The sequence below is a fragment of the Taudactylus pleione genome, unplaced genomic scaffold (assembly GCF_031769625.1).
Source record: "Taudactylus pleione unplaced genomic scaffold, aTauple2 ptg000206l, whole genome shotgun sequence".
NCBI classification, from domain to species: domain Eukaryota; kingdom Metazoa; phylum Chordata; class Amphibia; order Anura; family Myobatrachidae; genus Taudactylus; species Taudactylus pleione.
In genome coordinates, this window is record NW_028284608.1 from 6,893,897 (window position 1) to 7,038,075 (window position 144,179).

At 43.0% G+C, this 144,179-nt stretch overlaps 1 protein-coding gene across 1 annotated transcript; it reads right to left on the reverse strand.

The window, feature by feature from the left end:
* Positions 1-28,802: 28,802 nt before the first annotated feature.
* LOC148517896 (uncharacterized) lies at positions 28,803-100,472 on the reverse strand. The gene is made up of 4 exons (XM_088478063.1): positions 100,448-100,472; positions 98,436-98,789; positions 97,973-98,229; positions 28,803-29,012 (listed from the first exon to the last, which is right to left on the reverse strand). Exons 1-4 carry the CDS (start codon positions 100,470-100,472, stop codon positions 28,803-28,805), a joined length of 846 nt encoding a protein of 281 aa, XP_088334189.1.
* Positions 100,473-144,179: the final 43,707 nt, after the last annotated feature.

A 144,179-nucleotide genomic window follows, 5' to 3' on the forward strand; every position in this document is an offset into this window, starting at 1 on the left:
GATGTACCATTGTGAGTCGCTGGGAGCCCATCCCGTTCACTGAGAAGCAATGTTATTACATTGTGGTCACATTACTTCTTCCATTACTACCTTAGCTGTGTTGCTGCAGATGTGCCGATTGACATGGGCATATGCCCTTGCTGGAGCCACTGACCTCCCATAAAAAACCTGTGAAGGGTAGCCCCTAGTATACTATACAGTAGGCTAATGTCATCTGGCATAATGAACCATTCCTGAGAAAGACCAGGTTGGCAGGACCAGGTGAGGGCAGCAGACATTGCCTGACCCTCCACAGATCTAACAACCCTGTGTTTATCAGGACAGGCAATGTATAATCCACACACACTTTCTGTTGGAGTGTACAGAAGCTTGTGGAGCAATGAGTCAGGGAGCTATAGTATAATGCTGGACCTAAGCAGGCACATTAATTAGACTAGGGTTTACCAAACACTGCCATTACAGTTCAGGTTGTAAGGATAACCTTGCTTGAGTAGAGATGGTTTAATCAAATTGACTAAGGTACTAATTAAGTCACCTGTGCCCAACCATGGATATCCTCAAAACCTGGACTGCAATAACAAAGTTTGGGAACCTCTGCATTCGGCAATGAGAGGAATTGGACCAGCGCAGAACTAAAAGTGGATACTTTCAATACCTGAGTACAAATCTAAAAAATAATTAAACTAGTAATAGAAAATAGCAACAGTAAATACATTGTACACAAACAACTACAGCACAATAAAATCTATTTATACTTCAGAAAATGAATGAACAACTTAGGGCAGACAATAGAATTGCAAGGATTGTGCAAATCATGTTTTAAAAGGCAGATTACCAATGCATTTTACACCAATGGATCCATAGGGAACCTCCTTCTATACATTTAAATAAAAAATATTTCACGTATATTCCATATGGACTGGTTGGAGGCTTCATTGCACAAAGAGGAACGCACCGAAAAATGCTTTCAACATTTGGGAGGGATTAATAGATTCTTTGTCAGGGGACATACAAAATCAATTGCATAAATGTTTCCATTCCACTCAATGGTACAAGACTAGAGAGTCTATTTATCAAGCAGTGAAAAGTGTGAAGAAGTGGACCAGTGGAGAAGTTGTCCATAGCAACCAATCAGCTTCTACCGATTATTTTATAGACTGTACTTGATAAATGCTACTTGAAAGCTGATTGGTTGATATGGGCAACTCCTCCACTGGTCCACTTCTCCACACTTTTCACTGCTTGATAAATAGACCCCTCTATTATTGTTAGAAGATGCTCCAACTAACCTGCCAACTACCGCTTCCATGGTCTGATCTGATTGAAGTGCCAGCCATGCCTGTTGGTTTTGATATCATTTCTTCCTCTTTTTTATTATTTCTTTTTCTTTCTTTTTTATCATTTGAATCACATACCCCGGTGGTCTTGGTTTCAAATGTTGTATACCTATGGGAGATTAAAAAAACAAAATAAAAACAAAACATTGAACAGAGATAATTGGGGTACTGTCCGTTTAATGGAGCTCTCGGGCACACAGAATATAGTAGAAACATATCCACTGCCAGTGCTGCAGAGGCTGGGGAAACATGCATAAAAAAACTTTGCAGACTGTCAAAAATAAGCACATGTCTGATATCGTAAAAAATGTATGAAGACAATATTACAAGGTCATGTTCTGTATCATCTGATATCCTCCTGAACCTGTATATTGCTCATATGCTTATAAAAGCAGTCATGAAGTTATGCGGCTGCAGTTCTCTCGATCCTGTATACAGAAATGTCTCTGTTTACCAGTTAAATCCTGGCAGTGATGTAACACAAAGATCTGTGTGCTGATACTCAGGTGCTGGGTCCTTAACCTGTTCCTGCGGTGTCTACAGCTTTCTTCAGAAAGTATACACAGTTAGGAATTGTGCTGTTACTTATAGCTCCAGGGGGTAAATTTACTAAAGTGAGAGTTTTTAGAAGTGAGCTTTAAATAGCAACCAATCAGATTCTAGCTATTATCTTCTAGAAGGTGCTAGTTAGATGTTAAGTAGAATCTGTGGTTGCTATGGGCAACATCACTTTTAAAACTCACTTCTAAAAACTCTCACTTTAGTAAATCTTCCTCCAGGAGTCAATCTACGGAAAGGTGTTCCAGGTGCATGGATCAATGACTTAGTGGCCTATACATCATTAAATATTTGTGGCTTATTGCAGCAAATATTGAGTATCCCCAAGATTTATTATGGAGGGACCGTAGCCCATCCGTTTTCAACAGCAGCCACAACCCCCATAATGCTATCTGAAGCATGGGCTACACTTTCTAAAGCTTGCAGGGAGATGGCTCCAGAGGACCTCCCCTTCCCCCTCCCCGGTAATGGCCGCTCTTTGAAAAAGTTGATATTTTGTAAATACATTATATAATAGTTTGGAAATTACGATGTTTATTGTTTCAAAGCAGACTTAAATCAACATCAATTGTACAGTATATATATGAAACAGTACACAAATACAGTTATTCTGGGAGACCTTTTCAAAGACTTGTGTATGTTTTGCACCTGGAACATTTTTCTTGAGGCACCAGCAACAGTCCACAAGCAAATTCACATCCTAACAATGCACTGATATCGCATACTGCAATGCGATCATTGCCGCTGATAACGCACCCAGATCGCATTGCAGATGCGATTACACTGGTCTGCCTCATTTTTGAGGTTAAGGTGTTTTTAGGTGATCTTTTATATTTAGTGGATTCAAGCAAATTCACATCCTAACAATACTCTCCTTGGTTCTGGAGATTAGCCTGTTGCTACAGCAATGACTGGCAACTCTGTACAGGGAGAGGGGGGATTAAAGTGTGCCGCTATATCATTGCTCGCTGCTCCAGGTACTCTGGCTTGAGCTCTCTGAGGGGCCCATTTATCAAGGATCGGTTTTGCAATGCGATCAGGGCATGCCAGTAACGCCCCTGATCGCATTGCAAAAAGCGATCCTATCAGCTGGATGTATCATCCGGGACATGCAGGGACACGGGCTCCGAAAGGAGCCCGTCCCTCAGATGTCTCAGGAGAGCTGCCGGCCAGTGCAGGGGGTGGTGCAAATGCACAGTCCCGTCGACTGCACATGCACATCCGCCATAGCCAGGGAGGGTTCCGGCGGATCCCTCCGCCGGCTAATAGAGCACGGTGTAGACCATAGGCTACAAAGGCTAATGCCATCGTAAGATGGCGTTAGCTGCAGTGGCCAATATCTGGAATGCATCGCATTCCGGATATTGGTAAATTTGGCAGCATCGCATCCCCCATAGAAACCTATGGGGGAGGCGACTGCCAGCGGCTATGGAGGGATCAGAGCAGATATTGGAGATACCTGCTGCGGTCCCTCCTTCATACATAGTATTTGAGGTAAACCCCCGAGTTTTCTGGGATTTTACCTCAAATACACTTTGATTAATGGGCCCCTGAGGGAATCGTATTACAAAATGGATAGAAAGTGCAAGAATCACCCAAACAGGTTTTGCTACATCTGTGGTCTAGTCACCATGTCAGATCGCAGTCAAAAATCACTTCTTTTGTGAGGAAAATGTATCATCCTTGTTGTCGAGGAACTACAGTACCACGGCGCTTCAAGGCTCTAAGCGCACATATGTCTGTAAAGATGTATTTTCACAGCTCGCATTTAGATACTTTACTGAAAACTGCAGCGATCTCAGCAAGGAGCAAGGAGAGCACTTTCATTCAGACATTCGTGTGAAAGAGAAATACCAGGGCCACTGGGATGTGAATATGCTTGTGGACTATTGCTGGTGCCTCAAGAGATGCAGGTTCCAGGTGCAAAATACCCACAAAAGTTTTTGAAATGTTCCTTTCTCCCAGAATGACTGTATTTGTACCATTTCATATATATACAGTACAACTGATGTGAATGTAAGTCTGCTTTGAAACAATAAACATTATAATTTCCAAGCCACAGATATGCCCAGCTATATCCTTGCCACTGACGCGGCAAATTGCTCCACGCATAGCGCGAGATGTGCGTCGGCGATTGGTTAGCGTACCGTAGCATATGCAGGCACTGGGAATTGCATCGAACGATGTGTGTGCATGTTTGTGGCGTGAACAGCCACAATGCAACTGGCGCATCTGTGTTATATAATTTATTTATAAAATGTGAACTTTTTTAAGCTTGAGAGAGCAATAAAAAAAAACCTGACCTGATTCAGCTAATTGAGTTATATTTTTGAATTCACCATCCACTAAATATAAAATATCACCTATGAAAACCATGACCTCAGGAAAAAAAAAATTCAAATGCAGGCTAGTTTTATTGATAAATGGGTCATTTAATCAGTTTTTAAGCTTCCCCGTTTATCCCAGTGTATATTAAATACAAGGGGCCTGATTCTGAGTTGGAGAGATCTCAATAATATGTCCATACTGTGCATGCGCCAAAGAAAGAAATCAGCACCTGCGCTGGATCAAGTATACAGACATGGACGGATTAATCAGTCCATCCACGGAGCACACTATTTGTAACAAATCCGTTTCTGCACAGTACCTGGGCAGCAATCATGTGAATGATCGGAACTAATCATCAAGGGAGTGTCGTGTGCATGTACTGTATGACGGCTTCTTTTCTCCATCACAGCGTGCAGATAGACCTGTGTCAGACCAATATTTTGCACAAGCTGAGTGCAAGTCCAGATACTTATGATGATGGGTGCGGCTTTGGCCGTAAAAACAGTTGGCGGGGTATAGGCTTCCACATGCAGACACAAGGATTTTTAGTAGACACGGGCAGATTCTCGCACTGGAAGTACTTTACCATGGATTACTCAGATTCAAGCCCAAGGTGTTCAATGTAATGTATTCAGTATGTTCAAAGAGGCGTGCGCAACTGCACAGACTCCAGTCTTCCTGTTCCCCAGGGAGGCTTCATGCCCTGTCTCAAGATGGCTGCCATGATCACTGCTGAGCATGTGCAGTGCCATCTTGTCTTTACTGTGAGAGTGACATGGTGGGAGACAGAAGTATCCTACTTTGCTCCCATGAGAGACCTGGTTAATACCTGCATATAAAGCTGTTCCAGCATCCTGCACCACTACCCACTGAGTACGGCTGTACCTGCTATCTCTCAGTGAACCAACACCACTGGTTAAGTAACTGGGCTGTTCATAGTTTTAGTCATCAGCTGGAGTGTGCCTACATAACTTTGCAATATCAGCCCTGCACACACATCATTTGCAACAAGTTATGGGCCCAGGCACACAGGTGTGAAGTACTCTGGCACACAGGTGTAAAGTACCCAGGCACTCAGGTGTAAAGTATCCAGGCACACAGGTATAAAGTACCCAGACATACACGCTATTAAAGATGCTCAGGGCAGCACACAGATGTCATCTTAAGCACAAGTGTAGTGAAGAATGCATAGGAGCACAGAGTGATGACAGCACAGTGTTCCAGTGCAGTGTAGCATACCTGAAGCTGATTACAGTACAGAAGCTGCACAGTTATGTCTGTAAGAAGCATAAATAAAGGAGTGATACCAATAATGGGGTTTATCAAGCAAAAAGGTGCAGAAAATTATACAACCTGGAAGTTTGTTATGGAAATGCAATTTCAGCATGAAAGATTGTGGTCACTGTAGAACCAGATGCAGATTCAAGCCCTGATGATGTAGAGAGAGTCATGGGGACCATAGACTTAAGTATAGAGCAACACGTGAACTCTATAATACATGGGAAAGAGTCATCAAAATACATGTGAACAGCACTGCAAGCAGCATACCAAGATGAAGGTCTCATAAGTAGAATACATTTAAGACATGCATTGTATAATACAAAGTTACATGAAAGCAGAAGTATGAGTGATTACATACACAGGATGATATCTGTCTCTCAGCAGTAAATATCTGTTGGTGTATGAATAGATGATGAAGAAATGGCAACGACCATGCTTCAAAATAAATTTAAGATGTGTAATGTATAACACCAAACTGAATGAATGCAGCTGTATGAGTGATTACATATACACAATTATGTCTGTCTCACAGTAAGTAACATCTTTTAGAGTGCAAGTGGATGATGAAGAGATTGCTACAGCAATGCTGCAGAACGTGATAAGTCAGTTTGACTACCTGATTGTGGTGTTGGAGGCACCAAACACAGCTAAATTAACAACACACACTGGGCCTGATTCAGACCCGCTCGCGAGCGCTGAGCGCTCACAAGTGGGTCGATGTTGGCCAAGTGCACATGTGCACGAGGGAGCCGGCTCCGTCGTGCGCATGCGCGAGACCCGCATAGCGATGGGCACGCTGTCGCTATGGGTCTCGCTACAAAGGGTGCTTGCTGTTGATGTTGAGTGACAGCACTCCCCCTTTGGTGGGCGTGCCGAGCGTTGCTGCCCAGACGGAGGCATTCCCATGGGAATGCCTACAGTCTGGGGCTGGCCCCTCTGACATCACAAATTATGTCAATGGGAGTGCTTTTGGCTCTGATAGAGCCAAAAGCACTCCAGGGCTTGCGGCAATGAGACCCTACCACAAGGGGCTCGTCGCAAGCCCGATGGTCGTGATGGTATTTACCATCGCGATCATCTTTTTGGTCGCTCGCTATAGCTGTGGGTGGTCACCCACAGCTATGCGAGCGGCCAGGAGGCCACTCTAAAAAAAGAGAGGGAGGGCACTGATTCAGAGCGAGCTCTCTGAAAGAGCATCCGGCTCTGAATCTGGCCCACAGTCAGAACAAAGTTATTACAGTTTGAAGAATGTGTGCCCTGTGATTTAATTGCTGAGACAACTGCAGAAAATTTAAATTCACATGTTATAATTGTTAGTCCTGATTGTTACAGATAGCCGCAGAAAAGTTTGTTGGAATATCGATTCAGGAGCAACAAGGCATTTTAGCCGCAATGAGGAATGGTTAACCAAGCTAACCAAATGTGACCCTATCACTATCCCTATGGTTGGAACCATTAGTGGAGAGGTGAGTCAGGGGTAACCAGGTATGTAGGATTTTATATCATAGCATAAGTTGTTGAATCTGTAGATTCACTGTATGGCACAGCTTACTGTACAGGTTGAAAACATTGGAAAAATGCACACAATAGTATTTACTCAATCAGAATATTTTATGCTGAAGTAAACAAAATGTTTCAAAAGCATGACCCTAAATTAGATGCACACGAATGAGACATTTCTATCTGTGTCTGGTGGGCCATAACAATATGCTTATGACAAAAAATGTTTTACTGTCTATGTACTTAATACAGTGTCAGCACAAAATGCCAGTAGTGACCCATATTATATACTTAATGGTGTCTCACACATTATGTCAGAATGGATTCCCTCAAATAATATGCCAGCCTGTCTTGTGGTATATGATGCCAGCATGTGCCACGTATGTTGTACCAGCCTGTACTTATGCATAAGACAGATATGTTAGTTTGTGAACAGTAAAGCCAAGCACCAGGAAATTGAAATATTGATAACAACATAGTGTGATTCAAGTGGCACATCAACAGACCTAATAGACTGATATTGGGAATGCTGCACATTTTACTGTAGAACACATAATTGGAACAGATAAGTACAGTACATGTCAAGCATCATGCAAATATGGAAACAAATAAATACAGAGGAGACCATTCTAAACCATTCGATACAGCACCAGTTGAGCACTGGATTGGGGAGGGGGGACTAGTGAGTGATTCAGATTTTTAGGACATCTGAGTTGCAAACATATCAGAAAACATTTCCTGTAATTCAACATTGCCAACATCAAAAAACGTATGTATTGTCTGAAGAATAGCCGAGGTCGGTATATTTAGAGCAAAAAAAGCCTAAATTAATAACATAGTGGTGTCGACCAACAGGTGTGAACCAAATATGATGGCAGGTCTTTCTTTTTGGGAACATTTAAAGTTGTACAACGCATGTATCAATAGTTCCACCATCATAGTTGCAACCATCAATGGAGCATAAGGACTATTATTATTTATTACCAGTTACAAAAAAAGCCTAAATTAATAACATAGTGGTGTCGACCAACAGGTGTGAACCAAATATGATGGCAGGTCTTTCTTTTTGGGAACATTTAAAGTTGTACAACGCATGTACCAATAGTTCCACCATCATAGTTGCAACCATCAATGGAGCATAAGGACTATTATTATTTATTACCAGTTACTTATATAGCGCACACATATTCTGCAGCGCTTTACAGAGAATATTTGGCCACTCACATCAGTCCCTGCCCCAGTGGAGCTTACACTCTATGGGGTCTATGTACTAAGCAGTGATAAGTGACAGAGTGAAAAGTGATAAGTGCCAGCCAATCAGCTCCCAACTGTCATTTTTCATACACAGCCTGTGAGATGACAGTTGGAAGCTGATTGGCTGGCACTTATCACAGACTTTTCACTTTTCACTGCTTAGTACAGTGTTGGCTAACCTTGACACTCCAGCTGTTATGGAACTACATAACCCAGCATGCACTGCTACAGTTTTGCTATTAGGACATGCTAAAACTGTGGCAGGGCATGCTGGGATATATAGTTCCACAACAGCTGGAGTGTCAAGGTTAGCCAACACTGGCTTACTACATAGACCCCTATATTCCCTATCACATGCTCACACATATACACACTAGGGTTAATTTGTGTTAGGAGCCTTTTAACCTACCAGTATATTTTTGGAGTGTTTGAGGAAACCGGAGCACCTAGAGGAAACCCACGCAAGCACAGGGAAAATATACAAACTCCGCACAGGTAGGGCCATGGTGGGAATTGAACCCATGACTTTAGTGCTGTGAGGCAGCAATGCTAACCATTACACCGTCTGTGGATAAGGATAAACATATCCTTGCAGGAGTGGAGATTTGTGCCGCCTTGCACAGGCTACACCTTGTAAGTTGTACTATACAGAAATTATACAGTTTTATTGGATGATACTGGACCATAGACTTCCTTACGGATAAAGCTGACAGTAACATTGCCCATTAATTATAGAACACAAAAATACCACACCTGGAAGAGTTACACACAATAACCTCTCTTCATGTGTGCAGGCCCATATGCAGGAATAACAGAATCCCATCTTTAAAAATCAGGTGACCATTCTCTGGAACAGGGAACACCAGCTGATCCCTTCATTGATTCCTGTACAGCCCAATTATAAGGAGCCAATTAACAAACTATTTCACAATCCTACATTCTCTGTGTTCTGTCTGTCTTTATTGTAGCCTCATGGGAGCAGAAACAGAGATGGTCAACATGTGTTCAACGAGCCTGTATGATGATGAAGCGTGTAGGTATGACAGGAGCCGTAAACCAAATTGAGTGTATCAGGAATGGGAGCATTTTGTAGCGGGGAAAAGTGCCACGGTAGTGCGATTATTCAGTGCTGTGCACAGGGAGCCATCAGGGATGCATCAATGCATTAGCATAGGGAACACTTACAGCCAATGGGGTTATCAGTAGCAATAGTGATTCCATGTACAGGGCCAATGAAAAAAGCTCAAATGCATGACAAAAGCACCCATTTTTGACATTTCTATCACTTAAAAAATAAAGCAATAAAATAAATTAATGTAATTTTTTTTTTTTGCCACGATCATCCGAGTCTGAATCAGGCCCAAGGTTCCACACCGGGTCAGACCCGAGACATACCCCCTGCAGACCTGATTTATTCCCTGGCCGGGAAGTACCCATGCAGTAAACGGTTCCCGAGTTACTGGTTTACACAGCAGGGTTACAGGGTCTTTCCCGTGTTAAACCCTGCAAGCTACCCGGGATGGATTGCCGGGCCACTCGACCCAGGAATCCAACCCTTGCCCCTTTTATACCTAGCAGCAATCCGGGTTAACCCTGCAATAACCCGGGATTTTGCTGCTAGTCTGAAAGGGGTATTTTGGTCCAGGTTTTAAGGATATCCATGCTTGAACACAGATGGTTAAATCAAAATAACTACATGTAAAGTTACCTGAGCTGTTAGTGTGCCTTCAGGGCAGAGGTTGGGAAACACTGGTGTATAGCGTTGTGTATAATCAGAAAAAAAAGCACATCTTTTGGATAGTGAGAGCACCAGACATTTACATACTAACTTTTATGGTTCATTGGACATTCAATATTTATACATCCAAATGACAGTAAATTTCATATGAAGAAACATTTATTGTTGTGATTAGGATAATCATTTTATATTTGCTGATTTACATTAAGCTGCTTTGTAGAAAAATAAAATGGTTTTGAAATTCATGACATTTTGTAAACTAATGACTCACTACCAAAAATAAGGAAGTTTCATTTTTAAAAACTGACCCAGCAAAAATGTTACCTCACACAGCCGTGGTGGGACAAGTACTCACAAACACAAGTACTGTACCCTGTGGTTAGCTTACATTATTCATTATGACCATAACCCTGCTGGGAAAAGAGAACAAGGCAGGTACCACTGGTGGGACTGCCCATCACCCAGTATGGATGGAGTTATCAGTGGTAATAATGCACATGTGCTTCTAGAAGGAGCACACATAGAAAACTGCAGCCAAAAGAACAAAAACAAAGAAGAAAGAGAGAGAGAGAGAGAGAGAGAGAGAGAGAGAGACAGACAAGCAAGACACAAACCGTTGAAAAGACAAACAGATCTTTAGGGGCAGAAGCAGTAATGGGCGGCCTCAGAGCCAGATCAACAATAGAGCAACTGGGGTGGTCACTCAGGGGCATCCACACACTGTGGGGGCCTAACAGATAGCTACATCACAATTGTGGGGAGCACTGTGGCATATGTCAACTGAGGTTTCTTTGTGGCTTAATATGAACTGGGGGCACAACAGTGTGTTTAACTGGGAGTATTCAGGAGCATATTTATAATGGGTGCAGGGTGTGCAGTGCACACGGGCCCATGGGTCCGGGGAGGGCCTGCTCCGTACACCCCGCACCCATATGTTTTAATACCAACCCCTCCGAAGTCCCGCGTCGGGCTGTAGCACTGACAAAACACATGAAAAATGGCCACCGTGGACATTTTCCCTGTGACCTGCGCATGCACAGTGGACTCTGGGTGCCCAGAGTTTACTGCTGCAGTGTCGCGGACGGCTGCCAGGGCGAGAGGAGGGGACCCCTTACTCTATTAATATGGCTCTAGGAGTATTTACACATTGCACTGTTCAATAACATCACCATCATATCTTTTTTATTAGTAGGGGCCCCCACAAGTTAGTTGTTCTGGGGCCCCCACAACCCTGGGTGGGTTGGGCGGTGAAGCAAGGTGGCACACAGGACCTTGTGAGCCGGTCTGTGCTTGGAGCAGACACGGGGTTATGGTCACTTCCTTTGCTTGCTTATTACTGTTCCAATTTCTGGTCTCATTTCTTTACCACAATCACCCACAAGTGATCTGTTTCTAAACAGGCACATATGGATATGGTTGGTGGACAGCATGGGATGTATTTTGAATGAATATGCCCTTACTACACGTTTGCTGTACTTACATTCCACCTCTCAGTCCTGGCTCCCTTTCTGCAGGAAATCGTAAGTGCGAAATGCGTCTCTGTTGGCATGGCTACGAGTGCTTAATAATTTGTGATGCGCAATCATAGCAGAAAAAAGTTTAAGCTAAAAAAGTTTTTTTAATCACCGTCTCATGAGCCTGAATACTGCAAGTGACTGATAACTATCAGGTTATATAATGTGTGCCACAAATATTTACATATCTCAGTGTAATATCACCTAAATCAGCCAGATGGTGCTGACAGGCTCCTCCTTTACTGTCATTCAGCATCTGTCAGTATCAGTGGCAGTTTTTTTTTTTTTTCGAATTTGCAGCTTCATGGACAGAATTCAATGAAGCAATAGAAACAGAAAGCAGGTAACTATATGATGATTCAGGAGATTATTTTTACTGCTATAATTCTGCTTTGATACAGCATTTGTGCTTTCACTCACCCTGTCTTTCACTCCTATCAGCTGAACTCTTCTATCTCATGAGATAAGTATTGGACAAATGAGCAATTTTTATGTTATCAGAAACAAAATGTATAATTGCCTAATAATAACCCTAATCTTCACAGACAAAGATCTTAAGAATTTCCATTTGGAAATTTTTGACACTGACAAGACATTTTTTTCAGAGTCTAAATAACTCCACCACAGTAGCACTTCTATTGTTCCTGTGATGAGAAGTGCTATTCATAGAATCTGTTCTGCATAATATTATTTATTGAATTCAAATATTGGATGGGTACGCGTTCCCGGCGCTGATAATGCCTGGCGGTCAGAATCCCAGCAGCGGAATCCCGACGGTGGAAATCCCGACGCATGCAGGTAAGTATTCTAACCGGTCCCATAACCATAACCGGCCCCTTCTGCAGTCTAACCCTAACCTTCTCCTTCAGCAGCCTAGCCCTAACCCCCCCCCCCCTGCCCCTGCAGCCTAACCCTCCCTTCCCTTAGCCTATCCCTCCCCCTAGTGCCTAACCATAACCCTCTCCCTAACCCAAAACCCTAAGACTCCCCCTAACTCAAATACTCACTGTCGGGATCGCGGCCACCGGGATTTTGGAGCCAGGATTCTGACTGTTGTTGGGATTCCGGTGCCGGGATTCTGATCACGGGCATTGTGTGCACCAGGATGCCGACTACATCCCTAGAACACAATACAGTAGTAATTTGACCATGGCCAATGTGCAGGTTATGTTGAGGGGTATAATCGAGGTGCTCTGGGCCAGGGTGCAGAAGGCATGTGTCTACTGTGATGGTTGCTGATTATACTACATGAGTCAGGCTTAAGTATCTGCCCCCTACAAGCTACGTATTATATTATATTAGTTTGGCCCTTGTGTGTAGCAGGAAATCAGAGCTCTGTGTGGGCAGGAGTCCGTGCAGGGCACCAATGACATCATTAGTGGGTGTCACTGTTGCAGGCACGGTCTCCATCTATTGTACTGTACATGTATGAAGCTGTGCTGTGGGAACTGCTGTGAAAAGTAGGGGGTATATAAAAGTAGAGGTATATTTATCAAAGTTTGATTGTACATTCGATAGGATGTTCGATTGAGTTTACCTCAAATCGAATCAAATCAAATTTAGAAATCCCTCATCAAATCCCACATTTACTAAAATTCGATTTTAGAAGCCTTTTCTAAATCAATTCAATTTGGTGCGATTTTGAACAGTGATTTAATGTTGGATTTTGCATGTCCATGTACAAATCGAACACCACATCCCTCTCAAAAATGAACTTCAAATACCCAAATGAATAGATCTGCTTCATGCTTTAAATTTTAGCATGAGCAGTAATGATTGACACAGATGCATGCGAAGATCAATGAGATCCGTGCATGCATCTTTGTGTAAAAAGCTACAAAAGTTTAAAAAAGAAAAGAAATTACGTGGGGTCCCCCTCTAAAATCACAACCAGACCCAAACTTTTCAGAGCCAGTCCTGGTTGTGTAAAAATGGGTGGCAAAAGACGTAGGGGTCCCCTGTATTTAGCACACTGGATGGACAGCACACCCCTGAATGGACAGCACACTGGATGGACAGCACACCCCTGGATGGACAGCACACATATGGATGGACAGCACACCCCTGGATGGACAGCACACCCCTGGATGGACAGCACACCCCTGGATGGACAGCACACATATGGATGGACAGCACAGCACAGCCTTGGATGGACAGCACAGCACACCCTTGGATGGACAGCACACCCCTGGATGGACAGCACACTGGATGGACAGCACACCCCTGGATGGACAGCACACCCCTGGATGACAGCACACCCCTGGATGGACAGCACACCCCTGGATGACAGCACACTCCTGGATGGACAGCACAGCATACACAGCCCAGACAGCACAGCCTTCCCAACACAGACTCAGCAAGCAAATGGCACCGATCACAGTGGAAAGGAACTTATATGCAATCCACAAACCGCGAGAATCGGATGCAGGATTGATGTTTTGCCTCGTTTTGGATTCCAAGTCAGATGGGAAAACCCGAGCCTGACTCAGATCCAGCTTCGAATACCGATTTTTGGGTGGGTGACTTTCTCAGTGAACCGGATCTGCTCATCTCTAGTTTTTATTTGAATATTTTTTTGGAGTGTACTACAGATCCCAGCAGGCTCCACAAGTACTAGTTTGGAACAATGTAAAAAAATTATTCTTCCCTATATTGGCTATGCAATAAATGCAACTAGTCTATACCTCCCAACTATTCAAATTTTGGCGAGGCAGTGTAAGTTTCTGGGGGCTTTCTCACAGTACAGCGATCAGAGTTTAGAGGTATACGAGTGCTGCATGCAGCAGTATAAAACTATCTTTTCTACTAAGAACATCCACTGAGAGTTGAGACCACACCAACTATGACACAATTATGCCCCCATGGTTGTTTTCTTGTATGCAGAAATACATAGAGGTCAATTCACACTGGAGATTTACAGTTATTTATTTATTGCCAGTTATTTATACAGTACACACATACTCTGCAGTGATTACAGAGAATATTGGTCATGCACATCAGTCCCACATTCTGTCTCAATGGAGCTTATAATCTATGGGCTAAGATTCAGTGATGTACGCTATTTACATGTTTACGCAGTTGAGTGATAATCGGCAATCTGCACATACATCTTATTTGCACTGCACATGAATTAAAGTCCATTACCACATACTTGTCAATATACTGGCTGCCCTCTCCGGGAGGGAGCAGCCAGGTCTGCTTAGCAGGGGGGTGGGGCCGGTAAAAGGGGGCGTGGCATGGACATTACATATCATTTAGGGGCACAGCCACTTATTCGCATCATTTTGGCTCCGCCCCCGCTACACAATGCCGAGATTTCCTGCATTGTGGAGCATGGGGCGGGTTCATGATGACGCAATTCAGCGAGAATCGCGTCAGCAGCACCACCACTGCTGGTGTTTGGGGATGCATTGCGAGGGGGACTGGAGGGGCCGAGAGGCTTGCCTTCTTTTCCGGGGGGCCGGGAACGGCACACTATTTTCGGGAGGCTCCTGGTCAAATCGGGAGAGTAGGCATGTATGCATTGCCATAATCGCTCGCAGTGACTATTTTCATGCAGGGTGGTTCACAGTCGGGGCAACAATAATGCAGGTGTGTCACAACCGTTTTCGGGGTAGGTCGCAGCATGCGTCTGCGATCCAGTGCATCTCAATACATATCCCTGCGGCTGCGACAGTTGCTGTGTACAAAGCTGCAGGAGCGGCTGCATTAGTGTACATCTCTGAATTCTGCCCTATATTGCTTACCATATGCACACACACATACATTAGAGTTAATTTTTGCCAGGAGCCAGTATACCTAGCAGTATATTTTGGAGTGAAGGAGACCGGAGCACCCGGAAAAAACCCACGCAAGCATAGCAAGAACATACAAACTCCACACAGTTAGGGCCATGGCGGGAACTGAACACAAGACCTCAGTACTGTGAGGCAATAATGCTAACCATCACACCAACCATGCTGTCATTAAATATATATTTATTTTCTTATGGGTGAACATTTACATTGCTAATTATTTATGGTGTACAACAACTCCTGGAGCGGGCAGCCAGAAAGTCGGTAAGTATGATTTGTAGTCTGGAGACAAGGACATGCTTCACAATTATATACTGTTATTAGACTGTGAGCTGGACTAACTGTGGCAAGATTCTCTTACCGTAGGCCACGCTTGGGTACTTCAATTTGGAGAGGGTTTAGTGCATCTGTGCCACTCTAAACATCCATGAGTGCCACCTTGTAGCACTAGTGCCAAAGTATGCCTACCCCTGGTCTATGCATTGATTACTAGTCAGATTGTGTTTCATTTCATTATAGTTTTTTGGCACAACAATTTTATACACATTAGCCATATAGTGCGGTATTCTATTGTATTTGCCCCCTTTCGTGCCCAACAGGAGCTATTCAATTGTTGCTCCTGTCGGGCACGATCAACTGCCGGCGCACCATTTCAGCTCGCATCCACAGGAGGGTGCGAGCTGAAATGGGCGAAAAGTTACCTGTTTGGGCGCCCAAACAGCACTGTTCGCGATCGCACCCAGCACTTTGGTCGGAGGTAGCCATTGTATGTGGCTAAACCCGACCACTATGGGCACAATCAGTGCGAAAATGAGCATCAATTGAATAGCGCCCCGCAATCTCCTGTCACTTTAGACAGGAGATCCGTACCTCGAAAACAATTGAATACCGCCCACAGACCATTTGTCGATAGGAGATGCAGTTGAAACACCGGCACACGGGATGCCGACACTCACAATGTTGGCGCTGGAATTCCGACACCAGTCAGAAGTCCAGCACCAGCATCCTGATGGTAAATAGTGGGGTTAGGGGGAGGGTTAGGGGGAGAGTTATGCACTAGTGGAGGAGGGTTACGGTTGGGTACTAGGGGGGAGGGTTTGATTTAGGCACTAGGGGGGAGGTTAGGTTTACGGTGTGGGGAGGGAGGGTTATTAGGGGTAGGCGCAGTGTTAGGATACCTACCCGCAAGGTGTCGGTATCCTAACCCTGTCAGGATGCTGGCATCCGGATTCTGACCGCCGGGATCCCAAGTGCCAGCATCCCGTACCCAACCCGTCGACAGTAAATATGTCAACAAACTATATGTGGACATGACAATGCCAATGTTGGTATGCCAACACGATTCTAATGTTCGTTAAAGTATTTTCACCATGTCGGCAGTATCATTTTAAACATGATGGTAAAGCTTCATGTTTAAAGTGACACTGCTGACACTGTTAAAATGCTTTAACTAACAGTAGAACCATGTCGGCACATACAGTTTGTCGACAGACTGACTATATCCCACATAAAACCATAAACACATTCAATAATCCAGACCATTTTTGTCAATGCTCAGTTTCGATTGTGACACGCAGTTGGATAAGCCAGGGCCCCCTGCTGATGTTTGCCACGAGTTGTCAGCCCCCTCCTGCTGTGTGTAGTGTTATATGTCAGCTTTACTGGACATCTCACATAAAGGGCCATATTCAATTTGATGCCGTTATCAGTGATCATTTTTCACCGATGACATCATTTTCGTCTATTTTAATTATCCCCGTATTCAATTACAAAGACTTTTCGCCGGTGCGAAAAGTTTTTGTAAAAAAACGGGGATAAGTTTTCACCACAGAATAGGTGGCGAAAAAAGTGCAGAATTGGCGTTTAGGGGTGCAGGCTTAAAAAAAAAAGCCTGCACCACTGGGAATGGCCCCTAAAAATGATCTGTATCAAAAAAGTAAAAAAAAAAAAATAGGAACACCCCTAAAAAATAAGTTCAATTTTGGGGTAAAAAAAAAATTATGGGGAAAAAAGTTTTGACCTAACGAAATTAATGTTGTTTTAAAGAATGTGGGTACTAGCGGCAGGTGCATTTTTTTTAAGAATTTTAAAAATGCACTTTAGGGACTTAAAAATAGGCTTGCAGCCATTTTCATGTACCCCAAATTTGATGCACCTAGTTTTTTTTTTGTAAAAAAAAAAAAAAAAAACACCTAAGGACTCTTCTTCACCCCTTCTTCCCAGGCAGAAAAAAACACCTGCTGCGGCTATTTAAAAACCATACTTACCTTCCGCAGGCCAAAACAGGGGGTACCCATAGTAATCCCTCATGTCAGGACATCATTAGGGGGGTCCTTGGATATTTTCCCAAAAATTCCCTATTTTTTTCCGATACCTTTCCGCCGGGTCCCATTTTTGCTCCTTTCTAATTGAATTCGGGGATAAAGCGGGCGCGCGCCCGATACTTTATCCCTGCAAAACCTCCGCTGTGGAGCGAAAAGTCCAGCACGGACTTTTCACTGCAATATTGAATACGGGCCAAAGTTGTAGATTTTCCTGTCTAAAATGTGAATTAAATGTTAGTATCTCTGTAACTATAAAATATTTTTGGCAGAAAGCTTTAAATAATTAAGTGTAATAGAAGTCACTTCAGAATCCCCTATGTAATGGCTGGTTTTCCCTCCTAACTAGGAATTTATCTAAGGCAGCAGAGTATTTCATTTAACCCTGAGGTTCAGAAAAATGTCACTGATCTGACAGTGAACGTAACAAAACCCGGAGTGAGCCATGATTATTGTCTTGTTTGCTTTATGAAACATCCTATATTATGAATAACTATGTGAGGTCATTGTGTGGCCACAGTTAATTTGATGAATTCCTGTTTCCTATACGCCACAAAAACCTCAAGAGTATGTCAAGTTTCTCTTTTTTAGACAGAGAGATGAAATAGGCTGTGGTTTCTTGCTCTTTCAAAACTGAGTCACTGGGGAATCCTGAAATCATCAAGTGCTAGTAAGGATGAGCAAGCGACATAAAAAGTATTGCACTCTGACGAAAGACATGCATGACATGAAGAATAAAATAATAATAAAGAATATTTACATTTTAAAGTGGACATACTCTAATCCAGTGTGATGGCATTCTCTAACATACAGTATTCTTTATTGATTGGTTGCATACTTATCGTTAAGGGCATTGGTTCACTTTAAGAAAGATTTATTTATTATTATTTATTACCAGTTATTTATATAGTGCACACACATATTCCGCAGCGCTTTATACAGAATATTTGGCCATTCACATCAGTCCCTGCCCCAGTGGAGCTTACAATCTATATTCCATACCACATGCTCACACACACATACTTATACACTAGGGTTCATTATTTTTTTGGGAGCAAAATAACTTATCAGTATATTTATGGATTGTGGAAGGATACCGTACCCGGAGCAAACCCACGCAAGCACAGGGAGACTATACAAACTCCACACAGTTAGGGTCATAGTTGGAGTTGAACCAACAACCTCAGTGCTGTGAGGCAGTCGTACTTACCATTACACCATAGGGGATGAAGTCATCAAGTTGACAATCGCAATGTCCAAAGTTCAACACCATTTGTCAGCATGGTTAAAATGTAAACACACAGCATGTCGACACCCACAAATGTCGACAGTCAAAATATCAACACATGAAATGACGATACAGTTCAAATGTCAGCAAATGAAATGTCAGCACGGGTAAAATGTCAACATATGACATATTAAGGTTATGGTTTAGGGTTCGGGTTGTTGGATGTGTGTACATATGATGGTTAGGCAGAGTTAATGTACACACGAGCCGAATGTGTAATTGGCCAAAGGATAAATCTAGTGTAGCTTAACCAGGCAGTGTGGTTTATTGAGCAAATGATAGTACAGCCATACTCACTGTCATAATTGTTGAAGCGCATGAAATGGAGCTTGTAGCAGAGCAGGGCTCAGACAGATCACCAGCTGGGTGACTGTTACTTGAATACAATAGCGGTACGGGTGCTGAAACAGCGGTATTGCGGGTGAGAGGTTGCAGGTCTCAGGAGCTAAGGGGGAGATGTCCATCTCCCACTATGTCAATCATACACAGTGCCAAGATGCCCAGTTACATCTTTGACGCTGGTGTGGAAATCGCGCCACACACGGCACGAGACATGCGCCCGCAAATGTTTATGCACACTGCATTTGCACCTACGACCCCATAGGATTGCATGGTGAAATCGCAGTGTGTGCCATAGCCTACAATAGCCTTTGCAGCCGGGGGTAATCGCATGGCGAGAGGTGTGCACACGTTTGTAGCCCGATCAGCAACGATGTAACAGGACGCATCTGTATCTACTAACAGACTAACAGACTTTACTTCCATTGGACCACACACATCCAAGTGTACTATCTCAAGTGGTGCTGTAGCTCTTTGGAAATGGCTGACGACTCTGTTTCCCAAATATGCAGCTTTCACACATGGGTTTCTCTGTGTTGGTTACTGACATTCCTCTGACCATCCCGTTCTGTAGCTTCTGAAAACTGTCATATTTAATCTTCTATGCCAGAGATCCAATGACTGTGGCACACTTGTTATCATTGCTTAGCGGTGCTATGTATCAAAGACATAAAATTGCCGAGCATCTCATACCTGTATTGATAATTGTCCCACATCTGTTTCTCACAATGCACTTTCCTTTGGCGAATTGAACTCTGTGGCCTCTCTGTTCTAGGATACTAATGGAGATAGATGTTACCTGCTGAGAAGCAGACATCCTTTGTTGTAATCACTCATACTTCTGCATTCATGTAACTTTCATGTACCATTGTATTATACAATGGGCATCTTAAATTTATTCTCATGAGGCTTCCATTCTGATATGCCTCTTGCAGTGCTGTCCACATGTCTGTAGCTGACATTTTCCATGAATTATAGAGTACACACTCAAGCCTAGGGTACCCATGGCTCACTCTACATCAACTGGGCTTGGACTGTCAACAGGATCTACTGTTCTTTTCCACAGTCTTTTCTGCTTAACTTGCATTTCCACAGAAAACTTCCATATCCCTAGTTTCTGCACCTTTTATTTTAATGAGTACCATTATAAGTGTAATTACTGTATGTGTGCTCCCTACATCCATTATTCTGTAGCTTATGTGCTTTATATTTATTTTTACTCTCATGGGTGCACCTCCACACATAATCAGATTATAGGCATATTTATTTCATATCAATATATTATTGTGGAAGTATTTCTACCTGCTATAACTCTATAGACATTGTCTTAGTCATTGGCACCAATGCTTAGGGTCTCCCATCCCTTCTCCCCCTTTTACTTTGGTGCATTATAATGTGTTTGCTATTGCACTCTTTAGTTTAAACACACTGTAATTGCTTCACTCTGTGCTGCTGCAGCTGTCTATGTCTTAACATGTGGCCAAGATGGCTCCTCAGCCCTGCTCCAGCATTTGTAACAAACTTCTTAATGTGCCCTGGGCACTTCTGTATAGACTCTGTGTGCTTTGGGTCTTCTGAACATATGTGTCTGGGTACTTTCTCACACTTGTGTGCCTGGGCCCATAACCTGTTGGAAATGTGTGTACAGATGGTGGTTATAGTTATAGTTAATGCATACACCAGCTGAATGTGTGATTCACCCAAGGATAAGATCAATGTAGCTTAATCAGGTAATGTGGTTTATTGAACAAATTATAGTACAGTTGTACTCACTGTTACACTGGCTGGACTTGAAGAGCATGAAGCAGAGCTTGCAATGGAACAGTGCTCAGACAGATCACCAGCTGGTGACTGTTTCTTGGATACGGTAGGGGGGTCAGTGCTGGAACAGTGGTATTGCAGGTAATAGGTTGCAGTCCTCAGGAGCTAAGGGGGGACGTCCATCTACCACTATGTCACTCATACATAGTGCCAAGATGGTGTTGTGCATGTGCAGTAGTACAGGGGAATAAATTGAGGAGCCATGTTACAGACTGCACAGTAGCATTCTCATATTGTAACAAGGTTAGACTTAAAATTGGGTGTCACCATGTTGGCTGTCGACATTTTGAACAAATTAACATTTTGCCAGTGTCGACATTTTGAAAGTTGACATGTTGTGGACAAAACATACAAGAAAGGATAGGCTGCTTAACAAATACTTGCCGACACTGTAGAAAGGTCCACCTTAACAGTCAGTGAGCACAGCATTAAGTCAGGGGCAAAGCTAAGGAAGGTGGGGAGTCTGAGAGACAGAGGCCGTAGGTGAGAAATCCTCATCCTCCAACTATGCCATTGGCGAAGCTGAGCTCACATCACTCCCCTGTTCCATGATGTACAGGTTCAGGTTAAATCATGACACACTGACTGCGCATACAACACAAGTATCCTTGGAAAATGGAGGTGTGCTGGATGCTGTCTCAGAGGGACTCTGAGGAGCCAGGTTGGAGCTCATCACTGCAACAGCATTCTCACTTCCATCTTAAGTCAGCAGCTGCCCTGGACGTCCAACAACACAGTAACTTACCGAGTAGGTACTGTAGTAACTGCAACTATATAAACTGGTGCACTGGACACTGTTAAAGCCGTGAGGAATACAAATTATCTGCAATGGTGGAAGGTTTCTGGTTTCTAAACTCAATGGCCATGTGGTTATGGACGGGATGTACTAAGTGTGGCATTGTTGATGTGGTACACCCCGCCACTTATCGGGTGCATACCAGTGTTAATAACGCCAGTATGTACCTAGAAATGTGATAACAATCACAAAGGAAAGCTCTCCCAATAAGAGCTGTCCTTTACAATACAGGGACTTCTGGGTTTATGACCCATAAGTCCATCTGCACATGCGTTGTATGATGCGCACACTGTAGGGGACACTGGGAGGGATCTGATTGGTTGCTCTTAGTGCAGAATGCAAAAGCTTCTATTGGGCAATGCCACCAGGTTCAAGCTCCAGAATGTATCGCATTCCAGAGTATGGTACATATAGCAAATGTCCAAATATACCGAAAACTTCATTGCATTTTCCTTTTATTACATCCCGCCCTTTATCTACAAAGACCCCTTCCATATGCAGGGTAGTGATGGTCATCGACAATCGATGGCTTTTCAAATGTCGATGATCTATAGCCGATGGCAAGTGTTTTTTCATCGATAGCCCAGCACCAATGCTGCACCTACGATGCCCTATGATGCTGGCAACCAATGTTTAAAAATTTATTGCCAGCGCCGGTCTGATGGCCGTGGTCTATGCATGCATAGCACTCAGCCATCAATGGCTAATCCATTGATGGTTTCTATCTATAGTTGAAACTTATCAGCCATCGATAGTGAATCCATTGATGGACATCACTAATGCAGGGTATAAGATTATCTCTTTTTTTTTTACTTTTTCCCAACTATGCTGTAATCACTGGCTATCTTACGGAAGTTGATTTTTTTGTTTGGAGATGCTACCATTTGTGCTCCTTGAAGCCACAAGTAATTTTATGATTGACAAATTGAATTTATATTATTATTTTAGATGTGCAGTTTGGTTTTCCTGAAATACAAACACACCTGAACTTAGTGGTTCTGATGAATCAAGTCCCAGTTCAGAATCACTTTGGGGTTCCGAGATGAACTGATCAAGGGTTTGTTTTAAGTTTGGAACTCGGATTTAAAAACCAAACTCGGGTTTTGGATTGTAAACAGATCTAAATTACATGATTTTAGCTGTTTTCATTGATATTTTTATTGTTTTTTATCGATTTTTAAGGATTCCAAAACCGAATCTGAACCAAAACTCTTGAGGGTGTTGCCAAAAAAACCAAACATGACAATGGCTTAGAACCAAAGCTAAAACACGGGGGTCCGCTCATATCTCTAATTTTTATATCTATCATTTTTAATACACAAAATTTATTTTAAATAAATCTACTGCATCTCATGGCCATTCCTATTTTCTACTTTAACCTCATTTGGGTTCCAGGGCCATTTTCTTTCAGTTGTAAGAACTCTTTACACCCACACATCTTCTATGGTCCTGACACATGGCATCTATTCCTCCAATTTACATTGGCAAATGGTACTTGTCAAGGATGTTTTTTATCGCCCCTACTTTTCACCTTGAACCCCTAGCTGCCCGTATACGGTCTAATGTGGACATTAGGATCACAGTAGGATGCGTTCAATATAAATTGTCTCTTTTTGCGGATGATGGTCTCCTCACACTCTCCAATCCATTGGTATCTTTACCTAACCTCCAAAAAGAACTTTCATTGTATAGCTCCTTTTCACGATATAAGATAAACCACTCCAAATCGGAAGCCCTCGCTTTGCATGTCTCCTCCCATTTACAGACCACGTTAACTTCTAAGTTTCCTTTTCTGTGGCGCCCTTCTGCCATTAGGTATCTTTGGATCTATATCACCAAAACCTACTCCTCCCTCTACCAAGCTAATTTTATCCTTTTGGTTAAGTCCCTAATACGGGATCTTGACAGCTGGGATCGCATGTATGTCTCCTGGATCAGTAGAATCAACGCCCCCAAAATGAACCTCCTTGCCCGTTTACTTTACCTGTTCAAGACCCTCCCGGTCTCATTACCACGCAAGACCCATACCTCTTTAAAATTGTGACCGATTTATATGGGCGGGTCATAAACCACGCATTAGGCGTTCAATTCTTAGTAAGGATACAGTCCAAGGGGATTTTGAGGCTCCCAATTTTGCAGTCCTACTATGCAGCTTGTCACTTTAAACATACAGTATTGTAACTTGGAATTTGGCTCCGGGAGTCAAAAAATGGGTAGATATTGAGAACTCTTCGTTTCAAAGAATTTCAGTTTGCAACTTGGTTTGGCTTCCCAGAAATTGTAGACCGGCCTCGGCATACTCGGTTCCCACTATTCATTTCACCCTTCAGGTGTGGGACAACTTTTTCACTACTTACAACCTCTCCCCTTTTCTATCACCAGTGACCCCAATCTGGGATCATCCCCGATTCCCCTTCCCCGGGCTGTGATAGTAAAAACTTGCTATAAAGTTTATACCCATTGGTATTTGTTCCTCACCAAACTTCACTCCATTTTCCCAACTACATCCAATCTGTATTGGAGGCTCTGCGGAAATGAAGGCACGTTTTTCCAAATTTGGTGGACTTGTTGCCTTTTTTGAACCAGATCTGTCAAGTGCTTAATCAAGCCATTGGAACTGGATTCATTTTGGAGCCTAGGACAGCTTTCTTGAGTGCCCTAATTACCGGCATCTCCAAAACCCAAGACAAACTGATCACCCATATTTGCAATGCAACTAAAACCCTTATAGCCAAGCATTGGAAAGACCACCAATGCTCACCTTCAATGGCTGTCCTAATGGCTAAAATTAACTATATTGCTCCCATGGAATATATTACCATCTTACAAAACAATTCAATTGCCAAATACCATGTCACTTGGTCCCCATGGTTCCAATCCCAGCTTCTCTCTACTCCTGAACTCCGCTGAACTCTTTTCGCTGAATTGCCCTCTTCCCCTCTCCCCCTTTCCCATCCCTCTTTTTCTTCCTTCTATGTGTTCCTCATACATTGTTTTTTTTATCTTATTTTTAATTTTTTTATTTTTTTGTTTTGATTATTAAAAAAATCCCGGGAAGACCTTTGGATTATATTTAGTTTACTCTCTGTTCTGCCTGTTAAGGTAGTATAATGCTCATTTGCTAGAAGGCATTTACTTGTGCTTAGAAAAACTGAAATTAAATTGCGCTTTACTGGGTAGTGATAATGATCAATAAAGAAGTCTGGTTTATAATTGAAAAGATTTAATATAAAAAAATGGACATGTAAATAGTACACAATAAAAGAGAAAACCACTATTGTCATCAGAAAAACATACAAAAATACACTTAACTGCAATAGACCCAGCAAAGCTGGAAAATTTAAGATAGAAAAAGTCTGTAAATATAGAGAGGAAACACTAAGCTCTGTTTGTTGCAATAATTCTTGGAACCTACTAGTGTGTATCCAATTAGAAACAAAGTATCAGATCTCCTCCCGCATATTCAATTCAGACCAGCCACATCAAAGTAAACACACAGGACACACTGTTGTAATTAAGTTGCTGTATAAAAGGGATAATTTCCCTCCTCACTGTTGTGATTAAGGTGCTTTATATGGGATAATTCCTCCTCCTCACTGTGGGATTCCAGCATCAAAAGGTGGCCATACACGGGATGATTTTTAACACGATTTTGGCAGTTTCCACAGGTGGTACAGACCAATCGTTTGAAAATAGTTGTATTTTGAGTCTTCTGTGACCCCGATGCGTGTCCCCGCCGTCGTCTAGTTGGATCACAGATCAGATGGTTTTGCAGAGAGATCTCAACTGATCGTATACGATGTGATACACTTCTATACATCTTATCCTATGATCTTAATAACCAATCGTACACCATTTGACCACAACTTAAGTATTTCAAGGGAAATCGTACAACTGATCTTACCAACTTTGAATCTCACTGTGTATGGGGGCCTTAAGACACTGGCTGTGCACAAGCTCAGCAGCATTAGATCACAGATATATCAGTCAAATACTGGAAAGCACCCAAATCGTATCCACAGAAGTACTCAATAATAACAGCAGCAGCATACGGGAAATTTTCTCAGTCTCAGTTCTGTCACCGTGGCATGCAGACTGTCTTTAGCAGAGACCGCAGTAATGCAGTGACAGGCAGTAGATAAGTTCCTCAATAGCTGCATGAAACTTACTGCGTCCCAATCAATAATGCAGTGTGTTCAAGCTAAGGACACTGGAGCGGTGTGGCAGATGGAGAGTGTGGTTTTAGACCATCAGGTAGAACTTGCTCTGTCTACTGGAAATCCCACTAAGCAGTGATCTGTGGCCGGTAATTGTCATCGGTAGGATGCAGGGAGAATGATCAGAAAGAGCCCACAGTTCTAACGAGTTTCCCTTCAGTCCTAAGGGTTCATCAGAGGATTGTGGGTAGTTGTCCAGGGTAAGGTATAAATAACGTCCTCATTTAATTAATCAATCACAGCTTGGCAGGTTCCTTTGCAAGCATAAAGAAATTAACCCCTATTACATTGATTTGTTCATCATATACACAGAGGTATATCAGAGATTAATTCTGACACTCATATTAAAAATCATTTAGTCTTATAGACATATAAACCAGACTTCTATAAAAATATATATAAAAAAATATGGATGGTATCGAATACCATTACCTTTAACCAAAGAAAATAAATCATGAGAAAGAATATAAAATATAATAATAATAATTAAAAACAGAGGAATCCTAAAAAGTAAAAGAGAGGAAGAAAATTAATAATAAATATATATGCAGACACATGTGTGCAAACATACACATGCATATGACTAAGTGTGTATGTATATAAACACACACAAAACCTATACAAAAGAGAAAATGGGTTTAAATAATCTTATCTAAATATTCAATGATAATAATAATAAGCAGAAGGAATTGATAGATGTTCTATCGTACTCAATGATGGTTAGATAAGTAAAGAGTGTAATAAATACTGGCCTTAAATTAGACACCTATCAGTGGTTTACATGAAAGTAGCCATCAGATAAATAAAAATAGAAATAAAACAAAACATGATAGAATAATATATAAAAATAATAAATCACAAATTTATACATAAATAAAAATATAAATAACTAAAATATCAAAAAGAAAAAGAAAACAGAGGTTAAATGAGGAGTTTAAACAGCTAAACACACAAGAAGTTGAACTAATCCACCTCAATTCGATACACTCATTAAGAGAGTACAGAGGGTCCTTAACTTGTGTATCCAAAAATTCTCTCTCAGGCAGAGTTTCTTATATCTATTACCTCCTCTGTTGGTTGGTTTTAATTCGCTCAATAATTGTTAATTTTAGACAGGCAGGAATAACTATTGTGTTTTTCTAAATAATGATGAGAGAGACTGTGTAACTTGAAACCCTTGATAATGTTTCTTCTATGTTCTAAAAATCTATGTTTCACCATTCTGGTGGTTCTACCAACATACTGTCTATGGCATCCACACTGTAGCATGTAGATGACAGTATTGCAATTAGTGAATGAGTTGATTGAGAACTGCTCTCCTGTGATGTTAGATTGGACTGTTTTGGCTTTATTGGATATGTGCGAGCATGTCAAACATCTAACAGCTCCACATTTATAACAGCCTTGTATATTAAAACTACCTGGTATATTCATCCCACAAAAGTCCTTAGAAGCCTCTCTCCCTCCTTTCAATGAAAAGTGGCTAGGGGCCAAAATGTTCTTAAGGCTCTCAGTTCTTTTAAAAATCACAGTCGGTTTGTTGGGAATAGACTCTTGTAATTATTGATTGGTTAAAAGGACTGGAAAGTTCTTATTGATGATTGCCCTGATTTGGGTGGCTGCTTTATTATACTTAGATATAAATTTTGGAGCAGAATTGACCAAACCAGGTGTCCTATCAGTCTCTTTTTCCTTCATTGTTGTTACTCCTAGATTCTTAGGTAAAATGAAGTCCTCTTGTTTAAGGTTTCTTGCATGATTCTGAGCCTCAGTCAGCAGAAAAACAGGATAATTCCTATCTTTAAATGCCCCAAATAGTTCTTTAGACTGAGTCTCAAAGTCAGAGTCTTTCGAGCAGTTCCTCCTAATTTGCCTTAATTGCCCCTCTGGGTATATTGTTAACCCAGGGTTTGTGATGACAACTTTCATAATGGAGATAGTTGAACAAGTCAACTTCTTTTCTTAAAGGCTTTGTTATAATAACATCATTCTCAATCATCCGTTGTATATCCAAGAACGTAATGTCTGTTTTACCCACACAGTTGGTAAATTTAAATTGATTTTGATTAAGAAGAGTGGCAAAATGTGTAAAAGAGTGCTCATCACCATCCCAAATAAAAAATACATCATCTATGAAATGGCCATAGAAGACGATCTTCGCACTGAGCTCCCCACCCCTCACATGTATGTGTTCAAAGGCCCCCATATAGAGGTTAGCAAAGCTCAATGAGAATCTCGTTCCCATGGCCATCCCGAGAATATGAAGAAAAAACATGTAATTAAACATAAAATAATTGTGAGAAAGGATAAAAGAAATACAATCAATAAGGAATGTACGCTGCATCTCTGAGATATTGGGATCAAGCTTCAATACATTTTCAATCACTGTCACACCTTGGTTGTGTGGAATATTAGGATTAAGTGCTTTAACATCACATGTCAAAAAGTGGTATGAGTCTTTCCATTTAATGTTCTTAATACATTCTAAAAAATGAGAGGAGTCCCTGATATGTGACCTCAGGGAGGCAGCGTGAGGTTGTAAATAATAATCCACAAAATGTGATGTTACTAGTGAGGGACCCAACACCAGAAATAATAGGATGTCCAGGGGGAGTGACAAGTGTCTTGTGAATTTTAGGGAGGTGGTAGTAAGTGGAGATAATGGGGTATTTAGGGAACAGATAATTAAATTTATCCTTAGTAATCACACCACTCTCTAAAGCCTCATCAAGTAAAAGTCTAAGCTCGAATTGGAATGAGTCAGTGGGGTTATTTTAATGACAATATAAGTGTTTTTATCCATAAATCGGAGGTTGGCCTCTTTAATATAATCACTTGTTTCTTGGATAATGATCCCTCCGCCTTTATCCGCAGGTTTAATTGTCGGGGAGGGATCATTAGCCAACTCTTTAAGAGCTCTCCTTTCCTGTATCAGAAGATTATCTTTATACTTTGCTTTTTATTTTTCTTTCAAGCACAATTTATTAAAATCTGACATTGTCATCTTATAAAATGTATCAATTTGGGTATTCTTAAACTGTTCTGGATAAAACTGTGAGGCCTTACGAAATCTTATTAGTTTAGTGTTGTATGTATTGTCAACACTAAATATCGGAATGACACCTTCATCATCTGTCACATTTTCCTGTAAAAAATCGTTCAAAATTTGTAACCCAGAAATATCTGTTATCTAATATAATAGCTTGTAGGTCCCTTTTTTTTAATGATTTTGAAGCAAAGTATCTCTTCCGACAAAGTGTTCTGGTGTACCTGTTAAGCTCAACAAATAAATAAAAAAAAAATCCGGACTTTTATTGCGGCATAATTTCAAAACTCTGTCCAGAAGTGACATCTGACGCTCAGTCAGTTGCTTAGTGGATAAATTGTATACCCCCCTTTTCCTATTTAGTATCTTGAAACTCTCTTTTTTCTTTTTGCATAATCATCGTCTTCCTCTCGCTCCTCTAAGCCTAAGTCCCTTCCTCTTTTGGGGTTTCTCTGTAGAAGAGGGTGGTATCTGGTGGTGTATTGGTAACTGATCAAGTTCTGTTACAACCTCTCTCTCTCTAAAAAAAAGCTTATGATTAACTCTTGGGCTTTTCTTAGAGGGCTGTTTAGGTCTAACTATCAGTTGATTTGGGTTTTCATAGGATTATCCAGAGTCTTGATTCATGACGGGTTCATTAAGCTGTTTTATTAGAGGAATTGTTCTCTCTCTAGACACATTAGATTGCTTGTTAAAATCGGTTGATATAATCCTCTAGAGGTGGACCTAAATGGTTTCCTCCAGGATGGATTAATTGGTTGCTGAGGGCCGTAAGATTTATATGGACCCATTAAATGAGAAGCCCTTTTCTTATTGTAAGTTCTAATTTTACTGTCTTCATAGTCTATAGTGTCACTTAAGAATTTCCTATCTTCGCCCTCTATTAATTCTTTCTCATTTACTTGTGCGTATGTTGTTAGCATATACATGCATCTGTTATATTATATGCTTTGTTATTTATGTTGTATCATTATTTATATAATTTTGATATGTTTTTCTTTTGGTTTTCCTCAATAAAAATATTTTGTTTTAAAAAAATAAATAAATCTACAGCATTATTATTTAATGTTTGTCTATTCTCTGCCTCAGCGCACCACTTGCAGTTCATATTATGCACATTGGGCCTGATTCAGAGTTGTATGCTATTGTATTCGCAGCTGCGTTTGCGCTCGCAATTTATGTGTGAAAATATGCTAATCCCTGCTAACAGACTCCACCCCTGAAATAACGGGCGATGTACTGTGTAAATGTTGCTACACCCACTTGTCCTATCTGCGTTATGTACAGTGCCTCCAGGGGATGAGAACACACCATTATCGATGCAACATCGGAAGCACATCGATCCTCGAGTAAGTCCTGGGCTGCGCAGATTCCGAATCAACTTTCTCTATGAAAAGGGTCCCGATACTTTGGTTCTGCAATTGGGAATGCAGCTGCGAGCGCAGACACACACCTGAAAATTCCATCACACGCCCAGGGTCCGGCCTCCTATTGCGAACAGTTTCGTCCAGCACCCCTACTCCACCCAGGAACGCCCATGGATCACAGTGGTCTGCTCAGGACCTTGCGATCACGGAGACATTGCAAATGCCATGTAAAACGACAGCTCACACATGCGCAGTGATACTTTTGTTGGTGTTCTGTGCATGCGCAGTAGCAAAACATCGCTCAAATGTGTAAACATCGGCATAGAGTATCTGATTCAGGTCCTTCATGTGACAATCACATGGGGCTGTAATAAAGTAATGGCACAGTCGGATTTTGTGGCTCTGAAGTGCTTTGACTCTTCTATCCAGGATAGACAGCACTACAGCAGGAATGTACACCACAGCCCTCTCCAGACAAAAAGGGGAAGAATTTTGGAGCATGATCAAAGTTTTCTTTGTATATTCATATATTTTGGACATTTCCTTATAAACATTTCACATTTTGAGTGCGTCTTGTACTTTTACAGGACTTGTCACCCCCACATAAAATTGAACTGATATCTTTAAGACATCAAATAGCATTTTCTTATGTTTGCTAGAAGAGAGAATGATCCTTTGATAATTGTTTCTTTGTTCTGCTCCACTATGTCAGACAGGTAAGTACCATATTTCCTTAAAAAGCCTCTAGATTACATGCTACATCTGTTTCCTCTATCTTAGTTCCCTAGAATCGAGCTGGCAATGCAGTGATCAATAGCAAACGATATGGAAGATTAAAAAAAATAAACAGAAAGACAGATAAAACACTCCTGGAATAAATGGCTGTAATGATATATAGGAAGCTAAGACCTCTATGTACTAAGGGCCTGATTCAGCAAGGATCGCTTGGCTGCATTCGTACGCAGCCGGTCGGTGTTTGCAATCTGCGTATGCATCGTACTGCACGTGCGCGAATCGTCCGCAGTGATAGGGAAGCGATCGCAGTGAGCACGCAGAGTCTTCACACAGTGATTGACAGGAAGTGACCATTTAAGGGAGGGGGGGGTTGGTCAGAGAAATGCAGGCGTGCCTGTGCGCCTGTGTGTCTAGATGGCGTTTGTGTGGTAGGGTCAGGTCAACCACAACTGTGCGAATGGTTCCGATGTTACCGATGTTTTCGCTGACTTGTGGCTGCATGTCATGGGAAGTGGGCGGCTTTATACAGTGATGGGCGTCTTGGTAGAGTGCTGCGGTTGCAGTGCGATTGCATTTATTAGCATCTTTTCGCAGCTAACAGGTGCATGCGAATGCAGCCGGGCGATCCGTGCTGAATCAGGCCCTAAGCCTTGGAGAGAAATAAAGTGGACAGAGATAAAGTACCAAACAATCAGCTCCTACCTGTCATTTTTCAAACATAGTATGTAAAGTGACAGTTAGGAGTTGATTAGTTGGTACTTTATCTCTGTCCACTTTACCTCCCTCCAAGGCTTAGTACTGTGCATTAGACCCCTTAGTCCTTTTGAATCAGGAACCAAGAGATATTAATAATACCTGATAGCAATGACAGGGGATCTCAGCGTGGCCCACCCACCTAGATCACTTTGTTTAAATGAAAATGAAGAATGTGGATGAACCTTCAAAGAAGAAGCCAGCAATTAGCAGGCAAAAGCTAATTATACTTCTGAATAACTGACACAATGCAGCATTCCATGTTCCTCCACGGCAGTGTTATGCTGGAAGTGTGGCAGTAGGCTATGATGTCATAGCCAAGTGCCACTATAAAGTCTTAGGACACTAGAATGCCATCTGCTAAAGTAAGAAGCAGTTGGGCTGGGGGCGTAACACCAAAATGTGGGCACAATCTACAGTATGAGTAAGAGTAAGGGGGAACCATTTAAAACTTTGCATAACACTTTTTACTGGACCCATTTAAATAGTACTGTTACTTAAGGAATCACATTTCACTTCAAAACACTTACAATGTCTAGGTAAAGGCCCCCATACATCAGCAATTGATTGCTGCAATTCTGCAATTTGCAATTGATTGTGTATAAAAATCTTTCCCTTTTTCAATCGATTGTGGCAATTCTGCAATCAATTGAAAAAGGGAAAGATTTTTATACACAATCGATTGCAAATTGCAGAATTGCCGCAATCAATTGCTGATATATGGGGGCCTTAAGACCTAGCCCCACCACAAACTCTGGCCACGGTAGCATCATGTTGATATACTAATTGTGAGACTTTGAGGTAATGTATTGCAGCTGTGCAATTTCAGCTTGTAATAACAAGGGGGTTGAATACATTTCAAACGTAATCATTTCTGCTTTTCATTTTTAGTAATTCGTGTAAAGGATTTTGGGTTTCACTCAGTACTTTGTGGTTCAGTGCCAGGAATCATGTTCCAATCTAATTTAAATTCAGAAAATGCAGCATGAACACTGAAACAATATGCTCGGAGCTGAATACTTTATAAAGGCACCACAAGTGAGGTTTTATGTGGTCACGAGAGCTCCAGTTTAGCAGTCTGATGTAAGCTGAGAAAATAAACAATAGCACAATATCTTATCTTGCATAAAGACTGATGCTCTCATTAGGTGGGGAGATATGGGGGAGTGGGCAGTGCTCCAGGTGACATCTTTATAAAGCATAGTTGCCAATTGCGGGGTGAGTGGTGCCATGCATCACTTCATCGTGGCCCTGACACTGCTGCAAAATGCTGTAATTTGCAGCGTTTTGCAGTGGTAGACAGAGCCATAATGACTCAATTCACAACACATCTCTTTAACATGACCCCGCCCACTTCCCTGCAGTAGTGAATGGGATAAGGAAGGATTGCTTACTCATGAAATATGGGATAAGGTGCGCCAATCAACAACACATACAAAGCTTCCAAACTGGCAGCTCCTAACAAGCAGGATCTGCTGCCTGCTAGAAATGAAACAGCAAAAATAGGAAAATAGTAGGAGCGCTTGTTTGTGAAGGTAAAACAATACAATGTTTAATAAACAGATAGTTAATATCAATAGATACAATTTAAAACAACAATATGAAAAAATGAGCACATGGGCTCTGTGCAGTGTGCAGACTGTCCTTGACTGGATGCTTGATAGCCAAAGTGAAAATAGATATAAATGTCTTTTTCATAAGGAAACACTGTTCCAAAATATTGAAAGGAATCCTGACATCTACATGAATAGAATAACAAAGTATCTTCCTAATACGGAGATAAATCTCAAATTGTATCAGCACCAGTGCTAATGGAGTAACTTCCACAGGGAGCTGCTGGCCAGACAGAAAACAAATTAACTGTCCCGTGGATATGCAATCCAAATGTTATGAGGAGTAAAACATCACCGCTTATTAGCGGGAGTGTGACTATCATAAATGTAATGATAATTACCGTCTCACTCTCCTGTGTCCAGAAGCCCACATGTGACAGTGCTGTGGTGGGATCCTTGGAGAGTGGTAGCTCTACCGCTCGTCAGTGGGAGCGTAGATGCTAGATGGCTGGGAGCCAGATGGCTCTGTGTTCCGTAGCTGGCTGTGCGTGTCGTCTGTGGTGTAGTTCAGGACAGCAGCGGGAGCAGGCGGCAAGCTGCGTGCGGGAGGGACGAACCCGGTGGGTACTCCAGTGGATAAGGCAGTCTGATATGAACAAACGGGATGTCCCTTGATGCGTTTCTCCGGGCTAGAGGAATCCTGGTTTCCTCAGAAGGATTGCTTACTCTCCTGAAAGTCTCTTGAAACTCAGTAGTCTCCCAGACATTCCAGGGGTGTACAGGGTTATAGCAGAAATGGCTGGCGCAACAGCCGAGGAGATAAATGTTAGAACTTTATGAGTCTCATAGTAATTTTTTTAAGGGGCCCCTTCCCCCTTCTAAAGAGATACCTCTCACCACAGCAGTTGTTTATGTTATGTGCCATAGCAGTGCCCTAGTACATTTGATGAACTATAGTGGTGCCCTGGTTAATGTTATTCCTTAAAGTAGTGCCCCCAGTTCAAACACAGTGTTTATCGGACAGTAACGGGCACCTGGAAGACAGCTTTATGACCTATTGTATGCATGGGAGCCGAGAGGGGGAGGCGGGTACAGTTTACCCGGGCCCGGGCTTGCTAGAGGGGCCCGGCGGGGCCCAGGTCCGGCATCGCCTCCCCCTCCCTCACAGCAGCTCAGCACACAGCTCGTGCTGGGCTGCTGTGTGAGTGCTCGCAGCTGCTGCAGCAGACGGAGCAGTCTCTTATGGCTGTGGGGGGGAGCGATCACACTGATCGCACCCCCCACTGCTTAGCATCGGGCTAGGGGGCTTACAGTGCCCCCACTCCCTGGCGTGCAGCACCCCCCCTCCCTGGCCTGCAGCGCCACTATGCGGCGCTGAAAAAGTGATTATTATTTCTTTTTTTTTAGGGGGTGTGGCCACGCCTCCCGCGATTAGGCCATGCCCCCTCTAATACACGGGCCCGGCCAGGCTCTCAATGGCCCTGATTGTATGTGCATCTAAGTCAGGTCGCAGAGGTGGGCACCCCTTTAGGCCCCATAGCAATGGGACTCCCTGCACCCACTATAGCCACGCCCCCATTTATAAATGTAATTTTGCGTAAAGACCTTAAATGTGGATGAATAGTACCCTGTATGACCAGGATTTTGTCTGCCCAATGAACAAGCTCCTTCTATTCTCACTTTACGTGAGCTGTGCACACAGGAGAATGAGAATTGTCCACTACAAAAGTTCAGGTGTGAAATAAATGTATTTTATTTTAATTTACACAGTATATAAGATAGAAGCACATCTTGTGACTCAGTTCCTATAACAGACAATGACTAATTTAATACAACAAATTAAAATACCTTTAACTAGGCTGTTGGCACAAAAAAGTCAGATAATAAATGCAAACACTTAAAAATGCTAAGCAATTAAAATAAAAAAAACAAAAGATAAAATAATAAAAACAGAATGAGCCTCACTTATTTGGAATCTTGCAACATGTTTCACGGCTCAACCTGCCAGGGGAGTAGGCAAGTATGAATGTAATGCATTGAACAGCTCTGTTACTGCATATAAATCACATGAGATACATTGTTCCTATTCTTCTTAATGATTTCAGAGTGAGAGTTTAGACTACCCCGAGATACCACAGAGAAAGTATTTGAGTTAAGGGACATCAGCAATCAGAAAATGATTTAACCATCCAGCAATTTTCTCACTGATATAAGGATTTCCCAATCCGCCAATCTCGGCGCCCATAGATTACAGATATTCTTTCAGTAATTTGCAGATCATTTTCAGGAAAGACAGATCTGACAATCTTGAAAGGCTCCATCATTGTACTAGCAACGGTCGGCAAATACACTGATCATTATCATACACTAGCAATCTATGATGCTTGGTGAAATCATGGACAACCTGATTTTAATTTTTTGGTTGAAATCAGCAATTGCTGTACCCCATACATTGCCAGTTGTTCCCCCCAATCATCTGCAAACGGGGTACTGCAGATAAATGGGGGCCTCTACATCACTATTAGAGCTTTGTCTAATGAATAGACAGTCACCTACAGCAACTCTTTTTATAGGAGAATAAGATGGAGTAAACAGATGGAAAACATTTTCGGTTTAGGTATCGGGAAGGTACAACGCCGTTCACCCATTGGTGAGTTAGATGCATTTTTTTTAATTCCAGTAAAGACATATAGTAAACCTAAACACATGTGATTTACGTTTTACGCAATTTTACTAAAATTTCTGTTTTCCAATGTACTGAAAGTGTTAAATAGACAAAAATGGAAAAGATGCAATAAAAAAAGTCAAACGATACGATAGCAATAATTTTTTTTAGTGTTTTACCCATTTACTTGCATTTTACAAATGTTAAAAGTGCATTTTAAAAAGGACAGTGAGGCTGATTCATCAAGTGCAATGCTGAACGCAGATTCCCGATTACCGGGAATCTGCGCATGTGCAGGACCCAGTCTACGAATGTGCAGAATGGGTCCTGCATATTCGCACGCAGCCCCTTCGATGCATTTAAGGGGCAGAGTGGGGGTAGGGTTGGCTGGTGTTCCCGGATATAGGGGCAAGGCTAGGGACTGTGTTGACGGACGCAGAGTCCTGGTCTCGCAAGCCAGTCAGCCTGAGTAAGCTGAGGCTTACCTAGCTGTCTGGCGGCCCGGGGCTATCCACCATCATGACTGATGGTTGCGATGGTGATCCCAGTCTGCGACCTCGGTCACAGTGCTGGGATTGGGGGTGTCATACACCTCCTGCTGCATTTGCATATTTGCAAGGACGGAATTGCAAAAAGAAAAAACACAATTCTGGCGCTTCTAGCTAATCACTGTAAATCACATATAAGAAAAATAGAAGCAGATAACCAACCTCTGTGTATTTTGGTCATTTGGAGAAACTGAAAAAAAGCAAAATCTTCAGCTGACTCTATATTAAATCACCTAATAGCTCTCAGCATCTATTATATGTGTTTTATTCTGTTGTGCTGGACTACAGCTATTGGCAACTTTTGTTTCAATACATTTAATAGTTACACAGTGTTATAATCATTTCAAAGTACAATATTGGATTGATTTTTTTAAGGTGTTATATGTATTTATATTTGTTATTGATTTTATGCGGCATCCTTAGTGGATATGAAATATTTATTGTGTATTTATTTACATTCCTTATCACATTATTACTTTTCTAATCATCTATTTGATTCAATATAGAGTCAGCGCAGATTTTGCTTTTTGTCGGAATTGTAAAGCTGCCTGGTTGCGGCTTTGTACTTCTGACCACTGCTGAATCACCCCCAGAGTCCATAGCAAGTTATAGGGATGCTTCTCAGGCTTCACAGACTTATCCTAGATGTAACAAACCTGCTGCCAAATACACACACTGTGGAGGAAATGTGTATTCTTTAGCAGGACAGTAATGCAAAGCACTCTCCAAGAATAATGCAGGAGTGGTATGAATAGAATAAAATAGATGTCAGTACATGGCCCAATCAGTGTCCTGTGATGATAGCTGAAAAGTGCTGTTCATCGCGGCTCCTGGATGAATCTCAGCTTCAGCAATTTTGTATGGAGGAAATTTCTAAAATTCCTACTTCTTGGTGCTCAAAGTAAATCCAGACTTATACCATAAAACTACTGTCTGTATTACCTTTCAGAAATCACAATAAGTATTGACTATGGGGGGGGGGGGTGTAAATTGTTATCTATTACTTATGCGGTGTAGCAAGAGTTCCTAGTGCTGTTTATAGGAGATGGAACATACAGCAAGATTACATAGGTATAAAGTGACCAAATAAGGCACTAATTGACACATTCACAAGACAACGAATATCTATAACCCACAAATGAAATAATTTTGCAGAGAAAAAAAAGGAGAGAGCCCTACCTGCGAAAGCTTACACTGTAAAGATAAATCATATTTCAGTTTTTACATATTTAGTACAAAAAAAGGTTTTACTATTATCTTTGTCATTTTTTGGTCTGGGGTACAGGGAATTCTGTGAAGGTGATTTTGTGACTTACTATTTTTCTTTAAATTTAGGGGACAGTTTATTAAGCCCCAAAAATGTAGTCATTCCTCGAAATATGACTGTTCTATGAGGACTGCGTAAAAGCCCTATTTACCAAGTTCTGTTAGTCCATTCTAGCCTGTTGGCTACATTTTAGGGCAGGGATCCTTGTGATTCCTTTCCGGTAATTACCAGTTGCACATCCGTGGTTCGCTGTTTGCACATGCACGATATCTTTGCTGGGTTGACACCCAGAAGTAAAGTGAACGTGTAAACAATCACTTTACTTTTTCTGTGCATTCTGTTTTTATCAAAGATTCCAAAGAGAAAAAAACAGTAATACAGATAAACAAAGGCATAAAAACACCAACATATCCATATCAATTATATATAAATTGGAATCCATTTTACATAATTGAATAAAAACACAATTATTAAAATAATACAGAGAGAACAAAATAACAGAAGGAAGAGAAGGGAGGGGGGGATGGGGGTAGGGACTTTTTGCATTAGAAATTTACTATAGCTAAATGAAAATAATCCAGATCCAGCTACGTAGTTGGGTAGGTTGAATTCATATAATTTTTAGACACTGAAGCCTGTGTACCTGCATGAAACTGAGGCTACATTTCCCAGAAATATAATTTCTTATTACTGCAATATGTGTCGATAAAAAAATGATAATTATTGGAGAAAAAATTTGGCGATTAATAAACAAACTCTTTAAAGTGAAAAAAAAGTTAAAAGCTAACTAAATTTTAAAGGCATTATATGATTTTAACTCTTCACATGATTTGCTTTATTAAAAAACAGAAATTAATTGTATAATTTTAATTTTCAATCTTTTTAGACCTTCAGTATCAGAAAGCTTTTTTATCTCCACATTCAGATAACTAACTTGTAGACTACATGCCATCCTGTACAATGTAGTATGGAGCCCCTCTATTTCCAGAATTCAAAAAGATTTAAAATACAACTCATGGTTTCTAATAATAATATTTAATAAAACATAACATTATTGCAATCATATTTCACAATTGTTACACTGTAATTGTTTTCAAGAGATGAACTGACACATTTTAAACAAACTTCAATCCCTCATTAATATCATTCCAGGCTCAAGTTTGCTGTATAGATATGATAGGTAAAATTGATTTTTGTATTTCAGGTGAAAATAGTGTCCAGATACCAATACAGTCACAGTATAATAAATGTAAAGACCAAGAATATATAAATATATAGCACCTCAGTCCATTTTATGACAGCCGAAAAATCTGATGATAAAGCCCTCTTAATAGGGAATGAATGAGTCCCAAAGTGCAAGTTAGATGCAAATACACTAGCAGCATGCATTACCATCTTATCCTACCTTGGCTCCCAGATACATTTTCTTTCTCATCTAACTTGCACTTTGGGACTCACTCATACCCAATTAAGAGGGCTTTATCATCAGATTTGTCGGCTGTCATATAATAGACTGAGGTGCCATATATTTATATATTCTTTATATTTATAATACTGTGACTGTATCTGAACACTATTTTTGTCTGTAAAACAAACAAACCAAAAAAAACAACTTTACCCATCATATTTATACAGCTGAGCCTGGAATGATATTAATGAGGGATTGAAGTTTGTTTATAATGTGTCAGTTCACCTCTTGAAAACAATTACAGTGTAACAATTGTGAAATATGATTGCAGTAATGTTATTTTATACTTGGATAACCCTTGAGAATGAAATGAACAGATGCACCTGTTTTTTATGCTGTGAAAAATTAAATAAGTATTAAATATTATTATTAGAAACCGTGAGTTGTATAATATACAGTATATTTTTGAATTGTGGAATAAGAGGCGCTCCGTGCTGTTTTCTATTTGTCTGTAGCTAATTTCTTAGCTAAAATGGAACTTGCAATTTCCCATGGGAGCAGTCGTCTAGCATTCTGCCAATGCACTATATATATATATAAATGTACATGCCATCCTGCAACTTTTACAGAGTAAATATGCATTTTCCTTCTCCTTTATAGTTTAGTAGAGGGGTTATTTGCATTGCTATGCAGTCTGGACTACCATGGTGGTCCTGTGCATTAGACAACCTATTATAATGGAATACCCCTGATATTACTCCACATTCTTGTTGCTTGTGGTCTTCATTTCAGTGAACTGCACCAATACAGTATATTCACACACAACAGGGAATAGGGAGGGTGAACCAGATCAGAGAGGTACTAAATCTCCCTAGCATCAACTACTCCCCTAGCAATACTATAGGACAGGAGAAAACCACAACTTTAATTCTTAAAGGGTAAATAACTCCAACACATTAAAGAGGCAATACACAGAGAAACACCTCATGGTTTAATTTCCTTCATGTTTTTTTCAATTCAAAACCTTCAGTCCTACTGAGATTAGTGGAAGAAAGAAAGACTTAAAGTGCCCATCCACTAGACTTAGATTAAGTTGAGCAATTGAACGATAATGATCGTTTAATCGTTCATAAATCGTTTGTAAAAATGTCTAAAATGACCAGCAATGCGCGTGCCCGCTGGTCGTTTAGACATCTATCATCGTGCAAACATGCTGGACAACCTGACGATAATGTCAGGTTGAGCATGTTTGCAGATGATTGATGAGCCTGCACTGAACGACTGATCATTCAGTGCAGGCTCATCACAGACTGACAAACGACTGCACGATTACAATGTCGTAATCGTGCAGTCATTTTCATGTCTGCTAGTGGATGAGCACCTTATGGGTGCATACACATGGTACAACTTGAACAACCATAGATGTCGTTGATAGATTTCCCACCAACTTTTTGTAGTGCAGGGCAATCAATTTTGGGTGTACACGCTGATAGATATCTATGATAGATATTTCAGTGAAGCCATCTCTTTTCAGGCAAATCTCGACAAAATCGTCCAAGTTGGCCTGCATGTACGGGCAACCATAGGTATTGTTATCGTTCATGTGGGAACGCGCATCATTGGTCTTTCATTGGTTGTTCACTGCTAAAAAATGAATGATATGAACAATTTATCATTGAACGATAACATTCAGGAAAATCGTCCTGTGTGTATACAGCATTATGGTGCATACATACGTAGTGACCTGTCAGCGATGGGATATCGCTGACAGATCGTTATGCACCCTCCCTGGTATGCAGGATGATCAATATCGATCATCTAGCACACCAACGGCTATAGTGATCCACGATCAACGATCGCGGGACCCTATAGTAGCTTGCTCGATATCGAGCAAGTTGAACGGCATGCACGGCTGATGGACGATATCGCTATAGTCCATACGTTGCCGTGTATCGCTGGTCAAAGGTAAGTTGGCAGGCACCTTTTAAAAGAAAGATTTGAAAGATAACGGTAACGATAACAATATTGATATCGTTATTGTTCAAATCTTCCTTAAAAATCACTTCATATGTATGCACCATTGGTCTGACTCTCTTTTGATGAGATAAAAAATCCTAATAATTTTGGATTGTTAATGTTAAAAAACATGAAAACATGGTTGATCAAGGTTTCTAATACATAGCAATGTTTCACACTATTAATATAATATGCAGGATTCAATTTGTTTTCATTAAAACATTAATGTATATAAACCTGGATTAATAAAAAAAAATTTTAAACCACAAAAAAGTTTTTTTCCAACCCTGTAATGTGCAAAGTCACCCAAATCATTTCCATCATGTTCCATGGCTAGTTGAATCGTCCTCTGTTGAATTGGTCTCGATTATTGTGCTCAATAAAGCTGCAAAGAAAAATAGTGTATTTACACTGATACACTGAGTTAGTAACGCGCACCTGTGTACCTAAACAAAGGCTGCCATCTTGGTTTACAATGCCCAGCACTATCGTACAAACCTTGACATGAATATCTATCATAGACAATAAAGCACAGCTTTAGGGTGTATATTGTAACAACTATACCTACAAGGATTAAGGACCTCATTCAGAGGCGGTCATTAGTTGCAAGCGGTCGCACTGAATCAGGGCGGCCGCTTGCATCCTGAACGGCTGCCTCCTTGTCGATCGTTAAGCTATGGGTTACCACCCACAGCCTAACGACTGACCAGGTTGATGGTCGCGATGATGATCACCATCCCGACTACCGGGGCTTAAGACCAGACCCTAAGGTTGGGCCTGGGCACTCGTAAGCCCCAGGGAGCTTTCACTGATGATGTCAATGCGGCCGCCCACAAAACGGTAGGCATTCGTAAAGAAACACCTCCATTTTGGAAACCACCCCCCTGGCCCACCTACCAAATGGGGGCAGCTGTCGATCAACATCGACAGCCGCCCCTTTGGTAGTGAGCTCCGGAGCGACAGAGTTTCTCTGTCGCTCCGGGGCTTGTGCACGCGCAGTGCGGCCACTGCACATGCGCAGGCCTAACCATTGAGTCGGTTGCGAGCGCAATAGCGCTCGCGACCGACTCTGAATAAGGTCCTAATTACCATAACCTGAATATCAGCAGTTTATATTTACAGAGGCAGATTGTTAGCCAACTGGGGTGTATTTAGTAAATCCTAAGGCAGCTTCACTCCAGCATCTTAGATGGAGAAAGATGTAGCTATGTAATCCCCACATTTGATACAATAAAGAGGTTGGAAAAATCACAGATCTCCCAGCCTTTTCCGTTCTCTTAGCACAATCCTGCAGCCCCAATAGGTTTCAATGTGATCTATGCAGGAGCGATATTTATATTAGAGATGAGCAGTTCTGTGTTTGCTTGGATCGTCTCACCAAGTACAGAGCTCAGAAATAGGCAAAACATCATCTTTCCCTGACATTATGTGCAGAGATGTGCATGAAAGATGATGTTTTGCCTCATTCTAAAATCCGAAGTTAGTGGGAAGTTGCGAGCCAGAACCGAACCGCTCATCTTTATATTATATAACTTCGCGAAGCTCATCTTTCTCATCTATTTGTTGATAAACATAACGCCATCTGTGGTGGCATTACATGTGCTGAATATTTTACCAGCACAAATGGAGAGGGGCAGGGAAGAGACAGTTCTCTTCCTGTTTTCTCCCACAAGGTGGCGCTTTTGCGGGTTCACTGTTCTGCGCATGTGCAGGCTGGCGTATTTGCACTGGACTACAAATATATTTTATCTTTCACAAAATAGCCCACTGGAGGCCAGATTTGTCCTAGCCAGGACAGGCGCTTCTCGCTTGGTCTATATAATGAAGCCCTCAGTGTGCAATAAATTGTTTTGTATTTTCATTTAGAAAACATATTGTTATTGTTTATTGTAACATTAAAAGCGCCTGCTGTAAGTACGCAGCCCGCTGGTCTGGTTTCTGCTGACAATTCCTAAACCCTCGTTCACAGATGAACAGCATATAATAGATTGCTGTGCCAGCTGTGGTTTTCAGTTAATTCCAGGTCATGTCATCAGCAGGTCACACTGTAGCTGTTAGAGCCCCTGGTTTTGGGAGCAGATCTTTAGGTATAAAACATAAATACACACAGAAACTAAATAGAGCCCTTATTTAGAGCTGGAACTGACATATAAGCTTCAAAATGGACAGAAACTGTTATTGTAAATAATTACATGGACTCCCAAAGTATGCTACAAAACTATTAAACAAATCTAAATATATAAATAGCCAAAAATATAAGAATATTTGGATTTAATAAATTGGTAATTAAATAAACTATAAAATAGAAAAATTAATTTTAGGATGGTGTCAAATAGTAATTTTTTGCAGTTATTGTTTTGTACAGGGCTATTATAAAATTAATAAATATATAAAATAATAATAATAATAATAATAATAATAATTATTATTATTATTATTATTATTATTATTATTATTATTATTATTATTATTATTATTATTTCATAGGAAAGCTCTGCCTCCTCCAAAATGAACTTCCAAAATCAAATAAGTTATATAAATGTCCTCTAGAGGCATCAGTTGATTATTAATGATATCTGAATAATCCGTATCACTTTATTAACGCACATTTATTTATACTTCAATAATTTTCTCATCTTGCATTACTTTGTTTTTTTTTTGTATTGCTTTCTTCTTTTGCTTTAATTTTCATTCCATCTTCTGTTGCATGCCATGTAGAGCAGTGACTGGTATTCCACATTTTCCCTTTCTTGGATATGACGGGATCCGTTTTAAACCTCGGTGTGAGGACCGCACGTCCTAGTGAGTTCTTTTAAATCACCCAAGCAGATTGTTGTTATCAAAATGCGGTTAATTCTGTAGATGGCAAAACAGACATGTGGATATTTAATCACCAGACAGATGCGCTTCTTTGCAGGTACAGCATACACAAGTGATGGAAGTGCAATTCCTAATCACCAATCCATGAACACACCAATGCAGATGGAAACATAGATTATATACCCTTAAAAATTCCCACCATGTTGGACCTAGTGGTGGACAGATTAAAGGCAGTAGCCAGATTGTTATAGGTGGGAAAAATGATATCTTAACTCTGTGTGTACTTCCCTCATGGTGGTTGGTGCTGAGTGTCCTCCCCCCATGGCAGTTTGTGACAGTTGGCTCCCTGTAGGGCAGATGCCCAGGAGTCCAATCCAGGGCACCAGCACACAATGACTTTGCTTTAACCCATATCTGAATAAACCCATATCTGAATAAAACACGCCACCTGGCAACATTTAAGAATAACTTGTCTAACTTGGAGAACAATTAACATAAATATGCACTGCATAAAATAACATGCACAAATAGAAACAATAAACAACTATAAACTGAAAAGGCATCAAAACAATGACAGTTCAGGGTACACAGAACTGGGCTTGAAAAAGGCTACAGTGTAGCCGAAACGTGTTGCTGTTTTCCTGAATTATTGCCTCAATACCATCTTTACATGATCACATTTGCCTTTTATGTGGTATTCTGCTGACCGCTACTTTCACTGGCGTGAGATTCCACCTGTAGAGGCTGCCGCTGTGATGGAGACTGGCTCTGACTGCAGAACCAATACACATGGTCTTCCCTCCCTGCTGGCTAACCACCTGATTGTGTCCTGCTCTCCAACAGCTGGAGACAGGAGCCGCCTGTCAGTGGTCTTTCCCCAGCCACTCCGTCTGACACACAGGCACGGAGTTAGCCTGCTCGTGGAGCCGCCTCACATGCGATCTGACAGCCCCACCGCCTCACTCATTCATCCCCTGGCCGGAACGGAGACAGCAGTCCCCTACATCTGTTCATTTCTTTGTGGTTCCAACGTCCTCCGGTTCTCTTTGAACCCATCTACAGGTACTGTACTTTGCCCACTCAATTATACATCTCCTATCTATGGGACTGCACCTTAGATATACAGGGGTTTATACCGGATTTCTGGAAAAGAACCCTTGAATGTGGATCTATGGCCCTCATTCAGAGCCGGACGCTCTGAGCAGAGCGCACGCTCTGAATGAGGGCCGTCCTCCATAATTATGGAGCGTCCTCCTGGACGCTCGTATAGCTGTGAGTCACCACCCACAGCCTATACGAGCGTGCAGGTTGATGGCCACGATGGTCTTGACCATCGCGACCATCGCTACTGCGAGCCGGAGACTGCAGTTGAGTTTCTCAACCGCAAGGCCCGGAGTGATTTTGGCTCTATCAGAGCCAAAATCACTCCCACTGACATCACTAGTGATGTCAGTGGGCCGGCTTCTGACGGTAGGCGCTCCCTTGGGAACGCCCCCGTCTGGGAGGCACGCCCCCGGCACGCCCACCAAAGGGGGCGTGCTGTCAATCAACATCGACAGCACGCCCTCTTTGATCAGACACAACGAGCGAAGGAAAGTCCTTCGCTCGTCGCGTCTGGCGCATGCGCACGACGGAGCTCCCGCCGTCGTGCGCATGCGCAGTGCACACCATCGACCCACTTGCGAGCGGACAGCCGCTTGCGAGTGGGTCTGAATCAGGCCCTATGTTTCTACAATTGTTTCAACATTAATATGCATAATCTTCTCAATAGGAACATTATCTATCCATAGGGGTTTTCTTCTGTTCTTCACAGGCAATTGTGTATCTATACGTACTATTCTATATTATCTTTATTAGTTTTGTTTCCAAGAATAACAATTGTTACAATATTTGTAATATTCAAGTTGTTTCATTGTTGTTTATGTGTAGATCAGGAGCCTGATCAACTCCTTAATCTACATCCAGTTTTTAGACCTGTCAATTTTATTATGCCTCAATTTAGATATATTATATGAGATGATTTTATATGTTATGCATACGGTGAAATAAATTACTTTTTTACTTATATACTACTGCTTGTGTCCCATCTTAAATAATAGAGCGCAGTGTAATTTAATTTTTTCTGTTCTTCTAGCGAGGTTGACAATCACCTCTTTATTTCACTGCTGTATTGTTATTTGACATCTCTGGCTTATTAGCACTTGATAATTTGTGTTTGGTTACACAGAAATGGGCACTGGACTACAAGTGCCTTCATGCTTTAATCACACCTTGTGGTGTCACACTCGGTAGCATGTTATTACTTACCAAGGTGAGGCAGTATCTGCGAACAATTCATAGAACGAGGATTAAGCAGCATACACACTATTATGAACGATATGGACGATAACGATAACATTCAACGATATATCATTCATATCGTTCAGTGTGTATGCCCACGTGGGTCCTTAACGATGTCTTTTATCGTCCGTACATGCAGGCCAATCTGACAATATCATCAAGAATTGCCTGTTCAAAGATGAGTCAGGATGACTTCACTGACAGATATCTATCAGTGTGTACACCGAATATCGTTTGTCCTGCACTACAGAAAGTTCAAGGGAAATCTTTCACCAATATCGTTCATACAGCATATTGTCTAGTGTGTATGAGCCATTAGTTGCAATTGGGCTTTGTTTAAAATAAGATAATAAGGTTTTTGTGCTTGTTTTATCATATTTATTATTTTACTACAATTCTGTTTGAGAAAAGTACACTGGTTAGTTGTCTAGATGACAAGTTATGCTTTGGACTTTTATTCTAATTTTATAAATAGTGAGTATGCGAGTTGGGGAGGGGGGACCCCTTTTCTTGAGCATTCTTCATCTACCAATGAAAGCTGTAGTTTTGAAGTGGCTGTCATGTATTCATATTTCACATGTAGAGTTTAAACAGTCACATGGACCTAAAAACTATTGCAAGAGCTATTGGTAAGATGATGCAGCATGCACAGTGTATATGTATATGTATATACTAGCTGATGTAACCGGTTTCACCCAGGTAGACCTTAGATATTTACTTCTTCCATTCCCATCTTACCACTCCAGTAACACATTAATCCTTTACCTCTTTAGTAATACATCCCCTCCCTCACCTGTGTACTAAAACATTCCACTCTCTCACATCTGCAGTAACACATTAACCTTGCTAACTTCTATAGTAACACATTTCCCTCCCTGACCTGTGTACTAACACACTCCACTCCCTCTGTAGTAACACATTAACTGTGCTCACCTCTGTAGTAACACATTTCCCTCCCTCACCTGTGTTTTAACACAATCGACATTCCCCTGCCTCACCTGTGTAGAAATACAATCCCTCACTCACCCCTGTAGTAAGGTATTCCCCTCCCTCACCTCTGGAGTAACACATTCCCCTCCCATACCTCTTTAGTAACACATTACCCTCGTTCATATCTGTAGTAACATATTCCTCTCCTTCAGCTCTGGAGTAACACATTCCCCTCTCTAACCTCTGTAGTAACACATTACCCTCCTCACCCCTGTAGTAACACATTCTCCTCCCTCACCCATGTTGTAACACATTCCCTTCCCTCACCCTATAATTACACATTTGACATTCCACTCCCTCACCTCTGTAGTAACACATTATCCTTGCTCAACTCTGTAGCAACACATTTCCCTCCCTCGCCCGTGTTGTAACACATTTCACATTCCCCATCCTCTGTAGAAATACAATCCCTCCCTCGCACCTGTAGTAACACATTACCCTAACTCACCCCTTTAGTAACTTATTCACCACAGGAATCACACATTTCCCTCCCTCTCTTGTGTAAAAATACAATCCCTCTCTCACCCCTGTAGTTTTACATTCCCCTCCACCACCTCTGTAGTAACACATAACACCCGCTCATCCCTGTAATAACAGATTCTCCTCCCTCGCCTGTGTTGTAACACATTCCCTTCACTCACCCAATAGTAACACATTTGACATTTTCTTCCCTCACCTGTGTAGTAACACATTCCCCTCACTCACCTCTGTAGTAACACATTACTCCCACACACCCATGTAGTAACACATTCCCTCTCACCCATGTTGTAACACATACCCTTCCCTCAACCTCACCTCACCTGTGTACTAATACATTCCCTTTCCTGATCTCTATAGTAACACATTCCCCTCCCTCATCTGTGTAGTAACACATTCCCTTCCTTCACCTGTGTAGTGACACATTTCACTCCTTTACCTGTATAGTTACACATTTCCTTCCCTCAACTTGTAGTAACACATTTGACATTCCCCTCCTCCTCTTGTGTAATAACACATCCCCCTTCCTCACCTGTGTAGTAACACATTCACTTCCCTCACCTGTGTACTAATACATTTCCTTTCTTGATCTCTATAGTAACACATTCCCCTCCCTCATCTGTGTAGTAACACATTCCCCTCCTTCACATGTGTAGTAACACATTCCCCTCACTCACCTGTGTAGTAACACATTGACTTCCCTCACCTGTGTACTAATACATTCCCTTTCCTGATCTCTATAGTAACACATTCCCCTCCCTCATCTGTGTAGTAACACATTCCCCTCCTTCACCTGGTAGTAACACATTCCCCTCACTCACCTGTGTAGTAACACATTGCCCCCCCTTGCATCTTTGTGGCCCAAAATGCCATAGGATTGGATTAAAAGCTTCTTTCTTCATCAAGATGCCGAGTGCCACCATTCCTTTCTTTTTCTAAATATATATATATATATATATGAATATATGGACCATACTTGCCTAGTCTCCTGGAAGGTTAGGGAGAGTCCTAAATTTGGGGGGTTCTCCCATTCTCCCAGAAGAGTTGGCCAGTCTCCCAGAGCCATCAACTTCCTGACTAAAGTGGGCAGTCAGGAGGTTGATTCACATCAAGGCACATTCACATCCTACCCCCGTCCACTGCTGCAAAATACAGTGAACCACAGTTCCAAACTGCAGGGATCTGGGCCACAAGGATGTGTAGCCCAACCCCTGCTGTAAAATTCTGTGTACCATGGCTTTAAACAGTGGGAGTTGAGGTCACGATGACTAGAATGTGGTGAAACCAATGGAATACCCCATTCTTTTTGATTGGGTTGCCCCCTCTGGGTCTCTTATTGAGGGGAGTTACAGAAAGAAGGCAAATACAATATGCTTTATATACTAGCTCCAAATTGGATATCTACTTAAACCACTTGACTGGAGTTCTACTTTATATGTTAGCTACCACTTTGCAGGTCTGCTTTATATACTAGCCACCAGTTTGGAGAACAGCTTTATATGTATACCAACAGATCAGAAGTTTGTTCTATATGCCAGCCACCAGACTGCTTTATATGCTAGCCAACAGATTGAAGAATAGCTTTATTTACTAGTGACCAGATTCGAGCTCTGCTTTATATGCTAGTCACCAGATTGGAGGTCTCCTTCATATGCTAACCACTAGCATGGAGGTCTACTTTATATGTCAGCCACCAGATTGGAGCCTAGAAAGCCACTGCACTCCAAGGGCTTAACTACTCCCTGGTCAAAGCGACAAGCCATTGCAGGTCCGATGAGAGCATCCTTATGCTGTGTACCAACTGGCTGACATATTGGCCGTTCAATTTAACGGCCGATATATCATGTGTGCCGACCACCTGTACACTTACTGCATAGGCCGGTGGCAGGGGTTAAAGGCATTCCATCACTTCTATTTGGAGACGGAACCAATTCTGCCTCCACCGACCCACCTAGACCCGGTGCTGCAGGGAGGCTCTATTTTTGGATACCTGCTGAGATTTTGTTAACAGGCTCCCCCCACGGGCGCTATATGAGAGACGCAGGAGTGGGGCTTAAGGTAAGTATTGGTGTTTTTTTGTTTTTTTTATGTGTAAGCGGCTTCATATTGGGGGCATTACTACTGGGGCATTTACTCAGGGGCATTACTATTGGGAGCACTACTACTGGGGGCATTTACTACTGGGGTCACTGCATAAGGGGCACTACCACTACTGTGGGCACTACATAAGGGACATTACCACTGTGGGCACTGCATAAGGGTCACTACCACTACTGGGGGAACTGCATAAGGGGAACCACTACTGGGGGCACTACTACTGGGGACACTGCATAAAGGACACTACCACTACTGTGGGCACTTCATAAGGGGCATTGCCACTGTGGGCACTGCATAAGGGGCACTACCACTACTGGGGGCACTGCATAATGGGCACCACTACTGGGGTCACTGCATAAGGGGCACTACTATTACTGTGGGCACTGAATAAGGGGCATTACCACTACTGTGGGCACTGCATAAGGGGCACCACTACAATAGGTATTGCAAAAAGGGCACTACTGCTGTGGGCATTATGTGTAAGGGGCACTACAGCTGTGGGCATTGTATAAGGGGCACTGCTACTGTGGGCATTATGTGTATTAGGGGCAATACTACTGTGGGCTTTGTGTATAAGGGGCACAAATGTGGGCATTGTGTATAAGGGGCACTGCTGTGTGTCATACAAGAATAAGGGACACTACTATGTGGTGTAATGTGAATCAGGGGTGAATCAAGATTGTGATACTGTGTGACGTAATTTGAATTGGGAACACTATTGTGACCACACACCCTTTTTAAGACCACACCCTTTTTTTTCATGTGCTGTCCCTTTTTGTACAAAACGCTGAGGAGGGGTGGGGGGGTGAGTTCCACCATTTCTCTAGGACCACTTTAAGGTGCATAGACATGTTACGATATCTATGAACGATAACGATATATCATTCATTTTTATGCAGTAAACGACCAACAATGCACGTTCCGCATGAATGATAATGATATCTATGATCGTTCATACATGCAGGCCAATCTGGACGATATTGTCAACTTTGCCTGGTCAGAGATGTGGCAGGACGACTTCACTGAAAGATATCTTTCAAGTCATTGGTGGTACAGATCATTCCGTGTGTACCAGTGGCAAATGCAGGATTTCCAGAGGGGGGTTTCCAAATGCTTAATTTTAGAGCGAGTGTGGCCTGTCAATGAAGAGGGCAGAATTAGTACTTAACCAATTTTAATAAGCGTCATACAAAGTGTATTGTGTGTATTAATTCCAGCATATACAGGACCAGTGATCACAGTAAGCCATTAGATGAGTCAGTAAGCCATCCTGCCTGAGGTGAACATATTTATTTTAGATGTGGACACCAGTCCAGACTATTGGAGAAAGTTCAGGAGCCTGGAGGAACAGAAGAAGAACCTAGCACTGCCCTGGACATATATGTACATATTGGGCTATATAGCAGTGCATCTTTAACAGTGCATGTTTTCCAGATCTTCTAGTTGATGCACAGGTTATTTATTACTGGCTGATACATGTTAAAAGATCCACAGGTAGTGCTAATTATTTCATTTGTGATACTGAGAAGAACATGCAGCACTAGTAACAATCTATTATACAGGTTGAGTCTCCCATATCCAAATATTCCGAAATACAGAATATTCCGAAATACGGAATATTTTCAGCATGACTGAGATAATGAAACCTTTGATTTTTTATGGTTTAATGTACATAAACTTTGTCTAAAGCACAAATTATTAAAAAGATTGTATAAAATAACCTTCCGGCTGTGTGTATAAGGTGTATATGAAACATAAATGAATTTCATGTATGCACACAAACTTTTTTTGATGCACAAAATTATAAAAAATATTGTCTAAAATGACCTGCAGGCTGTGTGTATAAGGTGTATATAACACATAAAAGCATTCTGTGTGTATATTTGGGTCCCATTTCCAAGACATTTCATTATAATATGCAATTATTCCAAAATACGGAATATTCCGATATCCAAAATACCCCTGGTCCCAAGCATTTTGGATATGGGAGACTCAACCTGTATTACTATTTCTATTGTGGTCATGCTGTGGGCTGGGGAGGGGGGTTTCCAGGCAGACGGAACCCCCCCCCCTGTGTTTGCCTATGTGTACCCAGCATAACACTGTCTCACACCAAAACTTCTTAAGATACTTCGATTCATAGAATTAACTTGAGCATTAAAAAATAATGATGAGAACCACATGTGAATGTATTCTGCATAGAAACGCTGCAGGAGGTGAATAAGCTGCCCATGAAAGATCTTTTGCAGAAAAAATCATTCCCTTCGGTGACTAGTTTCACAAACATGCCCCTAGAAGAAAAGTATAGGCTTATAAACAGCATTTATTATTTTATGGTTGGAAAAGGATACTTAGGAAAATGCACAAATCATGATTGGTGTAGTGAGGAAATATGAATTTCCCACAAATATCCTGTTTAGTTTTTCTTTAATGGCAAACGTATAAAATATCTTAGCTGTCACATAGTACCCATAGCAACAGTCATATAAACAAAAACCCAAACATAAACAGCTAAAATGACATAAATAGTAATGTTATTTTGATGCTGATCAGTAACAAGACACACAGGCGTTTACTAATACGTAACATATGAATAGAAAACCACATTACACAATGGCTGGTAAATGTTTTTTACCGCCCATACCAGAAGCACTAAGGCTATGCAGTGAATAAATGTTTTCAATATTAATATCATACAGACTTTTCTAAGTTTCTGAGTAAACAACCTTTATAAAAGCAAAAAGATAAGTGAAAATTATTTATTATAAAAGGGGTACGGTTATTAATTTAATTTTACATAAGATTTTTTTATATGTATATATATATATATATATATGTATATATACAGTATATATGTATATATATATATATATATGGAAAGAAGTTGAATGTGCTGCTCTGCTTACCTGGGTGGAATTCAACTTCCCAGTTCTGACAACATACTATTTTATTTTAATAACGGAGGTGCAAAATCTGCTACCTTATGCTGAGAACCAAGTGTTTCATAAGAAAATCCATTGTTCCAGTATATTTGAGATCAATCGGGACTTGCAATTGGTATTCCTCAATGTGATGGCACAGAGATTAACCCCTGAAGAAGTCTCCAAGGAGACGAAATGCATAGGGTAACTGTGTTTTTGATCCTAATTTGGTGACTACACCACTACGTATACATGCTTTAAGCCTAAGGGTGAATCGTCCATGTTCAAATGTGGAACCCTGTAAACCTAATCAGCACCGTGTAAAATTGTATTGGTACTGTATAAAATGTTTTTTTTACTGTAATAAATTGTATCATGCTTTTATACGGGTGTCAACAGCTTCTTGTCCATAAAAATTACTAGGTTTTTATATGAGAGAGTTTTTATACTGCAATAGTTGTATTTTGAAGTTTTAATCCAGAACGGCATTTTCTATTTTATTAATTCTCCAGTATAAACTGTGAAGTTACTCAAGCGCTCTCTCACAGACCTTTTTACATATATATAGATACAGTATGGATATATGTATCACAAATTATATCTATACAGGTTAAATCTCCCATATCCAAATATTAAAATATACGGAATATTCTGAAATACGGAATTTTTTTAGCATGACTGAGATAGTGAAACCTTTGCTTTTTGATGGTTCAATATACACAAACTTTGTTTAAGGCACAAAATTATAAAAAATATTGTATAAAATTACCTTCAGTCTGTGTATAAGGTGTATATGAAACATAAATGAATTTCATGTATGTACACATGCTTTGTTTGAGTCACAAAATTATTGAAAATATTGTATAAAATGACCTGCAAGCTGTGTGTATAAGGTGTATATAAAACATAAATGCATTCTGTGTTTACATTTGGGTCCCGTTCCCAAGATCTCTCATTATGGTATGCAATTATTCCATAATATGGAATATTCCGATATCCAATATACCCCCTGGTCCCAAGCATTTTGGATATGGGAGACTCCATCTATCTGTATATATTTAATGACCAGTGGTGCCGCTCTTGGAACTAATGAATGCTCAAAGGCTGCAGAGTGAACTGAACTTTTGAGTGCTTTATTATCTCACTGTCATTAGGAGTGCAAACCTTTTATACTTCTGATGACAATACAATAATAAAGCACTGAAACGTTGAATTTTCTGAGTGCCGCACGTATTGTCATTGTGTAACTAGTTTTACCTGCTGTGAGGGCACTGGGTACGGTTACAGATTCATTTTGGAGTGCCAAAGTTTATGTATATATTGTTATTATATTGGCAATAATTGTTGCACATATGATAAGCAATGTTCAGTTTATGAATTGTACATAAAATACATAGTTTCCATCATTTGAAAAGAAAACAAAAATCAGAATAAAACCAACCCTTAAACAGATGTTCACATTCCAAGTAATCACACCCATGATCTAGACAGTCACAGCCAAATTATAATGGAGTCATGTCCAGTTAGAAAAGGTCTTACCCTTTTGGGATCCAAAATTGTGATCTTCCACCCAAAAACATGTCATTTGGAGGTATAAATTTATGATTTATTTATTTAGTAATCAAACAAACAAATCTAGAAATAAACATAGCAGATGAGTGGAAGCCAGTAAAGTAAGAAAAAAAAATACATCTATAGATAAAAAAAAAGCGTAGTAAATTGACTATTTAACTATGGCAGTATAGGCAATAACATAGGTTTAATACATGTATGAATTAGTCTTATTATCTGTTGCATAAGATAAAAACATTAAACTATTATGAGCTATGAGAAAATGGGATCCAGACACAAAACAGCTGCCAGACTATTTCTGTGATATGATTCAGCCATTAATATATGATTACTAGATGCGTCTTTTGTTAATAAAGTACAACCCTAATCCTACAGTATGTCTAAACATTTGAAAAATATATATCTATGGCAGAATATATCTAGTGTTTACCTTTCTGGAAGCGTCTTAATTATTTAGATATTTATTACCGTTTATAAAGCGCCAGAATACTGTGCTACGTTATACAGAAAAAATGGCTGCCTATTACTTTTTTCTATTTTCATTTTTACTTTTATTCTCTATTTTGATGTTACATACACTATTGATAATTGTTAAAATACCATATACTAACACTATGCTTGGAGAGATAGGGATGAGGAAACTATGTTATATCAGGCAGAAATGTTGAGGATTTATAAGCTAGACACTATCTCCCTAGCAGGCTTAAACAAATAATTTGAATTAAAATGTTTTTTTTAAATTCTTCAATTTTATAATGATGAATCCATCATATATTTTATGTTAAGCTGGCCACACACACTAGACCAACTTTCATCCAACCAGCCAACTAGTTGATTGGTTGGAATGAAAACCTGGTAAGGGATGAAGGCAAATGACAATCTGTAATTTGCTCCCAAATGCCGGAAAATGGACAAAAACTGTTGTTTGAACAAATTGTTTAGATCAAACATTTAACAAACTTTTCTGAACGACCATTTTCATCTGTTTTCTGGCATTTAGGAGCAAATTGCTGATCATCAGTTACTCCCATACGTTACCAGATTTTCATTCCAACCAATCAACTAGTTGGCTGGTTGTATGAAAGTTGATCTAGTGTGTGGCCAGCTTTAGAAATTATGAACCTGCTTCAATAACCTGCTTTAATTTATGATTTTATGGATTTTCTTTTTAAACCCTTATGACCTTTTAGTATTTATTGTTTAATCTTCGTGCAATGTATTTTATTAAGAACATTTTATTTATGTCTGATATTCAGTAGTAAAGAAACATTTTAAAATTTGGACTACTCCAAAATGGAGACAGGCTCCAGTTATATAAATCCTGAGTAGAGAGGAGATAAACAAATATGGAGTCCGGTCTACTTCCGGTCCGTGGTGCACTGACTTTTGTCAGTTTGGCACAAAAATTTGCCCACTTCTGGTTTTATGTGGCAATGTCCACTTTCGGTGGCTTATTCTACGATCCGATTACTTCCAATAGAGGAATGGGGCTTTTAGTGCAAACTAAAATCACTATGGCATTACTACACATAGGGGAACCTTATATCTTATATGGTTAATCTTTATATGTTTGGTCCGAGGTGGATCAACCTCCGGCGGCTTGACAAGATGATTTGATTACTTCCAGTCCGAAGATTCGTCACTTCCGGTCGACAATTTTCCTTCTTCTTGTATTAATCCAGGAAGGTTTTTAATGAATGATGTTGGATGTTTTTAAAATATGCTATTTATTTGTTCAGTGCATAATATATGTAAGTTGGTGTATATCTAAAGCATTTTTTTGTAATATCTATCACTATGTATATGCAAATTGCACAGGATACCATTAGCACTTCCGGGTCAAACACTCTTTAAATAGACAGATAAGGATATCCAGCTGTGATATGGAATCTTTGATTTGAAATGCGTTGGTTGAATGGATATTTATCCGGTGGATGCTCCAGTGACTTACTTGTTAAGTGAGAAGGAGGAATTCCGGACAACTCCTTACCCCTATGCTTATCATCTTGCTCCTCATTTGGAGCCCCACACGGTACGTTTCCTCATTGTCATGCCTTCACTGGGTTTGTTATGTTATATTAATTCATATTAGCAGCCCCACCTATTGGTCAGAACAGTAGCAGTTTAAATGAGATCTATTTTGTCCCTCCTAACATGCCTTTGCAGTCTAGCAATGCATTCTGGGCTAAAGAAGCTGTAAGCAGCCATTTCCTCCACACACATGGTCCCAGACAGTCATCACTTCATATGATCAACCTGGTATAGCATCCGATGGTGAGTTTCTAAGCTTCAACTGTGCCATCATAGATATACTTAGCCAGTTATGTATGTTAGCTGTACTATGTCACACTGCAGCCTATACTTTGCATACTGTATATTTCATGCTGTTTGCATATTCCATGTTATGTATGTTTTTCTTGCATTTCCATGTACATATTGTAATTGCCTTTTATTGTTTATATTTACAGTTTTACCGCTCACACTCGCTTATATGCACCTATCTATGTACATTCACACAAGTTCCTCTATTGAATAATAAACTCAGTTCTTCGGATCACATCTGACTGGATTATTGGAAGATAGAGTATTGGTTATGCTGTCTGCTCCAAATTTGTCAGACACATAGTGAGGGGCAGAACACTCATACTACCATGATTGTGGAACACTATTTTAACAGAAAGTTTGTTTGTTTCTACATATAGTTCATAAAAATAATATACTATATGAGTATTTTTTCTTTTTCATATGAAAGCCCATGTGAGATCCATTGATCTGCCTTGAGAGGCCATCTCACAACAAATAGAGGAATTCACGTAAAGACTTTCTATTTATGAGACTTCATTGACTGAGATAATTGAACTTTTTTCAACTTGAATCCTGAATATCTAGCAGCGCCAGAGGTTTTTTTTTCTTTTTTATATATAGTGATACTTTGTTTGGTGGTGGGGTACCACCGGAAAATACCTAGACTGCTATACTAGGGAGCTCCCCAGCATATCCCAAAAAATCTTTTCATACTATGCGATAACTTGTTCACACATATTTCCACTTAATATCAATAAAAAATTATATTTATTAATTTTCCAAGTTACACTGAGCATTATATTCTATTTAACTGATTTGCATATATCCCATTTATCCATCCTTACTTGACCTGTAGAATTTTTTATATTTAGCAACCTGTTTATTAAAGTTGGAGGGCACTTGATTATGAAGGTACTGCTGCGGTCACTCTGTTTTCAATTGCAAAGGTTCCCATGGTAAAAAACACCCAATTTACAAAGTTCTGAAAATCTTGTTGGTAAGCTGAATCCAAGCCTGTAAGTAAGTTCCCTATTTATTAATTGTAGGGACGGGCTGTTACCTGAGACAATGTCTCAGCAAGATACTGTAATCTTAATAAATTGCCTCAAAACATAATTTCTTATTGCCACTATGCATGGTTCCACTTATATGATATAATTTTAGTATTTTAATGTACATTAATTATTACTCTTTCACCATACAGTATGCCCAACTATAAAGTTGTCTAAATTCTGTTTGCTACCTAAAACCAGTAACCAATACATGTTTAGCAAAACCGACACATAAAATAGGTCTGTCAAAGGGTTATCACCTGTCCAGGATTCCTCTGGACAGTTGGGGAATTACAAGATCTGTCCTGAATCCAGAGGCATGGTAATCCTGGATGGGCAGTGTCCGGGGATCACCGCCCTCCATGTTCCTCCACTCCTCCCACCCCACAGCCATTTACCTCCTCCCGCTCCTCAGCCCTCCACCCACCTCCTCCTGCCCTCCACTCACTTAACACACCCACACACAGGAAAGGGGAGCAGCATTCCCGAGCATGTACTTGAAATAACACTCAGAGTTTCTGTGGTTTCACTGGCCTCTCTCTGTACTGCAGTGCCTCCCTCTCAGAATTCAGACAAGAAAGGATCAGTAGCATCATGGTCATTAAAACTTGAGCACACTTGGAAGTCAGTATGCCGAGTCAAGGACAAGATTTTGTTTTATCAGTAAACAAAGTGTGGGCTATATACAGTATGACAAAATGGGACCAGAAATATACAGTGTACTCAATAGCAGGGGAAAAGAGCATCATTTAACTTAATTACATTTCCAATTTGTTAAATTATGTTTGCCAAATAGGATATAATAGAAGAGTAGCTCAAAGAGATATAATTTCCAGGATAAAAATTAGATTATTGTTTTACAGTTAACTATATTTTTAAAGATCAAATACACTTAAATAGGCATGAGGGACTCTGGCATATAAAGGGGCACAGGGATCTCTGGCATTTATTGGGGCATGAGAGGCTTTAACGTATAAAAAGGTAGAATGAAGAGAGGTTATAGATGTAAGTGGCATGATTTATAAGTGGCTTATAAAGAGGCATGCAATGGAGACTAATACCAAATAAAGGGGCATGTAATGGAGACTAATACCAAATAAAGGGGCATGTAATGGAGACTAATACCAAATAAAGGGGCATGAAGGAGCTCTGATGACATCTAAGGTGCATGTGGAGCAAATGGTATATAAAGAGACATGTGCAGGCCCAAAATCTGATAAATAAATAACTGTAACCCTATGGTGGTTTTGGTCATGCCTCCTTGTCACATCTTTTGGCAGATGCCTACAAGTTGGTAGGTGCTCAGTAGATGTGAACAAGGAGGTTAGTCCACATGTTGATTCTAAACCAGAGTAGAGTTTTATTGAAGATAAAAAAAATACAGATAATAGAAGGTAAACAGCAGTCAATACACTAGGGTAGTAATCTCTCTTGGGCTAAGTACTGTACAGTCATAAAGCACTTTGACGCTCCAATGACACAATGACAGGCTTCAACACATGCTGTCCCTTTTATACAGCCAAGTAAACAAGTCTTGCACCTGCAGTCTTAATTAGGTTGACCTTTAAGTCTGGTGACTCAGACATGTGACAAATCATGCACAATAGACATGTGATGTTATTGTGGCTGATCAGTCATGCAGTCATTACTACAGATAGTGTTGAGTCAGATGGGTCACTGCTATCACCCCACCAAAATGGAGGGGGGCTGCACCGTAGCATAGTTGCTATGGGTGCAATGGCTCAATGCTACAGTTACTCATATGTCATATATGACCGCCAGTTCTCTATCTCCTTCTTAGTTGACTATTTTCCACGAGTCGAGCAGGATATTCCTGAGTCAACCCCTGATAGAGATCAGAAGATAATAAACTTTCAAGGACAATGAACTAGATTCAGGTGGAACTACTGTGTGAGGGATATAAGCAAGACCTCAATTGTACATACAAGACATAACACACTTGAAGCTACTCAGCCTAGTATCTGGACAGGGGGCGCATGTGGCATAATTCTGTAATGGAATGCAATGATTTGTAAGTAATTAATGTAACCACAACCCATTCACTTTAAATACTAGACTTGATTTTTCTGCTTGGTGCAAATACAAATCTCGGTATATTGTTTTTTAACGTGCCAGTGTATAAAGGCATGACGTCAAACAAACTCACCATATACAAGAGCTTGAAGAGCCATAAAAACAGAACATATCAATTGTATTCTAATGTTTAATTCTATCCCCTTTTACAATATGCACTGAAACCAGGTTGGGTATGGAATCCCGGCGGTCAGGATGCTGACGGTCGAAGTACTGACAGTGGCATCTAGATGGTTAAAATCTCTACAAAACCCACTCCGCCCGCAACCTAAACCTAACCCACCCCTTCTGCAGCTTAACACTAATAATTCCGTCCTGCAGCCTAACCCTAACCCTCCCTCTAATGCCTAATCTAATCCTAACAGTAACCGTCAGCATCCTGACCTTAAAATGACACTAGCCTTAAACCTAACCCTAACCTCCCCCTAGTGTCTAACCCTAATCTCAACCGTAACCTTACACTTAACCGTAACCCTAATACTTACCGGCGGAATCTGTCGGGATTGTGACCGTTGGGATGCTACTGTTGGTAATGAGACCATCAGCATCCTGACCTACCAATAACACTAGCCTTAAACCTAACCTTCCCCTTAATGCCTAACCCTAATCTCAACCCTAACCATACACCTAACCCTAATACTTACCGGCAGGATCTGTCGGGATTGCCAGCGTCGGGATGTCGCTGTTGGTATTGTGACTGTTGGCATCCTGACCTAACAATAACACTAGCCTTAAACCTCACCTCCCCCTAGTGCCTAACCCTAACCATACACCTAACCCTAACCCTAATACTTACCGGCAGGATCTGTCGGGATTGTGACCGTTGGGATGCTACTGTTGGTAATGAGACCATCAGCATCCTGACCTACCAATAACACTAGCCTTAAACCTAACCTTCCCCTTAGTGCCTAACCCTAATCTTAACCCTAACCATACACCTAACCCTAATACTTACCGGCAGGATCTGTCGGGATTGTGACCGTTGGGATGCTACTGTTGGTAATGAGACCATCAGCATCCTGACCTACCAATAACACTAGCCTTAAACCTAACCTTCCCCTTAGTGCCTAACCCTAATCTCAACCCTAACCATACACCTAACCCTAATACTTACCGGCAGGATCTGTCGGGATTGCCAGCGTCGGGATGTCGCTGTTGGTATTGTGACTGTTGGCATCCTGACCTAACAATAACACTAACCTTAAACCTAACCATAACCTCCCCCTAGTGCCTAACTCTAATCTCAACCCTAACCCTACACCTAACCCTAACCTTAATACTTGCCAGTGGAATCTGTCAGGATCGTGACTGTCGGGATGCCGCTGTTGGTATTGTGACCATCGGCATCCTGACCTAACAATAACACTAGCCTTAAACTTAATCCTAACCTTCCCCTAGTGCCTAACCTAATCTCAACCCTAACCATACACCTAACCCTAATACTTACCATCGGAATCTGTCGGGATTGTGACTGTCGGGATGCCGCTGTTGGTATTGTGCCCATCGACATCCTGACCTAACAATAACACTAGCCTTAAACCTAATCCTATCCCTCCCTAGTGCCTAACCCTAACCCTACACCTAACCTTAATACTTAGCGGCGGAATCTGTCGGGATTGTGACTGTGGGGATGTCGCTGTCGGTATTGTGACCGTTGGCATCCTGACCGGTGGGTTCCTGACTACATCCACTGAAATTAATATACCCATGGTAAATTTCCCTTCAAATATCTATTAATTCATTGTGTTGCATCCAGTAATTTGCTTAACATCTGAGTGCACTCTAAATGAAATTTCCCACTACAACTACTAATATATTTCCTACAGTCTGTAAGCCGTAACAGTGTTAACCTTTCAAGCAAACTGCAATGTAGTTATTATTCTTTTTCCTTTTACTGACTCAGTAGCTATAAGTGGTGCAGTCTAACATGACACCTTTCATCTGCAGGGAATAGTGCAGTATTGATTGCGGAATATCTTAGCAGCGCATGATGTGGGATAATTAGATTCTGTAAGTGACTGTATCGTTTGTGTGGGTTTATGTTATGTGTTATGTGTCTTTTAAGGCAAATTCATATACCGTATGATGTGAGAATGCTGTTCTCCTCCTACATCTCATTCAGATGTACATTGTATTATTTGCCAGGGTTTCATGAAACTTGCTTTACATTTCCCTGGAATCTGCTGGAATATTGAGGGGGTGAAAATTTAAAGAGTTGTTGTCTAGGAAACGGGACAGAAACTGCTTACAAGAATATACAATCTGGCTGCACATGCAGCGTACAATGAATTGTATTTATATATTATTATGTAAGTAAGGAATTTGCAACTATATGCTTTGTAACTGTGCATTATATTTTACTAAATGCTTTAGATCACTTACAGCACAGACGGTGTAATGGTTAGTGTTACTGCCTCACAGCACTGAGATCATGGGTTCAATTCCCATTCTGGCCCTAACTGTGTGAAGTTTGTATATTCTCCTTGTGCTTGCGTGGGTTTCCTCTGGGTACTCCGGTTTCCTCCCACACTCCAAAAATATACTGGTAGGCTAATTGGCTCCCAACAAAAGCTCCACTGGGGCAGGGACAGATGTGAATTGTAAGATATTCTCTGTAAAGCGCTGAGGAATATGTGTGTGCTATATAAAATAACTGGTAATAATAATAACTTACATGAGCACGTTTCGTCAGAGTTATTTTTCCACCAACAGTAGTTTATTTTTTCAGTGATATCTTTTCCCACATGAAGACCATAGTAACAATTTTTTGGGCTAATTACACATATTTGAATTAAAGCCCTATTTATGCTGCTGGTAACAGTTCTGTTCACAATGACTTCACTTTATAATGAGTGTATTGTTAATAAAATATTTGTAGCACGATGCATCTGGTGGGTGCTTTTGAGGTTCTGTTGGGGTAGAATTGTTGGACTGGGGTAATCTGACACTTAGGTCTGCTCATTAATTTTAACTTTTTTTTTACAATTTTTTTTTAATCATTATTGTTTTTGTCTCATTTTTAATTTTTCTGTTATTGTCTGTGTGTACCTCTTAGTTACTGTGCGACAGTATGGAATTATTTTTGGAACTAATAATAATTAATATAAAGTACCAAAAAACAATAAGAATATTTGAAGGGATATCTTAACGCTAAGGTGTTTTACTAATGCAAACGTATGCTCCTGGCCATGTTCCAACTATCATCGGGCACAGGGGCTACGAACACTGTAGGAGGAGCCATCTTGCAACACAAATGTATACACAGAGCTTGATTCAGACCTGGACGTGAATGCAGCCACAGTTGCAATTTTTGTCGGAGTGGCAGAGGGGGTAATATGCGAATGCTAGTTTTAGCCCTCCCATTGTGTACTAGCAAGCGCCTTGTGTAGTGCAAGCCCTGAAACGCTCACTTTTAGTGCCTGTGGATGGTGTGACTCCACCGGTGGTTCCAAACACTCCATCTTTAGCCCTTGCACCAGCCTATGGCCAGCACAGTGTCTCCCTCCCAACTCCGTAAAAACATGGCCTCTGCGTCCGCGGCTCTGGGACTGAGAACGTAGCCGGTTGCATAGACACGCCCAATAACATGCCCTTGAGACTAACTATTTTTGCACATATTACTATTTTTTGCCTTGCAGTTCCTAATGCTAGTAATCCCCTACACAACAGCGCATGAAGCTTCTTTAGAAGGAAAAATAATGATACTTAATTATATATCGATTTTATTTGTTATTTTTAGAATTTACTTCTCAAAAAGACATTCCTAGCAACTCTGACTCTTCAGTCATTTCTTAGCAATAAAAGTTGGTCACAAAATGCCCAATATCCAAAGAATTTTGAACAATTCTGGATTTTGTTTATTCTTCTGTAATTCGTAGGGTTAAGGGTTAACTAGCATAGAAACAAAATGTTAACAATAAAAAGTTAAAATAATTGGTAGACTTATTGGAACAACGTGAAAACAGACCATTATCACAGAACCCAAACAGAAGATATGAGTCATGCTAATTGTACAAGTTTGGAGGAGCTCAAGGTCACATTTAACAAGAACAATCTGTTACATTTTTCAATGTTCTCAAGCAAACTGGATTCAAAGAAATGTCAGTCACACCAATCAGCGACAATGCACAATAAGTTTGACCAAATATATTGTATATGTAATAATGATTTTTGTGGTGTCCATTCACGGGTGGATGCTCTGAGCACACGATCCATACTTTTGGACAAGCCATCTAAGCCAAGGCAATCTCACTGGATAGAAATGTCCCAGCCATGGAGGGACCAAGGGTGGGATGCATCAAGCCCAAAATGCCGTCAAAACTCTGAGAAAACTGCAGTTTTCTGAGGTTTGACCGCATTTTCCATATTCACCAAGCTCCGGAAAGCTAAACTGGAGCTTGTACCCCATAGGCAATGCTGTCCATAGAATCCCTCCAAGTGTCCCCCGCGGCTCACACATGCACAGGCCGGCAGCCGCACGAGTGCAGAAGGACTCCCAGGTCATAAACTCGGTAGTCCTCACACTGCAAAGGACAACTCTTATCGGTAGAGCTGTCCTTTGCAGTTTTAAATGAAATTGTACATACATACTGTGTTACTAAACACTGCTATGCATGCGATCAGTGGCGGAATGTATCACATCTAAAATGCGATGGTTGATGCCTTCTGCCCCCATTATGCTCACAGAAACTTTCGCATTGCATGGCACCTTGCCGCTGCATGTGTGTAAGTGCTGCTTGTGATATGCGTAATCCGGCAAAGTCAGGTCACTCATGTGGAGGAGCTTCCAGGATTGGCTGACAGTGTAGTAAGATGATTCTTATTGGTGGAAGTATCACTCAGCTGCTCTGGTGATATTTTAATGGTAAATGGTGCTCATAAAAGTATTTTTAAACCAGCCCTATTGCCACTTATTAGCAATTAGACATCTTACTGGGATTAGTTACCTTAAAAGTTAATTTCTGATGAGAGATAGCAAAAGATCCTGGGAGAGTGGAGGCAAAGGGAGCCTTCTAAAGAGCTCATTTATCAATAATCAAATACTCAATGCGATCTGGGCATGACATTAGTACCCAAAATTGCATTGCAGTATGTGATAATACCGTCCAAATGTATTACATAGCACATGCAGGGACAGGGGTTCCAAAAGGAACCCGTCCCTGTAATATGCTCGGACCTCATCAGCAGTCTCTTCACTTCTTTATCAGGACTCCTGCACATGCGAGGTCTACTGATCACGAGTTGGGTTTTGGAGGATCCCTCTCCTGATAAATTTTGCGAGGTGTAGAGTACCACATAGGCGCTTCCTGCTCGATCTTTGTTTTTATCATTTTTTTTTTAAATTCGATTAATTACATTTAAGATTTTGGATGTTATATATGTTCACAATTCAGCATAAGTATGTATAGAGTGTATACATATTTTGTATTACACTGTATGTGAGCAACTTCCTGTTACCCTAACCATGAGACCCAATTATGGGAAGGGAGAGTTTTATGGGTATATAAACTCCAACCTGACACCCCCATAGCATACCTTGAGGAAGACCCTGAGGTTGAAACGCGTCGGTAGAATTGGGGGGTGACTTGGACTAAGATATTGGTAGACAGAGGCTGGAATCCATAGGCGAGGGTACCTGTAGAAATATCCTGTGACTAAAGCTTTTTGTACCACTATTATCTGACAAGTACACCCATGTGTGGTGAATTTTATTTTATTGTGAATTGCTGGTAAATGTCTACTTACTACACCATGGCGAGGGGGAAGAGCCATCTGATTCCTCAAGTCCTCTTATGTGCAGTTATACAAGACATCACATGGTGAGTAGGACTATAGATATATGCTTCTGGTTGGTTCATCATTAACACTACTCTAGAAAGTGTGTTTTGTGTTTTTCTTGTTTATCTCTGCCAAGATCCTACTAAGACGTCAATGCTGTTGTTTTGGACCACGTCTAAAGCTTGATTTTACATCGCGATAGGTCCAGTTATATTATCAGAATAGGTGAGATTGAGACTTGTGCATTTTTCCAGGACTCTGGGTATAGACTAAAGGCCTGATTCAGCAAAGAATGCAGTTGCTTATATGCACGCTATCGGCCAATTGTTGCGTACGTTTCATGCATATGCATCGCAGTGTGGAGGCACAAATCAGTCATTGTGATCGGGACTGCGATTGCAGTGGTGACACAGACCCACCGAAGAGGGACTGGGCCGCTGCTTGGGCTGCAGTACTCGTGCGGCCCCCTTCACATAAAACGGTAGGAGCCACCACTGGTTCTGACATGTTTTCTATTTCTAGACCTAATGTTTTAAGATTTAATGCACCATAGTTCAAATATAGTTATTTATTTCCTTTGTTGCTCAGTCGTACACATTTTCTTTGAAGAGCATCTTTCTTAAAGCTTCTCTTCGATATCCATGAAAAAAACAGGTCAAAGAAAGGTTACATAAAACTTCTGAGCAAAACTATCTGAGCATTTCATAAAAGAAAGTATTATTCGTTTATCCACAGTGAGAGAGATTGGCAAATATATAACCATTTTGGACTCTCGATTGAACCGGCGACAGACTCTAGTGATTTCCATGCTTCAGCAATTCGGCAAAATTGGAGGTCGGCAGAAAATGTGCAATAAAGAGGTTACAACACAAATAAAATAAATGTAAGAAACATTTTAGTTGTTGATATTTATTTAAATAGACAGTATTAGAATTATTATGACATATGATGTAATGCAATATAAAAAAAACACACAATTACGTTTTTTGTTGGCCTTTTGTTATATAGGGTCTAATTCAGCAAGGAACACAAGTGCAAGTACGCACGGATCTGGCCGATGTTGCGCCTCCGTGCATGCGTACGCATCGCAATGCACATGCACAAACTAGTCACTGCATCCGGCTAAAGGTTTGCATGGCACACGCAGAGAGGATGGAGACCCCTCTGATGTTGATTGACAGGATGTGCCATTTGTGGGTGGATACGGGGAGTGGTCGGCCGAACGCAGGCGTGCCAGTGCTAGTTCACACCCCATTACAGAGGAGTGCATAAATTAGCCGCTGAAATGCCGGATGCAGCCTGGCGTCCCTCTGCATGCATAAAGTCTCATCAAATCCTGCGGCAGGATCAGGTCTACCTTTAGTCTGCATGCGGATCCGATGTTACTCGATGTACCCGATGTTTTCTCAGCCTTGCTCATCAGTACGGACGTTAGCGGAGGGTAAAGGGGGCGGCATTATGTAGTGCTGGGCGTCTACATCCTTGTGCTGCGGCTGCTATGCGTATGCATTGATTAGCATATAGACGCAGCGGCCAAGTGACTTTCTTGAAATTCAGCAAGGTGCCACATGGCACATATTGTATAATGAATGTAAACATCATTAAATTATTAGCATTATTATATATTTTTTTCCTAAGGAACTAAAATGTTCTACAATGCTATACGGTGAACATGCCTATGCTCTTCACAATACTGACACCGCAAATAATGATTTATAATAATAAACTAATAGAGCTTCAATTGTTATGTTATTTACACAACATATACAGGGCTCTATTTACTACAATCCGCATACTGAATGCAGATTGTAGTGTGATATTATCGACTGAATTCGCATTGCGAACTCAGGCAATATCACAGGGATTTACTACAAATCCCTTGCAGGGACAGAGCTTGCGATAAAGCTCTATCCCTGCGAATCCCCTCCGCACACTATTCACGTTATTTTCGCAAAAAATACTGTGACAAAGTGCCAGTGCATGCGCGGACCAGCTGCCCCTGCTACCCCCCGGCACTAAGCTTCGCCCCCCCCGGTGCTAAGCTCTGCCCCCCATGATCGCGGACCCTCTCTCCCTTAATTACACTTACCTGCATGATCCGGGCCTCCGATCAGTGATCTCCCATACTGCACTGGGGCCCGATCACCTGATGACCGGGCCGCAGTGCACTATGGGAGACCAGCTGACCAGAGGGGAGACATCACTGGAGGCCCGATCACCAGTCCCTTGAGTCAGGTAAGTATCAACATTTTTTGACAATTTTTTTTCTTTTTTTTACAGTAATCACCTTGCGGTCTGTTTAGACCACACAGCTGATTGCTGGGACCGGCTCCGGGCTCTGCCCGTTAGAGCAGAGTAGGGGGCCGGTAACCGGGGGAGACCCTGGATAACGCCACCTCCAGGTGGCGTTATCAGGGCCGCCATCACAAATCATGGGGCCCAGGACTGAAAAAATAGGCAGGGCCCCCCCCACCCAGCCCGGGAAATTTCTGGAAGCAGCCCCAATTGGGGTGGTGTCTCATTGATCCTGCTTCAGGTCAGAGTGTAATACTCGCCCACCCACCTGGCAACCGAGGGTGGTTAATCCTGTCAATAGATATATATATCAGGACTGTTGGCTCTCTTAGGACTTATACACATCAATAAATTACACTATAAGCGGCTCCTTTGCTCCAACGATATGGATAAAGCTTTGGATTAAAACCGAAATGTCAGAACACAGGAGCCGCTTATAGCATTATTTAACGATGTGTATAAGTCCTAAGAGAGCCAACGGTCCTGGTTTATATTTTCACAAGTTTGTTGTGTGGAGGGCACCTGGGCATACATTCCTGGGAGTCAATGTGGTTCATTTTATATATATATATACACACATACATTAAAATATATATATATATATATATATATATATAAATATATATATATATATATAATATATACACACACATAAATATATTTATATAGCCTTTGACCCCTCAGAACAACTCTTCAGCTCCACTCCCTATATGTTTGATATTCTCTCCCCCCCCTCACCTTGTATACTAGTCCATACATATTTTCTCCCCCGGCAGCCGGCATTTTCCTTGGGGTCCCCCAGTGTTGCGGCGCTGTCATTGTCGCCGGAGCAGGGAAGTCAGCAGGGACAGATAGGTGCGGGTGGCGGGAGGGAAGTCAGCAGGGACAGACGGAGGGCACCTGGCACCTGTAGCCAATCAGATGGGCAGAAAAGCTGGTCAGCCTCTTCAGAGCATCTGCGCATGTTCAGAAGCAGGGCTGTAGCAAGAACGCTCCAGCCCTGCTTCTGCACATGAACACAGCCGCGCTCCGAAGAGGCTAAACACTGCCCGAACGGAGTTCTGCTGCTGGCCCAGTTGTAGGAGCAGCGGGCCCTCCCTCTTTGTCTGAGTGTGCGGGCCCGGGACTCCAGGCCCGGCTGTCCCCCCCTGATGGCGGCCCTGGGCGTTATTATCACAGGGCTTTCCCCGATATTTTTTCACTGTTTATTTTTAGTAACTACCAGGCAGATCACATTTCCCATTACAATTATGGGAAATGCGATCTGATTACTAACAATAAGTTGGAGTAGAATTTTGGAGTAGAATTTTATGAATTCTACTCCAATTGCCCTGTAATAACTATAGGTGATACTAAAATAATGTGAAAAGGGTGTGAAAACACCCTTTTTCACTTTATTTTAGTAAAACTAATGTTAATAAATAGAGCCCATAGTCTTACTGATATATAATGCAGCTCTCAATTGTTTCATGTAATACTAAGGGCTCTATTTACTACAATCCGCATTGGTAATGCAGATTGTAGTGTGATATTACCGAGTGAATTCGCATTGCGAATTCAGCCAATATCACAGGGATTTACTACAAATCCCTTGCAGGGACAGAGCTTGTGATAAAGCTCTGTCCCTGCTAATCCCCTTCGGAGCTTTATCACGGTATTTTCGAAAAAAATACCGTGATTAAGTGCCCGCGCATGCGCCGACCGTTCTCCGCAGCTACCCCCCCTCCGGCACTAAGCCCCGTCCCAGGTGCTAAGCCCCGCCCCCGTGATCGCGGACCCCCCGCGACCCCCCCTCCCCCCCGTGACCTCCCCTTACTTACTTACACTTACCTGCATGCTCCGGGCCTCCGGTGATGTTCTCCATCCCTCCGGTCAGGTGATCTCCCATACTGCACTGGGGCCCGATCACCTGATGACCGGGCCGCAGTGCACTGTGGGAGACCAGCTGACCAGAGGGGAGTCATCACCGGAGGCCCGATCACCGGTCCCTGGAGTCAGGTAAGTAATTTTTTCTTTTACTATTTTTTTTACTTTTTTTTTACAGTAATCAGCTTGCGGTCTGTTTAGACCACACAGCTGATTACTGGGACCAACTCCCGGCTCTGCTCTCCCCGTAGAGCAGGGCAGGAGGCCGGTAACCGGGGGGGACCCTGGTTATTATCACAGGGCTTTCCCCGGTATTTTTTTCACATTTATTTTTAGTAACTATGGTCAGATCACATTTCCCATTACAGTTATGGGAAATGCGAACTGCTTACTAAAAATAAGTGATAATTAGGGGTTGGAGTAGAATTTTACGAATTCTACTCCAATTGCCCTGTAATAACTATAGGTGATACTAAAATCATGTGAAAAGGGTGTGAAAACACCCTTTTTCACATTATTTTAGTAAAAATAATGTTGATAAATAGAGCCCAAACCACTAGGACAGGGATTTATCCCTCCCATGGGTTTCTTTTACCCCACTTTGTGTTTGCACTTATTACCTCCACATCCAGGCTATATGGGTACAACAGTAAGTGCTAGAAGCTTGCACTTTTTTAATAGTATTGTTGTGGAGACAAAAGAATAGAAAGAGCTGCTGATTCCTGAGAATTGCATGCAGTATATCGAAGTGGTAGTGTGCTTTGTTCTTTTTCACAGAAGAAGAAGAATAGAAAGAAAAACTTCCACTATAAAAAAACAAAACAAGGCATTGTACGAGGCCGGTAAAACTGATAATATTAGTACCTTTAGTTATAGAAAGTGATATAGGGGATTCACTAGAAGGGACAGTTAATGTTTGGTGATAGAAATCCTCATGCGGCACCTATAGTGGGGACTGTCCTAGGCACATACTCAATCTATGTTCCAAAACAGCACTATTCTAACACCCTAATACACACGAATAGCACTCACAGCATAATCATAGCATTTACACAGAGAGGGTGACCATGGATTCAGTTGTATCTCCAGCAGATTGCTTCTTGTGCAGTGGTGAGGATGACAGGACTCTCCCCTTTTATCATGATCTGCATTGTCTGTTGTCGTAGTTTTCATTTATCTTTTGCTCTTAGTCTGGCCTTCCATGTCTCTCTAATAGCCCTTTCACACTGGCCAAATATCCCAGGTTATTGCCATGTCAACCTGGGTCACAGCTCAGTGTAAAAGAGCCCCTGAAAAATAACCCGAGTCCAGTGACCTGGCAATGTAACCTGGGTAGTGTAATACCCGGCAGAGCCAGGCTTAAGCTCCGCCCCGTATTTAAGCCCAGCCTGCTGATGACATCATCTGTCAATCACCAGGAGGAAGCAGGCTGAAAAGGGGGCGTGGCCTCATGGGGGAAAGGGGGCGTGGCCTCACGGGAGCGCAAAAAGCTCCTTAGGGAGAAGGAGTGTGGCCATCTTAGGCTGGGGCCGCGGGACGGGAGGAGGGAGGTCCCGCGGTTCCCTGAGGTTCAGGGGAGGGAGCATGGCTGCTGCCATGAGCCACATTTCATATGTACAGGGGAATGCCCCTGTAGTGCAGTAAGGGGCCCCCTGCAAGAAGCCCCTAGGCTATAAGGAGTCTTGAAGTCCCTGGATACAGACAAGGGGGGGAGTCACCCTTCCCCACAATCCTGCAAGGGAGCTGCTGTATGAGGAGCAGCACTGTTGATAATGAGACTCCCTTATTAGAAGAGGATTGGGGAGTGCTGCAGAGGTAGCAGCTGGAAGCAGAGTGCCTGTTAGAGTGAGGAAGTCATTGCAGAGGCTCTCAGGGGAAGTGCTGCCTGATGCCACAGTGGAGGATGAGAGATCTCCTGGGAAGAGACAGCCCATGTGATGAGAGGGTGAGTGTCTGTGATGCATAGTGCTGGATCCCTGGTTGATAGCCCCTGGAGAAGTGCCCCATAGTGAGGGAGGGCTCAGTGCAAAATGGCAGTGTGGCTAGAGGGGAGTCCTATGGAAGAATCCTGTGTAATCATGTGCTGAAGTAGAGAAGCCCAGCAGTGAAAGGGTTAATGGTCTGCATGAAGTTGCCAGCATGTCAGATGAAAGGTCCCTGGATAGTGGGACTTGTACTAAAGGCAGAGTCCTGGGATATACAGGATGTTAGTATGCCTGAAGAAGGTGTATGCGGGGTGATGGAAGGAGAGAGGGTCCCTGTGTAATGGGATGTGCCGCACGTTAGCAGTCTCTCGTGAGGATAGAGATGAGTGCGATGAACTTCGAATCTGGAGTCCCCTGTATGCTGTATGAAGTTTTGTTGGGCTGACATGTGTAGAACTACTGAGCTCAGCAACACCGGGTATGTGCTACTATTTCACTGCTGTGTCATATGTTTAAGTCTGCGCTGGAGGTGTTTGTTTGGAGTGGACTCTAACTAATCTTCTGTAACCATTAAGCTTAAAACACAGCATTTACCATCTGCTGCAAGAATTGTGCTGGAGGAAGTTGGCGAAGTAGAGCTTGTAACTGTTACGCTTACTGTGCTGGAGGATATGGAGGAGTGTAAATAAAGTTTTCCTGTTATTGCATTATGAGATGGTCTGGCGCCCAACATTTCTTTATTGCACTGCACCTGTTGTCCACATGTGTTCCCTCCATCAGGTACTTTGTGCTAAGCACCCGAGTATTCGGGGGCCCTGCTGGTGATGGATGCCATACCCATGCCATAGCCGGAGCAAAGAAGAGTCACCGTGAAGAGGTGAGAGACAGTATTCAGGTACTCCATGTAAGTGTACCACAGTACCAGTAGGGTTTCACAGTAGTGAGCAGGGTTTGATCCAGGAAGGGCCTTGGGTACGGGGCAGTGTAAAAGGGTGATCGTGGTCACCTGACCTGGGTCCCGTTTACAGCTGGCTCATCGGTGCTTGGAGATGTTGCCGTCTACAAGCACTGGCAGAAAACTTAACACTGCACCCCATGTGCAGAGTAAACAGCCCAACACAGAATTACTTGGGTCAGAGCCGCAATGGGAACTGGTGAGACCCGGGATTTTGGTGTAAAAGGGTTATTGTATAATTTTATTTTGTTGCTTTTGTCCATTCCTTGCCTTATGTACAGATGTGTCCTCATACACCTTTCCTTTTTTTCTTCATTTGGCACAAGATGACGTCACGACTAAGATGCACCATGGCGAGTAGCAATTAGATAGATCCCAACATTTTTTTTCCTGCAAACGTTTTCATATAAAGTATCAGGTTAAAGTAGCAAATTTTAAGAAAAATCACAAGACGTGGATAATACACAGATTCAAAGGCATGGCAAATTTGGTGACACGGCTCCATTTTATATGGCATTATTTTTTCCCCCATTTTTCTTCTACACCAAAACCCAATTTCTATCATCCTGATGCCTCCTGTGCTATTTGCTTCTGTGCTGCCAAGTGCCCTTCTAATCCCCTTATGTTTCCATCCCCTTATTTTACCATTTAATCCTTGCTTCATGCTTTGTCCCCTATACTGCCTATGGGGCTGATTTGAGTTGGGAGCAAAACAAGAAAGAGCACGTAACTTTTCACCTGGGTAAAACCATTCTCCACTGCAGGTGGGGCAGATGTTAAATGTGCAGTGATATTTAGATTTCAAAGGGGTGAATCCAAACTCAAATCTAAATTGCAATGTAAAAATAAAGCTGCCCAGCACTTGTGGGTAACATGCAAAAGCAGCCAGTATTTACTCCACATGCAAAAACAATACATGTATTTGCACCCCTGATATTGTAACATGGTATGTTCCAGGTAAAATGTTGTTTGTTTTATTTTCTTTGGACTCAATTCAGAGTCAGTTTGATCTGCAGCTTAATGACAAGTGCTTATTTAATACCTGAATCTAATACCAAATTTAGTCTCAGAGAGATCTAGGGCTCAGTAACTACTGGTTTCAAAATACATTTTTACTAATGCTGATAATACCATATAAACTGATTTTGGAAAGTAGCCCATTATTCCCAATGATCACATACCCACTACTGTAGCATTTGCACTTGTGGTTGGAATCATTTGTGTATTGGTGCAGTTTTCCCATTGCTGCTAACTACATTTACTTGTGTTACAGTAATTGGGATCAATCGGTTTGTCCATTGATGTCTCCAATACGCAAGTGCAACATACTTGCCGACAATCTGGCTGCTCCTTCCGGGAGGGAGCAGCCAGATCGGCAACACAGGGGGCGTGGCCGGCAAAAGGGGGCAGGTCCAAACGAGGTGAGGTCAGTTTGTGGGCGTGACAGGGGCGGGGCCACGCGATTGCGTCATTTTAGCCCCGCCCCCTGCTTTGCAATGCCTATTTTTCCTGCATTGTGTAGCGGGGGCGGGGCCAAAATGACGCGAATCGCGTCAGCGGCCCCCCCGCTGCGGGGGTTTATCAGGTAATTCGGAGGGGGGGTCTGGGGATCGTCGGCAGGCGGGAGGCTTGCCTGCCTTTCCGGGGGGGCGGGAGCTGCACCCGTTTATCGGGAGGCTCCCGCCCAAATCGGGAGGGTAGGCAACCCTGAAGTGCAAGCGCTTGTCAATCTCCACATGTCACACAATGACACAATCACATGTGACAGTTGATGTCACTGGTGCTTATTGCAACAGCAGTGGTCAACCAGCTTTTATAGTGGAACTCATTTAGGCAATGGCTCATCTTTGTGTACTTGTTATTTGTCACCCATGGCGGTCTCCCATGAGAAAAGGCTACGCATTCAGGATTGTAAATATAATCATTACAATAGACAAACTCTTTCCCTTCCCACATTCTTATGACACTTCCTTGGGGCAGGGGCGTTTTAAGAGAGGAGGGGGCCCATGTGCAGCCTTTGTTTGGGCCCCTCTTCTCTGTCAGCGCAGTAGATTCTGGCTTCATGCCAGAATCTACTGCGTATATGTGCATGTCTCCGGCAAAATGGCGCCCATGCTTTTTTCCCAGGGACATCTCTTGGCGGCAGCCATTTTCCCTGTGATTTTTGTGATCCGGATTTGGCGGAAAGGTGAGTATAATTAACTATGCATGTGCGGTGTGGGCCTCCCTGGACACCTTGCACCCATTATTAAGATGCCCCTGCCTTGGGGTACTCAGAAACCCCCCTGGTGGTGCCACTGACCTGTGTAGTATATACCTGCTGCAGCCTCTCTGTATTAGCACATCTTAACTGAGTGGTAGAGGAGAGCGTGCTGTACCATGCTCTGAATCCCTCTTTATTAATCAAATGTAATGTCTGTAATATGAATACCATTAATACTGATAACAGTATTATAATATAGATTGCAAGCTCCACTGGAGCAGAAACTGATGTGAACAACTGAAATATTCTTTGTAAAGCGCTGCGTAATATGCACGCCCAATGTAAATAGCTGCTTACAAATAAATAAATAAATAATAACATTATATCACCTTTTCCCCTTCCCTGTCAATGAAACAGACAGTGCACAATGTAACCAATTCTAGAAACTAAGGGGGGGATTCAATTAGCCCCGTTAAGTTAACGAGTACTAATTGAATGCCGACTCCTATTCCTTTAGCCCCACCTATTGGGTCTCCTGAGACCTGAAAAGAAATCTGCATTAACCCTGCAGTTATCGGGTGATTACAGCTACTTATCGCACCAATCCTGTACTGTACTGTACACAGATTCTTTGATAACCAGTGTTAGCCCTTTAACACATTTATTTAACGGGTGCTATCACAGCTATCAGACTAATTCAGGAGGCTAATTGAACAGCCCGAGGCTATCTCCCGTTATTACCACGGTAACTTACAACAGGTGATTGAATTCCCCCTTAAGCCCTGCATACAGTATATACTACACACAATTCAATGTATAGCACAAGTTTCACAGCAGATATTACGATATTGCTGGAACAGAGCACATTTTTCCACATAAGTGATACTCCTTCCTATCTCTGCTTTCATTCAGCCTGTTAGTATCATTTATTGAAATTCCAGGATGTGCTTGAGATAAATATTTTTCCCAGACACGACAGACTTGCAAAACACAGTCTGACTTCACAGTGTTTATTTTATATTCCATATTGCAGCCTTACTTTGCACTGGAAGGACAGATATTTCAGCTGACAATAAAGGTTTTGCTATAACAATCTCTTGCATAATATCTGAAAATCAAGATACTTTTATGTAGGTACACATGAAATAACGGGATAGTTTCCTGCTCTCCCTTTAGTAGTGCATTATGGGGCCTATTAATGATGTTAATTATCGGGGTCCCTGGGGACCCCAATAATTAACAATAACTCACCGTGGATTCCGGAGCAATTCATCATTGCTCCGGCGCGGTGACAGCTGATCCAAAAATCAGCTGTCCCACGAACGGCTTCACTGCTCCTTTTCGGAGCAGTGAATCTTTTCACTGCTCCTTTCGGAGCAGTGACGGAAGTGCCCATGAGTGACCTACAGGTCACACATGCGCACAAGAGCCCCGACATCCGGCGGAAGGAGCCAGATGGGCCGAGGGATCAGAAAGGATCCCTCTTTGCGACCCGGGACTCCTTCCCATCTGAAGATGGCGAATGCTCCCGCACTCAAGCTCCGAAAATATTATATTTTTGGAGCTTGATGAAGTCTGTGCCCATACTAGTGTATGGGGACAGTGGGCCATTCTGCCAGAGGAAGGTAAGCAGGAGATATCTGTGATACTAATGTATGGGGACAGCGGGCCATTCCGCAAGAGGAAGGTAAGTAGGAGATATCTGTGATACTAGTGTATGGGCATAGCGGGCCATTCCGCCAGAGGAAGTAAAGCAGGAGATATCTGTGATACTAGTGTATGGGGACAGTGGGCCATTCCGCCAGAGGAAGGTAAGCAGGAGATATATGTGATACTAGTGTATGGGGACAGTGGGTCATTCCGCCAGAGGAAGGAAAGCAGGAGATATCTGTGATACTAGTGTATGGGGACAGCGGGCCATTCCGAAAGAGGAAGGAAAGCAGGAGATATCTGTGATACTAGTGTATGGGGACAGTGGGCCATTCCGCCAGAGGAAGGTAAGCAGGAGATATCTGTGATATCTCCTGCTTTACCTTCTTGATGAATGGCCTGAATACTTACAATTTACAATTGCAGGTGAAAATTTTCATTTTCACCTGCTTTTGTAAAAACTGAGTGATGATGAATTGGCCCCTATATATTATATAAAAACGAAGGTGCTTATTGATGAAGGACCAAAAAGCACTGTCTCTAGCAACAAAGACTGTTCTCGCCAGATATAAGGTTTTCTGCTATCTAACAAATTATTGCTGAGTATCACCTATTTGAGATACTGATACTGATCATTATGACAATAATGGGAATCGGAAAAGGAAAAATGGTAATTAATAACATCAAGCACTTTTTAAAAAAAGTTAAATATTTCTTCTTTTTTATAAATATATATATATATATATATATATATATACACAGAAAAAAGCCCTTATTTTGCGCTAAGATGTAAATGCTGCACCTCAAAAAGAATCCCTGTTAGTGGGAACAAAATTCTAGATAACAAAAAATAAATAAATTTGAGGGCGCAAATCACATAGATGTTTTTAAATATTAATTGAAATGATTGAAAAGATTTCAGACGTTTTCACAGTTTGGAATCCACACCGATGGAATGTCCACTATAATCTCTTTATAGGGAAATTTCATTCAAAACAGTCCACTTTTCCTCTTTGATTGACCGGACCAACTTCAACGTGGATGATAATAAATTTCATCGGCTCCAAATAAACCTTTCTAAAAAAGACCCACTCACCAAAAAGACACCCAAAATGAAATGGCCCAATGGCCCACTGTTAGATATTTGAATAATGATTTTATTAAAAATTTTTGTTAACTTGACATATGAAATTTTTTTTATATACCACAAGTTCCAATTGCTGTTATGCACCTGGAAAAGCTCTCTGACACCTTTTATTTTCTAATTATCAACAGAATTGCTCTACAATAGACTCAAATAAACTCATTATGGCCTATATGGAACTCCAAATATGATTCTAACAATATAAGAGTCTGTTACCTACCGTTGTCTGTAGTCAGTTGAGGGATAACAATTCCACGGAATGTCCAGAACTCTTTCATTTTAACAATAAGTCCACTTGTGTGCTACTGTAATTTTATCTATCATTCCATATACAGTAAAATATATCTTCAACCAGTCTTGATTATAATATTTAATATTTTATTTTACCCCAGCCACTACCGTGTCAGTGCATATTCTCCATGTATTTATATAGCTTGCTGTGGCAATCCCAACTTCATCACATCTTTATAAATGTATGAATTAAAAATATACAAACTATTATTCAACCTATGGTGAAATATTTAAAAGATAAAATTCATTCTTAAAATACCAAAAAATCCCCAGAGTATTAAAAAAAAAAATGCGGTGGCATATAAAATATCCAAGCCCTACAAGGCCGTTCCATAAAGCCAGGGCTGTCTAGAATCGCTAAGACAGTCTAGGACTTAATAAACTACTAAAGTATTAAGTTTTTGTTATCTCAACAAAATATAAACACATAAGTCTCAAAAAAAAGTCTCAAAACAAATCTAAGGCACAGAAAAGATGGTGGCTTGAAGCTGTTCAAAGACACATCCATTATGTTCTATGACTTCATTGATGAGAAAAAAATCATTATGTCACCTTACCAGCCTCCTTATCATCAGGAAGATATATAAAATTATTACTGGGTCTAGTGTTATGCATCAACTAACATTTTTGCAAGTGTCCTTATTTGCTGTCCAGTAGGGGGAGCTTCAAGGTAGTGCACAAAAAAACCATAAGGAATAAGATAACTAGGACTTTGTGAAAAGGAATGAGAATGAGATTAATGGTTAAACAGAACAAAATAAGGAAATTAACAACAATGGGTATATTTACTAATGGTCCAGTTTAATCGATTTTAAGAAATTTAAAATGAATGAAAATCTATCAAAATCAATCAACATCGATGTTGTGTTTCTGGGGCTAAATCACAGATTTACTAATACTTAAAAACCAAATAAAAAATTGTATGTTAGTTAATGTGTTATAAACCCCAGAAACACAATATTGATGTTGATTGATTAAAATGGACCTTTAGTAAATATACCCTCATATGTTAAAAATGTTGGGGCACAGTTTCCAATAATTTTTTTGTCCCCTCCAGGAGGTAGTGGCCAGGTGGGAGGTGTGAGGGGGAGGGGTACTGCAGCAATTATGTCACCACAGCCCTGTCCCTCCTATACAAAGCCGCGATTCCCGGCTTTGTAAAGTGAGGGGTGGGACCACAATGACACGATTCGGTGTGAACGGCATCATCAAGCTGCCACTTTACTTGGGAAGTGCTGCAAGAGCCTCCTATATGGCACTATAACACTATAATAATGATACAGAAAATGGAAGTTTATAATTTCAATTTATAACTTTGTAACTTATACACTGATGTACACATCTGGTACACTTCATAAATAACAACCATTGTTGGTAAAACTACCCTGTGCGTAACTAGGTATTTGAAGGCCCCATAGCAAAAGTTTGTTAGGGCCCCTATGTACAACCCAATGGTGAAAAATGTATATAACACATGTAACTGACACAGAAGATGGGCTCCCCCCTCAGCTCTGGGCCCCATAGCAACTGCACCCCCTGCACCTATGGTCGTTACGCCCATGTACATAGGGCATATGCAGTTTCTAGGGATGTGCTGCAAAATTAATACATTACCATTTAATATGCTAGGCATGAAAAAAAATGAGTGAAGTCATTGGACGCTGTGTACCATTCGCTGAATCATTCCAGATGTACTTCACACCCATTGCCAAACATTGAGTCAACCCTGATTACACTGCACAACAATGAAAATGTTTCCGATGTGAAAATAGTTACTTCTAATTGATTTCAGAATGCAAAGAATGAATATGACATTTAAAACTCTCAGTTAGCTCTGAGTTCCGAGATATAGCCCATTTATGACGATGTAGGGGTATTCCTAGTGAAGTGGGCAGAAAGGAGAGAATCTTACCAGCAATCTGCGTTCCGCGCAGAGGGGGCGGGGCCTAATGACCCAATTAAATGAATCAGTTATTTGTTCCCTCAACTATTCAAATATATGCGATTCATGGGATTACCCACACAAGATAAGTGTGGTGCACTGAGTGACAAGCATAGTGAGCGATTCCACCAAGACATCTCAGCAATGGAACAAAGATATCAGGGTAGGTGAATCACTACTGTTGGACAGTGACAAGAGATGCCCCAGAAGAGGAGTACAAGCGACAAGCAAAGAGAAAGCACCCCCATGAATAGGCCACTATATTAGATAGTACTTTCGTATGCTGTATGTTTGTTTCATATGCTGTATGTTTGTTTCATATGCTGTATGTTTGTTTCATATGCTGTATGTTTGTTTTGTATGCTGTATGTTTGTTTAGTTTTGTGTTCTTATTTGTGATTGATTGAATTAAAACAAATGTTATTTACTTTCTATCAAGAAAATATCAAATTATTTTAAAATAGCTTTTAACTATGACTATATTACTAATGTACATACAGTATAGTGCAAGTAGTGTAGCTCAAAAAATAAAGCTAGTAAAAACATTCTGAAATCATTTTATTTTTTCTTGACCTCAACTTAGTAATATATGACTATTTTTAGAAAGGAAACAAATTAAAAGTATTAATTTGTTGTACAGTGTTATTGTATAATTTCTGACAATACCAGAAAACACAAAACACATTTCCTACGGTAGTGCCCACTCAAGTCATTTGATTTTCTCCATAAACCCATAAATTGGCAAGAAACTTATTTCAGTGCTTAATTTTCTCTCTGCCTGAAGTTTGTAAGTAAAGGCCAGTGAAAGCAAATCCCTCCTTGAGGCGGAGGCCACCCCTTATAACCCGGCTAGTTTCACGCTGCTACAAAACACTGAAATGTTTGACCTCTATTGTCTTCCTACAGGCCTCTCAGTACAGTTTATGAGCAACATTCTAAGGGTCACCAGGCAACCCAACATTCTATTTATATTAGCACATTTTAGTTGCTACACACGATTTTTCTGAACATCATCATCTACAGGTCATAGTGTAAATTATGTCAAAGATAGCGAGCTAAACCTGCAATACAAATTCCAGATTCTTTTTTCATATCTGCTTGTCATTTTAATTTATTACTGGTGTTTATGTGTGCCAGAAACTCTGAAAAATAAGTACACCATACAAGAAAGAATAGAAGGTAATAGCATTGACGGCATTAAATTTGCAGCTACATCAAAGCTTCACAAAATAACTACAGGTAAATTTACTAAGATTCGACTTTGGTAGAGATGACAATCTCGGGTGAGTTTAGGCATGTTTTTCATCTCGCAAATTTACTAAAGACAAACTCGGGTGAGTTTGGGAGAGAGAGTTCTTTAATCTCACTCATAAAACTCGGGTGAGATCGCAAACTCTAATATCCTCACCATCGTGCAAACTTGGAAATACTTTTAATGAAAAAGATGCAGCTTGCAAATTTACTAAGATTCGAGATTTCAATTTCTGGAGAGATTGGAACAAACTCGCAGAGAAATTGAAGTTTCAAACAATCAACCTCCTGAGCTGCGAGTTTGCCAGAAACTCACACAGATCATTGTGGTTTGTGTATGTTTTTGCATGTGTAGTTAATGTATAGTGTTTTTATAAAAAAAAAATTACGTAGGGCCCCCTCCAAAAGCCATAACCAGCCCCGGACTGGTCAGCCAGTGCTGGTTCTAAAAGTCACGGAGATCAAAATGAGTAGGGTTCCCCCATAATTTAGGAATCAGCACCTGGATTTTTTGGGGGTACCCACCTCCCCTGAAATCCCTGGCTTGGCCTGACCGGCTTCGGGTGCGAATGCTTTGGCCATGGAGACCCAGTAATAGGGTCTCCTGGCTGTGGCATTACACCCTGGTTGATTTGGGTCTGGTGCTGGTTTTAAATATAGGGGACCCCTACACAATTTTTCTCCCCTGTATTTAAAACCAGCATGGGCTCTGCAGCCAGGTGCTGGTTCCTAAATTACCAGGGAACACTACTCATTTTGTTCCCCATAATTTTTGGAACCATGACTGGCTGACCAGTTTGGGACTGGTTATGCTTTTGGGGGGGGACCCTATGTAATTTTTTATAAAAATGTAACCCTTATTTAACAGGTTGACCACACAAGCAGCCTTCACATATCTCACTGATATGTGCAGGCTGCTTGCTCGGGAGAGTTTTGCAGAGAGAAAACACTGCAATCTCGGGTGAGTAATCTCATGTAAACTTGCTACTCGGGGGAGATATCTCGATCTGCCTTACCATCGGAAAACTCACTTTCAGCTAAACTCATTTCTTAGTAAATTTGCGAGTTTAAAAACGGGAAAATCACCCGAGATTCGGCGATGCAAATCGAGTTTAAAAAAAAAATCGACCAAACTCGAATCTTAGTAAGTTTACCCCCTAGACAGTATTTCTATTTATTAAGAAAAAATAAGTACAGTGCTATATTGCTATTTTTATTTCAGAGGCATCAATAAAGGGTTAAAGTGTGGGGAGGTAGAGAATGGGTTTAGTTGAATCTCTGTGGTGCTCGGATTTCTCCTGTTTTCCCTCCATAGGGTTGTTTCTTATACATTTGCTACTGTATATGACTCAGGTTTGACCGAAAAGCCAATATCTCTCCATACTGTGACTAAATCATGCATTCAGTTCAATGGACAATCTTCTTGATGCCGGAATATCAGAAAACACAGCAGTCATTTGTAATCAGTCTAGCAGCGGAAATGTGTCTGAGTATTTCTAGACAAAGAAAACACAGCTTAGAGGGAATTACCTTCCCCCAAAAAACGCGGCCCCCACTAAAAACAGTGGCCTTGAATTGCTTATTTAACAATTACATCAGCATTTTCTGGTCACGGTTTAAATGTGTGAACATTGTATTATTTGGTAAAAATTATCCATAACTAGATCTTGCTATACAGTTTATATAAAACATTTATAAAAAGTTATAGTGTTACAAAATTTGCAGGGCATTTGACCTGATCTGGGTTATTACTAGAGATGAGCGGTTCGGATTCTGTGGAATCTGAACCACTCCTGTTCGGGTGTTCCCCGCCTGACTCGAATCCCCGTTCGAGGCTGAACGGCGGCCTCCTGATGTTGAATTCTTGCGAGAGAATCCGACGTCAGGGCCCCACTAGTGTTGGGCAGACCCAACACAGAAACAAACACACAGCCACCAGCAGCAGCTGTGTGTTTGTTATAGCAGCCAATGAGAGTCACACAGACTCTCATCGGCTGCTGCATGGAGGGAGCCGGGTGGAGCTCACACATGAGCTCCATCTTCCAGCTCCCTCCTCAGTGGGTGACAGAGCAGAGTGGACGGCGGCAGGAGCGGGGATTCAGGTAAGTTTTATTTTACATTTTTTATTTGTGTGTGTGTGTGTGTAAGCAGGCGCTACTGGGGGCATACTACTGGGGGCACCACTGCTAATGGGAGCACACTACTGGGGGCACTGCTACTGGGGCACTACTAATGGGGACATACTACTGGGGGGCATACTAATAATGGGGGCACACTACTGGGGGCACTGCTACAGGGGCACTACTAATGGGGGCATACTACTGGGGGGCATACTACTAATGGGGGCACACTACTGGGGGCACTGCTACTGCTGGTACTACTACTGGGGGCACTAATACTGTGGGCACTACTAATGGGGGCACTGCTAATGGGGGCACTACTAATGGGGGCGCTGCTACTGGGGGCATACTACCAATGGGGGCACTGCTACTGGGGGGCATACTACTAATGGGGGCATACGACTGGGGTCACTGCTAATGGGGCATACTACTGGGGGGGCATATTACTATGGGGGCACTGTTACTGGGGGGGCATACTACTGGGGACACTGCTATTGAGGGCATACTAATGGGGACACTACTACTGGGGACACTACTACTGGGGGCATGTTACTGGGTGCACTGCATAGGGGGCCCTACTACTAAGGGGACTGCACAGGGGCACCACTACTGGGGCATTGTGTAATGGACACCACTGCTGGGGGCATTGTGTAAGGGACACTATTGCTGTGGGCATTGTATAAGTGGCATTACTACTGTGGGCTTTGTGTATAAGGGTCACTACTGTGGGCATTGTGTAAAAGGGTCACTACTGTGAGCATTGTGTAAAAGGGGCACTACTGTGTGTCGTAACATAAATAATAGACACTACTTTATGGTGTAATGTGAATCAGGGGCACTATGTGCTGTGTAATGTGAATAAGATTGTGCACTGTGACTCCTTGGGCCATAGCCCACTTTGTAAACAAGTACTGTGATTCTGCTGGCCGTACCCCACTGGGTGGGTGCACTACTTTTCATTTCTGCCACTGCTGTGTGGCAATGTGTCATAGATGTGCTTTAAACTGTGGTGTCTGTGTCGTTGTGCCGCTGCTGTTGCTTAGTAACCAGTCAGCTCACTGCAACCTTTGGCCAATAATGGTGAAAACAATATTATAAGCTGTGAGGTGTTCTAAACTGACTGGAAATTAATGTTATTGCGGTTAATAATACTCTAGGAATAAAAAAAAAACAATTTGTGTGATTTTAGCTTTTTTTGGCAATTTTTATAAAATATTAAAATCCAAATCTAAATCCAAAGCCAGTCACCGCAGTTTGGCAAATCCAAATCCAAATGACGAATTAGAACCAAATCTGGCAAAAATGTTCCGGCGCACATCCCTAGTTATTACAGTCAATTTGTATAAATATTTATTACTGCCATTTTTTATAAAACTATATTGATTGATAGACAGCACTTTCCACTATCACCTTGTTATGTTGTAACAGGGAGTTTGGAGAGTCCTCCGCAGTGACTGTGGGTTATATTAGATAATAGCTAGAATCTAATTGATTGCTATGGACAACAACTCCACTTCTATAAACTCGCACTTTAGTAAATACAGTATACCCCTGTGTGCTAAGTGTATGACAGACAGTCACAGACACTGGTGGCTTCAGAGGTGGGGCTGCAGCATAGCAGGGGCGTATTTATAATGAGTGCAGGGTGTGCAGTGCACACGGGCCCCTGGGTCCGAGGGGGGCCCACACTGCACACCCTGCACCCATATGTTGTAACACTTACCCCTCAGAAGTCCTGCACTGTGCACATGCGCACTAGGGGAGTCGCCGGGAAAATGGCGGCAGTGCCATTTTCACGGTGACCTGCGCATACGCAGTAGACTCTGGGCAAACTCTAGTACCCAGAGTTTACTGCTGCGGTGACGCTGCTGACCGCCGAGAGAGAGGAGAGGGCCCTGGATGGGGAGTGCACAGCACAGTCCAAAATTCAAATAGGAAGCCACACCAACTTCCACACCAAATGCTGCCAACTCACTAGCAATTGGTGTGGCTCCCTATTTGAATCACTGCTGAGGGACTTTCATTTCCCTGTATAATATTTATCTAAAAGTTAAAGTAACAATGTTTGCAAATGACAGGTGATCAAGATGGCAAAATTTAACTACATAGCCTATTTTTTTCTTCTTTTTTTTACTGTTGGAGGAAAATGTCAGTATGTTTTACTGTCCGTCAGTAAATTCACTGGCAATTATAAGTGCTACCGCCTGCAGCCGGTTAGGAGCCCATACTGCTAAATGTCAGTTTACACTTTTTCTCCTTTCTGACATGGAAGGGACAGGAGGTAAAATGCTGTGTGCATTATAAAACAAGCCTTTATTAGTCTATAGGTGACATATTAGCTGCGTCACAGCTTTGCTCATTCACTTTAAGGCATAAAGGGGAAATAATAGGTGACAGGAGATGTAGTTATGAGATCGGTGGCTCCCAATACGGAGGGTTAGGTTTAGGGAGCATAGCAGGGTTTGGGTAAGGCACCCCTATGGGGAGGATTATCCACACCCGGGGGCAGCGGTAAGGGAGGGATAGGCACCCCCGGGGGGAGGTTAGGGCAAGGCACCACTAAAGAAGGGTTATGATTAGGGGGGGAGGGGTAGGGATAGAGTACTTACCTGCCCTGTCGGTATCCTCTCCCTTCGGGCTGCCGGCGTGACAGAGCATTTCAAACAACGCAACCTTGCCAAATATAGGTTAAAAGCAGATAAATGTAGTGAAGGTTCAGAGAAAGGAGAGTCTTAAGGTTCCTGCTTCTTTACTCACATAAAGCTCATACAACCAGGTTCTGTATATTTTGTCACATTCACCAAGTCGACACTGATGAAATGTCAACATGTTTAAAATGTTGACAAAACATTCTTCAGGGGTGTAGCAGTGACTTACCTGCTTCAGTAGGTCTGGCAACAGTGTCTTCTGGGTCTGGTGGTCAGCAGCTGATGGTGACTTCTGGCTGTTCCCTGCAATTGGTCTGGCGGTGAGTATCACTAAACCGTAACTCTAACCCTCCCCCTAGTGCTTAACCCTAGCCCTTATGCTCCACTCCAGTCGCCAACCCAAACACTCCCACTAGCCAACCCAAACACTCCCACTAGTTCCTAACCTCCCCTCCTATATCCGAACCCTCCCCCTAGTGCCTATCTCTAACCCTCCCCCTAGAGCTTAACCCTAGCGCTCCACTCCAGTAGCCTAACCCTAACTCTCCATTGCCGCAGCCTAACCCTATCTCTCCCCCTAGTGCCTAACACTAACTATCCCCTCCAGTAGCCTAAGCCTCACCCTCCACTGCTGCAGCCTAACCCTAACCCTCCACTGCTGCAGCCTATCCCTCCACTGCAGCAGCCTAACCCTAACTCTCCTCCTAGTGCTTAACCCTAACTCTCCCCTCCAGTAGCCTAACCCTAACCTTCCACTGCTGCAGCCCAACCCTAACCCTCCACTGCTGCAGCCTAACCCTAACTCTCCTCCTAGTGCTTTACCCTAACTCTTCCCTCCAGTTGCCTAACCCTCCACTGCTGCAGCCTAACCCTAACTCTCCTCCTAGTGCTTTACCCTAACTCTTCCCTCCAGTTGCCTAACCTTCCACTGCTGCAGCCTAACCCTTACCCTCCGGTCCATGCAGAATGTCGGCATTTCACGTGTTAACAATGTTGACATTTGGCAGATGTCGACATGTCCCATGTCGACATTGCATCCATGATGACATCATTACTGTCGACATTGTGGTGTGCCATTGTTATCGTCGACAATGAAAATGTTGACATAATGGCTGCATCCCCATACAACCAAAGCACGGAGGGGAGACTGAAATCAGATTGATGCCATCAGCTTAGGTATATTAATGCATTTCATTGAGGGTGGGATGCACAGACATAAGGGGTGCAATGCATTCAAATCTCAGAAAACCTCCATTTTCTGAGTTTTGGCTGCATTTCCATATGTACCAAGCTCCGGAATGTGATACATTCCGGAGTTTGGACCTGGTTGGTAATGCCATCTTTAGATGGTGTTATCTAATAGAAGTCTATGGGCTTCCCTTCGCAACTCCCCCTGAGAGAGATCCAATCGGATCCCTTCCAGCACCCCTTCCCCCCGGCAGCGGGTGCCTCCTCCTGCACATGTGCAGAAGGACACCAGAGGGACTTCTGGATCATAAACACAGAAGTCCCTCTATCACAAAGCTGCAAACAAAGAGTATGGTGGTCACTCACATCAACTTAATGACATTGCACAGGTGCGTGTAAAGGGCGGGGTTTACACTGAACTACAGAAAAAAAAGGGATTTTCCCTCCAGCACACTGCAGCAAAATCAACAAAAATACTTGAATCCTACATAATAATAGAAATTCAGAGGTATTGGTTACATACATTTGCAAATATATGAATAAGCACTGGGCCAACGTCAAGGCTCCTCTATACCAACGTCCCTAACATTATGGGGTTCACGTCCGAGACGCAGGGAACCCCAAAAGAATCCAGCCAAGGACTATCCCCAGGGCATCACACGAAAAAGGGAAAAAAGGTGAAAGTGAAGTGTAAAGTATAGTTGTGTGAAGATAAATCAATAAGTGTTAATGGTAAGGGGTTAAAATTACATAAATAATAAACAAACAAATAGAAAGGTGATAAAAAATATCTATGTGAATATACTTTACACTTCACTTTCACCTTTTTCGTGTGATGCCCTGGGGATAGTCCTTGGCTGGATTCTTTGGGAGTTCCCTGCGTCTCGGATGTGAACCCCATAATGTTAGAGACGCTGGTATAGAGGAGCCTTGACGTTGGCCCAGCGCTTATTCATATATTTGCAAATGTATGTAACCAATACCTCTGAATTTCTATTATTATGTAGGATTCAAGTATTTTTGTTGATTTTGCTGCAGTGTGCTGGAGGGAAAATCCCTTTTTTTTCTGTACCTATATCACAAAGGACAGCTCTTACCAGAAGAACTGCTCTTTGCAATTTTCTAGGTCTATACCAGCGATATTAACATCGTTATGTTTACCCGATAATTGCCAGTATGTACGGCATCGCGAATGCACATTAAAGTAAAAATTGAATTTAACATTCTTGTTATATAGCATTGGTAGGGAACATTTGGCCCTCTAGCTGTTATGGAACTACACATCCCAGCATGCCCTGCCATAGTTTTAGCATGCTCTAGCAGCAAAACAGAAGCAGGACATTCTGGGATGTGTAATTCCACAGCAGCTGGAGAGCCTCACATTGCCGGCCCCTATTATATAGGATTCCCTGTACTTTGCTTGGGGAAGCTTTTGTAAGGGTGACCCATTGATTTGATATACAAGACTGTCGAGATGAAAAGTTCAAGAAATAATATTAAAAAACTATGTACAACAATTAGGGGTCTATTTACTAAGCAGTGTTAGGAGACAGAGTGAAAAGTGATAAGTCTGTGATAAGGTGCCAGCCAATCAGCTCCCAACTGTCATGTTTCAAACACAGCCTGTGAAATGGCAATGTCCCTTTTGTTGCCAGCCCGGAGCGAGAGAATTTCTCGCTCCGGGGCTTGCGCACGCACAGTGCGGCCGCTGCACGTGTGCAGGGCCTAAACATTGACCCGCTATGCATTGTCACAATTCCAATAAGAAGGCATGTGTAATTGTCATTCTTCTATAACTAGTAGGACACGTGGTCTGGTAATTAGCTTAGTGCGTCTATGTCAATTGGTCATTCAGTAACAGGTCTGGGAACTTTAAACCAAACACTGTCCTTTCTGCCAATTAATAATGCAATGTGCCTCAGTGGGAATTCATAAACTACACTAGTCTTATTTACTTATCAAAGAATATGACATAGAAGAACATTTTTACATATTTCCAAATTAGGGAAATCAGCGTGGCGCTCTATATTCATATACAACAAAGTGTTGGGTATGACATGTGGACATTCGTCATGTAGACATGTTAGAATTGTCCCTGGTGGCTTACCTGCTCCAACGGCGTTTCAACGGCTCCAATAGCATCTTCCAGGTCCCGGTAGTCAAGTGACATCCAAGTCAGACCTCTGATCCTCCGGTAATCAAGTTAGTATTTCGACCCTAGCCCTAATCCCTACCCCTAACCTCTTATTGCAGCAGCTCTAGTCCCTAAACTGGTTTTACCAAGAGGCACAGTTACTTGCTCTTTCTTACTCTATTCCCAACTTTGAACCAGGCCTACTGTCATTATTAACCCTTAGACTACATGCCACAAGAAAGGCATGGAGTGTGTGTGTGTGAATTATAACTCACTGACACCTATAGTAATCACTAAAGATGAGCAGTTCGGTTTTGAGTCGAACAGAGAACCTCATTCAGACCCGCTCGCAAGCGCTATGCAGCGCTCACAGTGTGCGTGCGCAAGCCCCGGAGCGAGTGAGAAATTCACTCACTCCGGGGCTCGCTACAAACGTTTTGTAGGCGTTGTGGGGGGGGGTGGCCGGACAAACGGAGGCGTTCCTGAAGGAACGCCTGCCATTTGTAGGCGGCCCTACTGACATCACCAGTGGCCATACAGTGATGTCAGTAGGGAGCTTTCTGCTCTGTTAGAGCAAGAAGCTAACTGGGGCTTGCGGCAGACGAGACCCTACTGCAAGGGTCTACCGCAAGGGTCTCGTAGGGAGCTTCCTGCGCTGTTAGAGCAGGAAGCTAACTGGGGCTTACGGCAGACGAGACCCTACCGCAAGGGTCTCGTCGCAAGCCCCGATGGTCGCGATGTTCTCGACCATCGCGACCATCACCTGCCCGCTCGCTAAAGCTGTGAGTGGTCACCCACAGCTTAGCGCGAGGCCAGGAGGCCGGCTTCAAAAAACAAAGCGGCCGCCCTCATTCGGAGCGAGAGCTCGTATTTTGCGAGCGGCTCTTAATGAGGTCCAGAGTCGTCTTGCCAAGTTCGGAACTAAAATCTGGATTTAGAGTATATTGGATTGGATTTAAGTTCCTCCCTCGTGATTTCAGGTGCGATGAGGTGGTTGAAATTGACTGGAGATGACGAAGAATGAATGTTATTGGTGTTAATAATACTATAGGAACAAAAACAGGTCCAAGCAACATTATTTAACATGTATTATTATCAATTTCTAAAGAAATCCAAGACCAAAACTGAATGAAAACCTTTGTGGGTGGTTTTGCCAAAACAGGACGACGATTTAGAACCAAAACATGGGGGTCTGCACCAGGGTCATAGAAGCGGGCCCGGGGGGTAGGGGGAGATGTGACCTAATTGAGGGAGGTGTGGCCACGCTACCCTTGTGCACTGGAGAAAGGGGTGCTGTGAGCAAAGCCAGGGGGGCGCAATCAGTGTGATCACTCCCCCCCACAGGCGGAGGAGAGGAGACTGCTGATGAGCAGTGTGTGCTGAGTTGCTGACAAGTAAGAGAGAGGGGGGGGCGGCATCGGACCCGGGACCCCGCCAGGCCCCTCCAACAAGTAAAAAGGGGGTAGGGTAATATACAAATAGCGCTGCACTAATGGGAGATCTGCTAGGGTGCATATCAAGGTTTTAATCCTAAAAACCTGGAGTGAAATCTGTATAATGATGAGAGACGTGTACCCAGGCACTACCCAGGGTGTGTGCAGATGTTGTTACAACACTTAAATATACAAACAAAAAGTTTTGCAGGGTATTAATGCAAAGCACCTCTAAACCATGACCTTAGAAGGCAAAGAATATAATAGGGATATAGGTCCTGATTCAGACCCGTTCGCTAAGCTGCGGACGCACGGTAGGGGCGATTATCGCACATTTGCGCATGCGTCAATATACTCATGCGCGAACCAGTCACTGTGGCCGGGAATTATGCGCTTGTAGTACACAGACTGGACGCTAATTTGAGTGACAGATAGCGCTGTTTGTGGGTGGTAACAGGGGAAGGTGCTTGTGAACGGGGGAGTGGATGTGCGGATGCAGGCGTGGCTGGGCGTCTAAATAGCGTTTTAGGGGTGTGCATAATTTGCAAAGAAGCGTCATTGTACACTTCACTTGTTTTTTTATTAGCCTGCAGTGATCGCAGTGCTTGCGGTGGGGTAGGGTGTACCTCAAGCGCTGCGTCCGGCTCCGATGGGTCTCGATGTTACCGATTAATCACACACTTCATGGAGATGACATGTGCTAAGTAAGAAAGGTGGGCAGCTTTAGACTCCAGCGTGCGTTCGCTCTGCCGTCGCTCTCTAAGGCATAGAGGGCGTCCTTCCACCCGACTTTTCCTTACTGCATCACTGACCTCTAAACGGAGCCAGCTTCAGGCACGCTCCGATAGTGCAGCCGCACAGGGGCATGGTGTCCTGCTGGATAAAATCCCCACACTCCACCCATCTGCAGCAGATATTATCTTATGCTCAGGGGGAGGGCGCTGTGAAGGAGCAGGCAGAGGGGAAGCACAGGACGGCGCTGGGTGCAGAGACACCTTGCACCAGCCCTGCCTCTAAGGAGCTGTGTTTGACATTCACTGGTTACCTCCTTCCTGCCGACGCGTTTCGAGACCATATGAGATGTGTCACCTCTCCTCTTATTAGGTCAAACTCATTAATACCATTCATAACATCACAAACACCTGAATTTCTTAAAAATTTGCAAAATATGCACAAACTATTGTATCTGCATGTTGTGTTACCAACAAGCCCGGGTAATTAGTACGCGCCTCTCGGTGACCCTGTCTGCGGACATTTCTACTTTGAACCTCCCACTAGAACTTCTACCAGGAAGTTCATTTGTAGAGACATATTGACCAATGTAATAAACCCAAAACGATAGATGTATAAACACAGTCCCATCAATTTTGTGATTAAACTAAGACATAAATGAAGGATAAAAACAGAAACTTTCAAACAAATACAGAAGACTGGTAAAGGGACTCAACATATGCTGGGTCACCTCAGTCTGCCCGCTACTTTTCCCCCTCCTCTGTGTCCCAGCCCCTCTCTCTATGAATGTTTAGCTAGGTGGTACGTATCAAAGTAACATCCACATGATTGCTAGGACCCAAAGTCTCATACTGCCTCCACCAGCTTGCCTTCTTCCCATAGTGCATCCTGGTGCTATCTCTTACCCAGGTAAATGACGCACCCGGCTGTCCACACAATGTAAAAGTAAATGTAATTCATTAGACAAGGCCACATTCTGCTATTTCTCCGCGGTCCAGTTCTGACGCTCACGTGCCCATTTTACTGTAGGCTCTTTCGGTGGTGGACAGAGGTCAGCATGGGCACTCAAACCAGTCTGCAGCTACAGAGCCCCCATACACAGCAACGAACATCCACATGAATGCCAGGACCCAAGATTTCCCAGCAGAACATTGCCCAGAGCATCACGCTGCATCCGCCTGCTTGCCTTCTTCCATAGTGCATCCTGGTGCCATCTTTTCCCCAGGTAAATGTTGCCCATGCACACGGTCGACCACACGATGTAAAAGACTGGGCCACCTTCTTCCATTGTTCCATGGTCCAATTCTGATGCTTACAGTACATTCCCATTGTAGGTGCTTTCAGCAGTGGACAAGGGAAAGCATGGATGCTCTGACCAGTTTGCGGCTTCGCAGTACCATACACGGCAAGCTGCAATGCTCTGTGTGTTCTTACACCTTTCTATCATAACCAGCATGAAATGTTTCAGCAATCTGTGCTTCAGCAGCTCTTCTGTGGAATATGACCAGACACTCTAGCCTTCACTCCCCATGCAAATTAATGAGCTTTGGGCACCCATGACTCTGTTGCCAGTTCTCCGGTTGTCCTTCCTTGGACCACTTACGGTAGGAACTAACCACTGCATACTGGGAACACCCCACAACACCTGCCGTTTTGGAGATGCTCTGACCCACTCATATAGCCATCACAATATGGCCCTTCGTCAATGTCGCTTGGATCCTTACGCTTGCCCATTTTTCCTGTTCCAACACACCAATTTTTTTACTTGCTACTTAATTTATTTCACCACTTGGCAGGTGCCAATGTCACTTGATGTGTATTATACATATATATATATATACACACATACATAAATACATATATAGCTTGTGTGTTCTAAACTGATTTGGATGCTTTGATGCAACATGATCAATGATCTCATCTGTCCGTCCCCACTGAAGAAGACATTTACAGGAAGATATCTGAGTTGAGAGGCAATCATCACTCACTATGTATTTTGGATGATGAAACCCAAGTGAGAAATCAGTATGTGCCCAGAACATTTATTATTGACCTACTGAATCAGAGCTAATCACACAGATTTTCTGTAACCTGAAATTGAATATTTGCAACATTGCCCAGAAAGTGCGAAACGTGTTACCCATTTTCTTAGAAGGATTTCACAATATTAGTAAGTTGTCAAAATAATATCTCTCTATTCTCAATATACCAAAGGAAAAGTCATTTCCCTAAATCCTGCGGTTGGCTGAATCATAATAACTTTCTGCCAGAAGCTGCATTAAATCCACAGCTCTGACATGTATGACATGTCTATTACTAACTGAGACACATTTTCAATGCAGTTATGACAAAATATGTCATTTGTCAGGTACCGTATGCTTAGAATGATTATCTTTCTGGAATTTTCATCATTAATAAACTTTTTTTGTTTTTGGAAGATTTGTAATTTTTAAAAAAAGTTCTTTGAAGAAAAAGAAAAATCTTGATAAAAAAAATGTCTAGAATGATTGATTATTATTTTTTTTTAAATGGAACAATTGAAGGATCTCAACAATTAGCGGAATTTGGGTTTATTTGGGGCAGTTTGTTCTATTCTATAGTACCAATTGATGGCTAAAGGGATTATACACCCTTATGTAACTTTTATATATTTTTTGTGTTGTGTGTAATTTGCAGCAGCTTTTATTTCATTCACATTTCTATTTAATGATATAAAGGTATAGGTAAAAAGCATAGACAAATGCAATGACAGATAAAGTAATACATTTAGCAACATTTTCTGCAGGACATACAGTATAAAGTCGATAAATTCAAGACAATTTAATGGAAATCCTCTATAAATTTAACTGATGATCATCTTTGGCAGTTACTGAATATAGTCATAGCTACTATTACTACACTGATACGTCATTATTGCAGCCCCACCTAAATGAGTGAGCCAAGCCAGATTGTAGGAGCGAAGTGGTCACAGGGGTTTTGCGTAACAATTGGCAATGTGTTTGGTTGCAACCACTATTGCTTATTTTCTCAGCATCTCTTTAGGGATGGGCTGTAAAAGACAATTTGTTAAGGCAACAAAATTTAGACACGACGAGGGTTAAAAACTAGCAGCGCTACAGTATTTTCTGTGCATTTGGTATATTGAAAAAGCATCAACATCAAAGGAATGTGTCCAGGGGCGTTTTAAGAGAGAAAGGGACCCGTGTGCCCTCCCCGTGCGGGGCCCCCTCCTCTCTCCCCGGTGGCCAGCAGCCGACTCACACGGCTGGCCAGCCACTAGAGCATTAGTAGACTCCGGGCACTAGAGTGTGTCCGGTGTCTACTGCGCATGTGCAGAACACCGGGAAAATGGCTGCGGCGGCCATTTTCCAGTGTTCTGAGCAGCATTGCCACCCGACGCGGGACCACGGACAGGTGAGTTTAAAATAATATGTGTGCAGGGTGTGCGGTGCATGGCCCCCCTGGACCCGGGGGCCCGTGTGCCCCGCACACACTGCACCCATTACAGATACGCCCCTGGATGTGTCCAGTGATTCTGTCATATTTTGGGAATAATACTCTATGTACAACTGAAATTAACAGCATGTGAGCTGTGCATTTGTATATCTACAGCTTAGAATTGACCCTTCCCAAATTTGGCTATGGAGAAATGTTGGAGGTGGAATGTTGTGCATGTTCGGCAAAATTTCCATCACTCGTCACCATAACATTGAGCATTGAAATACAAGATAAGAGAAAATGTAGGTCCAGCTTCCTGGGTATGATATAACTAGGAAATGTCCAAAAAGATTCAAATGCATTTAGGGGAAATGTATGAAACCTACTAAAGAGTGGAGTAATGGGCAAGTGGAGAAGTTACCCATAGCAACCAATAAGCTCCTAGCTAGCATTATCAGATATACCCCTTTTACATCAAAATCCCGGGTCCGACCCTGGAATTTGAACACTGGTCAATCCTGGGTCGAACTCGGCTTCAGACCCCGTTTACACTGCAATTCGACCCGGGTTATTCCCGGGTTTGCCCCGTTCACACTGAACCCGGGTAATCCCTGCTTTTCCCTATAGATGTCATTAAAAATTGACTTTTTTAAGGGTTGACAAAGATGAGGTCACAAAAGGCAAACAAAAGAGAGGGGCGGGGACTGCTTACAGCATTGCAGCAATGATGGCATACGGAGCACATGTGGGTATTCCCGATGTCCTCACTGTTTTCAGCTTTCTGTTGATTTCAGCAACAGAGAATTGAATGCAGCTTTTTATGATGTGGCACCTTGTGCAGGGTTCAAGGAGGAGAGCGCAATTCTTGGCTGAGAGAGCCAGATTTCAACGCCAATATTTGTGCAGGAGGAGAGCACTGATATCAGCCAACATCACCACCATGATGAGATTGACCACGATGAGAAATAGAAGAATGTGGGCCAGAGACCGCCACCATGGAGAAGCTTTCATGCTGACTGTAGAAGCTTTACAAGTGGAGCAGAGGCTGGAACACTTTCGGATGTTGCGTGCCACCTTTTATTATATATTGGAATTACTGGCACCAGCACTGATGATGCAGACCACCAACTACCGAAAGCCCATCACCCCAATCAGGAGATTAGCCATTGCACTCTGGTGGTATGCTACCCCCGGAGAGTACCACACACTCTCCTGTCTATTTGGTGTTGGGATTGGCACAGTCTGCAAGATCATTTACCAGGTGACGAGGGCATTAGTGGATACCTTGTACCAGCACTTTATCTCCTTGCCAGGAGGACAGCGCCTAGATGAAATGATCCAAGGCTTCCTCAGGTGTGGGTATCCGCAGTGTGCTGGTGCCATAGACGGCACCCACATTCCCATCATCGCCCCCCATGAAAACCCTGTGGATTATTATAATCGTAAAGGGTGGCATTCCATTATTCTTCAAGCTGTTGTGGACCACCGATACTGGTAAGTAAATTTGTACAAATTATTCTTTCATATCTACTTTTATTTTAAGTTTTTTGTTGGTAGAATACTCATTTTTTGTTTGTTTTAGTTTTACAGATGTTTTCATAGGCTGGCCTGGACGGGCACATGACGCCAAAGTACTAGCCAACTCTGACTTGTACAGCATAGCAGAGGAAAAGCGGGGTGGATGGCTTTTCCCTAGAGAGGTAAGAATATATGGTCCTTTTACTCTTTATGTCCACTATTCTTATGTGCTTTAGCAAAATATGAAGTGTGAAATGGTGCGGAATGCATGATATTCCAAAGTATTTGCCAACATATATATTGTGCTATAAAATACATGAAATGTTTGAAACCTACTTGACCACCATGTGAATACACCTTATGCCACTTCTCATTATAGTGACCATATTTTTTTTTTAACAGAAATCGGTGACCGTAGATGGCGTGGAGGTCCCGGTCCACATCATTGGGGATGCGGCATATCCTTTGAAGCATTGGCTAATGAAGGGTTATACACAACATGTACAGTTGTCCCCGGAAAAGGTCACCTACACTCATAGCCTTAGCTCTGCACGGATGGCTGTGGAAAATGCTTTTGGACGTTTAAAAGGACGTTGGCGCTGTCTCATGAAGAGGAATGATGTGGACCTAAAAATCATGCCCCATGTAGTAGCAGCCTGCTGCATACTGCATAACATTTGCAAAATTCAAAAGGACCACTTCCTTCCCGAGTGGAATGTGCAGGACACTGAGGTGGGGGGCATTACAAGTGATGCAGTAAGCTACGTGGGGGAGCATGAGGACAGCGCCGAGCTCATTCGGGCCACCATTTCTAAAAACCTTCCCTTATTGATTTAAAATAAAAAGGCAAAATTTCATATTCCAAACATGTTTTTGGTTTATTTGTTTTTAAAGTTTTTTTTTTTTACTTTAACCATGTGCATATATTGTTTTTTTTAATAGAACAGTTTTAGCACATTCTCAGATTGTATAAAAAGTATAAAAACAGTATAAAACATATGTCAAACATCGTATGCCCAGTATAAAAGAAAAGTGCCTTATAGATCCCTGCGGGCAAAACAATGTACTATAAAAGTAATAAAAAAATGAAAAGTGCCATCACACAATAAACATGATAATTTTAGCCACACAATATAAAAAAACAAAACTAAAATAGAACATGTACCGGTTGGTACAACGATAAAATATTTAAAATGGCCATGTTTACGGCAATTGCCTATACACTGTATACTGTGGTGACTCTTGGTTTGTTTGTGTTGTGTTAGGGTTAGTGCTAGGGTTGTAATAATTGGGACCCATATTGCACTGCCCAAATCTGTGTTCTGGGTACACTGGGGCCTGTGGTAATACCTGTGTTTGGTTTGGAAAACCACGACCAAATGTGCGCTCAAAAAAAGACATCTGTCTATCCTGCATAACCATTAATTGCCTCATAAATGACTGCTGCATTTGCCTTTCGGACTCTAGAAACCGATCCAATCTAGCATCCTCCGGCCTCTGAATGTCGGCATCCAATTCGCGGAGATGCTCCACGATCACAGAAGTCATCGCTCTAGCTGCTTGCTCCGACCTGTTGAGCTTCTTCTTTCTGGGTGGCACATTGTAGACTGCAAAGGGGAAAAACAAAAATATAATATGCACTGAACCGACGTAAAGATAGCAGTGGTGTTTGCGTACATGTGCTTGTGGCCTTCTATCTACCTGCACGCTAGCAGCACTCTGCAACAGTTACCATTTGGATTTAAGTGAATGTAGTGTGTGTGTGTGTGTGTGTGTGTGTAATGTGGGTGTTTTTATTTTTTAAAATACTTACTATTAGCGCATAGCGGAGGGGTCTTTTTAGGGGGCGCAGTCTCTGAGCTTGTCTCAACTACCTCTTCTATGGTGGAAGCGATACTGTCAGCATTCACAGATGAATCCATCCTGTCAGCATTCACAGATGAATCCATCCCACTACCTTCTCCAGGTTCATCGGTCAGTAGGAGCTGTGATGTTGGTCTGCTTTGCGAGGACGGCGGGGTAACCTGTGTAGCCGGTACCTCTTGACTATCCTCCTGCTGGCTGGTGCAGGATGGCGCAATTGAGGAGGACAGTGCTATGGAGTTTGAAAGCGCTGTAATTCCAAAAGCGCTGTAGCACAATTGGTAATGCACCCATTCCTTGTGGCCTGCACCACTTTTGTTGCGGTTATGATCGTGCACTTTAGTGAACTGCTTACACAAGGCCTTCAATTTATTGACCACTTGCTGCTGCGTGCGTTTTATCCCTCGGGACTCCAGCATCTGGGCTATATTGTGGTACACTACTGCATCTTTAACTGTGCCGGTCATCTGGCGTTTAATTTCTTCCTCCGCCCTGATGAGCAGTAGCTCTCGTATATCGGCATCGGTCCAGTTCGATGCAGCACCCATGCTGCTGTAGTAACAGGGTGTGGCTCAGGCTGCTGTTATGGCTGTGTATCAGCCTGCGCTTGTAGCTGCTTTAGGAACAGGCTGTTGGTCAGGCTGCTGTTATGGCTGTGTATCAGCCTGCGTTTGGAGCTGCTGGTCAAGCTGTGGTGCAGGCTGCAGTTCTGACTGTGGCAGCCTGAGTATCAGCATGCGTTTTGTGGGAGTTGGTCAGGCTGTGGTGCAGGCTGTGTGCAGAAGGTTAGGCAGGCAAGTAATGGCTGCGTGTGCGTCTCTCTGCAGGGCCCTGACAAATGACATCATCTGCCAGCGCCCCAGAAGCTCCAATCAGCTAATAGCAGAATGTAGCCGGGTAAAATAATCCGGGTAGCACCCGTTCACACTGCCGCATGACATGGGAACAACCCGTGTTCAACCCTGCTCTCAACCCGAGTAAGATTCCCGGGTAAATCAACCCGGGAAATTTTTCTGGAAGCCGTTCACACAGAGCATCGACCCGGCAATAACCCGGGTTATTCGGTTGGTGTAAAAGGGGTATAGATACATTCTATAAAATGACAGGTAGAAGCTGATTGGTTACTATGGGCAACTTCTCCACTCTTTAGAAGGCTTGCTACATCTTCTCCTTAGTAAAATATTGGGTGGAATTTAATAAGGTGGAAGTTTTTTTTGTGCGAGTCAAACTCGCACAGTTCACAATCAACTCAGCACCCACCGCCGAGGGGTGTCAGGGAAAGCCCCAGGCTATCAGCTCAGGCCTGGGGTGCCCTGGAGAGGGGGAATCTCTTTATTGAGGGAATCCCCGACCTAGGCTGACCAGCGTCGGGTGAAATGCTTTGACCAAGGGACCCTGTGGAGCAGGTCCCACAGCTTTGGCACTACACCTCCAGTAGAAAGAGTCTGGTGCAGGTTGTGCTTTTAGGGAGGGGGAGTAATTTTTGTTTTATTTGTAATATTTTACTAGTTTTTACACACAGAAGCCTTCATGATTCTCACTGATCTGTGCATGCTGCTGTGTAACTCGCACCTGCAGGTCTATTGTTTTGCGAGTTTTTAGGCAAGTAATTAAAAACTTGCACTCTATTACATTGGCCGAGTTGTAGGCTTTCCATGGGAGAACATCTGGATGCTAGTTAGGCCATTGCGAGTTGCAGGAATGCGAGAAACATGCACGTTTGCATTTTCTCGCACCCTATTACATGTGGGAGTTATAAAAAAATGCAAGTTTAGCAGTAAACTCACATTTTTTTTACAACTTCCACCCTATTACATTTAGCCCCTGGTGAACTTCTTAAACCATCTGTACATCAGAACGATGTGTACAGTAGCCAGCCAATCCGACGGGCAACAGGACCCTGAATTGGCAGGTGCATACACACTTGCACGATGTAGGGGGCGACGGTGCGATGCAGGATACCATGCTGCATTCGGCAGCATGGCATCGTACACAATAAATTATAATTGACCACGCAGCATGGGCGAGAAGATATCGCATGAAACTTGCGGGAGCGTGCAAATTGGACATGCACACTTAACGGTATGCTCATTCAAATTTGCCCGGAAATTACAATTTGGGTCGATATTGTTTAAGTGTGTACCCACCTTAAGCCCATCATACGTAGAACTGTCTCAGAGAGCCATCATTGCATGTTCACTGAAACTGGTTAAAATATAAAATTTTGGGAAATCTCTTTATTTCAATAAATAGTTAATTATAAAACCCATAATTCAAATAGATGGCTAAACATTTGCATCCCACTTACAAACAAGAGAGTTTATTAATTTGAGAAAATAATTTCCAAGCTCTTCTCAATTTACCAATAGGTTAACATCTGTCACCATAGACCTCTGTGGGGCTTATCGCAGTTTATCAAGGGTTTTTCGTCGCTGGGTAAGTCTCCCCATATATATGGTGCAATTGTGAAGCTAAAGAGGCTTTGTAAGATCCCCTCCAGATCAATGTTTGACACGCATAGTAGAAATGTGCGGGGAGTCGGGGACCTCTATATTTTCGTTTTGGCAAACCCTCAAATGTTATGGTTCCTCCCTAATCTTTTTGGTTCGATTTCGGTTTTGGATTTCTTTAAAAAATTGATAATAACAGTTAAAATCAAATAACTTGGACCTGTTTTTGTTCCTATAGTACTAGTAACATTAATAAGAATACTTGCAGGATGCGCCGAGTCTGAGCTCGGTCCAAATCGGAACCCCAAAAGTGATGCAAGTCGGAACTTGGTATGACTCAGAACCCCAAAGTTCAGATGTGTTTGGCTTTCAGCAAACTGAACCGCTCATCTCTAGTGCATAGTTGCAAGGCCGCCATCAGGGGGGGTCTGCTGGAACTGGTGTCCCGGGCCTGGACCTTGGCTGAACCCCCCGTTGCTGCTGCTACTGCCCGCCACCAGTCACTGCTAGCTTCCACCCACCGCTGCCGATCTGGTCCCGGTCCCATTAAGTAAATAGAGGAGGAGGAGGCAGCCCAGGCCCGCTCGAGCCGCTCCACCTAAAGGACACCTGCTGGCCCCTGCTATTTTTAATAAGGTTTGTTTAGGAGTCGGCGCACGTGACGTCATGACGAGGGCGAGGTCAGAGAAGCTGCGGATCGAGAGGAGCAGCATCTCTGCCACGGAGGAAGCGGAGAAGGAGCCGAGTTGGGAACTCGGAGCCTTCTTCAAGGAAATAAGTTAAGTGGGAAAAAGCTGTGCACAGCGGGGAGATGGCAGATGGATTTAATAATAATAATAAACAGGAGGGGGGGGGGAGTGGTTTGGAAAAAAGAGCTGGGCAGGGCACAGACTGGATTTAACAAACAGTGGGAGACTGGACTTACTAAACGGGGGAGGGGGGGGAGAGAGCGGGGCAGATCATGGCACATATTGGATTTAATAAACAGGGTGGGGGGGAGTGAAGTGGGGAAAGAGCTTAATAATTTTTGGCCAAAACATTTTACTATTTTTTGTTATTTTTATTGATAAGGGGGGGGGGGGGGGATTGACAAAATAGGCAGTCCCGGGCCTCACAATTTCTGATGGCAGCCCTGCATAGTTGCAGGATTTTTGCCGGGCTCCAAAAAGATCCCAGGATTACTAAATTAGAGGCGCAAGTAAAATCTTTATTACCGCATAACGTGTTTACAGGGCTTACATAAATAGATCCCTTATGCATTTTATCACCAATGAAAAATAGGAGCATTCCTGGGAATGAACACTAAAGACTTTTTATAATAAATAAACTACAGGCTGAGACGTGATTTAATAATGCCGACCCGCTGTTTTAAAAAAAAATAAAAATAAATGTACCTGAACATTTAATTGCAGTCTGATAAATTGACCCGTAAATTGTTCCAGGAACGAAGTAGTCCAATGAGTCCATATCCCATTGTTTCCTGTAGTACATCTTAAATCAATTTTCAGTAATGTACAACAATTCTGTGACACTTCAGACCTTTATAGCTTTTGTTAGCTCTGTGTGCTGCACCATTGGAAACATGAGAGACAGAATTGTCAATAACTTTAGACCAAGGTTATGATGAACTGGAACAGTAATTACTCAGGTGAATAATGCACACAGGGGAAAGTAGCAAAAGTAATCTAAGAGAAACCAGGAAAATGAGAAATTAGATACAATTGTACGCTTGTAATTCAGTCTGCTAAATAACACAGCAAAAGATAATTACAGAAAAGTTCAATGTTTTATACAGAAACGGTTCTATTTCCTACTAAATATTGGGCTTTGGTATGAAATAGGCACTTCTCCCGCATTCTAATCACTTCCTAGTGAAGTAGGCAGAATGGGGAGAATTTTATCGTGGATCGGCGGGTCCGTGCATTGGAGGCGGGGCCTGCTGCGATTCTTTTAGAATTGCATCACTGAGCCCCGCCCCAATTTAAAATATGCACCGTAGCGGCGAATTTCCATGAGGGGCGGGGCTTAATGATGTGATTTCACCCAGGTTGGGATTTATGAAGAATAAACTCAACCAGAAGTTTTTTATTTGTAGCCTCAAAGTTTCCTGTGACGCTGCTCCGTCCCCTCTGTCTTCATGTTTCCCATACACTATGCAGCGCCAAACGCAAATCAAAAATATAAAGCTGCCAGAGATCCCTCACTGACGGATTTTTTTAAATTCTTGGCGCTGAAAGATATAGGAAGGGATGTACTAAGCATCGCATTTGCGTTGCAGTACATTCCACTACTCATCGGGTACATAACGGCGTTACTTACGCCAATATGTACATAGAATTATAATTCTAATAGAAAAGCACAGCTCTTATCGGTCCTGAAGTCCATCTCTGCATGCGCAGTATGATTCGCGAGCGCCCCGGGAGTGCTGGGAGGGATTCCATTGGATCCCTTTCAGTGGGAAAAGCGATAAGAAGCCCATAGGCTAAACTTGGGAGACGCCATCTAAAGATGGCATTACCCACTGGGTCCAAGCTCCGGAAGCTTGGCATATATGACATTTTCGGAGTTTTGGACGCATTTTTGCCTTTAGTATGTACCGCACATGTACAATTATCAGTTTATGATGCTAATCCATAAAAGCCAGTTGTTAATCTGGCATTAGATCAGTATTAGAAAAAAAGAGAAAATATACTGAGCCCATGTATATGAGTAAAATATATAAAGATGATTAAATTACGATTCCTTGAATTTTAGTTGATCCTCCTGGTTGAGAAACCACAATAGACTTCTCATGCTCAGTAAAATTACATTTATTCATATATAAACATAAAACATGTATTTCCACAGTTATATACCTGGAATATTAGCTGCAATAGGACACAACTCCAATAGTATAGCTGGTTTTATAGTATTGAATCAATTAATACAATTACCCAGTTCACAGTCCAGTATACAGGAGATGTTAAATGGGAAAAATCCTCCCAATAGTTGTTTCCTACATCAGTGTTGCCTAGACATGTCCTGGATAAATGTGTAATAAATCTGGACTAAAGAGTAGGGTGAAAGAAAAAATGTCTACAGAGCATAAAGCAGCTTCAGCCGCTGGAGAAAGCCCAGCCTTGTTTATTGAATATTTTTGAACAGTTTTAGCAGAAAATACCTCCAGAAAAAGAATGGAAGGGATTACAATGTCCTGGACCACTTCATACATCTGCCGATTTGTAATCTTTCAATGAGAAAGAGTCGGGACTGTGATGTCTAATGTTGTACAATGATTTAGCAGCAATTATCCCTTTCATACATCTGCGGCATCCAAAAAGCCCAGAAAACCAGCGATTGATACATTTTGCTCCAGGTGTTCGTTAACTCTTTTACATGTCATTCATATAGAATATGAGTTGGATTGGGAACACGATCCCGGCGCTGATGAATGCCAGTGGTCAGAATCCTGGCAGCGGAATGTTAATCCCGAAGCATGCAGGTAAGTATTCTAACCCTAACCCACCCCTCCCGCAGCCTAAACCGAGCCTTCCCTTTTGGCAGCCTAACCCTAACTCCCCCCCCCCCGTACCCTAACTCTCCCCTCCCTCATCCTAACCCTAAGCCTCCCCCTAACCCTTATACTCACTGTCGGGATTCTGGAGCAGAGATTCTAATTGCTGTTGGGATTATGACTGCCAGAATTGTGTATGCCGGGATGCTAACTACTGTACATTCCTTCTTACCATGGCAAGAAGCTTTTATGACTAATAAAATCATTTGTGTAATAATCAGTATATTATATATTGTGCTTTACTGTGAAAACTCAAAAACAAGTTACGTTATGTTTATTTTGCAAGGGGGCATCAGTGCCCCCTAACATGATATTTGCCCTAAGTCCACAAATGCCTTGAAGCAGCCCTTATTTCATATGATGAAAGCGAAGGGGTGAAGTCTTTGATTGACTACACATAGAATAAAGGTTAATAAATAGCAACTACCATTTCTTATCATCCCTTGGTGCTCATTGCTGATTGCTGTGAGAGCTGCTCTCACTGGTCATTACAACACTTGGCCAAGATATGACTGTTAAAGTGAATGGATTTAAACCACTATTTAGGAAGATGAGACTATAGTTGTATTGATTTGTCCTACATCATGCCTCTTCAACAGAAACCTTCTCTGATGTATGAAACCACAAATATCACAGCTAATAGCATTATCCCCTTCTACCCTGCTTGTGCAGACAGTTACAAAGGCCCCGGAGATAAATCTTGTGATTTATTGTATTTTATTGTTCATTCGTTTCTCTTAAAACAGTCAGACAGCATTACGTGGATGTCAGGCAGTTATTGAAACATTCTTTACACGGTTGTCATGTGATAGAGAGCCAGTCTATAGACAGTCTTATTAGAATCCTACAGTTGCTGCTAGACAATGGTCTTTGGAATGTTGGGGGAATGTGATGTTTTATTCCAGGGACAAGTGCATGAAATGAATGAGCTTCACAGCAGTAACCCCACAGGTTAAAGACACGCAAATGGTTTAGGCAGCATCCCACTATACAGAAAATGTAGACAGAAAATTTGAAGGTGACAGAATTAGTTCAGAGATGTATAACAAGCTGGAGGTCAAGGACATCCGCGGACTATCATATTCAAGATCAACCTGAGTCAGTATCAGAAGGTCACACAGAATAATGCTTCAGCCCACACACAGTGGGAAAAATTGTGTTTGTTTGGGAACAAATACTTCAAATGTGCCTTTGCGGGAGGACAAGCATGAACTACTTGGTAATGGATGACAAGCAGAGGTAATGTGAATGCAAAAAAATGTTTTGCAGGTTTTCTAGCTGTATGTGTTTCAGCAAAAAATTACCCCTATGCTTTATCCATCTGTAGGTAGGTTATTTATAAAATAGTGACTTACAGATGGATACCAGGGATGTGCAGTCAGTTAGTCAGGTGAGGCAGAGCCTCCCCTGTTATACTCCTGAGAATTGATATAAAAATGTTTAGAATAATACAAAGTAGATATTTATAACTTATAAATAACTTATAAATAACTTTGTTTATTGTAATAATTTTTATTGTTAACACTCACCAGCTTTGTGGAGCTCCCTGGGACTGCAGGGAGATGAGAGATGAGGCAGAAACAGCTCAGCCTCGCTTCTGTAGTTAGTCAGACACTGCTTGCAGAGCTGGGTTTTGGGCCAGACCATGGGCAGTAAGCTGCACAGAAATAGAGCTAATAGAGTCAATCCTCTGAGCATGGGGGCATGCCTTGAGCACCGATGGACACCTTGGATGTGTCATGGGACCAGAAAGTGCACTGCAGTGTTTAGAGATTGGAGCTTAGTCAGCAGCATCAAGAGAAGAAACAGTAATGCAGGTAGGAGAATCAATGGACACTGATGCTTAGTGTAGTGAGGGGAGAGTTACAGAGAGTAGGGGGTGAGACAGGCTCCCAGCACTCAGACCCATCTCCATGTGTGCCTCCCCAGCCATTAACCTCACCACATGTCACTTATGGATACTGTGTACAAGGAAAAGCTACAAAAGAGAGTAATAAGGCAATAGTCTACTGGAAGCTCTATACTAACAGATGGAGGGTGGGTCAATAACAGCCATGGTAATGCAATTAATGAGCAGTTTCAGGTTGCTGCACTGTAAGCCACCCTCATGGCTGTTGTGTGCGATTCTCTGGTCTATTTTCACAAATTGACATGTCCAGCTATATGTACTCTGCTGTAGACATGGATTCCGGTTCACCACCAGTTGCTATATCTATACTAACCCAATAATAACATGTTAATGTACAGTACAGTAGAATGCAAGAGTGCTCCTGTTAGTACAAATAAGGTTGAAATAGGTCGCGCTCAACCTTTCATGAGTTCTAATTGTATTAACCCAGAGGAAGGGAAAACATGACACTTGTGTGGTAGCTGCCAAGCGGATGCAAGAACTGGTGATGCAGAGTCAAAAAAAGCCTCTCTGCTTGCAACTAAAGTGATGGAATTGGTTGTAACAAGGCAGTCTCACATAGGAAAACTACAGATAGGGCGTGCTGACAGAATGACGGGATATGCAGAGTTGGACAAAAGCGTAAATACAACTGTTTCCAGGCCGGTGTCGTCACTAGGGGTGTGTGGACCGCACCGGTTGTCACCCTCAGAGGGGGTGACAGCAAAATGGCCGCTGCACACCAACATCACAGTGCAGCACCCGGCTCCCTATCACTGAGGCGGAGTCAGCAGTGCGGGCAGATAAAACAGGGCAGAGTGATAAGGGGGGGGGGGGGGGGGTGTGCCACGAGGCCTGGCCCATAACCTGTGAGTCAACACACCCGTTTTATTGGACCCCAGTTCCGCAACTGTTCCAGGCCTATTATTTGCACTGATTATAGGCTGATTCAAGAGTGCCTTGATTTTGATTGAGAGATAAGAGAAGAGGGGAAAGGAGGGGCAAAGATGAGAGAGATAGAAGGGGTGGGCAGAGATAGGAAGGTGGGGGGAAGAGAGGAAATGCAGTTTTGTGGCGGCACTACTAACAGTAAGTATAGTAACTGACGTTTCAATGTTTAAACACATTTTCAGCAGAATTACAAAACAAGTAAAAAGTGCTTACCTTAACACAAGTTGTTTCACATGCACAATATTAAAAGTTTGTCAAACATTGTTATGACCCTTTATCATTTGAGAGTGTCAAACAGCACATAAGCCAAAAGATACATCCAAAACTCTTGTATGCATCACAGTCAGCCATAAAGCTAGACAAGCTATCAACATACTTTGGCCCTTTCTACAATCTGATAACGATTTTGCTATTATCAGTTACTTCTGTTATAGGGGCGATCCGCACTGCCCCTGTTTAATTACTGCGTCCTCTAGGCACTAGGACCCAGCAGCTCTCTCCATGGAGAAGTCACCTTAGACCTGGTGCTTCTGCACATGCGAGGCTTCCTGCCACCTCTCTTCTCTCCGTCCAGCCAACATAGTGGACGTGTCCCTGAGTATCTACCAGTGTGGGGAACCCCATGAGACCCACAGTTAAACTGTACCACCACCACAGTGTATATTCATCCCACTGCCACCACTGGGCATAGCAGCATACAGAGTGCACATACCAGGCGCACCACAATGCCCAGCATAACCCTCGTGCTCCTAGCTGCAACTGAACAATTCTCTCAACCTGTACCTGCTTTTAACCCTGTGTTATCCTGCTACCTGTTTCTACCTAGTTAATAAACCAATTCCCTGGTTAGGTCAATCTGGCGTGTGGCCTAATCTCCATTTGCACAACGCTGCCACCTACCACCGTAGTATCTATCAGTGATTTATATAGCACATACATATTCAACAGAATTTTACAGAGATATTTGGCCATTCACATCAGTCCCTGCTCCAGTCCCTTCAGCCAGTTACAATCTATCTTCCATACCACATGTACCCAGACTAGGGGTGAGCGGGTTCGGATTTCTGAAATCCGAACCCCCCCCCGAGCTCCCCCGATCCGAGGCCGATCCGAGTCAGGCTCGACTTTTCCCGCCTGACTCGGATCTGAAATCGAGGCAAAACGTCATCATCCCGCCTTCCGGGTCTCGCGGGTTTTGGATCCTATATAAGGTACCCGCGTCGGCGCCATTTTCTCACTCGGCTGTGGACAGTGAAGAGGGAGGGTGGGAGTTAGGGCTGGCTGGGCTGTGTAGTGTAGTGTAGTGTAGTGTAGAGTAGTGCTGTGCTGTGCTGTGCTGCGCTGCTGTTGTCCACTACTTCAAAGTCCATAGGGGCTGGCTGTGTTGTGCTGTGCTGCTATTGTTAATAGGGGCTGTGTCCACTACTTCAAAGTCCATAGGGGCTGGCTGGACTGTGTTGTGCAGTCAGTTCTCCATAGGGGCTGTGTCCACTCCAAAGTCCTGTGCAGTGTCCCAGTCCTAAAGGGGTGCTGTAGTGTTGTCCAGGGGGTGCTCTGTCCATCAGGGGTGCTCCCCCCAAGTGCTAAAAAAATAATATTTTTTGTGTGTTTGTGAATTGTGTGCGCAGTAGCCGCACGTGCATCAACAAAGTAGTGCCAAGCGTGCGCCTGTGTCATAAGTAAAGGGCCGGCTGGCTTGACCATTAAAGGGTGCTGTAACACCCAAAGAACACTCCAGTCCAAACCAAAAAAAAAAAATATTTTCTGTGTTTGTGAATTGTGTGCGCAGTAGCCGCACGTGCATCAACAAAGTAGTGCCAAGTGTGCGCCTGTGTCATAAGTAAAGGGCCGGCTGGCTTGACCGTTAAAGGGTGCTGTAACCCCCAAAGTACACTCTAAACCAAAAAAATATATATTTTCTGTGTTTGTGAATTGTGTGCGCAGTAGCCGCACGTGCATCAACAAAGTAGTGCCAAGTGTGCGCCTGTGTCATAAGTAAAGGGCCGGCTGGCTTGACCATTAAAGGGTGCTGTAACACCCAAAGAACACTCCAGTCCAAACCAAAAAAAATATATATTTTCTGTGTTTGTGAATTGTGTGCGCAGTAGCTGCACGTGCATCAACAAAGTAGTGCCAAGCGTGCGCCTGTGTCATAAGTAAAGGGCCGGCTGGCTTGACCGTTAAAGGGTGCTGTAACCCCCAAAGTACACTCCAGTCCAAACCAAAAAAAAAAATATTTTCTATGTTTGTGAATTGTGTGCGCAGTAGCCGCACGTGCATCAACAAAGTAGTGCCAAGCGTGCGCCTGTGTCATAAGTAAAGGGCCAGCTGGCTTGACCGTTAAAGGGTGCTGTAACCCCCAAAGTACACTCCAAACTAAAAAAAATAATATTTTCTGTGTTTGTGAATTGTGTGCGCAGTAGCCTCACGTGCATCAACAAAGGAGCAGCGCCAAGCGTGCGCCTGTGTCCCATTAGTAAAGAGCCGGCTGGCTCATTTCTTAAAGGGTGGTGTAACCCACAAAGTGCACTACTCTCCAGCAAAAATAAAAAATATTTTCTGTGTTTAGCCGCACGTATATATCAAATCGATATAACATAAATGGAGGACCAAACTTTCTCCGATAAAAATAAAATAGAGAAAGATCAAGAACCACTTCCTCCTAGTGCTGAAGCTGCTGCCAATAGTCATGACATAGACGATAACATGCCATCAATGTCGTCTGCCAAGGCCGATGCCCAATGTCATAGTAGATGGCACATACAATCCCAAATGACAAAGTTCAGGAAAATGACCTTGAAAAAAACATTTAAATCATCTGAAGAGAAACGTAAACTTGCCAATATGCCATTTACGACACGGAGTGGCAAGGAACGGCTAAGGTCGATCCCTAGTATGTTCATGACTAGTGGTTCAGCTTCACATGACGATGGAAGCCCTCCTCCCACTAAAAAAATCAAAAGAGTTAAGCTGGCAAAAGCACAGCGAAGAACTGTGCTTTCTAAGAAGATATCACAAATCCCCAAGGAGAGTCCAAGTGTGGTGGTGGTTGCGATGCCTGACCTTCCCAGCACTGGACGGGAAGAGGTGGCTCTTTTCACCATTTGCACACCCCCTGCAAGTGCTGAAAGGAGCACCCACAGTCCACTTGCTGATATGCAAATTGAAGATGTCACTGTTGAAGTACAACAGGATGAGGATACTGGTGTAGCTGGTGCTGAGGAGGAAGTTGGCGAGGAGGATTCTGATGGTGATGTGGTTTGTTTAAATCAGGCTCCGGGGGAGACAGTTGTTGTCCGTGGGATGAAAAAGCCCATCACGGTCATGCCTGGGCACAAGACCAAACATTCCACCTCTTTGGTCTGGCAATATTTCTATCCAAATCCGGACAACAACTGTCTTGCCATATGTACCATATGTAAAGGTGGAATAAGTAGGGGTAGGGACGTTAACCACCTAGGAACATCCTCCCTTATACGGCACCTGCAGCGTGTTCATAATAAGTTACTGTCAAGTTCAGAAACTTTGGCTAAGACCGTAAGCAGTCCAGGGACACCTAAATCCCGTTGTCCTGTTGTATCCAAGCGCCTGCAAACCACACCGTCAACTCCCTCCTCGTCAATTTCCTCCTTAGTCAGGATCGGAAGTAGTCCTGCAGGCCATGTCACTGGCATGACTGACTCTCCTATCCGGGATTCCTCCAGAGGATCCTGCATTGCTACACCTCCTGCTGCCGCTGCTGCTGTTGCTGCTGCTGGGAATCGTTCAACATCCCAGAGAGGAAGTAGGAACACCACTACTTTTACTAAACAATTGACCCTCCAACAGTCCTTAGCGAGGAGGATGAAGTACGACAGCAGTCATCCTGAAGCAAAACGTATAACTGAGGCCTTGACTGCTATGTTGGTGTTAGACGTGCGTCCGGTATCCGCCATTAGTGCAGTGGGATTTAGACAATTGATGGAGGTAGTGTGTCCCCGGTTCCAAATCCCGTCTAGATTCCACTTCACTAGGCAGGCGATACCGAGACTGTACAGAAACGTCAGAAAAAGTGTCCTCAGTGTCCTGAAAAATGCCGTTGTACCCAATGTCCACTTAACCACTGACATGTGGACAAGTGGAACATGGCAGACTAAGGACTATATGACTGTGACAGCCCACTGGGTAGATGTATCACCTTACGCAGCAACAGCAGCAGCGTCACCAGTAGCAGCATCTCAGAAACGCCAGCTCATTCCAAGGCAGGCTACGCTGTGTATCACCGGTTTCAGTAAGAGGCACACCGCCGACAACCTCTTAGAGAAACTGAGGGAAATCATCGCCCAGTGGCTTACCCCACTTAGACTCTCCTGGGGATTTGTGATATCTGACAACGCCACCAATATTGTGCGGGCATTACATCTGGGCAAATTCCAGCACGTCCCATGTTTTGCTCACACAATAAACTTGGTGGTGCAGAATTTTCTGAAAAGCGACATGGGCGTGCAGGAGACGCTTTGGGTGGCCCGAAAAATTTCTGGCCACTTTCACCATTCAGCGACTGCGTGCCGAAGACTGGAGCGCCAGCAAACACTCTTGAACCTGTCCCGCCATCACCTGAAGCAAGAGGTTGTGACGCGGTGGAACTCAACCCTCTATATGCTTCAGAGGATGGTGGAGCAGCAAAAGGCCATACAAGCCTATACATCCACCTATGACATAGGCAAAGGAGGGGGTATGCACCTGACTCAAGCGCAGTGGAGAATGATTTCCGTGTTGTGCAAGGTTCTCCAGCCCTTCGAACTTGCCACACGTGAAGTCAGTTCAGACACTGCCAGCTTGAGTCAGGTCATTCCCCTCATCAGGCTTTTGCAGAAGCAGCTGGAGAAAGTGAAGGAGGAGCTAAGACGGAGCGATTCCGCTCGGCATGTGGGACTTGTGGATGAAGCCCTTCATTCGCTTTGCCAGGATTCGAGGGTGGTCAATCTGTTGAAATCAGACCACTACATTTTGGCCACCGTGCTCGATCCTAGGTTTAAAGCCTATGTGGTGTCTCTCTTTCCGGCCGACACAAGCCTGCAGAGGTGCAAAGACCTGCTGGTGAACACACTGTCAGCTGAAGCGGAACGTGACATGTCAACAGCTCCTTCTTCATTTTCTCCCGCAACTGGGGCTGCCAGGAAAAAACTTAGGTATCCTAAGCAACCCGCTGGTGATGATGCAGGGCAGACAGGACCAAGTTTGGACATCTGGTCCGGACTGAAGGACTTGGCAACAATTTCTGACATGTCTACTGTCACTGCATATGATACTGTCACCATTGACAGAATGGTGGAGGATTACATCGGTGACAGCATCCAAGTAGGCATATCAGACAATCCATACCTGTACTGGCAGGAAAAAGAGGCAATTTGGAGGCCCCTGTACAAACTGGCACTATTTTACCTGAGTTGCCCCCCCTCCTGTGTGTACTCCGAAAGAGTGTTTAGTGCAGCCGGGAACCTTGTCAGCGAAAGGCGTAGGAGGTTGCTTCCACAGAATGTGGAGAAGATGATGTTCATCAAAATGAATTATCAGCTCTTCCAGGGAGACCAGCCTCCAGAACATACAGAGGGACCTGTGGTGGTGGATTCCAGTGGGGACGAGTTAATACTCTGTGAGGATGAGGATGTACACACTGAAGAGGGTGAGGAATCGGTGGATGAGGAGGATGAGGATGACATCTTGCCTCCGTAGAGCCAGTTTGTGCAGGGACAGATTAATTGCCAGCTTGTTTTGTGGGGGCCCAAACGAACCAATCATTTCAGCCACAGTTGTGTGGCAGACCCTGGCGCTGAAATGATTGGTTTGTTAAAGTGTGCATGTCCTGTTTATACAACATAAGGGTGGGTGGGAGGGCCCAAGGACAATTCCATCTTGCACCTCTTTTTTTTCTTTGCATTATGTACAGTTTGGGGCCTAGTTTTTCAAACTGCCATCCTGTCTGCCACTGCAGTATCACGCCTAGATGGGTCACGTGTTTGTGCCGCCCACTCGTGTCGCTTAGCATAGTCATCCAGCTACCTCGGTGCAACCTTTTGGACATAAAAACACTATTGTGAGGTGTGAGGTGTTCAGAATAGACTGGAAATGAGTGGAAATTAAGGTTATTAAGGTTAATAATAGCATAGGAGCAGAAAAACCTACAAATTCTGTGATTTTAGCTGTTTTTATGGTTTTTTTCAAAAAAATACAGATCCAAAACACAAAACCCCGAACCCAAAACACGGAAGGGTGGTTTTGGCAAAACCAATCCAGATCCAAAACACGAAGAAAGATCCAGATCCAAAACCAAAACACAAAACACGAAAAGTGGCCGGTGCACACCCCTAACCCAGACACATACATACACAATAGGAATCATTTTTGTCGGGAGCCAATTAACTTACCAGTATATTTTTGGAATGTGGGAGAAATCTAACCCATGACCTCAAGTGGTGGGAGGCAATAATACTAACCATTACACCAACCGTGCTGCCCAAAGTTGAACAACAAAAAATGAATGATAATAAAAATATAAGAAACTTAGTGGTACACATCGATATAACCAATTTTGATAAATAAAGCATTTCCCGAATTTTGGGGCAACCATAGAGGGTGTGCAACAAATGTTTATGGTGCGTCACATGTTATATACTGACTGGTGGTCATATACAAATGTGTAATATATGCCATTGCTCCATGTATTATAGTAGCAAAAGTAAGGGAGGATGGCTTTGCATGGATCGGCCAATCCGTGCAGCCATCCTCTCTGGAGACAGTAATCAGCCTGTTGCCAGATACTTTGTCAATTAATGTGATGCATTGTCTACGGTAAGTTGCAAAATTGCAGACCATGTTTTCGAACTGAAGAGAGGTAGGGATCGATCTAAGCTGTTATTACAATTCAAGGCGACATGGATCTTTTGTCTAGATACTGCTTCCCCTCAGGAGCTCAACGAAACACTGGGGGTCTAATGTTTCCTTTGAAGTGCATGTATTGTATTCCTTGTAATTCTGTTCTCCATGCCGGTTGGTCAGTGTTATTAGGAGGTGGTTTGTATCCCTTCTGATAACACATGTCTGTGATGAAAAAGCTTTTTAATGAATTTATGTGATACTGTACTTATAGATTTTTGGCTTCTGAACACGAAAATGACTCCCGTTTTTGCATATCACATCACGTTTTTCTGCAAAACGTGTATTTATGAATAAGTCATTTTTTTCATATTCTTTAAAGTAATAAATGTATTCTGCCTACATTTATTATAAAACATTGTCTTAAATGAATTCAGTCGGTAGTATAGAACGTTGCAATTCAGTTCTAGCCATAAAACTTCCCCCCCGCTCAGTGCCAGATTAAGGTCCACATGGTCCTGGAGCTGAAATTTACAAAGGGCCTAAACCCCATACCGTCTAAAGGAACATTGCACACACACAACAACTACAACTACAAGGTGAGCTGGCGTAGGTGGAACCAAATACAACACAGTTTTGCCCTGTGGCAGCTCATTTTTACCCCTGCCTACCACACATACCCACACATAGTACACACTACACATAAAGTACACACCACTTATACAGTACAAGTGATTTCAACATTTTTAGGCAATGTCAAGGATCCAAACTGCAAAGAAATTGTCAGGGGAATGCTTAATATTTATAGAAACCTTGGCTGCAATATGAGTTTAAAGGTACATTTATTGAATTTCCATATTAAGCATTTCCCGAATAATCTTGGAGACTACAGTGAAGAACAGGGTGAACGGTTCCACCAAGACGTTAAAGATGTAGAAAGAAGATACCAGGGTCGTTGGGATGTCAGCATGATGGTTGACTACTGCTGGATGATACACAGATGACACAAAAAAAACTTAGAAGCGAAAAGCGATAACATGAAGTATGAAGACAAAAAAAAACAAGTTATTAACGATTTTTTCAATAATTATGGTTGTTTCTATTATTGTTTGATTTTATTGTTATTTTATTATGTAATTAAGACAAATTAAGAGACTTCTTCGTATTCTACAATAAATATGTAAAAAACAATTAAACTTCTTGTTTTTTCTTAAAAATGTATGTCACATGTATGTCACCCCATTATAGGTAAATGTGATGTGGCAATTTTTTTTATATACTATTTCTTGATGTACACAGGAGTATAATTAAGAATATAAAAGTATTATTAAAAAAGTTTTCAATACCGTAAATTTCACAGCCCTGTGTAATGGATATAACCGCTATACACTAGCTTGTTTGGGCCATCAGTCAATTCTATTTTTATTATATATATATATATATATATATATATATAATTTCATGTATCAGTTTGACAAGGAATGTATTTGCATTATTATATTTGTTTAAATAGGCATATGCGGCTTATATGAACTATTGCATAAATAAAGTAACTTGTTTATCATTTTACTGAGTATTGCAACAGCTTATTAATTATCTGTTGCTTCTGGGTTTTTAATCTGTCTCTGCATACATACAGTATATACATATGTTCATATTGGGCGTTCCGATATTGTCCAACGGTGTGTGGTATATTTTGTCGACATTCTTGGCACGTCGACATTGACCACATCAACATTCATCATATTGACACTAATGAAATGTCGACGTGATTAGAATGTCAACAAAACATCCCTGGTGGTCTAGTGGTGACTTACCTGGTACAGTGACTCCAGCGGTGTCTTCCTAACCTTCCCCATAGTGCCACCCTAACCCTCAACTCCCATAGCCTAACCCTTGGCTGCCGGTCCTTGCATAACGTCAGCATTTCACATGTCGATATTATTAATGCTGACATTATAACTACATCCCGTCCTATGTTTTCTGAGCTCTTCGTCACACTGTGATGAGTGGAAGCCCATGGGGTGGATTGGATATTGGTTGGAAATGCTACTCATTTGCTTGGTGATGTTATCACTTAATGGATGACAAAGAATATGGACCGAAAACATTGACCCCTTGAAGCCATGAAAGTGCTGAAATAAAAATAAAACCTTTTTTTGCAAATCTGGTGAGTGCCTTCTGACCGGAACTCCAATGCTCCTTGCAGAAATCAATGTTTCAGCAACCCAGTAATCCTGAAGAAAGTGAGTAAACACTGAAACGTTGATCGCTATCTGCTGTAGCTGTGTGAGTCTCTGAGCCCTAAGCGTAGCACGCACCTGTGGTATAACAGCAAAAAGTAAACATTTTCTACACATTATTTGCCCCTAATGATGTATATACTGTATAAAAACATTGACATCATTAGGGGCAGTTAAGTATGGAATTTAGTTAATATGCAGAAAATGTTTATTTTTTGCTGTAATACACCATATTTAGGTGCTGCATGAAACTAATGGTATTTATTTTTATCACTGAACTGAATGTTACTCTGCCGGGGAGAAATCTTTAAAATAACAAAAACATTAAATTACAGCAGCGTAAATTGGTACTTTAAAATACCTAAAGGAACGGTTTGATTCTGTATTGTTTCAGTGAGGCTTTTATTGAGGACAATGATGAACAGCGCAGCCCACAATAGCACATTACATCGTCTCTGTGCCGGAAAGAATCTCATGCATATTTAATAGAGACCACACATATACTGGAAAATCTCATTCCCAAGCACATGCATAGTGTTTCATACATCTGTTTGCTCATTAGTAGCCCTGGGTCGTGATAGTTTATCATCATGTGCAAAGTTTTGCTTTTCCTTGTTATTCGTGGTATCATGCAAAACTTTTGGATACTATTTTCTTAATATTCAGAAGAATGAAAAAAAAAAAAAAAGCAAGCATCAGATTCTAAAGCTATTAGATGCAGGATGTAGTGAGGAAGCCGACAGTCTAGATACCTACCACTGGCTTCCCGACTCTCTAATCCCAGCAAAGTACTAATGACAGGCGTCGAAATCCCGACGCCTGTCATTAGACCTACGCCGGAGCCCGACGCCTGGCATACCGAACGAAGGTAAGCCGGGCACCTGGCGCGACAGCTGTGGGGGGGAGGGTTAGATTTTAGTGCTCCCGGGGGGACTTAGGGTTAGGCATCCCCCTGGGAGGGTTAGGGTTAGGCACCCCCCAGGGAGACTTAGGGTTAGACTGCGGGGAAGGGAGGGTTAGGTATAGCGCCCCTTGTTGCTCTGTATGTTCCCTGTCTGCAAGTTTTGAGTTCAGCCCTGTCCCTTCTATGGGGTCTATGTACTAAGCCTTGCAGAGAGATAACGTGGAAGGAGATAAAGTACCAACCAATCAGCTCTGTCACTTTATAGGCTGTGTTTGAAAAAACATGACAGAAGCTCATTGGTTGGTACTTTATCTCCGTTTACTTTATCCCTCTCCAAAACTTAGTACATAAACCCCTATATATTGTACTGCTCTATATCTCCTGATGTGTTGCCTTCCAATGGCATCATTACAATTCCAAAGAGTTACTAGAGTGACAAGATCTTAAAAGGTCAGATTGTTCTACCAGTAGGTACTTCCCCTGTGGACTTACCAACAAGAGAAGGGCAGGGCCTGTTCTCCCCATGGGGCATAGTATTAGTATACTGTATTTATTAAACATTCTTTGTGGACAATTCTCTTAAAAAGGGAAGTTATATAATTATCTCTTTTCATGATTATGTTTGCACATCTGTCAGTTACAGTATAATGCATTTCAGCGTACTATATACCGTTCTTCACTTCATTCTTTTCTGGCACAATATGTTCTGTTTAAGTGGAAACAAGTCTTCCTTGACTTTGTTAAAAAGCATTCAATGTTTTGGTAAGTGCACATAAGGGTACATGAGTCTCTGTATAAAGAGTCCAAGTCCTTGACCACGCAGAGGTAATGATAGTCAAACTATTGCTAGATGTAATGTTTTCAATCTTTAACTTTTTGGAAGACAATCAGCGTACGTGGGTGTGGTATAAAAGGCAGACAGTTAAAAGGTAGACACCAAATGTTAGACAGGCAATAGGTCGACAGGGACAAAAGGTCGAAACGCTAAAGGTTGACATGGAAGAAGGTTAACCGTTACAAATGGACGACAGTATAAAAAGGTCAACACGAAATTGGTCGACATAAATGATTGACACTTTTTTTTATTTTCTAACTTTAATCTTCGCCCTAAACCTTGGTGCCTCACCCTAATCATCCCTCCTGGTGCCTGACCCTAAACGTCCCTTCTAGTGCCTAACCCTTCGGTAAGTGCCTTAACCCGAACGCTCCCTCCTGGGGCCTAACCCTCCAGTAAGTGCCTAACCCTAACCCTCCAGTAAGTGTCTAACCCTAGACCTAACCCTAAAAAAAAAATGAAAAAAATGTGTGTCGACATTTTTAATGTGAACCTTTTAACCCTGTCGAGCTCCTTCCATGTTGACCTATTGCCTATCTAACATCTGGTGTCTATCTAGACATTGTCTACCTTTTCACTGTCTTTCTATAGTCCGGATACCAGTGTGTGTTTTGTTAATTTATACATGTGGGGATTTTGTTAGCTATATATTTCTGTTGCAAACTGAATTCCTCACTTTTCTTAAAAACTGTGAAGCCTATAATAATAAGTAGGGATAGATTGGTAATGTAATGTGAAGATGCCCTGAAAAAAAATTATAAAAATAACTTTATTGAAGTGGAAACAAAATAAGGCAGGCACATCCTGAATGTAGGTGAGGTTAAAATATATTTTTGCTAGCAGTTTAAAGAAAAAATAACAATTACATTGTCTCTGTCTACCTGTATCCAATATTTGGAGCACCATAGTGACAAACAATACAGAGAGCATCCTAATGACCAATATATATTACAGAGAGCATCTTAATGACTGCCATACATTGCAGAGATCATTCTAGTGACTGCCATACAATGCAGAGATCTTTTTAGGGATACATACACAATTCTTGTTTTAATACTTCATGTTTTTGGAGATTGTGTTAGCCATATGTCAAGAAAACATATGGTGGAAAGGGAATGCCTCACTTTGTTAATGAGTAGGGATGGATTGGGTATGTGAAGTTACCCTGGAAAAAAATTATGATAGTGACTTTATGCAAACTGAAACAAGACAATTGTAGGCAGACCCAATCTGTATGTACTGTAGGTGGGTTTAAAATACATTTTTGTTAGCAATGTAAAAGAAAAGTATAAATTACATTGCTTCTATCTACCCAAAATTAGAGGGCATCTTAATGACTGCTATACATTGCAGAGATCATCTTAGCTACCACCATACAATACATAGAGCATTCGAAGGACATATATACAATACAGAGAACATCCTAGTGATCACCATGCAATACAAAGAGCATCCTCGGGACCACATAAAACAAAAGAGATTTCTCCTGCGTTCAGCTAATTAATGCAAAATACAGCAGCTCCATTATTCTCAATGGGGAATGCAGTCTGGGTCAATTTATAAAGATCTGTAAAGCTTACCTTGACCCTGATAAATAATATAATTTGAATATGGAGTCAGCTGTGCTGTTCCTATGAGATTTCCTGAAACCTCTTTGACAGGCTCCATGCACCACCCCTCCTTCCTGGCATTCCTTTTTCTGCATATTCACAATGAGAAAACTGGGTCAGAACCTGGAAGGAATTTATGCCACATGTGGTGTAATCCCCTTTATAAGGCAATAGACATATTGTAGTTGATCTTTACCTTCCATGCACTATGCGCTGAAATGTGTACCTATTTGAAAATGAATTCACTAAGGGGGAGATTTATCAATGCTTCGAGAGAGATAAAGTACCAACCAATCAGTGCAACTGTCATTTTCAAACAGCCTGTAACATGACAGAAGCTGATTGGTTGGTACTTTGGACCTCATTCAGAGCCGGTCGCACAGAGCATGCGGTCGGTCTGAATGAGGGGAGGACCTCTTGAATTTTCAAGACGTCCTCCTTTGCTGTGGTAAGGCTGTGGGTTAACACCCACAGCCTTTACGACCGCCTAAGGTGATGGTCGCGATGGTCAAGACCATCGCGACCATCGGGGTTCTCCCTTGTCGTAAGCCCCGGAGAGCTTTCGGCTCTGTCTGAGCCGGAAGCTCTCCACTGACATCACTAGTGACTAGTGATGTCAGTGGGGCCTCCCCCAAACGGCATGCGTTCCCATGGGAACGCCCCCGTTTGGGCTGCCACCCCCCGGCCCGCCTTCCAAACGGGGCGAGCTGTCAATCAACATCGACAGCTCGCCTCCTTTGAATCGAGACCCGCTACGACCGGCGCTGTCGGTTGTAGCGGGTCTCACGCATGCGCACGATGGCGCCGTCGCCGTCGTGCGCATGCTCTGTGGGGGGCCATCGACCCAGTCCGAGCGCATCGGCGCTAACGACCGGGTCTGAATGACCCCCTTTATCTCTCTCCACTTTATCTTTTTCCAAGCTTGGATAAATCTCTTCCTATGTCCCTGATTCAGATGTGGGCGGTAATGCATCCGCAACTGCGTCTTTTAAGACAGCACGACTGCATCTTAATACTAATGCGGCAGCCGATGGGATTTGTACGCTGCTTTGTGTAATAATTTGCACCATCGAATGCACAATGGTAGCACTATCAGACATTAGAGCAGCTCTATGGTTGCCGGCACTAGTACAATTGCAGAAAATGATGATGCAGTACTAACCGTGAAATGTTTGCATCTAGCTAGCCACCCCCTGTTACCACCCAGGAATGGCCACTGAAATTGTCCCTCTCAGCATCCAAATACATTCCGCATCTCCAAACCATTGGGATGCATGGGCAGTGCGACTCGGACACTTACAGTACTGCAGACTGAAAACATCAGGACGCATGGGCAGTGCGATTGACACTTAACTGTACTGCAGACTGAAAACATCGGGACGCTTGAGCAGTGCGATTGACACTTAACAGTACTGCAGACTGAAAACTTCGGGGCGCATGGGCAGTGCGACTCGGTCACATACTGCAGACTGAAAACATCGGCCGCTTGTGAGTGAAATAGACACTGTGGGGTTAGGGTTAGGCACTAGGGGGAGGGTTAGACATTAAGGGGGAAGGGTTAGGTTTAGGATGCGGGGAGGGGCAGGATAGGTTCAGGCACTAGGGCGGTAGGTTAGGGTTAGGCACCAAAGAGGGAAAGTTAGGGTAATCAGGAGGGGAGGGTTAGCATACCGAAAAATAGTATCGGCATGCTAGCGTCGGGATTCTGACAGCCCCATACCCAACCCGTCTGTAGTTATTATTCCAGATGGAGAAATCCTAAAGTATGGGTCATTCTTTCTACCTGTTCCCATTGGTGGTTTAACCAGCTTAACCAGCCTGCTTTCTAAATGCAAACCAGCAAACCTGACCACAATGTATTGCACTAGATTTTTGTAGTCCTCTACTGCAGTGGTTGTCAAACTCGGTCCACAGTTCACCCAGCCGGTGCACAGGTGTATTCATTTTAAAAGATCTACAGGTGCAGCTAACTATTTCACTAGTAATTATGTGAGTAGACCTGCAAAACATGCACTGTTTGGGGTCCTGAGGACCGAGTTTGAGAACCTGTGCTCTACTGTCAACAATTAGTAAATTTATGTTATTACATGACCATAATGGACTACTATTACTGGTATAGTATAAGAACGCCACTAACGCTCAGTTTCCCGTTGCTGCCGTCTTCTACATTGTATTTTTTTTTTTTGTGGGAAGGAAATTAAATGTATTTTATTCATGGAACTGAAGAATGTAAAACATTTCCATTAATCCTTTGAATAAGCAGTCATGTTATTTGTGGATGAATAATTTTAAAACTGTAATATCCTGATATTTCTATATATTGTATAATAAAAGTGGATTTCGTTTTCACCATTTAAAAATATATTCTTGTTTTCTATATATAAGAAAATAACAATAAAAGAACATTTATTTTATCATTTTTGAAGCGAGAGAAGGGGGTGCATTCCCCTCCTCTCTCCCCGGTGGCGGGGTGAAAGCAGCAGTATACTCAGGGCACTAGTCTGTGCCTAGAGTCTCCTGGACGTGTGCGCAGGTCACCAGGAAAATAGTGCAGCCGCCATTTTCCTGGTAATTTCCTCATTGCGCATAGGCAAAACGCCGGAAACATGTGCGAGGGGGCAATTTTCCAGGCGTTTTATATAGGGCTGTGACATCCGACTCGGGACTTGGGAGGGTTGAGTACTAAAAATATGGATGCAGGGTGTGCGGTGTGGGCCCTCCCTGGATCCAGGGGCCCATGTACACCGCACACACAGAACCCATTATAGATACGACCCTGGCTAAGAGATTCCAGATAAGAGATAGCTAAGGGCTGGCTCCCTCCCTCAGTGGGCTGCTTTCAGGTGAGGAGGCCAGTGTGCAGACCACTCTGTGATCGGCCCTCACCCCTCTGTGGTGCAGTAGACGCATTGTTCCAGAGTCTACTGAGCAAGCACAGGTCCACAGGAACATGGTGTTCACACCATGGTATCGGGGACACCTCTACTGCGCTTGCGCAGGTCTCTGGTAACATGACGCCGGCACCTTGTTACCGGGGACACTTACTGCGCAGATCACCGGGAAAACAGCTGCCGTGCCATACATATATATACGATCCTAACCTGATTGACCTAATGGGAATGAATGAGGGTAAGTATTAAATAGGATCATAGGGAGAGAGTGGTGAGTGGGACAGGAGAAAGGCAGAGAGCGGGAGAGAGAGGAATGAGAGCGGGAAGGAGAGGAATGAGAGCGGGAGGGAGAAGAATGAGAGCGGGAGAGAGAGGAATGACAGCGGGAGGGAGAGGAATGAGAGCAGGAGAGAGAGAAATGAGAGCGGGAGGGAGAGGAATGAGAGCGGGAGAGAGAGGAATGAGGGCGGGAGGGAGAGGAATGAGGGCAGGAGAGAGAGGAATGAGAGCAGGAGGGAGAGGAGTGAGAGCAGGAGAGAGAGGAATGAGAGCGGGAGAGAGAGGAATGAGAGCGGGAGGGAGAGGAATGAGAGCAGGAGAGAGAGGAATGAGAGCAGGAGAGAGAGGAATGAGAGCGGGAGGGAGAGGAATGAGAGTGGGAGAGAGAGGAATGAGAGCGGGAGAGGAATGAGGGTGGGAGTTAGAGGAATGAGGGCGGGAGAGAGAGGAATGAGAGCGGGAGGGAGAGGAATGAGGGTGGGAGGGAGAGGAATGAGAGCAGGGAGGCAGAGGAATGAGAGCAGGGAGGAGAGGAATGAGGGCGGGAGGGAGAGGAATGAGAGCGGGGAGGAGAGGAATAAGAGCGGGAGGAAGAGGAATGAGAGTGGGAGGGAGAGGAATGAGAGCGGGAGAGAGAGGAATGAGAGCGGGAGGGAGAGGAATAAGTGCGGGAAGGAGAGGAATAAGAGCAGGAGGGAGAGGAATAAGAGTGGGAGGGAGAGGAATAAGAGCGGGAGGGAGAGGAATTGGAGCGGGAGGGAGAGGAATAAGAGCTGGAGGAAGAGGAATGAAAGTGGGAGAGATGTGGATGGCCAGAGAGTGGGCAAAATGGGGGCAACTGAGGTTGACAATATATATATATATATATATATATATATATATGTAGGGCCAGTTCTAGACATTGTGGAGCTCAGGACGAAAGTTTCCATTTGGGCCCCCCCAAAAAAAAGTTCTTACAGATGGCGTTCCTCTGCGTGTGCACCCCCAACGTCTCTATTGGTGAGTGGTACCTGGGTGTGTGGAGGATCCTGTCTCTATTGGGGAGTGGTACCTGGGTGTGTGTAGGAGCCTGTCTCTAGTGGCGAGTGGTACCTGGGTGTGTGTAGGAGACTGTCTCTAGTGGCGAATGGTACCTGGGTGTGTGTAGGAGCCTGTCTCTAGTGGCGAGTGGTACCTGGGTATGTGGAGGAGCCTACTACCTCAGTGGTAAGGTGTACCTTGGTTATGTTGCCCTCCAGTGATAAGGGCTACAGGTGTATATGGATGCCTCTCAGTAGTAAGGGGTACCTGCCTGGGTATGTTGATGAGCCTGCCTTCATTACTCGCTCCTCCCTTACACCAGCAGCAACACCCCCTACTTTACACAAGCAGCAGTTACACACTCCCCACCTTACCAACACCCCAGCACCTACAGCACACTCCCCCACCCTTACCAACACCCCAGCAGCACACTCCCCTCCCTTACCAACACCTCAGCAGCACACTCCCCTCCCTTACCAACACCCCAGCAGCACACTCCCCTCCCTTACCAACACCCCAGCAACACACTCCCCTCCATTACCAACACCCCAGCAACACACTCCCCCCCTTACCAATACCCCAGCAGCACACTCCCACTTACCAACACACCAGAAGCACACTCCCCCTCCCCTTATCAACACCCCAATAGCTGCAGCACACTTCCCCCCATTACAAACACCCCAGCAGCACACTTCCCCCCTTACCAACACCCCAGCACACTCCTCCCCCCCTTACCAACAACCCAGCCCCAGCAGCACACTCCCCCCTTTACTAACATCCCAGCACCACTTTCAACAGTACACTAGTTTAGCAAAAATCCTTACCGGATGCTGGTCTTCCGTCGCTCTGTAGTCTGTACTGCTCTCTCTCAGCCTCCCACAAACTTGTTGCAAACAGCCATGCCCGGGAATGAGAGCAGAGCTCAAGGAGGAGGAGCTTCTCAGGCTCAGCCTCAGAGTATGCTGCTGCTGCTGCTATATAAATCCGGCTGCCAGTAGCAGCAGCTGCAGCACATAGTTGCCAAGTCCGCGTATAACAAGAGGAATTGGGCTTGTTTTTTTCCCCAGTTGCTTGTTTTTTGGATAGTTGCTTGTTGCTTGTTTTTGGGCTTATTTTTTTTTAGGTAGCTTGTTTTTGGGCTTGTTAGCCAGGTCCCACTACTAAGGTGAGCGAATGTTATATAGCTCCTTCACCAATCCATTTTTGTTCAGCTGTCTGTCTGTATGTATATCTCTCTGTATATGTAGTTATATAGATTTAGTTAACTAGAATGACTCATTTAAACGATCAATAGAAGTTACATTTTCCCATATGTCAGTTATTTTGTTTTGATGTGTTTGTTTAAATCTCTCTTTTGTCCTGTACTTTACCACGCACATAGGGCCTGACTCAACAGTGCTCACTAGTTGTTTGGGAATCTACGCAGGACCCATTCTGCGCATGTGCAGAACGGGTCCTGCTATATCGCACAGGTATCTGTATGCATTTGCCTGATTCACAGGCAGAGGAGTTTGTGGGGCAGATACGTTCCTGGAAACGGGGGCATGTTGCCTCTGTTTTCTGCATTCCCGGAAATAGGGGCATGTAGCCCCCGTTTTCCGGGAGTGACAAGGCTAGGATCTGCATCCATGGATGCAGACTTCCTGGCCTTGCATGATGACAGAACACGGCCATCTTCAGGTACCGCGTCCTGACCAAAGGTGCAACCATCGCGATCGATGGTTGCAATGGTGATCCCAGACTGCAACCTTGGTCGCAGCCTGAGATCACAGATGCAGCAAGGAGATTTCAGGCACCTTCTGCTGCATTTGCATTTTAGGAAGGACAGAATTACAAAGCTGCTTGTGTGCGGCTTTGCAATTCCATCCTATGCCGAAACAGGCCCCGAGTGCCCTGCGCTTTACTTCGCACAGTGGAGTCTATTCGTAGAGCAGGGAAAAGCCATGTTTTGCAAATATTTAGATGTATTTTAATAAAATGAACAATAACTTTGTGGTTTTCATTAAATTACCCCCACCCCCGTACCACCATATTACGTTGGGCTTATGTTTTCGGCTGTATCAGATTGGGTTGGGCTTGTTTTTCACTCAAGAGTTGCTTGTTTCTCATTTCAGAGTTGGCAACAGTGCTGCAGCAGCAGCAGCACGGCAACCTGCAATTGTAAAGGGGGGAAAAAATCCTGCAAATGACATGGGGACTCAGCTGCCCCCTTTAGGGACCAGCGATCTGGGTGACGGCCCTGTTAACCCGCCCTAGAACCGTCCCTGTATATATTGTATGTCAAGTGTTGGGATAAAATGACACATTTTGTACAAGTGACCTGGGATCAGTGATCTTTCCTGAATTCACAGTGAAATGGCTTATTCAGGAAAAGCTTTGCTAGTTTATTGGAACAGAGAACAGGAAAAAAATGAAAACTGGAAGAAACGTGATAATGGAAAATGTTGGATGGGGTCTAGTCTTTTTAAAATGACATTTGAATGGGTATTGTTAATGCAAAGGAATCTTATTTTTAAATAGAATGACTTCACTTTTAGTCATTGTGCATATTTTATGGGTGACCCCATGTTGGTTCTCAGCTGAGGTAAAACTAATCTACTGTATGTAGTTTATCCAGACATTACAATATATCTATCCAGAAGTAAAGACAGGAATTTATGGCCCGATTCAGAGCCGCTCGTTAACAGCAGTACGCTCGTTGCGTTCCGATGTTGAGAAAGCGCGCATGCGTCGGTGTAACACTGCGCATGTGCATACGGCATATTGCGAGTTTTTTTTGTCTCGTTCATCAAATAGCGTACAGGAAGTGACATGTCAAATGTGATTGACAGAACAGGGCGTTTTGGGGCATTGACGGGGGTGGAGATGGAAAAACGCAGGCGTGCCGAGGCGTTTTTTGGGCGTACATACATTATCAGATGCGAACGTCAAATGTGTTCGTACCAACTCATACGTCACTGGATGATCCTCTTTCCCTTCAAAATGCTCGCACAGCTTAGGGTCTGGATTACTCGACCACATTGGCGATGGCCTTCTCCTCCGTCCCGGCCCTCCACGATGTTGCATCGATTAATCACGGCTTGTCAGAAAAACAATTAGTGTTGTATTGAAAACCGGCTTGTAATGTGTTTTGAAATCAGTTTTTTGGGTTAGCACAAAACCGTACGCAGGTGGAAATCATAGCTGCTAATGTCAGGATTACACAATCAATTAGCGTTCATTTGTTGGTGTTTTTTTTGGAGTTGATATTTGTTTTTTGGGCTATTATAACAATAATGTCATCATGTTTGTGTGTATTTTTCCATTTTGCTTTTGTCTGGAGAATTTGCATCCTTATGTAAATTTTAAAGTATTCCTTAAAGAGCCCTTTTGTTTTTTATTTCGTTTAAATTTTTGGGAAGCTCGTTTTTGCGTGGTGGGCCAGGATTAAATGTAAACCATTTCTACAATAATGTCAGAATACAATGTCGAACATTTGTAAAAAATTTATTGGAAACTAAAAACATTTTCATGCACATTTTTGGCCCAAACATTTTTGGCAGTGTTATTCCCCAAAAAAATGTTATTTGTGCAAACATAAAAGGTATGGAAACTTAAAGCTAAAAATGAAAAACAATTCACAAGAAAGGAGAGGGAAGTTTTGGCCAGAAAGGAATATGGGGCAAGCACAGAAGGAGTGTGGGAAAAGTAGCCAGTGCTGTCAACGTTTTTTCCCCCGTTTGGCTGGGGGAGGGAGGGCGCCAGACCGGGTCCGGGATGTCATCAATCTGGCCCGTCCAGAGGCAGATGTTGTGGCCTCTGGACTAGGCACAGGGCTAGGCACATTTGGAGGATTGGCTGATGTTGTGCCAGAGGTGGAGGATCCTGATGTTCCGGCAGGAAGGGAGGTTGGCTCCACCATGTGCTGGCGAACGAGCTGCTCCAGGGCATTGGCGATGCGGATGTTGGCCCTGGTATTTTCCGCCAGGGCCTGACCAATGGTCACGTTGGCCACAGCATTTTGCTCCAGGGCCTCAGCCACCCGTACCAGACTGGCATCCATCCTCTGCAGAATCTCCGTATGGAAATCCGATTTAAAATTGAGTTCTGTGAGGAGGGACACTGCCTGCGAGGGGGATTGCCCTGGACTGGCTTCTGCAGGGTCCTCAGCCGGATGTACTGGTTCCTCCCCTGCAGAGCCAGCAGAAATTCTGCAGCCAAGGCTCCCCTCTGGAGCAGACTCATCCGCCTGTGTCTCTGTTGGCAAACTGATAAAAGAGTCACATTAGAATCTACATATTGGCACAATAACATTTCAGAGTTGGTGACATCACAATATTTACCTTGGACAACATGAGGAGCCGCAAAGTCTGGCATGTCCGTATCCATGTTGGACACGCCAAACACCTCCACAGCCTGCACACACCCCTGTGCCAGCTCTTCTAAATCATTCAACTCCAATGACACAGGGGTGGGTCCCCCACCTGTACCCCTTGCATGCCTAGCCCTGTCCGCCAGTTTTTGCTTCAGGCGATATTTGAAGTCGGCCCATCTGTGGGTGAAAATGGAACCATTATCCTTTTTTTTTTTTGGGTTTTGGTTTTAGGGGGGTCAAGTTTTTACTTACCGCCGTTTGACATCCCGGGCTAGACGGACATAATCACCCACCCTATTGACAGTACTGGCTACCTCCTCCCACATTCTCCACTTCTGGCTTGCACTCATATTCCTGACTGCCTGTGGCAGGATGTCCACACACTTCTGAACCAAAACCTCCATCTCCTTTCTTGTGAATTGTGGCTGCCTTTTCTTTTTGCCAGCTTTGGACGGAATACTGGGCCCAGCAGCCTCTTCCATGTCATCCTCCTCACCTATTTGTTTAAATGTTGAGAAATTTAAGCTTGACAACTTGCACTATATTATGTTTCAAAATAATCATTGTTTGGAAATGCCTGAAATACTTACCGGCAGACTGTTGGCCATTGTTTCCCTGGTCTGTAGCCATGTCTTATCTCCAAACAAGAAATACACCAGAACGTTTTTTTTGGCTCGTGACGTATTTATACATGCGTCCTTATTTTTCGGCCGCATCATTGATTGTGCGTTCCTATGATCCCTCCTTAATTTGTGCGGGAAACTAAACACTATTTATGGCTTGGGGCGTCTCGAGTCGAGGTGGCGGTTGTTGGAGGTTACGTTGGTCGGAGTGAATTGTTGGCGGGATTTGGATTTGGCGTTGTTGGGAGTTGTTTTTGGTTTGTCTTTTTGTTTAATTTTTTTCCGTTCGCTGTTTTTCTTGTGTTTTTTTTTTTGTCGTGTATTTTTTTGGTAAGTTTTTGGCGTCTAACTTTTGTTCAATTTGTGTCTCCTTCTTTTTGTGAATTTTGGCTCGTTAATTTTTTCAAATTTCTCCTTTGTTAGGTTTCTTTTGGCTCTGCTCCAACGACCTTTTGATCCGGAGACTTATATATCCTGTATTGGTAAGTTTATTTTTTCACTTGTTTATTAAATGTTCATGTTTTTTTTAACGCAACTTTGTTTGACCTTATACTTTTAACCTTTGGTTTTGTGAGTCCGAAATGTATGAAATAATTCGTGTTTTTATATCTGCGTATTTTTTGACTTGTATTTGCGAACCAATTAGCGCATTTTTATCTGTTTCTATTGTGACTTGTATTTGCGAACTAATTAGCGCATTTTTATCTGTTTCTATTGTGACTTGTATTTGCGAACTAATTAGCGCATTTTTATCTGTTTCTATTGTGACTTGTATTTGCGAACTAATTTGCGTATTTTTAAATGCTTATTTCGACCCGTGAAATTGGTTGTGTTTTCCCTTTAGCATTTGTTTAATACATTTGGGCCCAAATTGAGGTAGTCTGCGCACTGTCGTTTTACTCTTTGCCCAAATGTGTGTTTCTCCCCTTTTATGTTTTGTCTTGCACCCAATTTAGATTCCTAAATGCCCACCCTATATTGTTGCATTGTTTATTTGTTATTATTTATAGGTTTGGCCAATCATGACAATAACCCCGGCATGTAAGCATCATTGGATTGTATCATCAAGCTAAGTAAAATTTCAAATATTTTTGTCCAAAAAAGCCTTACATTCAAATCTTGCCATTTCAGGTTGATCTTGGTCGGATTGTTCTGGCCATGCTCCCGGAAGCCGACCAACCTCAATCTCGTCCCAGGCGTAGGCATCGTAGGCGTGCAAGGCCCCAGATATATCGAACACGTGTCACCCTTTTTGGAATGCCCGATGATGAGGTGTTAAGACGCTACCGTCTTCCGCCCAAAATCATCATAGACACTCTCTCATTAATAGAGAGTGATCTTGAGCGGCAAATTGACAGTCCTACAGCAATACCACCACTTACGCAATTTATGGCGGTGTTACATTTCTGTGCCTCAGGATCGTTTCAAACAACGGTGGGAATAGTGGCGGGAATCTCCCAATCCTCCTTTTCCCGGATCCTGAGGGCAGTGATGGAGGCCCTTTTCAAGCACCTCCATCATTTTATTCAAATGCCTTTGGATATGGGTGCCCTTAGTGTGGCCAAGGCCAATTTTTACCAAATAGCTGGCTACCCACACATCATAGGGGTTGTGGATGGTACTCACATACCACTTCAGCCTCCAGCACGGCTGGAGGCCATATTTCGCAACTGGAAACACTATCACTCCCTGAATGTAATGGTGGTATGTGATGCCTCCCTCCAGATCCTGTCCCTGAATGCAAAATTACCCGGAAGTGCACATGACTCATTCGTCATCCGGCAATCAGGGATATGGCACAAATTAAACAACCTACAAGCTGATGATGCGTGGCTTCTGGGTAAGTGGAGACCTTTAGTACATAACAATGTTAAGCTTGATACACAGTGATCCTGATGTTGTCACTTCTTTTTCACAGGAGACAGTGGCTACCCTTGCACGCCCTGGCTGCTCACTCCTTATTTGGCTCCCACACCAGGGCCACAAAGTAATTTTAATGCCGCAATTACAGCCACCAGGCAAGTGGTGGAGCGCTGTATCGGCCTTTTAAAAGGCCGATTCAGATGCCTCCACCGCTCTGGTGGCGAGCTCATGTATTTGCCGGATATGGTTTCGAAAATTGTGGTCCTGTGTGGGATATTTCACAACATCGCCATAAGGAGTGGTGTACCAATGGAGCCAGAGGATGCCTTGCCTGAGGATGGCCCCCCCGAGGTTGGTCGGAGGTCAGTATGTGGGGGGGCCATACGCGATGATGTGGTGGCCAGATATTTTAGGTAATTATTTGCAACACAAAAGTGTTTAGACACAATGTGGTAAGGATTTTTGGAGAACATCTAATTAATTTGATTTTTGTTTCCCATCTTCTGTTTGATTTCATAATCTTTGGGACTCAAACGATGACTACTTCCTGCTACCCTAAAAAATCCTTCATGGGGACACATTGGATATATATTCTGGAACCCATATTGCAACGCCACATTTGTGGAATCATGTTGGAATGCTCCTTCGTCAACCAGTTCTTGATTTTTCATTTCTTTTTTCATATGGTGTTTTATGGGTTGTATTTTTATTTTTCACTGTGTGTATTGTTTGTGAGTGAACACTTTGTTATTTTAGTTATGTTGTGAATAAATGTTATGAGAGTGTAATTTCGGTAATTTTATTGCCCATTACAAGCAAGTGTAACCAGGTTCACCCACGTTAAAATTTAATAAGGGTTAATCCTGTAATGACGCAATTTGATCTAAATTTAAAGATGCTTTCTGGGTCAAAACCAACACCAAAAGGAATCCTGTACAATCAGTTGGCTTTGTAATCTCGGCCTAAGCAGGTTGCCCCCCAAATTGGAACCTGTAAAATGTAGTAATATATAAATTGTCAAACACAAAAAAGGCCAATCAGATTGTTACTGTTAGGTGTTTCTTGTGCCTGTTTTCCTAAAAAATACAACACACAATCTTAGTGACAATAATTGCAAATACTTGCTGGAAGAGTCTACTTATGTCAGTGTAAACAATCTCAGATTTGGAGACAAGGAATGAGACAGAACGTTAAGATTAAAATTTTATTGTAGACAACTATTTTTTAAGAACAAAAATAAATTAGGGAGGCAGAATGACAGACATATGGTCAAGGACCACCAGCAGCCCGATGACGTAGCCCCGCATCCTTTCTACGCATCCGACTAAGTCCGCCAAACACCTCTGTTCCTCTGTGGGTTAGAAAAGTGTGGGGCTTAATACATAAATAATGAAAACCACATTAACAAACAAGCCAAACAAAGCTAACCAAAAATGACAATATTGTGACCAAAAGCAGATTTACCCCAAAAAAACCAAGGCCCCAAAAATGGACACCCCAAAAATTGCTAGAAAAAACATCAGATTCTGACAGGTGTGATATGTGTATGGGGAAATCAGCAGTAAAAGGTAAAGACAAACAGAAATCTACACCAAATTCTCACAAACCACACAAAAAAGGCACAGACACAGGATTACATACAAACAGTTTTTTCAAAAAAAGAAAAAAACATACCGTTCAAAATAACGCCCGGGACAGAAGCCACTCCCTCATCCTCCTCGGAGGTGCAAACATTCCCCAACAAGGTTGGAGGGGTGATTTGGGATTCAGGGGAGGGGGTAGTTACGAGAGGGGTGGTTGGAGGAGAGGGGGAATTGGGATGGAGGGGAAGGAGCCCCGAAACATCTTCCACAGGGTCTGTGCAGGCTGGGGAGGAGGGGGAAATAAGAGAATTTTGGGGTGTGGATGTTTGGCTTGGGGTTGGGGAGAGGGGCCGAGAGCTCCGTCTTTGACGGCGATGACGCCGTAGTCTTTGCTCTGCCCCTAAAAGATGGGAAACAAATTGTGGTTATTTTCAACCCAGACCTAGTTAAACACTAATTTTTGACAACACAATTATGTAAACATGGCCATGCAGATATGAGTACAAAGAATAAATAGGACATACATGAAAACATGGCCATGCAGATATGAGTACAAAGAATAAAGAGGACATACATGAAAACATGGCCATGCACATATGAGTACAAAGAATAAATAGGACATACATGAAAACATGGCCATGCAGATATGAGTACAAAGAATAAATAGGACATACATGAAAACATGGCCATGCACATATGAGTACAAAGATAAACATGAAAACCACAGTCACAAAAACTTACTTTCCGCGATCTGCATGCAAAAGCATGCCAGCAAGCAGGGCGTCCGCCGTTGCAGGTCGGACCACCTGCGCTCCAGCTGGCCGATCTGGCGGCGTGAGCATATGCGGAACGCTTTTCCCTATTGGTGATGGGGGGAGGCTGGCTGGTGATCCGCCTGTCCATGACCTCGGTTAACACCATCAGCTCGTGCCTGGTGAATGCCGAGGCTCTCATGATGGCAATGGTGTATTTTCTAAAAATCATTTTTAATAAAGACCCGAAAATAAATTTGATTGGCTAATGTATTTGGGTAATTAACAGGACCAATTCTATTGGTTAGTGTATGAGTCATGTGTTCGACAGGGCCACAAATCTATTGAGAGTTATGATAGGCTTGATGCAGTGACATGCGTAAGCAAATTTAAATAAAGAAATGAACCCAGGAAACTATGCGTGGTTAAAAACAAATAAAACAAATGTTTCATTGGCTCAAACATGTATTTTGACAAATAAAAGCGAATGTTTAAGCCGTACGTATTCTGCAGGTAAACACAAACACGGACAAGAGTAAAGTTTATTGCATTGTCCAAAAAAAAAAGAGCAATTAAGATAATTGATATATTGATTGGCATGATACGATTGAGGGAGGTAGGCAGAATAAAGGAGCAGGTAATCGGAATCTGACAGGCCCACTTCTGGTTTGTACTTGTGCGTGCGTTCCCTTCAAGCCACATTGGGGATGTACGCTCGCTATTTGGCACGCTCGTTAGTTAGAGGAGGGGTCGGTAGAGTTTGGGCAGGATGTTTAGATGCGTTCGAAATTACGAGCGAGTGCTTGAATTAACATATGTCTGTACGTACGCCGAACGTACGAACGGCCACTTGCGTCCGGGTCTGAATGAGGGCCTTAATCCTTTGTTTCACCTATTTCAAAAAACATTGCTGTGTTTTTTTTTTCAAATTTTGCCTATTTAACATAATTATATATATATATATATATATATATATATATTATATATATATATATATAAATTAGGGGTGTGCACCGGCCACTTTTCGTGTTTTGTGTTTTGGTTTTGGATCTGGATCTTTCTTCGTGTTTTGGATCTGGATTGGTTTTGCCAAAACCACCCTTCCGTGTTTTGGGTTCTGGGTTTTGTGTTTTGGATCTGTATTTTTTTTTAACAAAGCATAAAAACAGCTAAAATCACAGAATTTGTTGATTTCTCTGCTCCTATGCTATTATTAACCTCGATAACCTTAATTTCCACTCATTTCCAGTCTATTCTGAACACCTCACACCTCACAATAGTGTTTTTATGTCCAAAAGGTTGCACCGAGGTAGCTGGATGACTATGCTAAGCGACACGAGTGGGCGGCACAAACACGTGACCCATCTAGGAGTGACACTGCAGTGGCAGACAGGATGACAGTTAGAAAAACTAGGCCCCAAACTGTACATAATGCAAAGAAAAAAAAGAAGTGCAAGATTTAATTGTCCTTGGGCCCTCCCACCCACCCTTATGTTGTATAAACAGGACATGCACACTTTAACAAATCAATCATTTCAGCGCCAGGGTCTGCCACACAACTGTGGCTGAAATGATTGTTTCGTTTGGGCCCCCACAAAACAAGCTGGCAATTAATGTGTCCCTGCACAAACTGGCTCTACGGAGGCAAGATGTCATCCTCATCCTCCTCATCCACCGATTCCTCACCCTCTTCAGTGTGTACATCCTCATCCTCACAAAGTATTAACTCGTCCCCACTTGAATCCACCACCACAGGTCCCTCTGTACCTTCTGGAGGCTGGTCTCCCTGGAAGAGCTGATAATTCATTTTGATGAACATCATCTTCTCCACATTCTGTGGAAGCAACCTCCTACGCCTTTCGCTGACAAGGTTCCCGGCTGCACTAAACACTCTTTCGGAGTACACACTGGAGGGGGGGCAACTCAGGTAAAATAGAGCCAGCTTGTACAGGGGCCTCCAAATTGCCTCTTTTTCCTGCCAGTACAGGTATGGACTGTCTGACATGCCTACTTGGATGCTGTCACCGATGTAATCCTCCACCATTCTGTCAATGGTGACAGTATCATATGCAGTGACAGTAGACATGTCAGAAATTGTTGCCAGGTCCTTCAGTCCGGACCAGATGTCCAAACTTGGTCCTGCCTGCCCTGCATCACCGCCAGCGGGTTGCTTAGGATACCTAAGTTTTTTCCTGGCAGCCCCAATTGCGGGAGAAAATGAAGAAGGAGCCGTTGACGTGTCACGTTCCGCTTCAGCTGACAGTGTGTTCACCAGCAGGTCTTTGCACCTCTGCAGGCTTGTGTCGGCCGGAAAGAGAGACACCACATAGGCTTTAAACCTAGGATCAAGCACGGTGGCCAAAATGTAGTGGTCTGATTTCAACAGATTGACCACCCTGGAATCCTGGCAAAGCGAATGAAGGGCTTCATCCACAAGTCCCACATGCCGAGCGGAATCGCTCCGTCTTAGCTCCTCCTTCACTTTCTCCAGCTGCTTCTGCAAAAGCCTGATGAGGGGAATGACCTGACTCAAGCTGGCTGTGTCTGAACTGACTTCACGTGTGGCAAGTTCGAAGGGCTGGAGAACCTTGCACAACACGGAAATCATTCTCCACTGCGCTTGAGTCAGGTGCATACCCCCTCCTTTGCCTATGTCACAGGTGGATGTATAGGCTTGTATGGCCTTTTGCTGCTCCTCCATCCTCTGAAGCATATAGAGGGTTGAGTTCCACCGCGTCACAACCTCTTGCTTCAGGTGATGGCGGGGCAGGTTCAAGAGTGTTTGCTGGTGCTCCAGTCTTCGGCACGCAGTCGCTGAATGGCGAAAGTGGGCAGAAATTTTTCGGGCCACCCAAAGCGTCTCCTGCACGCCCCTGTCGCTTTTCAGAAAATTCTGCACCACCAAGTTTATTGTGTGAGCAAAACATGGGACGTGCTGGAATTTGCCCAGATGTAATGCCCGCACAATATTGGTGGCGTTGTCAGATATCACAAATCCCCAGGAGAGTCTAAGTGGGGTAAGCCACTGGGCGATGATTTCCCTCAGTTTCTCTAAGAGGTTGTCGGCGGTGTGCCTCTTACTGAAACCGGTGATACACAGCGTAGCCTGCCTTGTAACGAGCTGGCGTTTCTGAGATGCTGCTACTGGTGACGCTGCTGCTGTTGCTGCGTAAGGTGATACATCTACCCAGTGGGCTGTCACAGTCATATAGTCCTTAGTCTGCCCTGTTCCACTTGTCCACATGTCCGTGGTTAAGTGGACATTGTGTACAACGGCATTTTTCAGGACACTGAGGACACTTTTTCTGACGTTTCTGTACAGTCTCGGTATCGCCTGCCTAGTGAAGTGGAATCTAGACGGGATTTGGAACCAGGGACACACTACCTCCATCAATTGTCTAAATCCCACTGCACTAATGGCGGATACCGGACGCACGTCTAACACCAACATAGCAGTCAAGGCCTCAGTTATACGTTTTGCTTCAGGATGACTGCTGTCGTACTTCATCCTCCTCGCTAAGGACTGTTGGAGGGTCAATTGTTTAGTAAAAGTAGTGGTGTTCCTACTTCCTCTCTGGGATGATGAACGACTCCCAGCAGCAGCAACAGCAGCAGCGGCAGCAGTAGGCGTAGCAATGCAGGATCCTCCAGAGGAATCCCGGATAGGAGAGTCAGTCATGCCAGTGACATGGCCTGCAGGACTACTTCCGATCCTGACTAAGGAGGAAATTGACGAGGAGGGAGTTGACGGTGTGGTTTGCAGGCGCTTGGATACAACAGGACAACGGGATTTAGGTGTCCCTGGACTGCTTACGGTCTGAGCCAAAGTTTCTGAACTTGACAGTAACTTTTTATGAACGCGCTGCAGGTGCCGTATAAGGGAAGATGTTCCTAGGTGGTTGACGTCCCTACCCCTACTTATTTCACCTTTACATATGGTACATATGGCAAGGCAGTTGTTGTCCGGATTTGGATAGAAACATTGCCAGACCAAAGAGGTGGAATGTTTGGTCTTCTGCCCAGGCATGACCGTGATGGGCTTTTTCATCCCACGGACAACAACTGTCTCCCCCGGAGCCTGATTTAAACAAACCACATCACCATCAGAATCCTCCTCGCCAACTTCCTCCTCAGCGCCAGCTACACCAGTATCCTCATCCTGTTGTACTTCAACAGTGACATCTTCAATTTGCATATCAGCAAGTGGACTGTGGGTGCTCCTTTCAGCACTTGCAGGGGGCGTGCAAATGGTGGAAAGAGCCACCTCTTCCCGTCCAGTGCTGGGAAGGTCAGGCATCGCAACCACCACCACACTTGGACTCTCCTTGGGGATTTGTGATATCTTCTTAGAAAGCACAGTTCTTCGCTGTGCTTTTGCCAGCTTAACTCTTTTGATTTTTTTAGTGGGAGGAGGGCTTCCATCGTCATGTGAAGCTGAACCACTAGTCATGAACATACTAGGGATCGACCTTAGCCGTTCCTTGCCACTCCGTGTCGTAAATGGCATATTGGCAAGTTTACGTTTCTCTTCAGCTGATTTAAATGTCTTTTTCAAGGTCATTTTCCTGAACTTTGCCATTTGGGATTGTATGTGCCCTCTACTATGACATTGGGCATCGGCCTTGGCAGACGACGTTGATGGCATGTTATCGTCTATGTCATGACTAGTGGCAGCAGCTTCAGCACTAGGAGGAAGAGGTTCTTGATCTTTCTCTATTTTATTTTTATCGGAGAAAGTTTGGTCCTCCATTTATGTTATATCGATTTGATATATACGTGCGGCTAAACACAGAAAATAATTTTTTTTTTGGTTTGGACTGGAGTGTACTTTCGGGGGTTACAGCACCCTTTAACGGTCAAGCCAGCCGGCCCTTTACTTATGACACAGGCGCACGCTTGGCACTACTTTGTTGATGCACGTGCGGCTACTGCGCACACAATTCACAAACACAGAAAATAATTTTTTTTTGGTTTGGACTGGAGTGTACTTTGGGGGTTACAGCACCCTTTAACGGTCAAGCCAGCCGGCCGGCCCTTTACTTATGACACAGGCGCACTCTTGGCACTACTTTGTTGATGCACGTGCGGCTACTGCGTACACAATTCACAAACACAGAAAATAATTTTTTTTTTGGTTTGGACTGGAGTGTACTTTCGGGGGTTACAGCACCCTTAACGGTCAAGCCAGCTGGCCCTTTACTTATGACACAGGCGCACGCTTGGCACTACTTTGTTGATGCACGTGCGGCTACTGCGCACACAATTCACAAACACAGAAAATAATTTTTTTTCTGGTTTGGACTGGAGTGTACTTTCGGGGGTTACAGCACCCTTAACAGTCAAGCCAGCCGGCCCTTTACTTATGACACAGGCGCACGCTTGGCACTACTTTGTTGATGCACGTGCGGCTACTGCGCACACAATTCACAAACACAGAAAATAATTTTTTTGGGGGTTTGGACTGGAGTGTACTTTCGGGGGTTACAGCACCCTTAACGGTCAAGCCAGCCAGCCCTTTACTTATGACACAGGCGCACGCTTGGCACTACTTTGTTGATGCACGTGCGGCTACTGCGCACACAATTCACAAACACAGAAAATAATTTTTTTTTGGTTTGGACTGGAGTGTACTTTCGGGGGTTACAGCACCCTTTAACGGTCAAGCCAGCCGGCCCTTTACTTATGACACAGGCGCACGCTTGGCACTACTTTGTTGATGCACGTGCGGCTACTGCGCACACAATTCACAAACACAGAAAATATATTATTTTTTTAGCACTTGGGGGGAGCACCCCTGATGGACAGAGCACCCCCTGGACAACACTACAGCACCCCTTTAGGACTGGGACACTGCACAGGACTTTGGAGTGGACACAGCCCCTATGGAGAACTGACTGCACAACACAGTCCAGCCAGCCCCTATGGACTTTGAAGTAGTGGACACAGCCCCTATTAACAACAGCAGCACAGCACAACACAGCCAGCCCCTATGGACTTTGAAGTAGTGGACAACAGCAGCACTACACTACACTACACTACACAGCCCTAACTCCCACCCTCCCTCTTCACTGTCCACAGCCAAGTGAGAAAATGGCGCCGACGCGGGTACCTTATATAGGATCCAAAACCCGCGAGACTCGGAAGGCGGGCTGATGACTTTTTGCCTCGATTTCAGATCGGATTGGACTCGGATCGGGGGGGCTCGGGGGGGTTCGGATTTCAGAAATCCGAACCCGCTCACCCCTAATATATATATATTTATACCAATTTACTACCAAAATCTCAGAAAGAAATATAACATTTAATTTGATCAACTAAAAAATAACAATGAAATTATTCCAGATGAATTAATGCATTAGAGCTTGCAAACTGACTTGTTTATGAATGGGGAACTTCTCTATAGATTTGGGGAAGATATATCAAAGCTGTTTTTGCGATAAAATGCAGTTTAAAGGCTTTTTTGTGTTTTTATCACAATTTTATTTTTTGCAGCTATATTATATGTGTTATAGCATTTTGTTTTTTATATATATATATATATATATATATATTATACGGGCACAGTCGTACCCTTATATTAAGGCTGTATCTAAAAAATGGATTTCGCCATAGAGAATTTCGAAAGGAAGGGGCAGGGTGTTTAATGGGCTACACCTAAAAAGCTATTAGAAGTACAGAGCTGAAATTTGGCATGGACGGGTAGAACTGTCGCTCGGTGCTGCATGCCAAATTTCAGGGCAAAAACATAAAAAATTAGGATATGGGAGTAATCTAAAGCTCCAACTGTCACTTTTTTCTGACACTGTCAATTAGGACCACTTTTCTGTTGTTCTCTATGGGGGATTTTTGGGAAGTCAGGGTAGGAGTGAATTTAGACTTGGGGTTTGTTTTAATAGGTAGCTATTGTTCCAGGGTACGTGATTTTGGGGTTCAGGTAAATTAGAGAGTTACAATTTTTAAACTATTACCTCAAGAATCCACCATTATATAGATAGGACTTTTCAACTTGTTGCACAGCCTCAGTTGGAGCCTCCAGCAGGTGTTCTCACTGTGGCTTCACTTGGTGTGCGGGAGTTAGCGGCAATGGCAACGGGTGGTAGCAGTGGCGGGGAAGTGTCAGCGGTGCAGCCATCAGCAGCGGAGGTGGTAAAGGTGACGGCGGCGTGCATGCCTGTGGTGGCAGTGAGGGTGTCAGTGGAGGTGGGGGAACCTGCGGCTGTGGTGGCATTGGCGGTGCTTCTGGATCCGATAGGATCCTGTCCCCTCCAGCCATTCTGCAGAGTATGGCAGCAACCCGTGTATGGCGGCAGCAGTGTCCATTTAAAAAGTGGCGCCTAAGCAGTCCCTGCCAGCCATTCTGAAGAGTATGGCAGTGGCGCCCATTTCAAAAATAGCGCCTTAGCGCCATTTTTGAAATTCAAAGATGGCCGCTGTGAGCCAATCACGGCTCACGGCGTCATCGGGTCCCGGCAGTGCCAGCACCAGGACCCGGCAGCTATAGCGCTGTGTCCCGGCATCTGTGTGGGCATCGGCATCGAGAGGATCCAGTCCCTGCCAGCCATTCTGCTGAGTACAGCAGCGGCGCCCATTTCACAGCTCGCGACGTCATCGCCCTACCCCCTCGGCTAGCTTATACAAGCCAGCGCAAGGAGGCAGCATGGCAGTCCGATGGCCGGAAGGGAGCAGAGAAGAGCTCCTGAAGAAAGAAGATGCCTGAAGTCCTAGTGGCAAAAGAGCTGGCACAGGCTGCCGCCCACTAGGTTAAGAGGACAACAGAAGCCCTGGGGAGGTGGCAGTCATGCAAAAGAGCTAATTGGCTGCCACCCCCCAGGTGAAGACGCCAGATGCCCTAGCGGGTTGGCGCCTGCCTGGCAAAGATGCCGAAGCCCTGGCGGGTTAGTGCCCGCCAGATGAAGACGGTGGGTTGGAGCCCACCAGACAGAGACGCCAAAGCCCTGGTGGGTTGGTGCCTTTCAGGCGAAGACGTCAGAAGTCCTAGTGGGTGACATCCATGAAATAAAGCTAACACAGGCTGCCGCCCACTAGGTGAAGACGCCGAAGCCCTGGTGGCTTGGCGTCCGCCAGTAGTCCTACAGGGTGGCAGCTATGAAAAAGAGCTGACACAGGCTGCCGCCCACTAGACGAAGACTCCGTAGTCCTGGTGGGTTGGCGCCCACCAGGTGAAGATGCCAAAGCCCTGGTGGGCTGGCGCCCACCAAGCGAAGACACCAGATGTCCTAGTGGGCGGCAGCCGTGAAAAAGAGCTGACACAGGCTGTCGCCCACTAGATGAAGAGGCCGAAGCCCTGGTGGGATGGCGCCTGCCTAGTGGGCGGCGACCATGTAAAAAAGCTGACAGGCTACTGCCCACAAGGCAAAGATGCCGTATCACTGGCGGGTTGGTGCCCGCCAGACGAAGATGCCGAAGCCCTGGCTGGTTGGCGCCTGCCAAGCGAAGACGCCAGAAGTCCTAGTGGGCGGCAGCCACAAAAAAGAGCTGACACAAGCAGCCACCCACTAAGTGAAGACGTCAAAGCCCTGGTGGGTTGGCGCCCGCCAGACAAAGATGCCGAAGCCCTGGCAGTTTGGCATTCACCAGGTGAAGATGCCAAAGCCCTGGGGTGGCAGCAGACACGCAAAAGAGTTTAAAGGCTGCCGCCCCCCAGATGAAGGTGCAGATAAAGTAAAAAAAAAAAAAAATTGGTGTCTGTTTATTTTAATATTTCTTTTACAGGTGTACTACAGGTACCAGTGGGCCCAAAATGCCCTGCTTGCTGGTACTTGGTGGTTTTCCAAGTACCAGCATGCAGGGGAGTCTTGCTGAGACCTATAGTTCACCTGCAAAAAAGATATTCTTTAAAATGCACCACATTACACAATCAACCTGGCACCCACTACCCAGTGGTGTTGGAATAGCCCCGGGCTATCAGCCTGGGCCTGGTGTGCCCTGGAGAGTGGAACCCCTTTTTTGGGGGGGTTCCTAGCTCGCATCTTTTCCCCCTGTATTTCCTGAACCAGGACTGGCTCAGAGCCCAGTGCTGGTTGCGCTGAATACGGGGGACCCCTATCTCCTTTGTCATCCATATTATGGCAACCAGGACTGGTTCTGAAAGGCTTGGTGAGGTTTGTGCTTAATACGGAGGACCCCTACATCGTATGTCCCTTGAATTTATTATAGCCAATACTGGGCCTTCAAAGCCCAGTGCTGATTGCCTTTATGGGGGGCGGGGCACGCTTTTTTTTTCATATTTACAGGTACTCCATTGGATAATCTGCTGGAGACAGATTGGCTACAGGGATACATAGGTGAGTATGTGAGATAGAGTGTGCATGTGTAAGTACACGTGTGTGTGCATGTATGTTTTAATAAAATTTTACTTTACGGTGTGTGTGTTGTGTGTGTTTTTTAATATTGCTTTTGCTGTGTTACTACAGATACCAGCAGGCCCGTAATGCTCCACATGCTGATACTTTTGGTTCTCTAAGTACCAGCATGCGGGGGAGGCTTGCTGGGAACTGAAGTTCCACAGCAAAAGCCAATATTCAAACTTTACTTGCACCACACTTTACATGATCAATCAGGCACCCAGGGCCGGATTCAGGTATGTGGGGGCCCCTGGGCAACAAAATTGTGGGGGCCCCAGTCTATAAAATCAAAGTGATTATATGGGCGATGTTATAAAAAAGTATAATGTATCAACCAGCATTGTTTATATATTTATATATATATATACATATATACACACACACGGTATATATGTATATACTGTATAGATATATGACATCACACACATATATAAGTACAAAATCCACCACCTCAAAAATCAGATCAAAGTGTCTTGAAAAAGGTCTCCAGGAACCGAAACGTCAACATGACAATGTACAGTGTGGCTTCTTTGTGAAATAAACCTTGGTGTTGATGATTACCTTTTTTCTAGCATTTATATATAAAGGACTTACAGTCTATATGGGAGCACCCCATGGATGGATACTGTTTGGAACAAGTGTGCGGTCTATTGTTATATAAATATAATTATATATATATATATATATATATATATATACACATACACACATTCAGACAGTACATGCGTGTGTATACAGTATATATATATATATATATATATTTACACACACACACATATATAAATATATATATATATATATATATATAGATAGTTTATATGTGTATGGACAGTATATGTGTACATATAATTATATATATACAGTATATATATATATATATATATACACATACACAGCATAAATCTATGTGTGTGTATATACAGTATATATATCTCTATACATACACATACATTTATACTATATATATATATATATATACACACACATATACACATACACACACATTTATATACATACAGACAGTATGTGTATGTATACAGTGTGTGTATATATATATATATATATATATACACACATGCATACATACGCTCATTTAATATATTTATAATAATGTGTGCGGTGGTGGGACAGCGGGCTACCTGTCCTTCAGCTCCACGGCTCCTCAGCTCCTTTCCTTCAGCTCCTCAGCTCCATGGCCTGCCGCCTTGGGAAACGCTGAAGCAGGGTGAATTGTTCCTTGAGCGACCGACTAAGCTGCTATGCCCCGCACGCCACGCACTGCAGGGCAAGCGGTCTGGGCTCTTCTCTCTGAGACTGGCCAGCCACAGTCTCGCGAGATTTTACATAATAATCTCACAAGACTTTCACAGTGTACAGAGTCTCCTCGGCAGCGGGGACAGTTAAATGTAAGTAGTAGCGGCCGGGGATCGGGAACAGTGTGTGGAGGCCCCCAATGTGTGGGGGCCCCAGGACGACCGCCCCTGTTGCCCGGCCCTTAATCTGGCCCTGCCGGCACCCACTGCCAAGGGGTGCTGGGGTTAGCCCCAGGCTATTGGCCTGGGCCTGGGGTGCCCTGGAGAGGGGGACCCCTTTATTTGGAGGCTCCCCAGGGATCCCTGGCCTGGGCTGACTAACGGTTAAAGGTGATGCTTCAGCTGGGGGGCCTGGTGAGAAG

Coding starts and splice junctions, on each gene's coding strand:
- LOC148517896 (XM_088478063.1), bottom strand. CDS start 100,472: ATGCCATGCTGCCGAATGCAGCATG. Junction 98,790..100,447: donor ATGCTGCCGAATGCAGCATG/GTATCCTGCATC, acceptor AAAGTGGTGCAG/GCCACAAGGAATGGGTGCAT. Junction 98,230..98,435: donor CCCTCCGCTATGCGCTAATA/GTAAGTATTTTA, acceptor TCCCCTTTGCAG/TCTACAATGTGCCACCCAGA.